General features: G+C 38.4%; 2 protein-coding genes across 3 annotated transcripts; one reads left to right on the top strand and one right to left on the bottom strand.

Moving 5' to 3' along the window:
* Window positions 1-363: 363 nt before the first annotated feature.
* FANCB (FA complementation group B) lies at window positions 364-27,126 on the bottom strand. The gene is made up of 10 exons (XM_036439802.2): window positions 27,007-27,126; window positions 25,168-25,327; window positions 19,120-20,137; window positions 14,749-14,901; window positions 12,746-12,838; window positions 5,442-5,570; window positions 3,564-3,730; window positions 2,264-2,694; window positions 1,909-2,146; window positions 364-1,281 (listed from the first exon to the last, which is right to left on the bottom strand). The coding sequence occupies exons 3-10, from the start codon at window positions 20,065-20,067 to the stop codon at window positions 870-872; spliced, it is 2,571 nt and encodes an 856-aa protein (XP_036295695.1). The 5' UTR covers window positions 20,068-20,137; window positions 25,168-25,327; window positions 27,007-27,126; the 3' UTR covers window positions 364-869.
* Window positions 27,127-27,461: 335 nt separating this feature from the next.
* Window positions 27,462-65,762, top strand: MOSPD2 (motile sperm domain containing 2). Of its 2 annotated transcripts, none has more exons than XM_036439700.2 (15): window positions 27,462-27,586; window positions 27,739-27,808; window positions 38,070-38,225; window positions 40,107-40,193; window positions 41,941-42,095; window positions 45,415-45,475; window positions 46,891-46,929; window positions 51,880-52,004; window positions 55,200-55,376; window positions 55,964-56,076; window positions 58,621-58,717; window positions 59,541-59,637; window positions 59,961-60,090; window positions 61,940-62,042; window positions 65,001-65,762. In XM_036439700.2, the coding sequence occupies exons 1-15, from the start codon at window positions 27,578-27,580 to the stop codon at window positions 65,040-65,042; spliced, it is 1,461 nt and encodes a 486-aa protein (XP_036295593.1). In that variant the 5' UTR covers window positions 27,462-27,577; the 3' UTR covers window positions 65,043-65,762. The 2 variants fall into 2 exon arrangements, with proteins under 2 accessions (XP_036295593.1, XP_036295592.1); XM_036439699.2 differs by lacking the exon at window positions 65,001-65,762 and adding an exon at window positions 63,064-63,827.
* Window positions 65,763-144,179: the final 78,417 nt, after the last annotated feature.

A 144,179-nucleotide genomic window follows, 5' to 3' on the forward strand; every position in this document is an offset into this window, starting at 1 on the left:
ACAAGGGAATAAACATTTTCATTTTAATGGTCTCACCCAGACAGTCCACCATTTAAATTCCCATAAGAGCTTGGTCTTTACACAACTTGTGAATCCTGACAGCCTTGACTGAAGTTAATTTTTATAAGCTAGATTTTACTAAGCAGAATACAATAAAAGAACTATTTAAGTATTTAAAAAAGATTAAGACCGAAGTACTATTAAAGCACTTCTGCCTTCTCTCAAGGGGTAATTCCAAGGCAGGATTTGTCAACCTCTGAATTACGGGACGGATAATTCTTTTTTTAAAAATATATTTTTATTGATTTCAGAGAGGAAGCAACATCAATGAGAGAAAATCATTGATTGGCTGCCTCCTGCGCGCCCCACACTGGGGACAGAGCCCGTAATCTGGGCATGTGCCCTGATCGGGAATCGAACCCTGACCTCCTGGTTCATAGGTCGACGCTCAACCACTGAGCCACACCAGCCAGGCAAGAATCATTTATTCTAGGGGGGTTCATCTGTGCAGATTAGGATATTTAGCAGCCTCCCTAGCTCCTACCCACCAGATATGAATAGAACCCCTGCATCAGACTCCCCACTGTCCACTCCTTTTGACAATTAATAAAAAGTCTCCAACAAGCTGAATGCTCCTGGGCAGGGAAGGGGAGGGAAGGGGAGAGAAGGTTGGAGGGAGGCAAAATGGCCCCAGTTCAAAAAGTGCTGCTCTAAGGCTTGATATTGTGTGCATCATCAAAACCTGATTCTATAAAAAGCCTCATTGTTCATTGTTACAAAGGAGGCATATCATGTGAAATAAAAACAAGTGGACCCAAACTATTCTGGCAGGGAAACTATTTTAAAATATAACCAGATTGAGATTGGAATTATTGACCACTCAATTTCTCTGCAGCCAGGTCTGATTTCAGCTGAGCCTCGGCTAATTGCCAAGTCATTTCCCTATAAAGGGCGCCACTCACTTTTAGATCCTTCCCCAACGTTTGCTTTTCTCTCTGAAGTTCTTCTCTGTAGGGCTGGATGTTTTCTTCTATGTCTGCTAAAACAGCCAGAGCACCACTACTCTGTTCTTTGCTTGCGTCTCTGCTCCGCACCAACTTGTTTTCAACCTTAACTAAGGCAGAAGGAAGAGAACTAAGGATGGCCAATTCCTTCTCCAAAGTGAATGCCAAACGAGCACTTGGGCAATCCTCACTTTCTGACTTTAGATTTTTGAAGGAACAGTCTATAGGGAGAATTCTGGTGAGTTTATGAAGGCACTGAAGCAAAACTGTTTGATTCCTGGAAATAAAAAAACAACAACACAAAAACACAATATTATAAAACTCAGAAAAGAACAAAGCAGTTGTATACAACATATGAATCACTTAATATTTATGTATAAATATTCTAGCAATGAATAGAACCAATAATGCATGTGTGATCATTGATAGAATTCAGACTGTAGTAATATAAAATACATATCCTACACCAGGTCATTTAATACTCATGCGGTTGCTTCCTAATTAATTTTTTTCTGAGTAGTAAAATCAATATTATATATATATAATATTGATAATATTATCAATGTCATACATGCAAATATATATATATATGTATATATATATATATATATACACACACATATATGTGTGTGTGTGTGTGTGTGTGTCATGGAGGAGGAGAGGTAAGGGAAAAATCTTAAAATAATTATTAGGCCCAATTCAACCAAAAATAAAAAAAGTCAAAAATAAAAAAAATTAAAACAGCTATAGTTTTTATGAGGCCACCAGCCCATTCATACCAAAGCAGGCAATGACCCGGACATGTCCCACAATGGCACAGAATTCTATCATGGGGATTCCTGTTGGACCACACATTCACCATACACTGACTTTGGTGGACCAATTCCAATTAGATGTGCATTACCTGGAATAGATTATTAAAATCCCTTCAAATGGTGTCCTTTGTTGCCAGTGGAAGAGCGTCCCATACAGATTTTCTAACCCTTTACAAAAGCAAATTTCTGGAAACTTCTTGATTACTTCACATTTCAGGTGTTCTAAAAGCCATCTCTTCACTGAAGTCAGGGCATATCTGGCTGATTTTATTTGGAAGCAAGTTTTTTGCAATGTTGCGAGAAGGGCCAAGAGATCTTCCATTTGTTCTACAAGAAAAACATGTCACAAGCTTTTTCATTCAAATCTGTTATCAAACAAAAAAGAGTTCTTAAAATGTTCTGATTCAATTTGGTATAGGATTCAAAAGTACCAACAAAAATTACCTATAGGTTTCTTCGGAAACGTCACGAGGTATTTCCCACTTGACAAATCTTCTAGACTTAAAAAAAGTCTGCCACATGGAAAAAAACGATGTTCAGAAGAGGTAGCATTTTTTCTCTCCCTAATGTGCAGCAGCGCAATGCAACATACCTGACGGAATGCTAAGAGTGGAGAAAGAGATGTCACGGCAGTGACTATCTGAACACACTCTTTCTCAGATGACTGTCCACAAACAGAGCTCTCTTCTTCCTCTTCCTCACTATCAACAGTCAATCTGATCCTTTTTGTCTCAGATCCTTTTTCATAGGGCACTGAGCAGGGTGCTGAAAAAGAGTCCCTACTCACGATCACCCTATTTTGACACTTAATAAGCCGAAAGCTGGAGCTATGGGGTTCATCCATTAACAGCGACAAAGTCACCTGGTTCAGAGACCTGCAAAACATCCAGAGTTTGGTTTAGTCTAAAAGTTCATTCTTTAAAATCAAACATGTGATTCAATGCCATACAAACAACAACACATTTCATCCTCTCCTTTCCTGGGAAACATACTTTCAAATGTAAAATGTATCAGAAAATCAGGCATAAGAGCCAAATACATTTTTTATATTACAATAAATCCTGTAATGAATAACTCTCTTAAAATAAGAAAGCAAAAACATTGTAAATATGCTGGACTTTAGAAAAGGAACTTTTTAATGGAAAGAAATGGTAAGTGAATGCCTGGATTTTATTCTTGAAATAAGCCTCCCACTCCTCACTTTCCTTTAAACAAGAAAAAAAATACCATTTTTTAAAATTTTTATTTTGGCAATAATTTAGAATGAAAATAGTTCTAAAGTAAAAATTGCATTTTATACTCCCCTAAATAACTTAAATAAAATCTGCTTTTAAATACAGAATGTTGTTGCCTGGGGGGTGGGTCAGTGGTTGAGTGTCGACCCAGGAACCAAAAGGTCGCTGGTTCGATTCCCAATCAAGGCCGCATCCCTGGGTTGCAGGTTTGATCCAGGAGGGAGAAAATTAATGATGTTCTTCTCTCACTGATATTCCTATCTGTCTATCCCTCTCCTTTTCTCTCTCTGTAAAAATCCATAAAAACATATAAAACATAAACAAGTAGATATAGAACATTATTTATCCCTCAGCAATGATATTTTGGGGATATATTATTATTAAAATTCCTTTTGCCTGTTTCTACTTACATTTTTTAATATGCTACTAGAAAACTAAAAATTACCTATGTGGTTTGCATTATATTTCTGTTGGACAGTGCTAACGGTATCATGTTAGAATTTACTTACAGATCCAAAGAAGATGTGGTTTTCACTCCAACAACCAAACTATCATCTATTACACGATACCATGTCTTCTCTACTAGCTGTTTTGAATCTTGAGAATCGCCTGGTAAATTCTTATCACAAGTACGAACTGGATTGTTATCTTCACCATAAAGAGTAACAAGACATTCCTTAAAGAAAAGCATGTTTAAGTAACTAATTACAAAAACAACAATAACAACTATCAAATGTACCAAAACTAAAAAAAGTGTAAATTATTTTAAAATAAATTATGTATATTATACATTATACATAATTCAATTAAATGAAACATATAATTAACTATTTACTCAGATTAAGAAGCATGGCCTGCTTAGAAACAAGACAGGGTATCCAACACAGAAGGGAACTAAACCTGGAGTCCATCTTGAAAATAATCAGACAATATGTACCCCAGGCATGCTGAAAACAATCCAATCTTTACCTTACCAGTGACTTACATTCAACCTATGAATGTTAACTTTTGTACGAATGAAACTGATTAAGCTACTGTGTCTTTGGACTGCTGATTGGTTATTGCTAAAATTTCATTCGTAAAGTCCAAGCCATACTCATTTCCACACAAATGGATTTTTAATAATAATAGAAACAGTAGGAGGAGGAGGAATAGGAGTAGTAGTAATAATAAATAACACAGAATGCTTACTATAGGTTAGGCACTGTTCTAATACCATTTCTGTATTAATTTGTTTAACCTTCACAATAACTTAATACCTTGGTCCATAGTATTATGATCTATTATATTTTCCAGATTTAAAAAAAAAATGAGGTTCAGGGAAGTTAAGTACCCTGTCCCAGATTACACACCTAGCAAGGGGCACAGCTGGGATTTGAACCAAAGCAGAGTGGTTCCAGAGCCCACGCTCTACCTTAACCATTCATCTATGTTATGCCTATATGTGCCAAGGGAAACAGGGATACTTTTAACAATGACTTTTATGAGGTTCCTCAGAAAACTAGAAGAGTATTACAGAAATGTAACATCATGGGTCTTTGTTATGTTTCTTATACTCACAGAATCTATTTTGGACCCAAACCCTCATATTTCTAGGACTGAGATTCAGACCATCACAAGAATGGTCAACCTTGAAGAGGGTCAGAGCAAAGCACTGCCTAGCTTTTCTTGATTTATTTGTAACTTTGTTGCACTATTCTCTGAGTAGAACTGATGTGCATAAATACTATTTTTATGAAGTCAAAGCAGTTTTTGCTAACTTTCTACATTATTGTACATGCATAAATAATTACAAGGTACTAAAGAGATTCGGATGGTCAACCACAAGGAAAATGACAAAAAGCAGACTTAAGGGCTAAAAAATCAGAGCAATTTAGTGACACTAGAGAAATAAATATCCATAAAAATGAACCATGCAAAAGACTAAAAGAACAATTATACTAATGATAAAATTGTGTCATTAATACAAGGTTAAATAATGTGCAGTAATTTTCCTTAAATAGTAAGAAAATTATAATTCAATAAGGAGTAATTTATATTTAAACTATATAAATAAAAGAGTTTAATTAAATATTTTTTAAAACAAAAGGACTTATTGCCCCAAAGTTACTGGTAACTGAGATTTTGATATCCTACTGAGTAGAATAATTTTCAAATTGGTAAAATACTGGCTTCTTAAGCACATCTTTTTCAGTGACATAAAAGCCTACCATTAATAATCCCTACCACTTTGCTTCTTGATCAATTGCTTATTTCTATTATATTCTAATTTCTATGTTAAATAATTCTTCTGTAATAGTGTCCACAATAAAAATGAAGTTAAATAAATAACTCTTCAATAGGTTTTAATTCATAAAATGATAAAATGGTCACATGATTAATTTTACCTCATCTGCAATTGATGTAGTATCTTCTTTTCCTTGAAGCAAATTCATTAAAGCATTGTAAGATTTTAAGATAATTTTTTCCTTAAGCAAAAGATGCTTCCGTACGTCCTGAATACAAGCCAAACCAACCTGTAAAGTAGAAAGAAAAATCATTGCCAGAGACACAGTTTCAAATGAAAACTGACATCCCATTAATTCAGGAAGTGCTCTCTCCAAATCTGCCTATTAATTCATTTTTCTATAGAAAAGCAGAGAATCTTTCTCAGAGCAAAAATTATTTTACTTGTAAATTTTAAGTCTCTAATGACAAAAGAAAACACAACAGGTAACTGCAATTGTACATATCAAATTGAGAGAGTGCCAATATATTAGCATTAGTTTCACTACTGAGTTTAGTAATCAATCAATATGACTATGAGCAAGTCCGATCAATATGAATAAAAATTAAAGTCTACCAACACTCCTACCCCCACAAGGAAATTGTTTTTCTTGTTGAAATAATATCGGTTTCAGAAACCAAAAGACATAATTATAAATAGAAATAGTCACTTTTAATTTGATACTATTTGAAATCCTCTGTGCATATAACCTTTATTTAAAAAATTTAAGATAACACATTAACAGCCTCCAAACTGTCACACATTTATTTTTGTGCTAATAAACTCAGTACTAGCATTGACTCTTAACTACTGGGGGGAAATTAGCTCTGAATTAGGCATAGAACAATCCATTCCTTTTATTGTAGCAGATAAAGATTTCAGCACAAAATATGACACATTCATGAAATATATTTTGTTACTGAAAATCTAAAGAGTTGCGGCATTGAACTGATAGAAACTTTCATTTCAGATGGATATTTGAGACTGTTAAACTATTAACCCAGTTTTTAATACAAATGCTTTTCTAGATTGAAAAACACAATACATCCTATTTTTTAATTCCTTTCTTCTAAATTACATTTCAATTTCAAGGCAAGTACATTCTTTCTTTGTATCAATGAATAGAAGTTGGAGAATGAAGAAAGAATCATATTTTACCTCACCATTTAAAGTTTTAATACTTTAAAAACTTTATCTGGTGACCTAATTCTGTGGGCTCCATCTCATTCACACTCCATCACTCATTTGCTGAGTAATTTGTAATTGATGGGAAGAAAGATGTACCCATCAGAGGTGGAGCAAATCAGAGACGGCTGAAGAGGGGGGGAATGAAGAGAGGAATATGTGGTCAGACTGAAAATAAGGACCCCCTCAGAAATGATCCTGTTCTCTCTTCCCTACACCCCTCAACATGCCCTCTGCTTCAGGACTAAATGGTAAATCACTAGACTCAAATATTTTATTATGAACTTTTGTTATAAAACTATTGAAAATAAGCATATGGTAAGAAATTTAAATAACATAAAAGCACATCACACCTTCCCTTCATACAGCCTTAATCTCATTTGTGCAGCCAACAGAGTGCTTACCTTTCCAGAATTTTTCCAAGTAGTGTATTTGAAGGAATGCTTTGCTTCTCCCAACACACAAAACCAAATAGAGGAGCATACTAGATTGCATGATAGCGAACCTTGCTTTTTGTTTTTTTTACCCTGATCTCTCTCATGCATGCAGAAGAGTACATACCACACACAAAGAATAGTTTACAGACTAATGAAGTTAACACGCATGGAAAACACCCAAGTCAAAACGTAACACTCCAGTAGCTGTCCGTGGGTCCTCTCTTTCTCCACTGGAGGCAGCATTACCCTGACCCTTTACTTTTGAACTTTTTATAAGTGGAATCATTCTGTATGTATTAGGTTTAAGTGTCATCCATTTGTCACAAGCAGCTGTCGTTCATGTCTTTCATTGCTCTGTAATATGCCATCATATGACTTCACTAGCTTACTTCCCTAGTCCGCTGTTGATGGATATCTGGGCTATGTCCAGATGTGTTGTATTACAATGTTGCTGTGAACATTCCTGTATATGTGCACAAGCTTCTCCAAGGTCCTGCTCTCCCAAGTTCCCTTCCACACTTTTGCCTCTCCTACCAGTATCAATGTACTTTCTTCTTTTTTTAAAATATATTTGATTGATTTTTACAGAGAAGAAGGAGAGGGATAGAGAGTTAGAAACATTGATGAGAGAGAAACATCGATCAGCTAGCTGCCTCCTGCACCCCCCCCACTGGGAATGTGCCCGCAACCAAGGTACATGCCCTTGAACCTGGGACCCTTGAGTCTACAGGCTGAAGCTCTATTCACTGAGCCAAACCAGTTAGGGAGATGTGCTTTCTTCTTGTTCCTCACCTTGGCCTCCACAGGTACAATCTTCCTCCCAATTAAAAACATGGCACTCATTGATGCCGGACCAGCCTGTTGGGTGCCTCCATCCCTCTTACCAGTCTCAGTGTGCTTTCTTCTTTACTCTAGTTGTAAGACTTCCATTCAGCCAACTTTCAGTCAGTTCTGAATGATAGTTGTTCTGTATTTTAGTTGTGATTTTGATGTGGTTGTGGGAGGCGGTGAGTATTGGAATTTACCTAATTACCATCTTGGTTTTCCTCAGAATATATATCTATATTAAGAAAATTAGTCCTCTGTTCTGTTACAATTTCTTACTACACAATTTGTCTTTTGATTTATTTTACTTTGTTCCGAGTACAAAAGTTTTCAATGTAATCAATCTTTTCCGTTATGGTTCTACGTCCCCTATGATATTTCATTTATCCATTGTTCACATTCATGTCTAGCATGTGTTCAGTAAGCAGTTGGTGAATTCACTGTAATAATTACTATAGTTCCAAATAATTTTTAAATGCCTGCAAGGTATAAATATTTACTGTCTAGCCTTTTACAGAAAAGTTGGCCAGGGATAGATAGAGGAAAGGGGTAAATAATATCAAAAGGAAATGGACAAATTCAAAAGGAGGAGCACCTCACCTGGCCTGCTCATTGGAATCATTTAAAAAATAAGGGAAGGGGCATTATTCAAAATAAAAAAGATCAATGAGAGTTATAATAATCACATGGAAGTGTCAACTTTGGATCCTGAAAAAAATAACTATAAAAAACATTTTTGTCCTGGCTGATGTGGCTCAGTTGGTTGGAGCGTCACCCCATATACTGAAAGTTTCCGGGTTCAATTCCCCATCAGACCACATCCCCAGGTTTAGAGTTCAACTCCTGGTGAGGGCACCTATGGAAGGCAACCAATCTATGTTCTCTGTCACGTAGATGTCTCTCTTTCTCTCTCTCTCTGTCTCTCTCTCTCTCTCCTCCCTCTCTCGAAAATGAATAAGCATATCCTCAGGTGAGGATTTAAAAAAACATTTTTGTGGCAGTTAAAGACATCTGAACAGTAATTATGACTAAGGGTTTTTATTAATTTTTTAAGTGCAATAATGGTGTTTTGGTTACATAGAATATCCTTAATTTTAGGAGATTCTTGCTAAAATATGTAAGAGTGAAGTAGTATAATATTTGCAACTTTCAAATGATTCTGCAAAAATGTACACATATAGGTACACAAGCACAAATAGATGAGGCAAATATGATTTTTTTCAACAGGAACAATAGTTGAATCAATGTGGGATAATCACTATACTATTCTTTGAACATGTCTGTATATTTGAAAATTTTTACAAATGGAAAAGGTCAAGTTACAAAGGAACATCTTATAATCACATCTCTATATACATTTGCATATATTCTACGGGCAGTAAGAACTATTGGCTGTAAAAACCAGTGCAGACTGGGGCTCAGTGACCACGAACTGAACTTAAAAGGTCGTGCTTCCTCTGAGCTCCGGCACCAGGGCAAGAATTTGGGGGACACAGACACATGCGATGAGGAACTGGACTGACTGGCATTGGGGCAGGCACTCAGGGGTGGATTTCTCCCAGATGAAGGTGCTTGCAGGGATCATTGTTCCTCTACTGCACATGTGTCAAACATAAGGCCCGCAGGCCAAATCCGTCTCGCCAGGCCTTGCAATATGGCCCGCACCGCGCTGTCATCACTGCACTCCGCTGCGTTTCCATCACAATGACAGTTTACGACTGTTCAGTAAACCATTCGGCCCACGATTTAGGCTGGATTTTAGATTTTGGCCCCTTCTCTGATTGAGTTTGACACCCCTACTCTACTGGGACCTCCCCAGTCAATGGCAGGGCTGACTTGCAGCTATTTCTGTTTGCTCTGCCCTGGTGAGTCCCTAAGACTTCACCTCATTCAATTCAGAACCCAACCCCAGCTGTGTGCAGTGGCTTTTGCATATGAATGGCCTGTCCTTGCTCAGGCTAGGGTCTCTCAAGCAAGCTGCAGCTGGGTCAGGGAGCCCCAAACCTATCAATAGAGGGCCAAGGCCCGGCCTTGTCTTATGGCTGGGCCTCATCTGGGCACTTCCAAACCTGATTCAAAGAGGAGGAATCTGCAGCTCTCGCTATAGTTCCTGCTGGGTGGCCCCAGGCAGTGGCTGACTTTGCAACTCCCTGGAGAACCAAGAGCCAGTGTACTCAGTGGTCAGTGTGAGACCATATCAGATTAGAACTCTACACATTCATACGGGACAGACTCAGTGAGCACCAAAGCCCCACTGAAGCCAAGTCCTGCTCCATAAGGGTGTCTCCTGCACAGCAGCTTTCCCATGGTAGTCACAGCTGGTCCTCATAGCCTATTGGCCTAGTGGTCAATTCCTACCAGTGACACAGCAATCAAGTCTCAACTACAGCGAGACAGTGCTCACAGCCCACAGAGTGATACACCAAGAGCATCCAGCTCAGGTGACTGGGGACACTGAGCCACTGGGCCCTATAGGACACCCACTACACAAGGACACTCTTACCAACTCAAGGAGACATAGCAGTTCTATCCAATTCATAGAAACAAACACAGGGAAGCAGCCAAAATGCAGAGACCAAGAAACATGTCACAAATGAAAGAAATGGAAGAAAGCAAACTACTGGATATAAAAACCATGGCTATAAGGTTACTTAAGAATCTTCTAGAAACCTCCAAAAAATGGAGAAGGACCAGTTGCAGATTAAGCTACACTAATTGAAATAAAAATTAATATACAGGGATTCAATAGTAGTATGGAGGATTCTGAGAATCAAATCAATGATATGAAATATAAGGAAGCAAAAAATACCCAATCACAAGAGCAAAAAGAAAAAAGAATCCAAAAATATGAAGGCAGTGTAAAGAGCCACTAAGACAACTTCAAGTGTATCAACATTCGCATCATAGGGGTGCCAGAAGAAGAGAGAGAGCAAGATATTGAAAACCTATTTGAAAAAATAACGACAGAAAACTTCCCCTACCTGGTGAAAGAAATAAACTTACAAGTCCAGAAAGAACAGAGTTCCAAACAAAAGGAACCCAAAGAGGACCACACCAAGACACATCATAATTAAAATGCCAAGGGCTAAAGACAAAGAGAGAATCTTAAAAGCAGCAAGAAAAAAAGTTACATTACCTACAGGGAATGCCCGAAAGACTGTCAGCTGATTTCTCAACAGAAACTATGCAGGCCTGAAGGGAGTGGAAAGAAATATTCAAAGTAATGAATAGCAAGGACCTACAACCAAGATTACTCTACCCAGCAAAGTTATCATTTAAAATTGAAGGTCAGATAAAGATCTTCACAGACAAGAACAAGCTAAAGAGTTCATTACCACCAAACCAGTTTTATATGAAATGTTGAAGGGTATTCTTTAAGAAGAGGAGGAAGGCCGAAGCCGGTTTGGCTCAGTGGTAGAGCGTTGGTCTGCGGACTGAAAGGTCCCAGGTTCGATTCCGGGCAAGGGCATGTACATTGGTTGCAGGCACATCCCCGGTAGGGGGTGTGCAAGAGGCAGCTGGTCGATGTTTCACTCTCATCAACGTTTCTAGCTCTCTATCCCTCTCCCTTCCTCTCTGTAAAAAATCAATAAAATATATATTTTTTTTTTAAAAGAAGAAGAGGAGGAAGAAGAAAAAGATAAGAAATATGAACAACAAAATGGCAACAAATACATATCTATCAACAACTGAATCTAAAAATCAAAATAAACAAATAGGAAATCTAATGAACAGAATAAACTGGTGAATAAAATAGAATCAGAGGCATGGAAATGGAGGGGTGAGGGCGGGAAGAGAATAGACAAAAATCTTACATGCATATATGTGTTACCTATGGACACAGAAAATAAGGGGCAAAGGCCTGGGGAAGGGCAGGAACTGGATAGAAGAGGGTAATTGGGTGGGGGGGGGGGAAAGAGGGACATCTCTAATCAACTATAAAGATTTTTTAAAAAGCCAAAAAAAAGTGAGTTTCTTATATTTTATCTTATGAAGTTTATTATATACATAATCTTACTACAAAAAGGTATGATTTTTAGATACTACATTTATAAATAATGTCATAATAGCTTTTACAGAAGTACAGAAAAAGTAAAGATCCTTTAAATACTGTGTTTCCCAATCACTGAGTTGTTTATATTTTAAAGAACTTTCTTTCGTGTTTGTTTTCATTTAAAATAGCACTGATCCAACCTGTCAGAATGGCCAACATCAACAAATCAACAAACGACAAGTGTTGGCGAGGTTGTGGAGAAAAAGGAACCCTCGTGCACTGCTGGTGGGAATGCAGACTGGTGCAACCATTGTGGAGAACAGTGTGGAGTTTCCTCAAAAAACTGAAAATGGAACTCCCATTTGACCCAGTAATCCCCCTCCTAGGAATATATCCCAAGAAACAAAAAAACACCAATCAGAAAGGATATATGCACCCCTATGTTCATAGCAGCACAATCTACAATAGCTAGAATCTGGAAACAGCCTAGGTGCCCATCAGCAGATGATTGGATCCAAAAACTATGGTACATCTACACAATGGAATACTATGCTGCCATAAAAAAGAAGGAATTCTCATCATTTGCAGCAACCTGGATAGAACTAGAGAACATTATGCTGAGTGAAATAAGCCAGTCAATAAAAGAGAAATACCACATGGCCTCACTCATTTATGGACATTAAAAAACATTATAAACTGACAAACCAAGAGATAGATATAAAGACAGTAAAGCAACAAGCAGACTGTAAAATTACACCAGGGAGAGGAGGGAGATCTGGGGGAGATAAGAGATCAACCGAAGGACCTGTATACATGCATATAAATAAAACTAATGGACACAAAACTCTGGGGAGGGAGGGTATGTGGGGCGGGGGGGCAATGTTAAAATATGTACACAGATAATAATTTAATAAATAAAAAAAATTAAAAAATAAAAATAAAATAGCACTGATCCAAAAAAGCAAAGCAAACATAGATACTAACTTTCACTCTTCTTTTCAGAGCTGGAATCACCAAATATCTATTATCTTCTTTCTCCTCAAATAAGTCATCTTCATTGCTATCCAATGTTTGAATCTAATAAATAAATAAATATACTGAAACAAAATTTGATATTGAAAATTCATAATATTAACAGACAATTAAAGTTTATCCAATCAAAGGAAAATTTTATATGTTAGACACTATTATATAAAATACAAAATATATATTTTCCCCATAATTAACCAGAAAAAAATTATAATTACTACTATTACCACCCATGTAATAGTTGTATAATGCTTCAAAAAATATCAGCTTACTGGATTTTTATAAAATCCTAAATTCCCGTAACTAGAGAAAATGAGAATTACCCTCATTTTATTGATGAACAAAACTGAGGCTCAGAGGCATTTTATATAGATCTGAAACTTCAGGAGTATCATTTCCCTTATGTCTCAAATCTTAAAATATTATGAATTATTGCTTCTTTTAATAAAGCAGTTTCACTTCATTTTATCCTTTAGTTAATCCAATATTATCATGTTATGGATATAAAAGGATTTTCAGAAGCAATAATAAGTTAATTTATATTTTTTTTATTGTTTTTATCATCTGACTGACCAACAGATATACTATAGTTAAAAGCAGAGTCAATTTCTATTGTGCAAACATCATAGAGTGCAGTTACACAACCCTAGGCATTTGTTGAAAGGACAGTCAATTCATAAATCATTTATCATGTAACATTTCGGTCAACAACAGACCACATATACAACTATGGTCTTATAAGATTATAAAATGGACATGAAAGTTTCCTATCACCTAGTGACATTGGACCCATCAGAACATTGCAGGACAATGCATTATTCACATGTTTTTGGTGATACAGTATAAATAAACCAAATGCACTGCCAGTCATATAAATGTATAGGCACATGTACACTGTATAATACATACAATTACATCCAGTACATAACACTTGATAATGATAATAAACTATCACTAGTTTATAGATTTATTATATTGGAATTTTTTTAAAATATATTTTTATTGATTTCAGAGAGGAAGGGAGAGGGAGAGAGAGATAAAAACATCAATGATGAGAGACAATCATTGATTGGCTGCCTCCTGAACGCACCCCACTGGGGATCAAGCCCACAACCTGGGCATATGCCCTGACCAGGAATCGAATTGGTGACCTCTTGGTTCCTGGATCGACACTCAACCACTGAGCTACACCCAGCTGGGCTATATTAGAATTTTTATTGTTCTCTGTCTACTTATACAAACGTTTGTTGTAAAATAGTATGCCTTATTACACCAGCAGCAGCCTCATACATCTCATGTTTACCACATCTCTTGATTGCATCATTGTATCTTATGCTTCACTTAATCGCATGTTGTTTATAAACTTAGTCGCATGTTGTTTAATCGCATGTTGTTTATAAACTTAGTATAGCCTAAGTATATAGTGTCTCTAAAGTCTATATGTGTCCTAGGCCTTCACATTTACTCACCACTTACTGCCTCATCCAGAGCAATTTCCAGCCCTGCAAGCTCCATTCATGGTAAGTGCCCTACAGAGGTGTATCATTTTTTATCTTTTATACCATAGTTTTACCATGCCTTTTCTATGTTTTGATATGTTTAGATACACAAATACCATTGTTACAATTGCTTACAGTATTCATATAGTACCATTCTGTGTTGATTTGTAACCTAGCCGAGGTATGTAGCAGGCTATACCACCTAGATTTGTGTAAGTGCACTCTATGATGTTTGCACGATGACAGATTGCCTAAGGACACATTTCTCAGAACATATCCCCGTTGTTAAGTGGCATATGACTGCATTTCTAAGAGATTCAATCCATATATTTTTAAAGTTCAGAAGTTGACTTAAAGTATGAAATCACAAATACTTAAATAGTGGGTCAAAAGCTTTCAAGCACTCAGATTTTCCAAAATGGTTCTTCAAGTAATGCAGAAAAAGTAAACAGTACTTACTGAATACTTTATGCTATCAAGATCTGTTATTTTAAATGAACTCAGGCAATCCGAATGTAAGGAGTCCTTGAAAAGTAGCAGCACTTGTTCTGTTCCAGTTCCAATAAAGTCATCGATGAGTACTGAGCTAATTTGTTCCCACTTAACAGCAACCTGAAAGTGATAAGGAACAGAGAAGGAAAAAAAAATCAGAGGTGAAAGTAACTAAATCCTTTTGTTGCATGTAGTTGTCACTTATCTTCAATCTTATAAACAAGTAATGAAAATGGTACTAATATAAACAGGAAACATAAGGAGTTATACCTTTATAAATATCAAGATACTTAAATTCAATATTTTTATCAACATTTCTCCAGGGACTATAACATGGCTGATTTCTGTATTAAAATTTTATTATAATTTATAAAATCTCATACTTCTCAAGACTATTTTGGAAGTTCTAACGTTTCTCAAGAATAACTCTAGTGAGGTTTCTTTCTCTAACATGTTTAATTTAGTGATGGCCCTCACTACCATAAGCTGATTTCTACAAGGTAGGGGGAAAGTGGGTTTATAGCTGAAACCAGTTTGGCTCAGTGGATAGAGCGTCGGTCTGCAGACTGGAACGTCCCAGGTTGATTCCGGTCAGGGGCATGTACAGTAAATTCCTCTCAGAACTCAATGTTAGAAAATATTTTCCCCTTAACAGTGTATGTTCCGTTCAACTGTAAAACCTGCTATATTTACTTTTTTTGGTCTTAATTGTTAAACTAAGTGTAATTGTTCATGCAATTACTTCCCTCAACTCTCCTCTCCCTTTATTTGTAGATTCTTAGCATTTATTCCCACTTTGAAAGTAATCTGAGAAACTAGAAACACCAATCAGAAAGGATATATGCACCTCTATATTCATAGCAGCACAATTTACAATAGCTAGGATTTGGAAACAGCCTAGGTGCCCATCAGCAGATGGGTGGATCAGAAAACTATGGTACATCTACACAATGGAATATTACACTGCCATAAAAAAAGGCATTCTTACCATTTGCTGCAACCTGGATGGAACTGGAGATCATTATTCTAAGTGAAATAACCCAGTCAATGAAATAAAAATACCATATGATCTCACTCATTTGTGGATAATAAGGAACATTATAAACTGATGAACAAAAAGATAGATACAGAGGCAGTAAAGCATCAAACAGACTGTCAAATTACAGCGGGAAGGTTAGGGAGAGGTGGAGGAGATAAGAGATCTACCGAAGGACTTGTATGCATGCATAGAAGCATAACCAATGGACGCAAGACACTGGGGGGTGAGGGCATGTAAGGGAGTGGGGGGGTGCGCGCACAATGGGAAAATATGTAACACATGTAATACCTTAATAAAAAAATGGGGGGATTGTGCTGCTATGAACATAGGGGTGCATATATCCTTTCTGATTGGTGTTTTTAGTTTCTTGGGATATATTCCTAGGAGTGGGATTACTGGGTCAAATGGGAGTTCCATTTTCAGTTTTTTGAGGAAACTCCACACTGTTCTCCACAATGGTTGCACCAGTCTGCATTCCCATCAGCAGTGCACGAGGGTTCCCAGTCAATAAAAGAGAAATACCACATGGCCTCACTCATTTATGGACATTAAAAAACATTATAAACTGACAAACCAAAAGATAGATATAAAGACAGTAAAGCAACAAGCAGACTGTAAAATTACACCAGGGAGAGTAGGGAGATCTGGGGGAGATAAGAGATCAACCGAAGGACTTGTATACATGCATATAAGTACAACTAATGGACACAAAACCCTGGGGAGGGAGGGTATGTGGGGGGGGCAATGTTAAAATATGTACACAGATAATAATTTAATAAAAAAAATTTTTAAAAAATGGGGGGGAGGGAAATGGACCTACTTGGGGATTCAGCTAAAATAAATAAATAGCTGCAGTGGTAGGGCCTCGGGAAACTTGTGGAAAGGATGGTGACCCACTGCGGAGAAAGAATCCTAGAACACAGGAAGGCAAGGAGGCCACCAGTTACTTGTAGACTCACAGGCAGTGTCAGTCCCCTGTTCTGGGTGATGCCTTAGTGCGGTGCTCTAGTGGCCAAGCAGGGGACGCACTTCAGGGAAGGTGGGACCATCCTCAGTGAATTAATGAGGCACAAGGGAACTGGTTTTTCCTTACCCGGGCAAGAAAAGGACCTTAGGTAGGTCCAAGCCTAATAATAATAGCCACCACTTACTGAGCTTCTCCGATGTGCCAAGCACTGTGCTAGACACTTCACAATGTCATTTAATTCAATGCTCCCCTCTCAAGAGGCAGGATGATTTCAATGTCATAAACTCAGAAAATGGGCTCACAGAAATGAAATACTTTCATGAAGGTAAGACTAGTAAATGGCTCAGTTGGGATTCAATCCGGGGTTAAGTGTGTTCTTTCCATGACCCTGACCCCAATAAGGATTATGGGCTTTACCAGCTGATTTCCCGCCACCATTTCTTGAAAGGAAAAGAAGTATAAAGAGAAAATGCTACCTTCCAAATAACCTTCAAGTAAAAGGACAATGTGCTTTTATTACAAGACTGCTTGCAAATTAAACAGGATAGCTTTCAAATTATTTTCCTTTTGAGGACTTAAGTACTTTATGTGTAACAGAGAGTGAATGTGTTATACAATCCCTATTACCATAAGGTAATTTATAAGGCAGAGTCTGATAAAACACAATTTCAACCTGACATCTCCACATACAGAAAGTAACGATTCACATAAAAAAATGTCCCCCAAACTTTCTAAAATATTTATCAATATTCTATACCAAGGTGATAATGCAGTGATAGAAAGTGTAATTGAGCTTCTAATTAAATGGGCACACAATGGAAGGCACTATCTCTAACTTAAAAAGTTATATATATAATGTACTAAAAAAATCACTTTTGGAAGAGACATTTCTGACAAGTAATGATTACTTTTCTTGAACTGTAAACACTCACATCACACACCTGAATGAGCTGATATAGATCTAAAGCCAGGAGGATGCAGTGTTACCAAATATCACAGTCAGAGAAATATTATTGGTGCTGATGCCCTGTTACAAACCTCCAAATTCCTATTCATTTTTCCCCTTTCTTACCTGTTATTGAACACTCAATACCAGCAAGTATTTTAAAGCAATTTCCAAACCATACATTAAAAGATACAACTACCATCGAAACCAGTTTGACTCAATGGATAGAGCATCGGCCTGCGAACTGAAAGGTCCCAGGTTCGTTTCCGGTCAAGGCCATGTACCTTGGTTGCAGGCACATCCCCAGGAGGGGGTGTGCAAGAGGCAGCTGATCCATGATTCTCTCTCATTGATGTTTCTAACTCTCTATTCCTTTCTCTTCCTCTCTGTAAAAAAATCAATAAAATATATTTTTTTAAAAGATACAACTACTGTAAATGTGGATAAAATGTGAATGCTTGCTAAGAGTAACAATGAGTTTCAAAATATAACATCATAAAATTCTCTAAGCAAGACTTTAGAAAAAATAGCACATCCCTCTTGTTTTTGGAGAAGAATTAATTGTTTCTTAAGGGATAATAGCACATTTAAAGAAATTCCTCTAGATTTTAAGTTTAAATAGATAAATACCAGATTTTAAAAAGTTAAACTTATTGGAGTTTTCTAAGAAGGCTTACGAAGTCAAATCACTTATAATTTTACTAGAGGCCCAATGCACGAAATTCATTCAAAGGGTTCAACCCCCACCACAGCGACAGCCACCTTGGCCCTCATTGCCCCGGCTTTATCTGGAAGGTCGTCCGGAAGGACGTCTGGCCTAATTAGCATATTATGCTTTTGTTATTATAGATTCTAAGTAAAAGTACACATCTAATCATCACATTATAAAAATTAAAGATAGTCACATTAAAAGACAAATAACAGGAACAAGACAGGGATGCCCACTCTCACCACTCCTGTTTGACATAGTACTGGAAGTACTAGCCATTGCAATTAGACAAGAAAAAGAAATAAAAGGCATCCAAATTGGAAAAGAAGAATTAAAATTGTCCTTATTTGCAGATGATATGATATTGTACATAAAAAACCCAAAAGACTCTATCAAAAAACTAAAAGAGAAATAAATATGTAATAATTAAAGTTATATATTTATACATTTCCAAATAACGCAAAGGTTTTATGATCCAAAATGGCAAGGCAAAACCTTTATCAGGTAGTATTCCGATAACTCTAAAAAAAAAAAAGAGTATATATGATCTTCTTTTAAGTGCAGCACTGAAGATTGATTTGGATAATAAGACTCCAGGATGAATGTTATTAAGTGTAGAAGTGCTTACTAGATCTAAGACTACACAGAGTGCATAATTAGGAGAATAAGTACTGTACCTGGAAGTTCTCTTCCCAAATACCGCAAGCACTGGACCTAAAGGACACAATGAGAAGGCGCTCTCCGTCTGAATCCTCCAGAAGTTGAACTGCACAAGGATCTTCAAACGGAAGCTGACACACACTTTTCGGAGTCCCATTCTGGAATGAAATCAACTGATTTCTCTGAGTAAGGGCAAGCAAAGACATTCTTAGCTTGTTGTTGACAAACTCAGTTGCACAGACATGCACACAAGTGATCACACTGCTATAAGCAGGAGGGATAATGTATGTATCACTTATTAGTTCTTCACTTTCAAGAAAGTATACACAAAATCTGGTGTTCCAAAATGCATAATCAGATGTTGAAGGCTGAGAGGTGCTCTCCTCCGCAGATAAACTACATTCCTTTTGTCCTAATAAAACCATACCTAGATTTTCAATCTCCCCTGCCCACTCTATAGAGGAAAAGTTAAGGGACACAGTACTAACTTTGCCAGTTTGGGGAGAGATATAGAAGAATGTTTTATCATGTTTCCAAATAATCAAAGGCCCGTTAAAGACCCTTATGCCATCCTTCAACTCATGGGCTAGGCTAAAACTCAAACGTTTTTCAAATTTATTGGTACTGTGAAGAAACAGTAGAAGATATTTGGAAACATTCTTTTTTTCATTGCATTGTATCATGATATAAGGGAGGTTCATTCCAGTTCGGAAATCGGACACACAGTCGCAACACATGATTTTTAAATAAGAGTTTTCTTCCTTTATGCTGTAGGAGCCAGTGGACTTCTGAACAAATGCACTTGTTTCTCCGTCAAACACCATTCTTCTGACGTGTAACATGGGTGCTTCTGCAGGCCCTTTATCTGCAAAACTTCCTTCAGACAATTTAAAAACAAGGACTTCACCATTATAACACAAGACTCTCTCTTGTTCATCAGATGACATTGCTTGTTGGCTTCTCATGCCACGATATCCAGCCTTTGTGTTGGTCCAGTTTTGGAATGCAAACCGATTCCATTCGATGCTTTTAAACCTAAAAATGAAATGAGAAAAACTGCCATCAAGTAGGAAGAGTTGAAGAGAATACGCATTTTTGTTAGAGAACTAGTACCTTTGTTAGAACTATTACCTTTGTTAGAGTACTATAAATGTTATTAAGGTAACATTTTTAAGCACTTTATGCTATTTTAACATCACCCATCAAAAAACATATTCCAATTATTTTTTTCGGTATAGCCTTAAAAAACAGTTCGTAATGGCCCTGGCTTTTTATATATTAGGATATCTGCCAAGAATCCAATAAGAAAGAATCACTGAACCATAATCTACAAGGTTAATGTAGCCTGAATTTTAGAGAAATGACTGATTTGGAGTAAGTCTTACCTAAATGCACATTAGATTAGTCAGCCTCTACTTGAAAACCCTATTGTTTAATTTCCAAATACATCACTGGTGGTTTTAAAACATGTTCACAAATTCTTTAAAACTCCTGTCATCAAAAAGTGACACTTAATCCTCTCCTTGAGTGAGGGCTGGTCATTATGACTCACTTCTAGCAGACAGAATGGGGCAGAAGTGACAGTGTGTGACTTTCCAGATTGGGTCAGAGAGCACTTTGGCTTCCTTGACAAAGTCTTCCTTGGATCGCTTGCACTGGGAAAAGCCACCTGTCATAGCATTAACACACTCCAGAAACCCCATGGAGACAGGCGCAGGGCAAGGAACTATGGCTTCCTGCCAAAATTCAGCGAAGGGCTGAGGACTTTTGACAATAGTCATGTGAGTGAGCCTTCTTGGGGTCAGATCCTCCAGCTCCATTCAAACTTTTCGTTAGTTCCGCCCATTCAAGAGATCTGGTGCCAGAATCATCCGGCTAAGGTGCTCCTAAATTCCTGATTCTCAGAGACTTTGAGATCATAAATGTCGGTGGCTTCAAGCTGATAAATCTGGCAGTTATGCAGCAACACACAAATACATTCCACTATGGCTTTAGTTTTCTTTAATTAAATTGATATGATTTTTCAGAACTTCATGAAATCTATGATGGGAAATAACTGAAGGTAATGTAGCATAATACAAACTAGCAGATGTCACTGGCTTATTGGTATGTTGTTAGGCAATTACTGTCAAAGATACAGGACAAACAAAGTAGTTTCAGCTTCTCGTAGGTAAATCAAAAGTGTGGCTTTTACATGTGAAACTGCTTTTTACTTTAAAGGAAATAAACATTTAGTTACATTATACCAAAATGTATGAATAGTAATCTGTATAGAAAATATTTTGTTATTTTCATATTAAATGCCACAGGTAATATTTAGCCAACACAGTGCTCTGATTCACTAAAATCCAAGTGTGACAGGAGGAAGGAGAATCTGACAGTTAAAAGGTTAAGAGACTCTTCCCCTTCACTAAAATTTAGAGTATGTATTATCACACCCTGACAAAGTTATGACTTAGGAAAACCAGGTCCCTTATATTCTATTCTTTTATATATATATATATATATATATATATATATATATATATATATATATATATATATTATTGGTTTCAGAGAGGGAGAGGGAGAGGGAGAGATAGAAGCATCAATGATGAGAGAGAATCATTGATCGGATGCCTCCTGCACACCCCCTACTGGGGATCGAGCCTGCAACCCCTGCATATGCCCATGACCTGAATCAATCCTGGGACCCTTTAGTCCACAGACCGACGCTCTATCCACTGTGCCAAACCAGCTAGCATTATGTTCTATTCTTTTAATGCAATAAATCACCAAGTTGCTTACCTTAGAAACCTCTATCTTCAAACTATCTATTCCAAATGCCATTAAGAGAGTTCAGGGTTTCATCTCCTCACCTAGGCTGAGGTTAAAGCTCCTAATTGGTCTTCTTAAGTCTAGTCTCCCCCCCGCCAATAGATCAATTTATTGATGCTGTCTCAGTTATTGTTCTGAAACATAAACTTTATCTGGTAACTGCCTCCTAATTTAAAAACCTCGTATGCACACCCATGCCCTTTTCAATAGGTCCATGTTCCTTCAATTACTACCTGGAAATATAGATGCTAAACATATTAAACATATAAATGACATCGAGATAAATGTTACAAATCACTGTTATAAAATTCGGCATGATAGTCAATGCCTTGCCATAATCCTAATCCTACATTCTTTCAGCACGAGCTATAAGCAATTTGCTTATAATTAAATTTACTCTCATGGGCTTAAACTCAAACAGATTTAAAAACACAAATGACTGTTATATAAAAGGTCATTATTTTTTAATGTTAAATACTATTGCAAACACGCATATTTTCAATGTTATTTAAATGGGCCACCTTAGAGTTAAAAATGAGAAGCTACTAATATGTCATGAATTTTTGAAGACAACTTTTCCCTCAAACTTTCGGTAATCTCAAGGCCTGTTAAATGCACAAATATGTGTATATTTTCTATTTTATACTAATGAGATATTTGTTTTAAGAGTAAAAGTTCTTAGCATATGTTCACAAAATAAACCTTTAAACCTATGGAATAAGTGGCAATTTTATTTTTATTTTTTAGATAGAAATAATCTGGGAACACATGAAACTCAAGTTCAATTTGGAGATTCCTAAACCAATATAAATAAGCCCTGATTAATCAAACTCTGATTATCATAATTCAGCCTGTTCATTATTTAAAACAATGGCTGAAGAAAAAAAAGAGGTAACTCAAACTAGTTAATTTTTACCTTGTACTTCAACTATGGGGAGGGGGGATATTTGGAAACGGTAAATAAACAGATTATTTACAGTGCAAAATAGTATGCAATTAGTATGAGTTTTTCTTGTCCCATATTACTTTACACCAAAGTTCAGAGTACAGCAAATTGTCGACTTAATAGACTTTGAATTTAACAAACAAAATTTCTGGTCTGTATGTCATATGTGAAAAATAACACCCTGTTAATTTTAAAATGCTTTTTGTCCTTTTTTTAAAAAATTTTAGAGAGGAAAGAAGAGAGAGAGAGAGAGAGAGAGAGAGAGAGAGAGAGAGAGAGAGAGAGAGAGAGAGAGAGAGAGGAGAAAGAGAAATATACATGTAAGAGAGATACATCAATTGGGCTGCCTACGTATGTTCCTTGACCAAGAATTACCGTATTTTTCGGACCATAAGACGCACTTTTTTCCCCCCAGAAGTGGGGGGGAAAAGTCCCTGCGTCTTATGGTCCAAATATAGCCTACACATATACTTTTAAAAAAAAGTTTTTTTACTTGCCCGGCTCTGTGTGGTCTCTGTGTGCTTGCCCGGCTCTAAAATGGTTCTAAATGCTGCTGTTTACTTTACAGGGTTGATTATATGTGTTTATGACTGTGATGTTGGGTTTTAATGCACATAAAATATTTTAGGACACTATTTGTTTCAGAATCTTTTTTTCTTCATTTCCCTTCTCTAAAAACTGGTGCGTCTTATGGTCCAGTGCGTCTTATGGTCCGAAAAATACGGTAACTTACAACCTTTGTATACAGGATGTTGTTTCAACCAAATGAGCTACACCAGTCAGGGCTTAAAATGCTTTTCACCAAGATTTGCTTATAATTAAATGAACAGGTTATTTTTTTTTTGTTATTAATTCACTTATTTTAACAAATTTTAGCAAACATGTTGGAAAAAACACTAATAATTTCAGACAAGTAAATATTAAATATCTACAACTATAGTTTACATATTTAAATCCAAGAGTCACCTCTAGTAAACAATGCTTGGGGAATGATTAGCAAGTGATCACACTGCATCTAGAGGAGTAATTGTTTTGGTTGTCACATGGTATGACTTTCTGCAGCAGTTTAAACACATGCCACCTGATGTTCTAATTAGTCCATTATATTGAGGTTTTACCGTATATATCTATATATATAAAAGCCTAAGTGACTGGCCAACCAACCGACCAGCCAACAGCTATGACGCGCACTGACCACCAGGGGACAGACACTCCAAGCAGGAGCTGCTGAGCTGCAGGCACTTGGCAGCAGGAGGGAGCCGGATTCCAGGGTGTGTCACCCGAGATCCACCCTCTTGCAATCTGGGACCCTTCAGGGGAAGTCTGAGAGCCGGTTTCAGCCCAGTCCCTGCAGGCCAGGCTGAGGGACCCCACCGGTACACAAATCCATACACCAGGCCTCTAGTTCTATACATAAAATGTGTGGTATACTAGAAAAACAATACATAACAGCATAAGTATAATAGGTCGGCAATAAATTATCCTCATCTGTTTTTTTCCACCAGTCTCCCAAACAAACACACAATGTTGCCTTTCAAAGCTACTAAATTCATTTGGACACTGTGTCTCTCAGAACTCCTTTAGTTACCACCAGTCTGGTAATATGATCTGCAGGTAAAATCTAAAAATATCTCTAAGAAGCCATAGAAATTGCGACCAATATAAATTATCTTTGTGGGGAAAAGATAGCATTAAGAAAGCTAAATAAAAATTTAAACTAATCATATTAAACATAATACTGATTGATGTCCTTTTTTCAACATACAGACATTATTACCTAAGCAAATTAACTTGGCTACAACCAAAAGACTTTTCAAAAATAGAAATCACAGTATTGTATTTCGGAATTATAAAGATATGGGTGACTGTTGAAGATGGGTGAGGTCAGACTGAAGGCAGAGCCATTAATTAGGAGATAATTATGAGTACTTACGGTAATTAAAGGGAAAGGCAACTTTGGAAGGCAATATGACAATAAATGGAAATGCATACATCCAGTAATTTCATTTCTAAATATGACCCAAGAGAAGTAATCCTACATAATTCACAAAGGTATTGCCCTAGAATGTTCACTATGTTATGTGTAATATAAAAAAAATAGTAAAACCTTCAATGACCACCAATAATGAAATGTATAAATACAGATGGAATATCATAACATAGTTAAAAGAAATAATTTAGATCTATGTATATCTCCATAGCTAGACTTCAAAAATGAGAAAAAATGTTGCAAAAATATATATATGGCAGTACATTATTTAAGTCAAAATACATAAAACAGCATTATATATTTTCTGCTTACCTTACAATAGCTAGATTCTGAATGCTTTTTCTGTACCAGGTACTGTTGGACTTTGGAGTCACTCATGTATTCCTGACAACATCCTTATGTCACAGGCACTATTATTCCATTCTATGGATGGGAAAACTGAGGCAGGAAGTTTCAGGATCTTCTCAAAGGCCTACAAAAAGGAAGTGAAAGAGTCAGGATTCAAATCCAGGCAGCCTGGCCCCAAAATATTTAAAAAACAATAACAACACACAAAGTTGTGAAGTTTCATGCCACATTCTGAATGATTTTATTCTAGAGAAGAGGATAGATTTCAGGATAGGGAAATGGAGTTAGAAGACCTTAGCTATACAGGCATATGCCAAAGATACTGTGGGTTCAGATCCAGATCATGGTAATAAAGGCAGTATGGCAATAGAGCAAGTCATAATCTTTTTGCTGATGGAGGGTATTGCTTTCAATTTGTAAAAACGCAACAATATAGCAAAGCACAATATAGCAAAGTGCAATAAAACAAGGTGTGCCTGCCATAGCTGGTGTTGCTCAGCGATTAGAGCATTGGCCTAGAGACTGAAGGGTCCCGGGTTCGATTCTGGTCAATGACACATGTCCAGGTTGTGGGCTCGATCTCCAGTAAGGTGCGTGCAGGAGGCAGCTGATCAATGATTCTCTCTCATCATTGATTTTTCTTTCTATCTCTCCTTTCCCGATCAATGATTCTCTCTCATCATTGATGTTTCTATGTTTCTATCTCTCTCTCTCTCTCCCTTCCTTTCTGAAATCAACAAAAATATATATATTTTTAAAAATAAAGGAAGAAAAAATGAGGTGTGCTTGTATCTAAAATTGTATTAAGAAATACCCAAACAACTTTTAAGCAATGTATTCATTTTTTTTTTCTTAAAAAAATGTGAACAAAATGTCTGGGTGAAAGATGCTAAAGTGTCAATCACGGCTGACTATGGATGGTGGAAACTAGGGACTGTTCTTACAAGGTTTACAGTTTTCAGTACCTTTAAATAAATAAATAAATAAATAAATAAATAAATAAATAAATAAATAAGGTAGTATCATTGAATGCGAAATTTTCCTTCCAAATTTTTAACCAACAACCATAAAATTTGTCCTAGTAACTTATGAGTCAATCTTTCCCAGCTTTGGCACTTACTGGATACCTTGCGGGGGTTGTCCTGTGCATTGCAAATTTAGCAGTACCCTCAGCTCCCACTCATCAGATGCCAGGAGCAGGTCCCCTCCCAGTTGTTACAAAAACAAATGCCTCCAGTCCAGCAGAGGTGGTTGAGCATCTGCCTAGGAAGCAGGTCATGGTTAGAGTCTGTCAGGGCACATGCCTTGGGTTGCTGGCTGGATCCCCAGTGTGGGGCATGCAGAAGATAGCTGATCAATGATTTTCTCTCTCCCTCTCCCTTCCTCTCTGAAATCAATATATATATATATATACTCACACATATACATATATATGCCTCCTAGACATTTCCAATTGTCCCTGGGAGGCAGAATTGTCCCCTCTTGCTTTGAGAACAATCATCTTAACAAACGATACAATTTACATCTCTTAACTTTACGTTTCAAAGATTGCAACGATCTATTCAAGTGCCAAGCAAGAAAGATGTTGCAGGGGTGGAGAAACTTGCAAGTGAAATGTCCCCAAATGTAGCAAGCACTTAAAATCTAGTTAGCATTCCCTAGGATGATGCACAGCTAAGGGATGATGGACAAAGGCCCGGGGACACTCGCATTCTCCCTGTCTCCCGCAAAAACCACAAGGAAGAATCCCGGCCTCCCGCCCCCTCCAGGAAGGCCAGGTAAGGAATCACTCGCGGGCCCTACCTCTGCGCCCCAGGCCCGCAGCCTACAGTCCCCGAGTTCCCGAAGTTCCAACCGGCACCCACTTCCGGAGGCTCCAAACCTCCCGCCCGCGCGTTGCATCGTGGGAGTTCTGGACTGGAGGCGGCCTTGGCTCCGAGGAGGCGGAGCCAGACGAGCCGGCCCGGAGCCGGTTGCCGAGGGAGGTGGAGGAGGCGGGGCCTCCGGGGAACATTGTGAAAGCGGAATAGTGGGCGGAGCTTGCCGGGGCGGAGCTCGCGGGGGGAAGGGGGAGGAGCGCCTTCTGTCCAAGGCTGGCGGGGGTGGGTCCGCAGTGCGGGGACGCAGGGGGCGGGGCTAGTCAAAGCAGCGAATAGCAAACAAGCTTGAGGACATGGTCCCGCCTCCGGACTTGGTCGGCGGCATCGGATTGGGCGGTGCGGTTACATCTCCGCCCGCCTTCCGGTGTCACGCGACCGCCTCCGCCTCCCGCCCTTCCCTCTCTACCTCCAGGCCGGCCCGCGGGCGAGGAGGGACCGGGACGGCGGCGGGGGAAGTGAGGACGGAGCCTGCCTTCGCGTCTGCGCCCGCGACCATGGCCGAGGTGAGAAGCTCAGTGCTCTCAGCCCCCTCCCGGCACCCGGAACCCTCCGATCTCGGGGTGAAGGCAGAGGGGGTGGGGGGTCGCTCCCGGGTGCAGGTAGGCTGAGCCCCGGGGAATCGGGATGGTGCTTAGTGTCTCTGTCTCCCTTCCAGAGTCACGCCCAGAATAAAGCCAAGCTCATCGCCGAGACCCGCCGAAGGTTCGAAGCCGAGTATGTGACAGGTGGGTACCGCGTTCTCGGTGCTGCGGCAGGTGTGCAGCGAGCATCCCCGGCTCTGCTGCGGGGTGTCTCCGTGGGAAGTATTGGGGACCATTGGGACCCTCACTGGGACGGTGCCCTGCAAGTTGCCAAGGGTTTCCTCTCCATAGCATGGCATGCACGCCTCTCCAGTTGGGCAGCGGAGGCGTCCATTGCTTGCGAAAGGATTCATGCAAGTTGGAAATCAGTGCATCGAGCATCGCAAGTTTATGGAACTTGCAGGACACTTTCCACGTCCTGTCCCTGGTTCCTCTGCTGATACTTGACCAGCTCCCACTGTGAAAAATGACCCTGGAAGCTGCCATAATCCTATTCACGTGCACTTAGGTGGGGATCCACATTCCTTGGATAGTTTGCTTAATTCCAGGTCATGCAACTAACCCGGCATGCTACCAACTGCGCAGGCTCCCCGGTGCTGAGACATGTTCTGTCTTTCCCTCGCACACTGTAAGCCAGCAAAGTACCTGCGAGTCCAGGATTGATTTATTGCTTGAACATCCTGTGCCCATATGTCGCAGAGACTTGAGCTGCCCAGTTAAAACCGATGATTTAATCCTTGTAATTTTAAAAACATGCAGGAAAATTTGTTATAAACATGATATGATATTCTAATACTAATCCTGCCACTTGATATTGTCCTTTCTGTTGCCATTGCTGTAAAATGGAAATTGGGTTAGGTCGGAGTATTAAATAAAAAGCATACATCACATATTAGCATAACCAATGGACACAGGCACTGGGGTGGTGAGGGCTTGCCGGGGTGGGAATGGCTGGGGGGGGGGGGATCAACTGGGGAAAAAGAAGACATATGTAAAACTTTAGAGAATAAAAAAATTATTTTTAAAAAGCATATGTCAAAATGTCTAGCATGGGGTTGGCATATAGCAGTCTGTCAATGAATATTTTGCTTCCAGATTCATTTTGGTTACTGTGAAAGGATGCTTCCACATCTTGACTTTAGTGCTAAGAAGAGGTTCCCGGCAACTTTAGACTGCCCTAGATTATGTCAGTTGATGACTTAGAACAAAAAAGGAATCTGTTCCCCCCTCCAGAAAAAAAAAAACCTGGCCAGTAAATATTTTAATCCCTTCCCATCTTAAACTTTGCACCAGAGAGTTGCAAAAGCACGTGATTCACCTTGAGTCCAGAGATCTCATTTCGAATCACAGAGCTGGTTCCAATAAAGAAATCATTCTAAAATGTCTTTCTATAGAAATGAGACTTCCATGGCTACGTCTTCACAATATTTTGAGAAATAACACAAAACTTGACCTAGTAGGGTATGTATGGGAGGAGGGGAGGGGCAATGTTAAAATATGTACACAGATAATAATTTAATTTAAAAAAATGTAAAACAAAAAAACTTGACCTAGTGTCTCCCCAGTAGCCATTTACGTGCCCCCAATGTGCTCATAGGAATGTGGCAATGGACAAGACCTCAAAGGTCGTCTTGCTCCATCCAACCTTCTGTTTGTAAAATGAAGAAAGTACAGTTAGAGAGATGAAGTGATTTGCTCCAAATCTGTAGTGTTAGTGGCGAGGCCAGGGCAGGTGCTTAGATCTTTGAACTTCACTGTAGTAACCTTTTGGCCACACCGTCCTGTCGAATTAGATCATGTCACTCCCCAGCTTGAAACCCTTCACTACCTTCCTACTTTGTTCAGAATTAAAATCCCAATTCTATATGGTGCCTCAGGACAAAGGCCACGCATGCCCTCGTTCTTATCCACCCTCCAACCTCCCCTTTTCCCACTCTTCTTGCTTAGAGCGGATTTCTCCACTGCCAGCAGTAGAAAATGTATTCTGCGTTGCAATCCAGTACACATGCACACGCACCACTGAAGCAAACATTGGTTAAAGAATACTTATTCTGAAAACCTATAACTCCCCGATGCAGTGACCCACAAAATTGTTATCACAACTTACAAACATCCCCCCGCCCCCCCCAGTTTGAAAACATGACCAGCCACGCTGCTTCTTTTATGCTCTTCAAACAAACTGAGTCTGTTTCTACCTGGAAACCGTTCCACTTCTCTGTGCCTGGAAGGCTCTTGCCCAAGTAGTGTGCGTGGCTAGGTCTTTTTTTTTCTTTTTCTTTTCTATCTGAGAGGCCTGTAGTGGTTATTAAATACCCTCCCTGTCTTGTTTAATTTGTCTCCTTTGCAGGTCTTCCCATAACCTATAATTACCTCGTTCATCTGTTTACTTGTTTATTGTTCAGTCCTCCAGTAGAATGTATGTAGGTCTGGGGCAACCTGTGGGCATTGAGGTCAAGGCCATACCAACCTTAGCCTACCCAGCACAGTTCTCAAGACAATTCATTGAATGAATGGATATGGAGCAATGCTTAAATGCATACATGGGGAGGTTAGTCCAAGTCAATATTAAGAGCTGCCCTAACCAGCTTCCTCCCCCACCAAAATCTGGCAAAGAGCAGCCCTCACAATAGGTCTGATGAAGACAGAGTTATTTATTTTTAAGTAAAGCCCCGTGTGCTATGAAACATATGGAGGGTTTGCCCTTAAATAGACACACTTAGGTTTGTGTGAACTCATGGGTGGGTTATCTGCACAGACTTTGTAGATATCAATTCAATTAATTTGAAGATTTTCATGGAAAATAACCTTTGAAGACTTTCTGCCCTAAAAATGTCAGGTGTTTAGAACATGCACTTTCCTTTTTCCTGTTTGATTTCGCCCTTTCTGTTGTCTTTTCAGAAGAAGTTTTAGGCAGATTGAAGCAACACAATGTTTTTTCTAAAGGAAAGTGTTATCTGCAAGTGTATCATTTTAAGCACTGGCTGTCCTCCAGAAACTCGTTGGAGGTGGATTTTTGGGAATTCAAAGTGCATTTTTGTTTCCATAGACATGAAGTTACCAATTGTGGATAGATTTGTAGCTGGCAAAAGAATGAAACACAAGTCCATTATGTTTTTATCCACTAATATCCCATTTTTTATCATTGTCTCTGATAAATTCCATGCTGAGTTTCAAATGAGTAACATTTCCTGTTCTCTCTTCCTTCTTGTGGCCAAAGCAAAAGACTAATCCATTGTGCCAATAATTGATTCAGTTCCTCAAATGCTCGGTAGGCGTTTAATGCTGCAAAACCGTGTGTCCGTATCAGAGAAAGAGCTGGAGGAGGATAGAGCTCCTTTTTGAACTCCTAGAATCCAGGAGGAGCATGAAAACAGAACTAACATTAAAGTGAAGACGAATTGTAGAAAGAGTGCTACATTTCGTAGTGCTACATTTGTAGTCATCTCTGTAGCAGTCAAACGAGGAAAAATCGCCTCTGGTTGGGGTGGCTAAGCTAGGAAAGTTAGGAAAAATGTCACAGAAAAGTGTTTCTCGTGGACTTTGAAAGATGGTGGCGCTGGGCCAGGTGGAGAAAGCGATCCAGGCAGATAGTGTGAGCTCAGTTGCTGGAGTGAGAAGGTAGAAGGGCATGTTCTAGAAGCCAGAGGGAGTTCATTTGGAGGGACCTGGGGAGGGTAAGCCAAGAACAATATTACAGAGAACCTTGGACCCCTAAGTGATGTCTCTGTGCTTGGTGAGTTTGGAGAGCTATGGAGGGTTTTGTGGGCTTTGTGATTTTAGGTTTGTTTTCTGCCTTTACAAGTGTAAGAACTCATTCAAAGGAATTTGGATGCAAAATCAACTGCGGAATCCCCCGTAAGCTCATCATGTGGAGATAGCTCTAACAGTGGGAGCATTCTTTCCTGTCTGTTTTTCTAGACATAAAAGAAACATAGTTAAAAAGCCATTCTGTGTGTCATTTTGTGGTGCATTTCTTACTGACATGATTGTCTTTCCCCAGATACATAGTTCGCAACATTTATATTGATAGTTAGCAACATTTTATATTATTGTCGATATTTATTTCTCTAAATTAAAGATAATTTTCTTATTCTTTGACTTAGTATTCCCTTTTTGGACATTTCTTCTTAATATAATTTGTTTTGTACAGTAGTTCAGATTATTTCCTTAAGACTTGTGTCTAAAAGTAGAATTCTAATTGTAATAGTGTATTTTTAAGATACTTCATTTCATGTATGCTAAACTTTACTCAATAGAAGTTTCACCAAGATTCATTCCCAATAGCTCGTAAAAAAGTTAGTTTCACCATAGCCTTACCCTTATGTAGTGTCATCATTTCTTAATTTACGGTTCTGTTTTAGTTTGCATTTGATTACCAGTGAGATTAAACTTCTCATATGTCTACATCCATTTATAACTTAACTTTTATTACTATGGCTTTATAATTGGTTTGGAGTTTTCTTGTTTAAGTCACTTTTACTTTTTTCTTTTTTTGTTAATGTATTCAAAATCAACCATTCCTTTGTAGTTGCTTCCATTGCTGTTAAGAATTGAACCTATGACTCTTCAGTCCACAGGCTGACACTCTGTCCACTCAGCCAAGTCATCTAGAGCATATTTTTATTTTTGTTGTTTAAATGGTGTCCTCTAAGAATTTATTTTCTAAATGATTGTTGCTGGTTTGTAGAAAGTGCATTTGGGTTTTTTACATTAATATTGAACTCAGAAACCTTATTAACTCGTCTTAGTCTTGATAGTTTATCTCTAGATTAGTTTAGGATTTCTGCGTATACTAGTACAATAATATCATCTTGAAATAATGATAGTTTCCTTCCTAACTTTCTAATTCTTCAAATGTGGTAACTTTACACTGGCTGGAGCCTTTAGTATTGAGTAAACACAATGATAAAAGCCTACTTGTCTTATTCCTGATCTTAGATAGCTCCAAACGTGTCACCGTGAAGCATAGTCTCTGTAGAGATCCTTTATCAAAATAAAGATGTTTCCTTCTAGCCCTGGTTTGCTAGTTTGGATTTCTGTTTGTTGTTTTGTTTTGTTACCATCATGACTGATGGTTGAATTTTACTGACTGCATTTTGGCCACCTACTGAACACATTAATCTGGTATTTTTCTTTTAATAGCATGGCACATTATATTAGTCAGATTTTTAAAACATATCGGTGGATTCAGTTAACTAATATTTTATTGAGCAGTGTTGAATCTGTTTTCACAAAGTGGCCTGTAGTTTTCCTTTCTTGTACTTTTTTTGTGCGTTTTTGACATCAAATTATGCAGTGGGGGCATGAAAAGGGAAATGGAGGAAACATTCTCTCTCCAGCAGGAAGCAGGAAAGAGGGAAACAAGCAACTTAGTAACTAGAAAATACAGTGAAACAGCAGAAATAATCCAACTTTTATTGATAGTTACCACAAATATGAACAAATATATACTTATCAGAGAAGATTTTTTTCAATCTTAATTGCATGCTGCCTAGAATAGACTACTTTAAAAGAAATTAATGTAGAAAAGTTGAAATAAAGAGATAGAAAATATATATGTATATATATAACAAATATTAACCAGAATAATCCTATGTAATCTATACTTTCATTAGACAAAATGTTACTAAGGTGAAAATACATATGAAAAGGGATACTACTGGAGATAAAAGGAACCAAAACTGATACAACAATTAGGAACAACATACAAAGTATCTAATGATACAGCTTTAAAATACATAAAGCAAAAGATCCCAGAATTACAAGGGAAACTCAAGAAATCCACAGAAATATTGAATGATTTTAACAAACCCCTTTCAGAGATACTCAGAACAAGCAAGCAAGAAATCCCTAAGATTTTAGATTTTAACACCCCAAGAACAAAGTTGATAAATATATATATTCATATGTTATTGTAAAGACTCTCCTATCCAGCCAATAGAGAATATATTCTTTTGAATATATATTTTTGATTGAGCTTTTAAACACTCACCACATATTAAATCATAAAGTCTCAGAAATTCCATAGCAGCTTGACCATGTTCGCACACCATTAAAAAACCGTTATCAGTCACAATAAACAGGTACTTAAAAAACAAATCAAATGCTAGGATACTGAAATAACACACCTCTGAATAACCCATAGGTTAACATCTTCCTAACAAAGTTTGTAATTCTTCTGCTAAATAACCTGTGGGCTATTGAGGATATCACAATGTAAATTACAAAATAATTAAAGCTGAGCAACCACAAATTATCTTATATGCATAAAAAATATATATGCATAATATGCAAATCGACCAGACAGCAGAACGACCAATCACTATGATGCACACTGACCACCAGAGGGCAGATGCTCAATGCAGGAGCTGCTCCCAGCCCACAGGGGAATCACCTAATGGGGAATGGGGATCCAGGAGTGAGTGGCGGCGGATGCAGGCAGCACCAAGCTAAGGCAGGTGCAAGCGATTAGGGCCCTGATCACCCTACTGGTCACCCCACACACAGAGGGTGTGTCCGGTCATCCGTAATATGCTAATGACATGCTAAGGCTGCTCAACTGCTCACTATAATGTGCACTGACCAGCCGAGGGTAGATGCCTTGACCAGTAGGTTAGCTTGCTGCTGGGGTCCAGCCAATCAGGACTGGGTGAGATGGGCCAGACATGCCCTGGACTCCTCCCATGGTCACTCCCGGCTGGCCAACTTCCCATGTCCCTCCCCAGCCTCGATTGTGCACCGGTGGGGTCCCTCAGCCTGGCCTGCAGCCTCTTGCAATCCGGGACCCTTGGGGATGTTGGAGAGCCAGTTTCTGCCTGATCCTGCAGGCCAGGCCTAGCGACCCCGCTAGTGCACAAATTCGTGCACTGGGCCTCTAGTATATAACAGAGATTTTTTTTAAAAAATAAATAGAGAATAATACAATGCCCAGCTTTATCACATTAAGTTATTGAACTTAGATTAAATGTAAAACTTTTTGGAGAAAGAAAGACCACCAAAATTATCTCTGAGAAGTTAAAAACCTAAATAGATCAGTGACTATTAAAGAAATTCAGTTTGTAGTCATAGATCTCTATGATTCTCACCACCCGCCACCATGAAGTCATTCACATACACATAAGGTGCAGGCAGTTTTGTTAGTCCCAGGAATGCAGAGATGATTCATAGTGAGAAAATGCTGCAGAGGAATTTATCACATTACCATCATGCTTCTCAGTGAAATGTTTGAATAGATACAGTTCAACAATCAAAGAAGATCAACACTGAGAAGTGTCTTTCATCTCTTGTGCCTCTTCACTCCTTTTTCTCCCCTCTTTAGATAACCATATTTGTTTTGTCTTTTCATTTTTCTATATTTGTTTAAGCCAATACAAACATAGTATATTCATTAACAAAATTGAGGAAAATGTTTATTTCAATACAGAGAAACCAAACTGGCTTTAATTCAACTTTATGAAAAGCAAACAAGCAAAACATTTAGCAAACTTAACCTTTAAGTGTATCTTCTAAAAGCCTACAGTAAATGTCATGTTTAATTGTGAAACTTCAATATAACTCTCATAACGTCAGGGAAAAGACTTGATCTCCACTATCTATAATAAAAGCATAATATGCTAATTAGACCGGACAGCTGAATGACCTTCTGGACATCATTATGGACGTCCTTTCAGAGGAAACTGCAGCAACAGGGGCCAAGGCAGAGGCAGTTAGGGCAGGCAGGTGAGCAGTTAGGGGCGATGAGGCAGGCAGGCTAGTGGTTAGGGGCGATGAGGCAGGCAGGCTAGTGGTTAGGCAGGTAGGCAGGCAAGGAGTTAGGAACCAGTGGTTCTAGGTTGCAAGGTTTATGTCAGACTGCTGGTTTAGGTCTGATCCTGTAGGCCTAAACCGGCAGTTGGACATCCCCCAAGGGGTCCCAGATGACGAGAGGGTGCAGGCTGGGCTGAGGGACCCCCCCTCCAATCACAAATTTTGTGCATTGGGCCTCTAGTTATTTTATAATTCTACAGTATATAAAATGACCTAGTTATCAATATGGCAAGAAAAATAGATGTGAAGTTTGCCAGTCAGTCTATCATTATTGTCTCATGATAGCAACACAAAAATCTCTAAATTGTAATAATCTAATGAAAGAAATGTATGACATTTTCTTTTGTGGAAAAATTATATACTATTAAAGAACATTGAAAGACCCGTACAGATCAGTAGACAGATGTGACATCTAAGATATTATATCTCTTACATATCCACATATAAATCCATCTGGCTCCTCAGCCCGAATCAAAGCTAGTGGTCAGCTGAAACCGGTTTGGCTCAGTGGATAGAACGTTAGCCTGTGGACTGAAAGGTCCCAGGCTCGATTCCGGTCAAGGGCATGTACCTTGGTTGTGGACACATCCCCAGTAGGGGGTGTGCAGGAGGCAGCTGATCGATGATTCTTTCTCATCGATGTTTCTAACTCTATCCCTTTCTCTTCCTCTCTGTTAAAAATCAATAAAATATATTAGGGGGGAAAAAAGCTAGTGGTCATTGTAGTCTTCATTATCAGCATTTTCAGTTTTCTTAAGTCAGTTTTATTTCAGAAACCCCCTAATGAAGCAGTAAATGTATTAATACTTGACTCCTGAGTATGTGTTTTCTAATGTTCTCTGTGATAAATTTGGGAAGTATGCATCAAACTCTTCTGCAGGCTTAGTTGGCAGCTAAATTAGCCACTTTTTGATAGACCACCACTTTCGTTTGAAAGAACAACTGGTTATTCTGACTTGAATATTGGGCAGACATTTTTTTGAAAATGAATGAAATCAGCCTATAATTTCAAGGAAAACACTTCCCTGGTCCAGTGCAGAGGGCTGTCCAGAAACCAAAATAAATGGTGCTTCTTCAGGGAGCAGCTACTACCAGGGGCTCTCTTGTTACTAAACAACATGAAGTATTTTATACCCAACTCACGTTCATAAATTACAATATAAGAAAAGTTTCGTTTTGAATAGTGATAGATCTTTCAAATAACAGAGCTAAAACTATTTTCTAAGGTTTACCTACTGAAAAACCATTCATTGTATAGATCAATCAGAAAAATAGAGGCCAGATATTGAAAGCCATTTCCAAGGTAACTCTAAAAATGCATGATTTATGGCCAAATCTGGTATTTCGTAGTGCTTTAAACTTCCAAGTACTTTCATATATACATTTTTATCTGATCCTCAAGCAACCCAGTGAGTACGTAAAGTAGCTAAAGATAAGAAAACTGAGACTCAAAGAAGATAATTCTCTGAGTGCGCTTTGTATTTCCCTGCCCTTTAAGCTACTATCTCTGTGGGTCTGACATAAGTCCCAGAAAATGGAAGATATAGAATCTATGAAACCTGGCAACTAATAGATGCAAACATAAAATGGACATGAAGGAGCCAAAGAATGTTCTGAAACTTCTTTTTTGGGCCCCTGGGAGGGTACCATTAACCGAGAAAATAAAATCAGAAAAGGAATATATTGTGTCAAACAAATATTTTCTGAAGGAAGGCCTTGTCATCAGCACTACTGTAATCTGCTTTGGGGGATTTTCAGAATCAATGGACAATGCCGTTAAGGTCTCTGTATGAAAAGATACGGTCTCTGTATAAAAAGATACGCATGCATGCCAGTAACTGACTCCAGGGGAAAAGAAAAGTGTCTTAAGCCTGAGTTCAAGGCCTGTAGCTGTTCACAGGTGGGAAGAAATGGCTTCTGGGTTCTGGGAAAAATTCCTGGAAGAGGAACCATTTGAAAGTAGTCTTGCAGAACGGTAGAATTTGTTCATAGGTGGTTGTGCGGAGACCAGGAAATTTCTAGTACAGAAAAATAAAAGAATATGGAAGGAGGAATATCAGATCCACAGGTTGGTAGGACCATAGCATGTTTGTAAATAGATACTGAGAAATTATGGAAAACAATTATTCCCAGGAAATGTTAAATGCTGCCTAATGGTCTGTTTTCCATTTTGTGTTCAGTTAATTTTTTTAAAAAGACACTTGCCAAACATGTCTTAAGTACAACTGAGTTCTTTATATGTACAACTTTATGTTTCACTGACTAGGGTGAGGATTTCAAGTTCAGGTAACATAATTGATCTTCCCAGACATTGATTTATAGTTATAGAGCGTGTTGTGCAAAATATTTTACTGTGGTCTTATTTTTTTAAATCTTTGGTGGTTTGTGTAAAGTAAACATGCAGTCTTTAGATAACTTCATTGTCTTCACACTTAGAAATTCATTAATCCTTTAAGTAGCATTTTCATCTGAACAACATCCCTGTTCTTCAAATAGCTTATCTTTCGCTTCCGGCTCTCTCTGTTCCTTGACATCAGTGTTTGTTACTATTCATTGCAGAATCTCTCTGACTTGGATATTTATTTCTGTGTGTCCCCAGATAAGCCAGATAAATATGATCCACGTGATGTCGAAAGGCTACAACAAGATGATAACTGGGTTGAAAGTTACTTATGTTGGAGACATGATGCTGTAGACGAAACACTGAAGATGATCGATGAGAGCTTTCAGTGGCGGAAAGAAATGGCGGTCCATGGTAAGCTGTTCCATTTAAGCTTGGCCCTATCCTGTCCCCTGTACAAATGTACTAACTGGTTTACTCTTACCAGTAAGTAATAGTATATTTGCAAATATCCATGGCAGCCATCATCAACATCAGAATATAGCGTTTTACACGGTCCCACTAACACTTTGAAAGGAGTGTCCTAAGACTTAAGTGTAGGGCAGGTCATTCGAAAGGCAATCAGGTCACCAAGGAGCAGAATCAAACTGATTCTTCACTCACAGCGGTCTCATAATCTGGGCCTGCTTAGTTCGGTACCATTAAACAATAGCAAGACAGCATCTTCAGTCTCAGGCCCGGACATGCGGTGATACCGTTTCCTATTTCTCTCCGTTGTTCACGTCTGTCTTTATCCCCAGAGTTCCTTGTGCTGATGGTGGTTCCCTATAGAATTAATGAGTGGGGGTCCCCCAAAAGCAAGCTTATCCTCAAGGATGCCTTCGGCAGCCGCCTTTTAACTGCTTCATTTGAAGGCACACTTCAAGATGACAATTTTCTCCACAAACGAGTTTTAAAACTTAGAGGGGGGGTTATAATAGTCTTCAAGTATATAAAGGATTCTTCTAGGCAAGGTTACCCATTATCTGTCTTCTAAAAATTTACCAAGAAACTGGCATAATGTTTGCATTTGATGGGGTGTAAAGAAGGATTTTTCTGACCTTGAAGATTATAAACTCTGCAGTGACTGAGTCTGGAGTCTTACACAGAATAATCAACAAATAACTCCAGAGCATACACTCTCCCCACTCTTCACTCTTATAGAAGGAATCCTTCGGAAGGGGAATATTAAAAAAATAATAATAATTTGCTTGGAAATGTCAAAACTGTAATTTCAACAAACTGAAACATTTATAAATATAAATCTGATCTTTCTCAATCACAAGCACAGAATAAACTTTTAAACTTCGTAGTTTTTCTCACATAGGATTGCTTGTTTCTAGTTGCAAACAGCAGGAAGATGATAAAAGGGAGTGAGGGAGGATACAGGAATCTTTGGAAGTTCTAGGTGAAGTAGCAGTGAATGTAACGAAAGCCTTGGCACTGGCCACCTAGCTCCATTGGTTATCTGCCTCACTAGAGGCTAAACAGGCCCTTTTTGTTCGTCCTGCTAAAGGAGCTAGCATTTTTATTTTTATTTATTTTTTTAAATATATTTTATTGATTTTGTACAGAGAGGAAGGGAGAGAGATAGAGAGCCAGAAAGATCGATGAGAGAGAGTCATCGATCAGTTGCCTCTTGCACACCCCCTACTGGAGATGTGCCCGCAACCAAGGTACATGCCCTTGACCGGAATCGAACCCGGGTCCCCTCAGTCCCCAAGCTGACGCTCTATCCATTGAGCCAAACCGGTCTCGGCAGGAGCTAGCATTTTTAACTATTTTCCAATTGCCCCGAGATTATAAAGTGTATTAAACTCTGCTGGATTTCAAACTCTGTAGAAAAATCGTATTTTGCGAAAGAAACCAGTGATTTTTTTTTTTGATTTTTTTTTAATTCTGAAGCTGTCATGTGGATCTTTGCTGGCATGATCTCGTAAGATTGGCCAATAGTGATAATATTTGTTTGCAAGTCTTTATGTGGAACACAGAACGTGGAAATGTGTCAACATAAATAATGACTGATGTCAAAAGGCAATGGATGTTTTTCATTTCTTTCATCTATGCTTTTATGTAGTTTGTTTACTTGGTAAGAAACACCATTTTTATTGCCATTCTATCCAGATGTTTGAATAAGCTTTATCTTTTTTTTTTTTCTATGAGACCTACTATAGAACTTTAACCTTTACCTTGTGAGTTTTCTGTTTTAAAAGGTGCCTAAGTTACAGTTACTCATCAATGTTTATCACTTTTTAGATCTGACTGAAGCCTCTATTCCCAAATGGTTACTGGAAATTGGTGGTATTTACCTCCACGGTTATGACAAAGAAGGCAACAAGTTGTGTGAGTATTTTTAACTTTTATACTGGTTTTTCAAGACTTCGAGATGTACTTATCTTTCTCAACAGAATTAGTAAGAGGCAGCACTTTCTCTATTTGCAAGTTTCCTGTAACTGCGCATCAGACACTCAGTAGTTATACTACTGTTTGCATTATAATAAAACGGACAGCAAAGGCAAATGCTACATCCCCTAACAAAGCCAAAATTATGTAATTCAGAGTCATTATCTTCTTTGTAATTTGACTGTGATATTAAAATTCCCCGTAGTATTTTTACAGAAAAACTTTTTTGACGGTCCCTAATGGTTAATAAATGGACTTTTTTCAGGTTTCCCAGTCTGCCCCTCTAGCTTCTTCTTCAATGTGTGTGATCGCAGGAAGAACAGTGGCACTCATCCTGCTGTCCAAGGCCTCTCTTCCCTCCCCCTCGCCCAAAACCAGCCTGGTGTAGTGCCAAGGCTAAGCCTAGGCAGGAGTGTCAGAACCCCGTCCCAGGCAGAGTCCCCAGACAGGGGCAAGCCCATGGCATCACCTCACTGACCCTCACTGGCTGGTGCCACCAGATGGACTGCTGGCCTGCTGCCCTCACCACAACACACAGCTGAACATCAGTGTTCCACCCCCTGCTCTCTCCCTGTACTGCCCAGTACAGGCCAACAAACATACACTCTTTTTTTTGGGGGGGGGTATTTTGTTTAAATTTCTATATTGATTAAGGTATCACATATTTGTCCTCATCGCCCCATTCCAATCCCCCACTCCCACACTCATGCCCCACCCCCCTATTGTCCTTGACCACTGGTCAGGCTCACATGTGTGCGCATAAGTCCTTTGGTTGATCTCTCCCTTTTATCCCCACCCTCCCTCTGAGGTCCAGCAGTCTGACCCATGGCTCCTTCTCTCTTCAGGTCTGTTCTTGTTCATCAGTCTGTGTTGTTCACCATTTCCCTTGGATGAGTGAGATCATGTCCTACTGGAAATACACTTATAAGAATCAAAAATGAGATAAGCAATATGCCTTTCAGCATACACTCTTCCGTCTGCCAGCGCTTCGGGGAACCCCTCTCCATTTTCATCAGCACTTCCTCAGCTCAGTCCCTCCCTGTCCCCTTCTCCCCAATCCCTTCCCAGGGCATCATGTGTTGGTTTCCGTCTCTGCCTCTTCCTTTCTCCCTTGCAAGCTGCTGCCTGAGAGATGTTGGCCATAGGAAGATCAAAAACGCCTTAGCATATCATTCAGGGTCCTTCACACCCACTCTGTCCGTTTAGCTCCTCCTGTCACCACTCAGCACTCTAAAGCTGCCACCACTCTGAACACTTTGCCACACTCCACCCCCATGCAGGACACATGCAAGGCAAGGGCTCACTCTTGCAGAGTGCCTCCAGGGCTTTTCCTCTGGAAGGAAAGATAGGATCAATGGCTTTTGTTTTGTTAAGCATGGTGAAGAGTACTCTTAGGTTATTACCACATATTGTTTGTTCACAGGTATTTTCTCTCCCCCTTCCTTATTAGTGAAGTTGACTTATTTCCTAAGGCGGTGGAAAAATAGTTTCCTTCCTGCTACTCCTCTTTAAGGTTCCCAAGTGCGCATTAGTTCTCATTTTTAAAAAGGGAGAGATATTTTTTGATCTGAGGAAAAAAAAAATGAATTCTAAATGGAAAAATGAAAAGAGTAGAATGATATATGCATAAAGTAATATTATAAGGTCATGTTTTTTTTTTATGTTTCATCTAATGTTCTCCTCAAAGTGTGGATCAGGGTGAAGTATCATGTAAAAGACAATAAAACCATCCTGGACAAAAAGAAGCTCATCGCATTCTGGCTGGAACGTTACGCGAAGAGAGAAAATGGGAAACCCATCACAGTGATGTTTGACCTGTCAGAAACTGGCATCAATAGCATAGTAAGCACTTTTTAAAATCCGAAGTGATTGTTTATCACGGTGTGCTCCCTCTCTCCTATCCTTCCTGCCATCCCACCCCCCAACCAAATACTGCTATAAAACCGAGCTAACCAGGCTATGTTGGGATTTACTTTCTCCCCCCTGAATTGTGAGTGAAGTCAAATATAGAATCCAATTTGCAGAGAATAAGTTTGCTTCAGCGTGTGGCATTGAAACTGTAGATTTCCCAGAAATGCTCCTTGTCTGATACACAGGATATAATGTAAGATGTTGAGGCTGGCCAGGTACTGAGTACCTGTGGTAACAGCGAACTTCCCTATCACAGCTATTATCCTACAGCACCTAACCCTGTGCCTGCACAGCATGATACACTCAGAAAATGCTGAGGACAGGGACATCTGCTCTGTTGTACCGTTAGATTCACACCGTGTTTTAACGTCGCGAGATGTCTACCTGGGTTTTGCACATACAGCACTTTTGTGATTTTGTTTGGGGTCCTTTGTCTGCTTGTTTGGATGTTTTGCTTGTTTGATTTGGTTAGCTTTGGAAAACAGTCGTCTTCAAGTGATTTTTCCCAAGCTTAAAAACTAAATAAAAGCTACCCATCCTTATTTTGGGGCCTTTATGACCTTAGTAAGGTGACCAGACATGGGACAATCCCGATTTTTAACAGTTTGTCCTGCGTCCCTTTTTTAAAACGCCGCGGGACACATTGTTAAAAATCGGAACTGTCCCACCAAAAGCAGAACGTCTGGTCACCTTACCTTAATGGCAACTACAAACCCTTCAGCAGGGACGGGGATGCATTAGCACATTTATTGGAACCCATGTCTCTTAACTTCAAACCACGGCTAATTCTGGTAGCAGGGAAGGGTCATTTGCACACCTGCCTTGGGCAGTGTTAAAACCATTTTGAAAATCCACTTGACAAAGTATGTTAAGAATCTTAAAGTGTTCACATTCGTATTCTTTGCCTGGTAACTATCTTCTGGAAATTTATTCTAAAGAAAGAATCCCGAGTACAGAAAAAGTATTATGCATCAAATGTGTGTGTGTTTTTTCAGAGTGTCATTTAAAATAATGAAAAATTAGAAAAATGTATGCATCAACATGGTGAAATAGTAAATTGAGGTGTAATTTATGGAGTATGTATAATGGTGTTTATAAATAATTTGCAGTAATATTGGAAAATACCTCTTTTAAATGAAAAAGGCAACAGGGTTCTATCACAGTAAACCTAGCCCTCAAGAAGTCTTAGAAATTAAAAAACAACAACAGATAAACAAAATACATACTAGAGAAAAACACTAGACAGAAGTAGAGATGAGTTTTGGGTGGTGGAACCACGGACTCTCCCCCCCCCCCCCAATCTTTCTATCTTTATATTTGAAGAGTTCATTGCCCTGAATTTTTTTCAGTGTGGTTCTGTGTCAGTGAGTTTTAGATTACAACTCTCATGCTCAAAATCTAAATCAAAATGCCTAGGTAAATAATATTTCATAAAAATAAATCATGATTCTGTTATCTTTTATGTGCAGTAATTTCTAAGTATTAACCCTGAATAATGACAAATAAATGTTAATGTTTTTATTGCCAAATATAGGGGCAGAGAATTGACTTGAACTGTCTGATTTTTTTTTTTAAGCTACAAAAGATATGCTTTCTCATTATTTTTAATTTATAAATAAGTTTTATTTGCATGACTAGATATTTAACTAGTATTCTTTTAAAATACGTGAATCGTATTGAATTATTTTTATATATGACCCTAATAATTCACGAAGGATTTAAGTTGGCTTATAAAGATGTATGCAAAAAATTTAAAGTTGGGCCAGTAATTTGGCTCTAAGCTTTCAACTGCCTACCTGAAGAAAATGGAATCATTTAAATTCAGAGATTAAACTTTAAAACCAGTGTCTTAGGAAAAGTATATGCATTCCTGACACTTAGAGAGAAAAGCCTTTCATGCATCCTCAAAGGGAGGGCATTTTACAAGATAATGAATAGCGTCCTTGAAAACATTCTCACAGAATGTAGACCATTCATTTCATAGAGCTATTTTATGCAGTACCCACTAATATATGTACGCCCCTGGCATCCTATCAAATCCACGTGAATTAATAGTAACTTGGAATTTTATAAGCAAGGCCATTCAATTATAGAAAATATGAAAATAATATCAGATAAAGACTTTTATGCAAAGTCTCTGGGGGGCACAGATCATATAGTAGGTAACCAAACTGATATATAAGGAGTTATTGAGATATTTATTTATCCCTTGACTAAAAATTATTAAGCTCTCTGCACAGTGGGTATAATGATTAGTTATAAAGGTGTTATTACATAGTAGGATTTATCCCATAATAAATGCTTAAGATAGTTAAGAAAGCTTACTCTACACAGTTTACTGGAGTTAAAGATGCTACAATTCACCCACTAGGAATGACTTAATAGACTCTCATCTATAGGATAACCACCTTTCAGAATTGATGGCTTTAAGTTTGCCTAGTTATATGTAGCTTTCATCCTATAGTTGTTATAAGAAAGCTGGTCAGGATTAGTAAGTCAGCGTATGGCCATGTAGTAGCATGTAATAAAGTTATCCATATGAGTAATAGCCCTAATAACCTAATTTCATGTTACTGTGTTCAATGCAATGGAGCCAACCAGATAACTATGCTTATAAAGGCTTCCAGAAATGGAAATTAAAGAACAATACTTGAATGTAAACTGAGAAATTGTAATTCTCATTCTAGATCTCTAAATAAGAGGAAAGAATCTTGAAGTAAGATAGATATAGCAGGCCAATATAAGATTAATTGTGGAACAAAAGATTAATAAAGTATGTTTTATTCAAGCCATTATGAAGTATAGAAATTAGCTTTAAGATCAAATATTGCAGAATTTATATACATTTGTTTTATTATCCCAAATGGTCAGGTTATAAACTTTATCCATGATTCATTAATTCTTTAATTATTCAGCAGATTTTTTAGAGTTTCTCTATAAGGATTGCTTTTAGCTCCATTTTATAATTTCATGCTATCTTAGCAGCCACGATCTAACTAGTTTGAGGTAACATGAATAATGCTTAAGCTTCTGATTTCTTTAACTCAGTTTTAGTACTGATTATTATAATTAGCTTAATGACTTAAGACCTTAATCCTTGGGAATCTATGTATTTATACATGAGCTTATTTTTAAAGAATTTAATAATTGTCTCATTTGTATTTAATAATTTATCACTTTTAGAAATAATGCAGTTTAAAATTTTCTAATGTGGACAGTCTTAAAGATTTAAATGCATAATCTTTTTTAGGACATGGATTTTGTACGCTTTATCATCAACTGCTTTAAGGTTTATTATCCTAAATACCTCTGTAAGTAACTTATTCCTTTATAAACATACTAGAAGCCCATGCACCAGTGGGGTCCCTCGGCCTGGACTTCAGGGATTGGGTCAAAACCGGCTCTCTGACATTGCCCAAGGGGTTCTGGATTGTGAGAGGGTACAGGGCAGTCTGAGGGCCTCTACCGGTGCCCAATCAAAACTGGGGAGGGGCCGTGAGAGGGCTGCAGGGCATGTCTGGCCTGTCTGGCCCAGTCCCTGTTGCCAGAACCCAGCATCAAGCTAACCTACCAATCAGAGCACCTGCCCCCTGGTGGTCAGTGCACGTCATAGCGACTGGTCACAGTCATATACTTAGCTTATTAGGCTTTTATTATATGGGATGAAATGTAAAACTGTAAACAATGTCTGAAAATTGTAGGGCTTTATATTATTATAGACTTTAATAGCTGAAACATTGTTTTCTGATGAGTGCTTAAAAGAGTTCATAGAAATTTAAGCACATATTGTAATAGGCATAGGGGGAAATTTTCATAAATAATCATGTCCTTTAGAGTTAGTTTTAAGAGTTTAAGTTCTAAACTGTACCTATGGTATCCTATAACACACACACACACACACACGTACATAAAAACATACACTTATTTCAAAGATTAACCCATTTTTACTAATCTTTCTATCAGAAATTCCTTTAAAATATTCATTATGTTGACCTTGGCTGGGTAGCTCAGTTGATTAGGGCATTGTCCCAATATGCCAAGGTTATGGATTCAGTCCCAGGTCAGGGCACATATAAGAATCAACCAATGAATGCATAAGTGGAACAACAAATTGATATTTTTCTCTCTCTCCTCCCTTCCCTCTTCTCTCTAAAAATCAATTTAAAATACAAGAAAGCATTTATTATATGGAATGTCCTACATACAAGAAACAGATTAATATTGATAAAGTGGACTCTGTGATAAGCAATACTCATTCATAAAGTACATTGGGTTATGAATTGCTATTCTCAAATTGTCATTGAGAAAATGACTATAGTGTTTTCTCAATGACAATTTGAATCTGATGTTGAAACAGTTTTAAAATTCAATGGACTTCAACAGTAACATGACATGCCACATCCAGACTCCATTTACCCACTTAACAATTTCCTTTTGTACCTTTATGCAAACAACAATAACAATATAAACAAAAGGCCAAGCTACTTGCCAAAGGACAGTGATAATGCAATATTTGTTTCCTGTAAGCTATTCTCCTTGGCTGGGCTCCTCACCATTTTGAGAAGTTAGTTTAGTTCTAGCACCACTCAGCAGTCACTGACTTAGAAATGAATCAGTCAGCTCCGTTTTTTGTTACATTCAGATCGTCATTTTTCCTAGGTTAGATATATGTGATATTACTATAGTGCTACTAAGTCACATTCAATGAATTTTTTTGATCTTTCAGCAAAAATAGTGATCTTTGATATGCCTTGGATAATGAACGGTGAGTACATTACCTATACTTTCTAAAACAGAATGTCTGATTTCCTTTTTTCTTTGCCAACTTCGCCACATGGCTATGGTTGTTTAAAAAAGTGTTTATATTGTGCTTGGTGTATACTCTTAAGTGGCCAGATCTAAACCATTGAAAGGCTGTTTCAAAGCAAAGGAGTCTAATTTTCTACCCCATAGGGTCACCCACTAGTCTTCTCTAAAACCAGCCTCAGGATGGTCAACCATTCAAGAAAAACTATAGTCCGAAGTAGGGGTGTCGAACTCAATCAGAGAAGGGGCCAAAATCTAAAATCCAGCCTAAATCGCGGGCCGAATGGTTTACTGAACAGTCATAAACTGTCATTGTGATGGAAATGCAGCGGAGTGCAGTGATGACAGCGCGGTGCGGGCCACATTGCAAGGCCTGGCGGGACGGATTTGGCCCGCGGGCCTTGTGTTTGACACATGTGGTCCGAAGCCTCAGTTTACCTCCCACAGGTGGGGTATTTCATGAAACACAGGCCTTAGCTAGGTTTTCTCATGGGCTTCAGTTGTTGAGGAGGAAGGTGGGCTGATTGTGAAATGTATTCCAAATCTCTGTAGTCACATACCCCTAGGATGACAGGCATAATATATACTTTTTAAATTATTGGAAAACACTAGTTATCAAAAAACTTCTCACAAAGAAGAGCCCAGGTCCAAATGGTTTCACTGGTAAATTTTACCAAACATAAAAAAGCAACACCAATCCTTTGTAAACTCTTCCAAAAAAATAGAAGAGGGAACAATTTCCCATTCATTTCATGAGCAAATATATGCCTAATCACAAGCATCACAGGAAAACTATGGACCAATATCTCATATGAATATAGATGGACCAATCCTCAATAAAGTACCTTGTTTCCCTGAAAATAAGACATCCTCTGAAAGTAAGACCTAGCACATGGAAAGATAAGACATCCCCTGAAAATAAGACCTAGCACAACTTTGGGAGAAAAAATTAATATAAGACACTGTCTTATTTTCGGGGAAACAGGGTAGATTCAATAAACTGAATCTAGCAACATATAAAAAGGATTATGCACCATGACCAAGTGGGATTTATCTCAGGAATGCAAAATCAGTTCAACAAAAGAAAATCAAACCATGTTATCCACCATATTAATAGGCTAAAAAAAAAAAAAAATGATCCTCTCAATAGACACAGAAAAAGCATTTGAAAAAATTCAGTAGTCTCCTGATAAACACTCTAGAAACCAGGAATAGAATTAACTGAAGTTAGGGGGACCACAGACTACCCTCATTTCTGACACAAACTATAAGGTCAAGGGGTTCCCCAAACCAGTCTCACTCAGGTTTACTAGAATGACTTACAGAACTCACTGAAAGCAGGTATACTCGCAGCTACATTTTATTACAGGGAAAGGATTCAGATTAAAATAAGCAACGGAAGAAAAACAGAACCAAGTCCACTAAAATAGCAAATGTGGAGCAAAGTTAGTCTTCCAGCATCAATATGCGGCAGTTCCCATGGAGTAATGGCAATCAGAAAAGGTCACCCAAACTTCAGCGCTCAGAGTTTTTATTGGGGTTTCATTCCATAGGCCAGAGTGGTTTACAGTGTTTACCCCAGTCTTCCCAGGGTTTACTGATACTGTGTGGTGCAAAGCCCCTACTCTGAGTCATATCGTTCCTATATGACCCAAGGCTCCAAGACAAACAAAGGGAGCCCTATCAAGCATGAAGATTATCTTCCAGCAGCTACAGGCAAAGGCCAGACCTTCCTTTGCATAAGGTTAAGTCTTCACTACCCAGAAGAGAACCTGCAGAGCCCGATAAAGGGCATCTAGGTCAAACCTGCATCCGTGAAAACCCACAGCTAACATGAAGTAATATCAACAATAGTTGGAGTTCAGCAAGGTGGCAGGGTGCAAACTTAATACACAAGATCAATTGTATTTCTATATACTCGCAATGAACTATCCAAAAATGAAGTTAAGAAGATTTCTTTGTTAATATCATTACAAAGAATAAAATACATAAAAATAAAATTAATAAAATAAGTTTGATACTTGTACACTGAAAACTACATAACACCACTGAAAGATATTAAAGACCTAGGTAAACATCTCTTATTCAAGGATTGGAAGTCTTTAATATTGTTAATATGATGAATACTTCCTGAATGGATCGAAAAATTTAATGCAGCCCCTGTCAAAATCTCAGCTGCTTTTTTTTTTTACAGTAATTGGCAATCAATTGACTTAAATTAATATGGAAATGCAGGAGACTCGGAGTAGTAAAAATAATCTTGAAAAAGAACAGTGAAATTAGGAGAACTCACTATTTTTAAAAAAATAGTATTTCTTGATTTTAGAGAGAGGAAGGAAGAGAGAAAAATCAATTGGTTGGTTCCTATATGTGCCTCAACAGGGGATTAAACCCAAACCTGGGTATGTGCCAGTAATCGAACAAGTGACCTCTTGGTTTATGGATCGATGCTGAAATACTGAGCCACACTGTCTGGGCCCCATGTTTTTATTCCAAACTCACTACAAAGCTGTAGCAATTAAGATGTAATACAGACATAAGGCTACATAGATACATAGAATTGAGAGTCCAAAAGGAAACTCTAACATTAATGGCTAATAGTTGACAATGGTAGAGAATGAATAGTCTTTTTAATAAAAAATACTGGGACAACTGAGCATCTGCATTCAAAAGAATGTAGGTGGATCTCTACCTCTCAATATGTACAAAAGCTAACTCAAATGTAAGAGTTAAAATTATAACACTCTTATAATAAACCATATGAGTAAATCTTTGTGACCTTGGATTAGGCATTGTTTTTTTAGATATGACACCAAAAAAAAAACAAAAACAAAAAAAACCCCACATGGGACAAAAGGAAAAAAATACTTTAGACTTTATTAATATTTAAATAGTTTGCACTCCAAAGTATACCACCAAGAAGGTGAAAAGACAGCTGTCAGAATAGAATAAAAGATATTTATAAATTATACATCTGATAAGGGACTTATATCAAGAGTATAGAAGTAACTTTTATAATGCAGCAATAAAAAACAATGGCTCAATTAAAAAAGGTGAAAGATTTGTTTTTTGGGTTTTTTTTTGTTTTTTTTAAAATATATTTTATTGATTTTTCACAGAGAGGAAGAGAGAGGGATAGAGAGTTAGAAACATCGATGAGAGAGAATCATCGATCAGCTGCCTCTTGCACACCCCCTACTGGGGATATGCCCGCAACCAAGGTACATGCCCTTGCCCGGAATCGAACCCGGGACCTTTCAGTCCACAGGCTGACGCTCTATCCACTGAGCCAAACCAGGCCCGGCAAAAAAGGTGAAAGATGTGAATACACATTTTTCCAAAGAAGATATGTAAACGGCAATGAACAAATGACAAGATGCTCAACATTAGTCCTTAATTCAAGTCAAAATCAAGTAAGATAGTACTTCATACCCACCAGGATGACAATAATCAAAGAAAAAGACAGTAGCAAGTGTTGACAAGGATGTGGAACAATTGGAACTCTCTGGTGAGAATGAAAAAATGGCAGTTCCTCAAAGAATTTAAACATAAAACTATCATATGGCCCTGTAATTCCACTCCTAGCTATACATCTTCGAAGAGAAGTGAAACCATATGCTCACACATGAACTTGTACACAAATGTTCATAGCAGCTTTACACATAATAGTGAAAAGTGAAAACAACCCAAATATTCATAACTGATGAATGGATAAACAAGTATTGTATAACCATAAAATGAACAATTATTCAGTCATAAAAAGGAATTAAATACCTTTTAAATGCTATGTCATGGATGAATCTTAAAAACATGCTAAGTGAACAAAACTAGTAGGGGAAAAAACATTGCATGATTCTATTTATATGAAATGTCCAAAATAGGCAAATCCATATAAACAGAAAGTAGATTAGTGTTTACCATGGAATAGGAAAAGACAAGACAAGAAGAGATTGATAAGTGAAAGTTTCTTTTTGGTGTGATAAAAATGTTCTAAAATTAAGAGAATGGTGATGGTTGTGCAACTCTGTGAATATACTAAAAGCCATTGATGTGTATACTTTAAAAGGATAAATTTTATGATAGGTAAATTATATCTCAGCTAGAGGCCTGGTGCATGAATTCATGCACAGGTGGGGTTCCTTCAGCTTGGCCAGCATTCGGAGCCGTTTTGCCCAGTCTGGACCAGTGCCAGTGGGCCAGGGAAATGACTGTGGGAGGTTGGCTGTGGGAGCACACTGACTACCAAGGGGCAGCTCCTACATTGAGTGTCTGCCCCTGGTGGTCAGTGCGCACCATAGTGACTGGTCAACCAGTTGTTCCGTTGTAAACAGCTGGGTTTGATAACAGTTAATTCTTGCAGGTTCTCTCAATTCCTCACAATTACATAGATTGTAGGACTTTAAAGAAAGGCATAGAAGGTTAGGATTAGGGTGGAAATCTGGGTCCAGCTCACACCCAGTATGAGTTGGCCTACTTTTCTTCCTGAGTTCTCATTTCAGAAAGTTGTTCAGACTGGGAGTTTTATCAGAAACATAAGGCAAGTGACTCTTCCCATAATATTGTGCAGTTATTCCCTGAACCAATGCTGTTTGATGTAGTGTCTGGAAATCTTAGTAGTTGGGATTATTGATGGATTTATGCAGAGGCCAAGACTCTGATGAGTATATTTGAGAACATTAGAGTAATTGAATCATCTTGAATCTTTATGGACCATTGAAATCTGAAGGGAAAGTCATTCTGTAAATGCCTATAGGAATTAAACAATGTTAAATAAGTATCGTGTCATTGGAATATACATATTAACAAATTTTAGCCTAACCTATTTTCAGAAGACCACAGTTAGCACTTACAGTAAATTAATTGAGAAAGTGAATGAAAAGAATTTAATAAAGTAACTTTTTTCCTTCAGCTGCTTTCAAAATTGTGAAATCCTGGCTCGGTCCAGAAGCAGTGAGTTTGTTGAAGTTTACAAATAAACATGAAGTCCAAGACTATGTCAGTGTCGAATACCTGCCTCCCCACATGGGTGGAACTGTAAGTATAGTACTTGAAACTTGTTCCTAAAATAAGACTGGGCCATGGCTGTATTCTTCTCTTAAGGAAAAAGGAAAAGCAGTGTCATAATATCCAAAGGAAGCTCATAGATTCACCAAAATAATAAGCTGTTTTACATTTTTTTTAAGTTTTTAAGTTGTTACATTATTTTTGAATGGGTTTGAACTGAAAAATATTCAGTAAAAATGTATTCAGTATTTAGAAACAGGTGTTCAGTAAAAGTCTTTCTACTACTATTTTAGTCATCCTGTGCCCCTCCCCAGTTCCATTATTTCTTATTTTTTCCAGGGATCTGTATTGCCTATATAAGCAACTGTAGAATATATGTAAAGCAAATATATTATAGTATACTAGAGGCCCGGTGCATGAAATTCATGCACGTGGGGTGGATGTCCCTCAGCCCAGCCTACACCCTCTCCAATCTGGTACCCCTCAAGGGATGTCCGACTGCCTGTTTAGGCCCAATTCTGATAGGATCGGGCCTAAACGGGCAGTAGAACTTCCCTCTCACAATCCAGGACTGCTAGCTCCCAGCTGCTCGCCTGCCTTTCTTCTTGATTGCCCCTAACTGTTTCTGCCTGCCAGCCTGATCACCCCCTAACTACTCCCCTGCCAGCCTGTTTGCCCCTATTTGCCTTTCCCTGCAGGCCCAGTTGTCCCCAACTTCCTTCCTCTGCTGGCCTGGTCACCCCTAACTGCCCTCCCTTGCAAGCCTGGTGCCTCCCAACTGCCCTCCCCTGCTGGCCATCTTATGGTGGCCATCTTGTGTCCACATAGGGGCAGGATCTTTGACCACATGGGGGCAGCCATCTTGTGTGTTGGAGTGATGGTCAATTTGCATATTACTCTTTTATTAGATAGTATATGTAATTCTTCCTTCTTCCCTCTCTTTTAAACAAGTAGTATATTACACACTATTATGCATCCTGCTTTTTTCTTTACCTGTCTCAGAAATAATTTCAAATCAATATGTGACAAGCTCTTACTCTTATTTCTGACTGCAAAATATTCTAGTGTCTAGAGATGAACCATAAGTTATTTAATTAATAACCATTAGGTATTAGTTTCCAATTGTTTACTATTAAATAATCTTTTTCATTGAAAAGATAATGTAGTCCAGCCAGCGTAGCTCAGTGGTTGAGTATCAACCTATGAACCAGGAGGTCAACAGTTGCATTCCCAGTCAGGGCACATGCCTGGGTTACAGGCTTGGTCCCCAGTGAGGGGTGTGCAGGAGGCAGCCAACGATCATTCTCTCTCATCATTGATGTTTCTATCTCTCTCTCCCTCTCTCTTCCTCTCTGAAATCAATAAAAATATATTTAAAAATAAATAAAATAAAAGGTAATGTATAATATCAAGTTTTTTGCAAATGATTTTAATACTTACAAATGAGATCAGGAATAAGTAGGTATGTGTTAAATTCTTAATACCACATAACAATTAAACATTGTGATAATGACTATTTATAAACTGTAAAACCTATAGAAATGGTATTCCTTGGGTTAACTTGATTGCCAATATTTCTACTTGATTTTTATAATCTTCTTTGTACACTGCCTTCCTGGCAAAATTGTATTCAACCAGAACCAAGGGGACAGCAAGATGAAAAGTTTGGGTATGTTCTTGTTTGTTTTCTTTGATTAAAAAAATTGAACTAATATTTTTTTATTTGAGGTTTTATGCTTTCCTATTCTGAGACTTCATATTTCACATTTTAACCTACAAAAACCAGACTATGCTTCATTTCAAGTACTACCCTTAGTTAAAATGGTGATTTTATTGACTTGACATTTTTTTTAACATTTGCCCATAGAATTACCTTAAAATAGCATTTAGTAAAACTTAATTTTCTTTTTAGAGATATAAAAGGTTATTTTATTTCCCATTCTCTGAGGTTAGTGGTATATTTCTTCAGGTTGCAGTCAAACAGTACAGTGAAAAGTATGTCTCCCTCCACAGGTCACTGCCCCGGGAGCAGTCACTATATCCAGATTTTCTCTCCTTCTGGAGATATTGTGTCCATTATACTATTTTTCATAATGGTCACATATCATATATATTCTATTGCGGGTGTGTTTTTTTGTTTTTTTTTTAACATTATTTACTTTTACTTTATGCCGTAATTGATTCATAGAGGTCTACCTGACTCTAGCCATTGTAGAACATTCCACTGTGGATATAACATAACTTATTTAATCAGGTCTCTTTTGAAGGTACATTACTTATTTTCTAATTTTTTGCCATTACTAATAGTGCTGCAGTGACTATCCTTGTAAATAATTCTTGATGAGCGGGTGTGGCAGTATATATAGAGGATAAACTCCTGGAAGTAAAATTAGGTCAGTGGTACATTTACTGTTTAATTTTTATAGCCGTTGCCAATTTCCTCTAAAGAGATTGTGGTCATTTACCAATAATGTGTGAGAACATTTGAACAGCATTCCTGCCAACACCACATAGTATCGTTTTTGCCAGTTTGGGGTGAAAAATATTTCATTGTAGTTTTAATTTTCATTTCTTTTATTACCAGTGATGCTGAGCATGTTTTAATGACGTAGAAGGCAGCCTTCATTATTTTTCTGTGAACTGTATCGTTCCTTTATTCCTTGTTCTGATAGGTTATTCTTTTGTCGTATATATTAACAAAAGCTGTTTTTTTATTTTATGTGCGGTGCACATTTCTCCAGTTTGTGGCCCTTTTTTTAAAGTTTTATTTTACTGTGCTCAATTTTTATCAATATGTGCATGCCTTCTATTTTTTGTGCTACGCTTAGAAAGCCTATCCCTGCTTAGGTTTTGTGTGTGTGTGTGTGTGTGTGTGTGTATGTGTGTGTGTGTGTGTGTGTTTCAATCCTCTTGTATGTTGCTCTGGAGCTTATATGGTTTTAAAAAATAAATACACACACAGACTTGCAGACACACTTAAAGCTTTCATCCATCTGAAATTCTTTTTGGTGTAAAGTGTGAGCTAAAGATCCAGTTTGCCTGTTTTACAGATGGCTGGCCAATTGTCTCACACCACTGATTACTTTTTCCTTTTCTGGTTTGTTTTCAATTTCACTGTCTGATTCCGTCTATTTCCTTGGCCAAATGAATGGATTTCAACTTCACTAAGAGAAGTGTTTTTCTACCCACTCTTTAGCTAGCTGATCAAAATTCCCTTTCTTCTAGGATCCTTTCAAATATAGCTACCCCCCTCTAGTAGATGATGACTTCCAGACACCGCTGTGTGAAAACGGGCCTGTCGCCAGTGAGGATGAAGCTTCGAGTAAGGAAGATACAGAAAGTGATGGCAAAGAAATCTTAGAAGCAGTTTTTAATGAAGAACAAGTAGCTGGTCTGAAAAAGGTAATTTCAATAAGAAGATGAAATTAAGTCAAAAGCTCTGGCCTAGCCCTAATTCTACTAATAGCTTGCTATGTGATTTTGAGTAATTCACAACTTTCTGTCCTCCTGCATCTTTGTATGTACAAAGAAAGAAGGATGGGATGGGGGTGATTCCATACTTTTGTATAAAAATTGACAAAATGCATTTGACGGTGTTATCTAAAATATTTTTATTTATGTGAAATAAAATTATAACTTTACCTTCTTGATCTACTTCCTCTCTTTGTTTCATACTTTAAAAAGCACTTAGTTGTCTTCTTATAATCAGAGGCTTGATAAATACATTATAATTTAAAACAAATCCAAAGACTTTTAAGGGAAGGACCACGTTATATTTTCTATAATCATTTATAGTAGGCACTCAAATTGTATGTTAATGTAACATTAATATATATTAATTATATAATTTAGATATAATAAAGCTACATTAAAGATTATAATTTGCACTGAATCAATACCATGTTTATTTTTTGATCTAATGACCTGCCCAGCCGTCAAGTATGAAACTAAATTTCTTGATCTTTTCTTCATATTTTTTTAATCTTTAGATTAACCTAACTGAATCTACTTCCAAAGCAGAAGAAAATGAAAAAGTTGATTCCAAGACTAAAGCTTTCAAAAAGCCATTGAGTGTATTTAAAGGGCCCTTATTACACATCAGGTAATAATGGAAGATTTTACTAGTTATGTTTTCATAACATATTTTAATCATCTTGAGGGAACTGAAAAGTAAGAAAACTTCTATACTGTTTTTGAAACTGGCAAAATACAAAATTAAGGGTTATCTGAAGACCTTGGTTTCCAGACATAATGGATAGTTTTAGCCGCCTTTTTATTATTTTCCATTCAGTGTGTTTAAAAGGCCCTCATATATCAGGTAATAAGAGTGAACTAGAGGCCCAGTGCATGAAATTCATGCACAGGGGTTGGGGGTTCCCTCAGCCCACCCTGCAATGACGCCAGTGTCCCATGCCCTGGCCTCTGGCCAGAGGCCCTCCCGCTACGTGGGCAGGGCACGATTGCTATGCCACCAGCATCCCCCCTTTCCCCGGCTACTGTGGTGCCATCTTTGTGACAGAGTGATGGTTAATTTGCATGTTATTCTTTTATTAGATAGGATATTCTTATATTGACAGTAAATCTGAATGACGTATTTTTCTCATTTTACTAATTCTATTAGACTTTACACAAATTCACAGATTCCAGAAACAACAATGAAATGTAGGTATTTATCGACTTGACTTCCCAAAAGCTAAAGCTGAACCAGAAAAAGAATTCTAGTAAAGCCAAATTTCAGCCCATCTCTTGTTTCTAGGTTGTATAATCCAAAAGATTCAGGATCATTTCTTTATCATTATGTAAAGACCTCTTTCTCTCTACTGATGCTTTTTGGTTGGTAAATCTATTTGGCCTTATATTAATGTTGCTATACCATCTTTCTTCGGTGATGACTTAATATATCATTTGTTATGCCTTTACTTGAAACTTTTCTATGTAATGTTTTAGGTGTGTGTGTCTGTTATGAACAATGCAGCCAGAGTTTTAATAAATTGAACCTGAGATTCTCAAAATTACAAGATTGGTTTGTTTACACAGATTATGATTACTGTTATATTTGGAGTTGTCATGTATGTATGTGAGAGAGGAAGAAAGAGAAACAGAGACACACATGAATGTTCGGTTTACCATGTTTTTTCTTGGCCATTTTTCCCTCTACTGGTTTGGAAGTTATTTTGTTTTTTTTTTCAGTAGAGGCTTGTCAAAACCATAAGTTATAAATATTTACATTGATATTTGTAATATCGAGGCTTATAAATATCAAGGTATGGCCGGAAGAGCTCGTAAGGGAGAAAGCCAAAGTGGAACTTGGGTGTCTGCCATTCCCAGGAAAGTCACAGGGCTGCACACGCACCCACCCAGGGACCCAGCCTATGTCTGCCTCCCCGGAGTTCTCTCAGTTACTGTGCTGGTTTCTGGGAGCAGTTCTGAATTCCAAAACCTTCCTGACGTCTCTGTGGCATACTGCAGGTGGAGTCCGAAAAGGAAACCAGCAGCCTGCTCATTTATGTCTTATCCAAAGCTGGGCAGAGCCCTGCTGGGAGAGCACTTCCTTAAGAATGTGTGTTCTCTAAGTGAATAAACATCTCCGATGTGCAGACATTCCTGTCATAACATGAATCTATTTAAAGGTGCATCTCTACCTCAAGAGCTGTCTGAGGAATTCACCTTTTTATCTAAAACAAAAACAGCCGAAACCGGTTTGGCTCAGTGGATAGAGTGTCAGCCTGTGGACTAAAAGGTCCCAGGTTCGATTCTGGTCAAGGGCATGTACCTTGGTTGCGGGCACATCCCCAGTAGGGGGTGTGCAGGAGGCAGCTGATCAATGTTTCTCTCTCATTGAGGTTTCTAACTCTCTATCCCTCTCTTCTTCTTCTCTGTAAAAAATTTAAAAAATATATTTTAAAAAATAAAATAAAATAATATAAAACAAAAACAAAAATACTGTCCTCCCATTGTTTGGAGGCACCTGATCCAGTTTGGACAACTTTGCTGAAGGGTTTGTGCTTTCCTTTTAGGTCACGGGCATCACAGTAGCCAAGTGAAATTAGCATTTTGAGGCTCTCTGGTTTTACAGTTTGACAAGTTCTTCCTGCACTTCTCACCCTAGATGTTATTTGTGTTTATTTTTCTTCTTCCCTATGACACAGAAAAGGCCTTTATTAGTAAGAAATTATTCTGTTACTTGAATACATCTCTAATGATCTTTCTTTTGAAGTTCCGCTCTTCTCTATTGGTGTATAAAAATATGCTCCACTCTAATCTGTTGTAACTAGATGAAGTTGAGGCAACAATTCCATCTTTGCTTTGATTATTGTCTATAACCTTCCAAAGAGTTCAAGTAAGTGTACCTTACATTGGAGCTGATTATAGGACTAATTCAGAATCTTTCTAATTCTCTCCATGTTCCTTCCTATTTTGCTTTTGATCTTGGGGAAACCATAGGACTTTTTAAATAGCATGCATTGGATTAATAAGATTAACATACAAAATATATTAGGTAATTATTTTGTAATCTTATCTTTTTTGATAAAGTTTATTTATGCAAATGAGCATAAAATATTAACCAAAAGTTTTACTTCAAGCTGGATTAGATTGTCATTTATTTTGAGTAATACAGATGTCTTATGTTTTTGTCATTACTTAGCCCAGCGGAAGAACTGTATTTTGGAAGTATAGACTCTGGAGAGAAGAAATCTTTAATCGTGTTGACAAATGTAACTAAAAACATAGTGGCATTTAAGGTAAATTTTTGAAATATAGGATAAATTATGTGTGAAAATTTTACATGGAAAGTGGTTTTAGATAATATTAATTGAAAGATTGATAATTTGAACTTAACGCAATGGTTTTATTTATGATCTTTTTAGGCATGTTATAATGCCTTATCTTATCCAAAATTTTTCCTGGGATCTGTATTTCAATCTTTTATGCCCAAATTAATTCCAGGGTTTAACATTTGTTGTAAATAAAAAACCCAAGGAAATCACTCTTCATTATATGATTAGTTCTTAATAATATTTAACATAAAATTACAAAATCTCCCAAGTATAGTATATTTAGGAGTATTAGTTTGTACTGGATACTAACCTGATATTGAGCATTAAGTGTCATAAAGACTGAGTCCACCACCATCCTATATTGTAGGTATTACTTCCTTAAGTCCTCTATTTAATTTAAATTTAACCACTAGGATGTCTGGATGTCCTTTGATTATCAGCTATTTTTTTAAATTTTTGAACACTATTGTAACATGTGGATTCAGGTTTTTGAATTTGTGTTAATTCAGGTAATTAGCACATGATAAATATTTAACAGATAGAGTACTTGTTTTATTTAAGGGGAAGGCTAAATGACAATTGGATTTAAAAATGAGTAAATATTTTTTAAATAGCTTGAGATGCTTTTTTCCTAATGGTGAGCAAAGATATATTCTCTGCATAATCATCAAAGCTTATTTTGTAAATTTGGGTTATTGATTAGCTGCTAATTTTGTTGAAAGTCCCTTATAAGCCATTTCCCCCAAAAGCATAGAGGTTAGTATGTGACTACTGTGTTTATGAACAGGTGAGAACAACCGCTCCGGAAAAATACAGAGTCAAGCCTAGCAACAGCAGCTGTGACCCTGGAGCATCAATTGATATAGTTGTGTCTCCACACGGGGGTGAGTTGTCATATGCTAGCCATTGCACTGTAGGCACCTGCTTTCCCACATGCAAAACGAAATGGGCAGACGGCTCTCCCAAGTCCTTCCCAGCGTTCACTAATTGTCACTTGCTTTTTAAGAGTAAAATCGTTTCAGCCGATACCAGTTGAAATTAATTTCAACAAAGAACTTGTTTTTTAGAACTTTTTCCTTTTTTTTTTTTTTTTAACGGAAGTTCCATATCCCTATCTTCCTTACTTTTTTCTAGAATAACGCCTTATGCCACACACCTAAACTTTGGTAAAGATTCCCGTTCAAATCATTTGCCCTTTTGAACACAGGTGTTGCCGTCTCTGCCCAAGACCGGTTTCTGATCATGGCTGCAGAAATGGAACAGACATCTGGCACAGGCCCAGCAGAACTGGCTCAGTTCTGGAAAGAAGTTCCCAGGAGCAAAGTGATGGAGCACAGGTATGCTTTTTACTCACAGGCCTTGAAATGTGGTGGGAAAGATCAGCCAAAGAATGCGCCTTCTAGTGTTTGGCAGACATCAAGGCATCTAGTGTGGGCCCCAAGTTCTGTGGGGCCGTGCGGGTGCCCAGGTGAAGGAGACCCTGAGTTTCTCAAGATGGCTGCTAGTAGCAGACACTTGCTTTCCGGCCAGTCACAAGACTCTGGATGTGTCAACACACAGATATTGTCTGATGACTTCAGGATAATCATGGGTGGGAAGAATGTGACTTAGCAGTCAGTCAAGGTCCCTGTGATTAGGGACTGAATGGCCCCTGATCTTTTTTAACTCTTCTCTAAATTTGATAGCTGTCTTCTGAAAGTGGAGGGAAAGAGATTCTTGTAATTCCATCTTAATAAGGAAATCCTGAAGGCTGGGGACTTTGCCACACTCTTTCCTGTCCTTTCAATGTGGTCTTTCCACAGATACCAGTAAGACATTGTTTAGGATGAGAGCAGTCTAAACTTTTTTCAAACATGGAAGGTGTTACATTTCAAAGCATCTGTCACGTGGCCACTGATCAGTAGGATCTTATATTAATCGCAATAGCGACTCAAACCCATAAGCCTTTTTATGGTTTAACCATGGATGCAAGAGGTATCCCAAGAGAGGGTTCAAAAAATGCAGTCCTCACAAGATCAGAAAGTTCACTCGCAGAGTTAGCTATATTAAGAAAGCAAAAATCTTCATTGTCTCAGGCAGTACAATGGTATGGTGCAAGCATGTCTGGTTTCCCACAAGAAATGTCAGATGTCCCCAATCACAGACCCGCTAATCTCTGACTCCTTCAAATATTTCTCCTTCTAATCTAAATTTGGAAAGGAGGGGACAAGGACTTTCCCCTCTCAATCTGGCACTAGATGAGATCCAGGAGAAGTGACTTTTTAAAGAATTCTTACCTTTACCAGCTTCTGCAAGTTTTCCAGGATCCAACCTGCAGGCTCCCAAATGAGTATGGTGTCTCAGCAGGTCCCATATAGGGTCACCATACTGCAGGGAAGGAAAAATAATTTTGCTTTACCTTTCTAGCTTCTTGGCTGAGAGCCCCTGTCCCCACAATGGAAGACAGGCAACAGGAGAAAAACAGAAGTTTAATATATGTATACTAGAGGCCTGGTGCACGAAATACATGCAAGGGGCTCTGTCCCACCGCAGTAGCGACTGCCTCTGCCTCGGCCCCCACCCATCTGCTTCAGCCCCTGCCACCATGGCTTCCTCTGGAAGGTTGTCCGTCAGGACATATGGTCTAATTAGCATATTACACTTCTATTATTATAGATTCTTCTGTGTGCATGGGAGAGATCCAGAAAATAATAAAACTCCCCAAAGTGGCCCAGGCCACCACCTTAAACACCATCTACAGTTAAGATGATGTTGGGATAAAGGATGCAGTTATGGAAGGTTATCAGGAAAAGTACAGGAAACAAGGCTAAGACTTGTTATGTAGATTTAGGTCAGTGCCTTCTCCATTGATGAGAGTCTATAGATTTAGTCTTCCTGGTACAAATAGAGATTCCCTTTGTAAATTAACTCTTTCTTACAAAGGGGCAACTTCGTTGTTTTCAGAGTTTTTCCGGTGTCTGCTGTTTTTGTGGTGTTTCTTTTTTACTGAGCCCAAGATAATATTTGTCCCCAATTCTGTCCCCTTCGAAGATAAATACACTGCTACCTTAGGTAAATCTGGGTAGAGAAGTGAGTACTTTTACCTGTGTTTCACATACTCTGTGGCTTTTTAAAATTTTTATATTTTACTTTTATTTTTAAAAATTAAAAATGTTAAGAAGTTATGTTTCCTTTGGATTTTCACAGGTTGAGGTGCCATACTGTTGAGAGCAGTAAACCAACCAGTCTAACATTAAAAGACGGTGCTTTTAACGTGTCAGATAAAACCAGTGAAGATATGTGTCTACAGGTAAGTGATCATTCTGCCTAATTAAAACGGTGTTGTTAATGCTAACTAACATCAGAAACCTATTTTTTCCCACTGACTTAAGGAAAACCTTTGGCATAGACACAACAGAAATGCTTCTTTTTAAAGGGAAACGAAATCACAAATGGTAAGCTGCGAGTTACTTTTGGAGATCTAACTTTTTTAAAGCTCTGGTCATTTCTTTTTTTTTATTGATTTTTAGAGAGGGAAAGAGAGAAACAAACATTGATGACAGAGAAACATCAATCGGCTACCTCCTGCATGCCCTCTACTGGAGATCCAGCCCTCAACCCAGGCGTGTGCCCTGACCAGGAATCTAAGCAGCAACCCATTAGTGCAGTGGTCGGCAAACTCATTAGTCAACAGAGCCAAATATCAATACTACAACAATTGAAATTTCTTTGGAGAGCCACATTTTTTAAACTTAAGCTTCTTCTAACGCCACTTCTTCAACATAGACTCGCCCAGGCCGTGGTATTTTGTGGAAGAGTCACACTCAAGGGCCAAAGAGCCGCATGTGGCTTGTGAGCCGCAGTTTGCCGACCACGGCATTAGTGCATGGGATGAAATCCAACCAATTGAGCCAGGGCAAAGCTCTGGCCATTTTAATTTGAACTAGGAACGTCTGGCAAAGCACATGGTGCTTTGGGACGTAATCAAAGAATTCTCACAGAAGAGCTACCATGTAGTGCATTACTGGTAAATTTAAAAAAGACAGAGAATAGAATACCCTTTCTGAGCAGCTGCTTCCGCTACTGCCAGGGAGTGATTACTTTGCTCCTTTCTCAGCTAGAAATTAGACCTTTTCAAAACAGGAGTAAGCCAGTGCACGTCTGTTCACCAAATGAATCTAATTCCTCATTGCATTTCCAGCTCGCAGCCTTTCAGAATAAATGGACCCATCCCGTAAATGTGTGGATTTCTCATATTCCTGTTTGTCATTCACGTGATTGATGTACAGTTTTATTAATACAGATCTTTCATCCTTTTTCTCCCTGTTTAGCTCAATCGTTTACTAGAAAGCAATAGAAAGCTTGAAGACCAAGTTCAGCGTTGTATCTGGTTCCAGCAGCTGCTGCTTTCCTTAACAGTGCTCTTGCTTGCTTTTGTCATCTCTTTCTTCTATTTGTTGTACAGCTAAAGAAGTGGTGCTTGCTAGGAAACAGGACTCTGTCATCCGTTAGCTGGAAAAAGTAAAACTCAGAACTTCTCCACCATGCCACTAACAGTGTCACACATGTGCGCTTCCCACAAGGAAAAGTGCAGCACTTAAAGGGGAACAGACACACGTCTTGAAAACAAACTGTTAGAATAAAGAAACACTTAAGAAATGGATGAGAGGATAGCTGGTTAGTGAAATAAGTAAAAGCATATTTGTTGTGTAAATTAATAGTTTAGGTATAACTTATTTTTTTTTCTTTTGAATACTTTTAAAGCTTAACTTTTATCTTGTGTATATGTTAGCAGAACTGAAAATTAGAACATGCTTTGTTGCAGCTAAAAGAATATAATCTGATTTTTTTTATGACATGATTATTATAGCTGAGCCAACTTACAAGCTTTTCTATACTGTATATATAGAACATGTACATTGGAATGAAACATACAGAGTAACTTCTATAATCATGACTTTGTAATTTTGAGAGTTACTTCTGAAGATGCTAGTCAATATTCTTTTGGAATGTAAAACTACTTAATGCCTAGCCACCTTTTGCCTTTCTTTTCTATCTTCTTTAACAGTCTGCATTTTATTAGTCTCAGACTTTTTTTAAAATATATATTTTTATTGAGAGACATAGAAACATCAATGAAGAGAATCATCGATCGGCTGCCTCCTGCACACCCCTCACTGGAGATCGAGCCCGCAACCCACCCATATGCCCTTGACCAGAATCAAACCCGGGACCCTTTAGTCCACAGGCTGACGCTCTTATCTACCGAGCCAAACCAGTTAGGGCCAGACTTTTTCTTAAACATGTTTTTTTACCAATTTGAGAGAGAGAGGAAGGGAGAGGTAGAGAGAGAACATCAATGTGAGAGACAAACATCAATTGGCTGCCTCCTACACGTCCCCTTCTGGGGAAGGAGCCCACACACAGGCATGTGCCCTGACCAGGAATTGAACTAACAATCTCTTGGTGCATGGGACAGTGCCCAACCAACTGAGCCACACAGGCCAGGGCTGAGATTTCTTTTTCTGAACACTCTTCCTTTGGTTAGATTTTATTTTAATTCTATTGGTGATGTTCAGAGGGAAAATCTCTTCAGTTCCACTTTCCAGTCTTTTTTATGCCATTTTCATGTTGCTCACTATGGCTGTACCTCACCCATTGGCTTCATTTGTTATAAAACCCTGGTCATCTATTGCACCATCTTAACCCTCTTTCCTTAAAGGAGCTAGATAAAAATGTTTGCAGGGTTAGTTTTTGAGATACATAGCAGTAGAATTCGTTTACATTTCAGTTCCTTGTTCAAGTCAGACATGAAAAGGGAACTTGACAAAAGACGAGTATCTATAAGCATGAAAAAAAAAAAAGCGAAACTCAAGTGTCAGCTCTTCACTTCAGAGTATAAAACAACTTGTGATGAGCTGAAAAACCTTCAGACCAGGGCTACGTTACTTGCCTGATGCTCTGCCTTGTCACAGTAATACCCAGGCGGTTCTTAAATTCCTAAATAGAAGCACCTTACTATTAAATCATTTTGTCCTCATTAATATCACATTTCAGTCCATGTCGGTTCACAAGTAAATCTACCTTATACGAAAGAAAAAATAGTCTGCCTGTAAAATAAATGGTGAGTCTTAATTGAGCCATGTTTGGAGATTTTTTTATTGTGAAGTTGATGATTCCAAGACTGAGTTATGAAGAGCCATATAAGAGAGTCCTTAAAAGGACACTGGTCTGATACTCTGTCTTAATTTGGGTTTTTCTGTTTCAGTTTGCCAACTCCAGACGTGAAAATGACTGCAGTCCACCCTAAGTACTACCCATAGTACCCCCCTGTGTTTGTGCACAGCGGTCTTCCCTTATATGTTAGACTTCTGGCTTCAATATAATCAAATACCAAAATACATGTCTTCTGTTCCTCAGCAAATAAATGAGGAAATAATTAGTCAAAATTGGAAATGTACTATCCTAACAGTGCCCCTTTAATTTTTCATATAATAATTACATTGATTCACTAAAATGTTCCTCCTTAATATCTGGTCAGTTGAATTTAATAACATATCTTATTAACATGTGTGTGTCTGTTAAATGTGACTAGCAAAATTACTGAAAAGTTACTGTAAAATCAAAGGCATTAAACGTGTGTACTTGTCTTGATTAACCACTGTTTTTACATGTGATTTTATTCTGTCTTATTTGATTTTATTTAATCACATTTGTATGATTGTTTTTGGTACTCTATAATTATTGTATTTTGAATCACGTCATTACTTTTTCATGACTAAATTACCAAGAACCAACGTATATGTAGATTTAGATTGTTTTCAACTTGATGGAAATGAATAGATTTTTGCATGAAAACCTTGAGATATCATTAATTTGATCTGCAAGTTGCCTAAAAATGCAATTGCTGGTAAACCTAGCCTCAAATTTCATAATGATAGCATTACTTTTTATATATAACCACTAATTTTGACTGGATTTAATAGCACTTTATTGTACAATTGCAAAAAAAATATATTCCTAGAATTGTTGCCAGTGTAATTTCTCTAATGTTCTGGTGCTTTTCATATATTTTCAGTATTTTATTACTATATTGGTATTTTCTTTGTATAAATTGATCAAAAGAACATGTTTTCTATTTTAATATGTTTTAGAAAAATAACTACATTTATGAAATAAATATCATGAAAAAAAAATCTCTGGTCTCTAATTGATACAGCATCTTAAAAACCAATGTTCAGACTCACTCTGATCTTTTAAAGATCACATTAATTTCTTTTGCACTTGCTTTGCATTTTTATAAGGACATCCCTGAAAGCTTCCCAAGATGCACTTGTTTCATCAGGTGACCTGTCCTAACTATGGTCCTTTTCCCGGTCCCGTGTCAGAGTCTGGCTTCTCTTCACTGGAGCTCTCTCTTCCTCAGACTTAGCATTGGAGTCACTGTCACAGCAGGGGGCTCCATGGTGAAACCTATCACCAGAGCTACTCCATTCCTCCCCCTATCCCATATTTCCTTTCTCCACCCCCATACCTTCCTGTCTGGCTACTGAGCACATCCATGGAAGGCAGTCCTTGTGAGGAGGTCCGGTGAAATGGGCATGGTTGAGGGTTGGTATGATCCCCTTTCCACTAGAACACACAACCTCCTGATGGCAGCCTCCACTGAAGTAAAATGAATAAGACGGGAATAAAATGAATAAGATGGGTCTATCTTCTAAACAGGAACAGGTAGAGATACAAACCCATCGGAGAAAATAAAAATTGAGTTACCAAGAAAAGGGTAACCTAACAAGAAGTGCCACACCTACTGTGGTGGCCCGGTCTCCTTTCCTGAAAGACATCATTTCTAGGAAACGAGCTCCTGTGGGGAGAGGTCCAGCTAGGAATACCTGGTTACTTGACAACAATCTTCAGCTCTTTCTCACCCAAATTTTCACCAGCAACTCAGAGTATCCTGATGCAGAACACATGGGACCCCAGAGGCTGGCAGAGATGGATAACTCTAATGTTGCCAACAGATAAAAGAATTTGATTTGTATTTGTTTTTTTGGGGGGGGAGGGTGCAATGTTCTAAGATTGAGAGACTAAGTGAGCTTGCTCACATAGGACCAAAATCAGATCTGAAATCTGGTCTTTGTCTTAGACCTTTAGGAAGGCTCCTCCTCACCATATCTCTCTCCTTCTATCTCACTCCCTGTTTTTTCTTCCATTCTAATGTCTATGTCCATCACTAACAAAATACTACTTGCTAAAGTGCAGCAATTACCCCCTTGTCACTTCATCAATGGAAGTGCTTCAGCCTGAATTTGAAGTGAGCTCTTACAGCAGCATTCGGCTACCAACCACTAGATTTCTGAGACAATGAACTCCTGTGTTTCTTCTCCCATCAACACTCCTAAGAGTTCTTTACTGGCTCATCTTCCTGCACCAAGTCTTTAAGATGTTAAAGTTACAACTGGGATCTCCTCCAAACCCAGGGCTACACTTAGCATCAGTAAGCCATTAACCCTTGGATAATCTAACAACACATCTGTTCTAAGTATAGACATACACTGAGTGCCAGATTATTATGATCTCTGAACACATCATAATGTATTCAGAGATCATAATCCCTCCCCTGCAGGCCTGGCTTCCTCCAACTGCCCTCCCCTGCTGTTCTGATTGCCCACAACTGCCCTAACTGCCCTCCCCTGCTGGTCTAATTGCCCACAACTGCCCTCCCCTGCTGGCCATCTTGTGGCAGCCATCTTGTGTCCACATGGGGGCAGCCATCTTATGTATTGGAGTGATAATCAATTTTCATATTACTCTCATATATAATATATAGCCCAATGCATGAAATTAGTGATTGGTGCATGGTGGGGGTGGGGGTGGGAGTGTGTTCCTCAAAACAGCCTGCACCCTCTCTAATCTCAGATATCCTCATAATCCAGGACTGCTGGCTCCCAACCGCTCACCTGCCTGATTGCCCCTAACCATTTCTGCCTACCAGCCTGATCACCCCTAACCACTCCCCTGCCAGCCTGATTGACACCTAATTACTCCCCTGCTAGCCCGATTGCCCTCAACTGCTCTCCCTTGCTGGACTGGTAACCCCTAACTGCCCTCCCCTGAAGGCCTAATTCCCTCCAACTGCCCTCCCCTGCAGGCCTGGGTCCCCCCAACTGCCCTCCCCTGCAGGACTGATTCCCTCCAACTTCCCTCCCCTGCAGGACTGATTCCCCCAACTACCTTCCTCTGCAGGCCTGGCCTCCCCCAACTGCCCTCTGCTGGTCTGATTGCCCACAACTGCCCACCCCTGCTGGCCATCTTGTGGTAGCCATCTTGTGTCCACATGGGGGCAGCCATCTTGTGTATTGGAGTCATAATCAATTTGCATATTACTCTTTTATTAGATAGGATTAGAGGCCTGGTATATGAATTCGTGCATAGGTGGGGTCCATCCAGCCTGGCCAGCGGGAGGGGACATGGGCAGTTGGCCAGACTGCCTGCTGGTCAAACTCCTGGTCGAGGGAGCAATTTGCATATTAGCCTTTTATTATATAGGATATACACTGAGTGGCCAGATTATTATGCATTCAGAGATCATAATGATCTGGCAACTCTAGTATATATCTACCATCAACTCTGCAGTTCCAGGTATTCATCACAAAATATAAAAAGCCACTCATGATCTTCCCCTGAACCTAGTCTTCTAGTCCCCATCTCAATGGATGGCACCATCCCCATCCATTTATACCAGCTACAAACCTGACCTTTATGCTTGACCCCATAGGACCCCTCCCCTCTCTAATTCTCTCACTCTCCTCTGCCAGACACCTGCTCCCCTATACACACACACTTCTTTGATCTACAGCATCTCTCACCTGGACTTCTGCAACAATAGTAGAAAGTGTCTGTGATGTCCCCTTAGACTCTGCAATTCATATCTCCATATTGCATTCAAGGATATTCAGGACCCATTGAAATTGCACATCCTCTCATGTCACTCCCCAGATTAAAGCCCTGAAGTGGTTTCCATGGATCTTATCCCATGATTACATTTCTAACTGGGCCCACAAATTCCTGAATAATCTGGCCCTTCCCACCCTTTTCTGCCTCGTTAATTCCCCTCTTCCCCCTCTCTCCCTCTTTATGGTCTGGTTATACCTCTGCCTAGAATTTTCCAACTCACCAACCCACCTTCACCTCTTCACTAGCTCTCAGGTCAACATTTGCTCAGAAAAAGGTCCCTCTCTTTCCACTCTCACCACTTTTATTCCACATTGTATTGGAAGTCCTAGTCAACTTTTATTCCACATTGTATTGGAAGTCCTAGTCAGAGAAATTAGGCAAGAAATAACTATAAAAGGCATCCATATTGTAAAAGAAGAAGTAAAACTGTCACAATTTGCAAATAACATAGTATTAGAGAAACCATAAAGATTCTTCCAAAGAACAATTATAATATCTAATCAATGAATTCAGTAATGTTACAAGATACAAAATCAATATGTAATATTTTGTGTTTCTATACATTAATAATGAACTATCAGAAAAATATATTAAGAAAATTCCATTTATCATTGCATCAAAGAGAATAAAGTACCTATGAATAAATTTAACTAAGGAGGTAAAATACCTATACACCAAAAATTATGACATTAATGAAAGAAACAGAAGAAGACACAAATAGAGATTCTGCTCTTTGATTGGAAGAATTAATATTTTTAAATGTCCATTTTATCCAAAACCATCTATAGATTCAATGCAATTCCTATCAAGTTTCCAATGGCACTTTTTCATAGAAATAGAAAAAAAAATTAATTTTTTATGGAACTATAAAAGATCCTGAATAGCCAAAGCAAAGTTGAGAAAGAAGAACAAAGCTGATGGCATTATGCCCCCAGATTTTAAACTATATTATAAAGCTACAGTAATCAAAACAGTACGTTACTGGCATAAAAACACTTTAGACAAATGGAACAGAAAAAAAAGAACCTAGAAATAAACCCTTGCACATATCATCAATTAATTTATAATAAAAGAGACAAGACTATACAATGGAGAAAGAACAGTCTTTTCAAGACATGGTGTTAGGAAAATTGGACAGCCACATGGAAAAGAATGAAACCAGATCACTGCTTCATACCACACACAAAAACTAACTCAGAATTGACTGACTGAAATTTTAAGACCTGAAAACATAAAACTCCTATAAGAAAACAAAGGTGTAAGCTCCTTGACATCTGTCTTAGAAATGATTATTTTTATTTGATTCCAAAAATAAAGAGAACAAAAGTAGAAAGAAACAAGTGAGACTATGACACACTAAAAATCTTCTGCATAGCAAACCATCAATAAAATGAAAAGGAAACCTATGGAATTAGAGAAAATATTTGCAAAACATAGCCAATAAGGTGCTAGTATCCAAGACACATGAAGAACTCATAAAAGTAAATAACAAAAAAACAATAACAAAACAATTTTTAAATGGCAAAAGATCTGAATAGACAGTTTTCTATACAAGTGACCAACAGTTACATGTAAAGATACTCAATATTAGTAATCATTAGGGAAATACAAATCTAAGTCACAATGAGATATCACCTTACACCTGTTACAATACTATTATCAAAAAGACAAGAGACAGCAAGTGTTGGCAAGGATGTGGAGAAAAGGGAACCTTTGTGCACTGTTGGTGGGGATACAGACTAGTGCAGCTACTATGGCAAACAGTGTGGAAACTCCTCAAAAAAAATAATTCCACTCCTCAGTATTTATCTGAAGAAAATGAAAACACTAACTGACATAGGTGTATGCATCCCCCTGTTCATTATAGCATGATTTACCATAGCCAAGATACGGAAACAACCTAAGTGTCCACCAATGGATGAATGGATAAAGAAAATGTGATATCCATATGTACTTTCTGTGGATTTGCATTTCCATGTTGTATTTTACCCCTTACAGCTAGTCTATATGTTAGTCATGACCAGATTGCATATGTCTGGCACACCCTTCTTTCTCATCTCTATTCGGAGCAATATTTGTCTATTATCTTTCTGTGGATCTATTAAATATGTGAAACACTTTTGCAATTCACTGAGATGAAGGCTCACCGTGAGAGCCAGGCTTATTGCTCTGCTCTGCGGGATTTCAGCCAACCCACACACAGCTTTGAGCCTCAACTCCTGGCCCACAGGCAGTTACCACCTCCAGGAGACACACGCATCTTTGTTGGCTTTTCTTCACAAAAAAAGCAAATACAAGTAGACCTCAAGGGCAGTATTGAGTATCCTAACTTAGGGGACTTTACTGCATGTAAGTATGTGTCAAGTTGATAGCATTTTTAAAGTATTGGCAGATTTGGATATAACTACAGATAATCGTTTCATCTCAGCCTGTCTGTGTGTTAATGGCATCTCCTTTTTGAGTCTTATTTTCCATCTTGATGCTTCTCTGAAGGCAGAAATTCTGCTGAGAACTTCACTTCATGCCAGAGGGCAGAAGTTCCTCTACTTACAATGGTATTGTATTATGTCCCAATGAACCAATCGTAAGTTGAAAATATTTTAGTTCAAAAATGCATTTAAGCCTTGGTCGGTTTGGCTCAGTAGATAGAGTGTTGTCCTGTGGACTGAAGGGTTCCAGGTTTGATTCTGATCAAGGGCACGTGCAGGCTCGATCCCCAATGGGGGTGTGCAGGAGGCAGCTGATCAATGAATGATTCTCTCTCATCATTGATGTTTCTATCTCTCTCCCTCTCCTTTCCTCTCTGAAATCAATAAAAATATATTTTAAATGTATTTACTACACCTAATAGAATACATTCTAATTCTCCCAGGTTGAGATATAATTAACAGATAACATTGTGTAAGTTTAAGGTATACAATGTGATGACTTGGCACACATATATATTATGAAATTGTTATTACAATAAGGTTAGTTAACATCCATGATATGACGCATTAACATTTTTGTTGTAGTTGTTGTGGAGAAGACATTTGAGCTGATTATTTCTGAGAAACGGCAGACACAGGAGAACAGAGTGCAAGTTCTCCTTATGTAAAGAACATATACATTTCTGAGGGAAATCTCCTTTTGTGTCTCCCTCTCTGTATCAGGAAGGAAGGAGTGACTCTACATCTCCAGAAACTCTATCAGTGGAGATGGCATCAATATAAATCTGCGTAGCAACCTTACCTTTGTATTCTGCTTTTCCTGGGCATGTCCCACAACTGACAGCCAGCCCAAAGAAGTATTTTGTCTTTAGCTGGGGATGGTATTTCCATTTCAGAATTACTCGGTTTTCCTGAGTACAGGAGGGATATCAGCCAAGAACCTAGAAAGGTAGAAGGAAAATGATTTTCCTCCTCTACACGTCCATAGACAATCTAAGTGTGTGCCCTGTGTTGCAATAGAACTTTATTTATAAAAATAAGTGGTAGGTCAGATTTAGCTTATAGTCTGTAGTTTCCAACCCATCTTAGAATATTCCACTGCCTCATCAATGATCTGGGGTATAGCCTGAAAGTCTGGATTTACAAAAATCTCCCAGGTGATGCTAGTGTTACTGGACACCGATAAGGGTTTCAGGATTTGACCCCCTCAGTATTTCTACAGCATCATCGTGGCCTCTTCCTCTTCATTTCTCAGCTCCAGCCATGTTTTACTTTCAGTTCCTGGAAGGATCATGAATAACTGCTGACTGTCTCCCATGCTGTGCCCTCTGCCAGAAACACACTTTCAGCTGCTTTGCTTCACCCAGTGGATTGTTATTTCTGCCTTGGCTTCTGCTGGGTATCACTCTCTTCAGGAAGGTTTCTGGATGCCACTAGCTTTCCTCAGAGGTGACATTTTCCCCTCACTCATCTTGGGACCCCAGGGCCCAGCCTAACACCTGGTACCATGTCAGTTGTTGAACGAATACATGTTAAATTAATGAATAAGTAAGTGAATCAGAGAAATGATGTACTATCTAAAAGTCAAAGGTATCTCAGCGGGAATCTTCCCAGCCAGCTTTGTCATACATAATAGCCATAAAGGATCATGCTTTTCCAAAGGCATTTATTCTTTTTAACAATTCAATAAAAGCGACCAATAAGACCACTAAAGCTGACCTAGATCGTGCAATTTAAAGGTGACAAAAATTTGAACCACTATAAAAATTTAATAATTTCTTACTACAGTAGGCCCCCGTTAGCTGTGACTTCACTTTCCACATGTTTAGTTACTTGTCGACTATGGTCTAAAAATATGAAATTTCCCCCAAACATCAACATTGTCTGGTCTTGACATCCAACCATCAATATGATCATACCTTGGTGACCTAGGACCACCCAAACAGATGATCCTCTCCTGACATACAGTCAGGTCAATAGTGCCCTAACACTAGGTCACAATGCCTATGCCATTCACCTCACTTCATCTCATCTGCATTTTATCATCTCATGTCATCGCAAGAAGGAGGTAAGTATAGTATGATAAGATATTTTGAGAGAGAGACCACATTCACATAGCATTTATTACAGCATACTATTATAATTGTTCTACTTCATTATTAGATATAGTTAATCTCTTACTGTACCTAATCTAGAAATTAAGCTTTATCATAGGTATGTATATATAGGACAAAACAGAATATATAGGGCTCCATATTATCTGCAGTTTCAGGCATCCATTGGAGGTTCCTGGAATATACCCCACAAGGAGAATGGGGGAATAGTGTGTGCTGCAAGTATTTCTTGATTTAATGAATTGTTTTCTCTCTTTAACTCTAATATCATCAAAACTGGTGGTACTGAGTGCTAGGCCAGTCTGCTGTTCATTATTGGTCCACTTAAGTACAGAAATGGAGAGTGAGCATTCGGAAACTCTTTGCCAACTTTATAGAATAATTTTATTTTATTTGAATCTGACAAAAAGAATTGTATTTCACTATAGATAATTTGAGAAGCACTGCTCTAACTCTTCTGTCCCGGGTCAGACCATCTAGTGGTTTTCAACGGGCTGTGATTTTTGCCTCTCTACAAAGGGGACAATAGTCAACATCTAGTGACATTTTTGCAAAGTCAAGGCAGGCTCTATTAGTATCTACTGAGTAGACACCAGGGATACTGTTCAATATCCCCTAGTGCATAGGGCAGCCACTACAAATAATCATCCAGCCCCAAATGCCAATGGTGCTGAGATTGCAAAATCCCTGATCTAAGCATGTATACTCATATTCCGAAGCCATTTTAGAACCAAATAATTTTTTTCCATTTGTCTCTTTTCAGCTGATGTGCTGCTTCTTCTCACCAGAACCACAAACAGAGAAGTCACATGCTTATACAGATTTCATAACATTTGGCTCTTCTTCCTGGGGTCAAAGATTCTTTCCTCTTCCACCTACCACCCTGTTTCCTGCATAGCAAAGCAAAAAGAGAAGCATGATATGGTCATTTGCTGCAAGAGGGTCTCATGACCCTTTTCCGCCATCATCAGTTTTCTGACAGCTAATTCTTTGGTTTCTTGCACTTAGAACATGTGCTAGCACTAATTTGAAAGCAGCGCTGAGATGTTCACATTGCAAAACTTCTCTGCTGACCTTTCTGACAACCATCTTGAAGAGACTACATTAAAATTCTTTTCTTATTGGACTTGAAGTTGCTGTTCAAGCTTCTTGAAAAGAACTTTTCAAACACATGACAAGTTTGAATAAATTTTGCTAAAGAAAAAATAAAAAATTATACATGTATTGTTGTTGCTTGTTGGCATTACTAATAGGAATCATTTCATTTCTATTAGTTTTCCTTCCAAGACCTAATCCATTTCTTCATCTTGGCAGGGTCAATTGCTACTTACAGATAAACATGCTAAGTGGCAAATAGGCTACTATCTGCATGTGAACTTAACACAATATATTTCCTCAACATCTTTTTTTAAAAATATATTTTATTGATTTTATACAGAGAGAAAGGGAGAGAGATAGAGAGTTAGAAACATCGATGAGAGAGAGTCATCCATCAGCTGCCTCTTGCACACACCCCACTGGATATATGCCCGCAACCAAGGTACATGCCCTTGACTGGAATCCAACCCAGGACCTTTCAGTCCCCAAGCCGACGCTCTGTCCTTTGAGCCAAACCGGTCCTGGCAACATCTTATAAATTAGGTGTTTGCAATCTTTATTGATGCCATTCTTAAAAATAATCTTTCACCCCACCAGAGTGGCTCAGTGGTTGAGTGGGTTGTGGGCTCCATCCCCAGTGTGGGAAGCAGCCAATTGATGACTCTTTTCTCATCACTGATGTTTCTATTTCCTCTCCCTCTCCCTTCCTCCCTGAAATCAATAAAAATATATTTTAACATGTAAAATAAATAATCTTCCTTTTCTTGCTGTGGCCTGATATTATTTTTATTTTTAAAATGATGATTGTTTTTAATGAGCTAACAGAAAAAAAGTTCTGGTTGGTATGGTACAATAAGAGTACTTTTTGAGTGCTCACTATATGCCAGTTACTGCTCTAAACACTAAATATATTATAATTTAATCTTTATGACAAACCTACATAATAGGTACTATCATTGTTCTCTTTTTACAGATGAGGAAACGGAGGCGCATCGAGGTGACGTGACTTGGCCAAGGTTATAAAAATAGTGAGCAACATGGCTAAAATCCAAGCCCCAGTGTGTGGTGTCCAGATCTTTCCCTTCCCATCCTTCCTCTCTTGTAAGTTGGGAGTCACACAAACAAATGCAAGTAGAGCAGGAAATAGAAAACTATGGTTTCTGTGCTATCAGGCTGGCCACAAGAAGAGCCACATGGAAACTAACATAAATTAAGTTCTGTATCTTTAGGAACTGTATCTCACTTAGTCTTGTTGCTCCCACAGGCTTGGAGTGTATCATTACCATGCCTCTCACAGAATACGTGGTCAGTTGGTATTTGTAGATTCGCCCCATACTAGAAGCTGGTCACCCACATATTCTCCTCCACTCACCCCATGTCCACCCCTCTTGATTTGTAAGTGGTCTGGAACCAGCAGCTTCAAAACCATGCATTCTCTCCCTGGATAGCCTCTGATAACATCCCATTAGCCAGTCACACATCTGTGCTGTGGTCTTTGTCTCTACCTGCCTATTCATTCCTCTTTGGCAAGAAGAGTGGGAGCTGAAGTTCAAGGTTGATTAAATGACATGCTCTAAAATAACTTTGCTGCTCAGCCCTCTAGATGGGACACCTGAGGCTCTCCTTTGGGAAGAAGAGGGGAGGAATGCTGAACAATGGTTAGGACTGTCACACTTAACTTTTCATTCCTTTTCTTCAAGTGAAGGTATCTAAAGTTTCTTCCCTTCTTCATGCCATCTGCTATATTTAGCTTAGTAGACTCCCAAAAATAAAAATGGCAGATCAAGATGAGACAAGAAAGTCGGAGTTACTTCTCAATTCCTTACAAGATAGCTTCAAAGTCTCTAAACCAACAGCTTCTACCTAATACCTTTTTAATTTATGCTTTTTCTAAAATATTTTATTGATTATTATAGAGAGAGAAAGGGAGAGAGAGAGAGAGAGAGAAATATGGATGTGAGAACAACACATTGATTGGCTAACTCTCACATGTCCCCCCTCCCCCCCCACACACACACTGGGGATCGATCCCTCAACCCGGGCGTATACCCTGACCAGAAATCAAACTGACAACCCTTCAGTACAGGGAGCAATGCCCAACCAACTGAGCCACACTGGCCAGGGCAATTCAGACTATTGACTGTAAACAACATTTACTGTGAATAATTCATATAGCTTGAAAGCCACTGATTATGAGATCAGATGAATTTACAACACTGATTCAAGTTTACTTAAGGTTATGAGCAGTACCATACTTTATAACTACTCTGGTCTTTAGTATTCTCTTTATGGATGCTGTCAATCCTTTTCATTAATTTTTAAATTTTTTGAAAGCTTCTTGGCCATGGTCAAAGCATTATCTATTTACTGGTTCCTTTTGGTCTGTCCATTGACTGTGTGTACATGAAATGAGCTTCTAGGTTTAATAAGAGTTGGCTGTGCCTCACCCTCCAGCTTCTACCTGTAATGCCATTTGTAATCACTCATTTGTTCACTCACTGTGCAGGGACGACAGCCATAATGAATAGATGCTTTTAGCTGAGCTTCAGCAAAAAGCAAGGAGACCTCTGACAAAGGTCTCATTTTTCTTGGGAAACTAGAAAAGACTTCACAAATGAGGAGGCATCTGAGCTGGTCTTACAGGAGGAGTAGGAATTCATCAAGTGGAGAATAGAGGTTTATTTCAAAGATAAATCTTATATCAAAGATTAGATGAGAATTTTTGAACCCCACTTCTTTGTCTCAAGGAGTCCATAATACCATGATCTGAAACTAAGGGTATTATTTTCTAAATGATTAAAAACTGTCACAGGCACTTGTAAAAATATAATTTACCTCCATATTGGGAAATTAAATTATTCCATAACATTAAAGTGAAGTGTTAAAAAAAAAAAAAAGGCAAGACAACAGGCCCAAAATGGAGTAGCTTTATGCTAAACCCCATGTCCCCAAACCTCTGCTTAACTTAATTACAGTTTCAGCTCTCTCCAAAATGGAATCTTAAACCAGTCAATCAGTGCCGAATCTGGTTTGGCTCAGTGGATAGAGCGTAGGCCTGCGGAATGAAAGGTCCCAGGTTTGATTCTGGTCAAGGGCATGTATCTTGGTTATGGGCACATCCCCAGAAGGGGGTGTGCAAGAGGCAGCTGATGGATGATTCTCTCTCATTGATGTTTCTAACTCTCTATCCCTCTCTCTTCCTCTCTGTAAAAAGTCACCATATATATATATATATATATATATGTGTGTGTGTGTGTGTGTACATATATATACACATATATATATGTATATATATATATATATATATAACTAGTGCTGATCAAGTGATTCCTGATTGACTATATATATATATACTATATATATTCCTGATTGACTATATATATATATATATATATATATATATACTATATATATTCCTGATTGACTATATATATACTATATATTGTTATATAGTTAGATAACCTGCTTGATGGTCCCCTGCCCTCCCCTAGAGGTCAGTGACCTTGCAGTAACAACCTGCCTTTTTGCCTAGAATAACTCCCTTGTCCCCGCTCCCTTCTTCCTATAAATCTTTCATTTTGTACAGCTCCTTAGAGCCCCTTTCTATCTGTTAGATTGGATACTGTACAACTTGAATTGATTTCTGCTCAAATAAGCTCATAAAAATTAATATGCCCCAGTTTGTCTTTTAACACTTCAAATGCAGTTAGTCATGTAAAATTTCAAATTAGGCCAAAAATAGCCCCCCCACACACACACACACGCAAGAATACGCGAATCAGAAATTAATTTATTCTAGCCAAGTGATTCTCAGCTATGGAAATGTTGACCTCTAGGTGACATCTGACAATGTCTGGACACATTTTGCGTTGTTACACTGTAGCATGTGTGGATGGTAGAAATCAGAGATGATGCTAAACACCCTACAGTGCACAGGACAACCCTCCACAACAAAGAATGGTCCAAATCCAAAATGGCAACTGTGCTAAGCATGAGAAATTCTGTTCTAGTCTATGTCATGTGGCTAAGGGTCCATTTATTTAAACCAGCATCCTTTCATTTGTAGAATGGAAATCCGTCCTGCTCAGCTCTTTATTCCTGAGACAGTAAATGATGCATGTAAGATTTACCTTGTCCCACCCTCACCGCTGCACAGTTCCATCTATAAATGAGCACTGTGAAAACTCATGTGAATTTAATAACTTTAGTTGATGGAAAAATAAGATAAAAATCAAAGTTTGGGGGAGGACATCATGACTCCAAAGCTGTGGGCCCGTCACTGTCAATCCAACATAAATATTTATGACAGCATATTCCACTAGGAGTGCATTTGTCTGGAAGAGACTTGTTTCATTCTGCCATAAGCAGAAACGGGTTTTCTAAGTACAGCCTCTATTATTTGGAGTGAGTAGTCTTACATTTATGCCAGGTAGAATGGTGCAGAAATTTAATATTCAGTCACTGTACATGCAAAGAGCAGGGGGTTGGGAACAAGACTGTCTTGGTTTAAAACTGTGTTTTTCAATTTGGTAGCCATAACCACATGTGGCTGTTAAGTACTTGAATGTGGTGAGTTCAATTAAGATGTGCTATAAATGTAAAATACACACTGTAGTTCAAACACTTACTTCAGAACAAACACTGTGAAAGGTCTCAGTTATTTGTTTTTTGATTACAAGTTGAAATAATTTGTTGATACACTGGGTTAAATAAAATATATTAGAATTACTTTTACCTAGTTTTACTTTTAATAGTTTACTAGAAAATTTAAAATTATGTACTTCTATTGGACAGTGCTATGCTAAAAGCACACATTTCTGTATTCTTTTTGAATCCTATTGTGATGCTCATGAAAAGAGCTTAGGATTCATTTTCTAATAGGCGTGTCCTTCAATCACCAGGCTACTGGTTCTCAACCTTGAATGCACATTGAAATAACCTTGGATAGCTGTTTAAAAAGATTACTGATGCTTAGACATCCATAGGCTGGAACACAACAAAAGAAAACCCCTAAATCTAAATCCCACATCCTGTATAAAAATTAACTCAAAATGGATCATAGTTTTAAATGTAAAACTATAAACTTTTAGAAGAAAACATACAGGAAGATCTTCAAGATCTATGACTAGGTAGCAGGTTCTTAGACTTTATACCAAAAGCACAATCCATAAAAGGGAAAATTGTAAATTCTTGAAAATTGAAAGCTTTTGCTCCGTGAATCAGACAAACCACAAACTGGCAGAAAATATTGGCAAACCTTATACTAACAAAGTAACTAGGCTATCTAGACAATGCTCAAACTCAACAGTAAAAATACAAATATCTAATTAGAATATGGTCAAAAGATATGACCAGATATTTCACTGAGGAGGATATATAGGTGACAAACAAACACATGAAAAGATGCTCTCCACACTAGCCATTAGGGAAATGCAAATTACAACCACTGCACATTAATCTATAATGATTTCAACACAAATTTCAGTTAAAAAAAATCACACCACAACGACCACCTTCTCTCTCTCCTCTTTCCACTCCTCCAGATTTAAATGGACTGCAGCGTGGCCTGGGCACTGAGCATCTAAAATCTCCTCTAGTGGTTTTAAGGTGCAACCAAGGTTAAGAACAATTCTTCTAGGATAAAGAGCATAGCTTAGTAGGAATTTATGAAAACAGAGCCTGAAGGCAGGCAGGGAAGCTGCACTTTGGGCTTTCTGATTGAGGCTTATCTTCACACTCAATCCCCAAATAACATAATGCAACTTGTTCTCAGGATGTCTTATGTTCCAGCATAATGTCTAGCTAGAGATGCAGCAATTGCTATTCACCAGAAGGAACAGGATTTGGCCAAATTGAGGGGATGGATGAAACGTGATGCCTTCCTGTGTCCTCTCTTCTTCCCCCTAGTTGTCAAATTTGTCTGCACATTGGACTCAGCTGGGGAGGTTATAAAGTATTGATACCTGGATTCGGTTCCTAGAGATTCGTATTTCATTGGTGTGGAATGTGGCCTGGGCATCAGCATTTCTTAGAACCTCCCCAAAGGGTTCTAATATACAGTGAAGGAGAGCAGAATATGGTACACCCAAATATGCCTCTTTGGCATAAAGATCATTTTGAGCCATTTATTTTGAGAAACAGCAGACACAGGATAATCTCCGAAAACAGAAGTTATTCTTCTGTTAAGAGTTACACCCCTATTATAAGGCTCTCTCCCTCTCAGTACCAAGAAATGTTTGTGAGTGTGAGGGAAAATGTTTGTAGAGGAATCATTTGGAATACACTAGTATTCCAAACCCGAATGTCCCCTCCCACAGCTAAGACCCCTACAGTGTATATCAGAGTCTGCTGTGTGAACTCTGCAGAGTTCATGGGTATGCCAGTTCTACAGATTTGCTGAAGCGAAAGCAGCTCTTATGCAAAACAGTGACTTTCAACTCATCAACTCTCTACCTCCTAGTGGGCAAATGTTACACCAAAATCAAAGGCAAATTAACGATAAACTAATTTAAGCACTAAAGGCCTCTACCTTAACTCCTGAGAGGGCTGGTTTTGTGATCATACCTCCAAAGTGATATGCCACCTGCGGACTGTCATTTTCATCAGAAGTGCTTAATTACATGGCCTCGGTTTGAAGATGGCCTCCTGCATTTATTTCCAGTTTCCACAGCAGTGGAAGACATTTCCCCAAGTTAAAAATATCCTCCCCACGCCCTTTTCGAGGCCACTTTCAGTTTCAAGATGAGCATCTGAGAGGTGTCACCACCCCTGGCAGCAATCTTGAGGGAGACTTGGAAAAGAAGTTTAAATAAATGTCATAAGAGAGAATCATATGTATTGTACTATGATTAAAAGTCCATCCTCTTGTTGAAAAGGATCGAGTGTCAGAAGATGAGTCATACCATCGAAGGGAGTGGGATGCTAATAGCAAGAAACAGTATGTAATAAAGGCCCTCCGAACCATGGCTAAAGTCAGGCAAGTAGGTGGGATGAGCTTGTTGCCCCAGATTTTACTGGGTCTACTGATCCGGAAGCAAGCGTTTAGAACATCTAGGAGACACTGTGGGGGTTTTACCCAGCTGGGCCCTCTGGAAGCTCTTTCCAATTGCAGATGGAGACGTGAAGCCAACAAAAATGTAGGTTAGAATGAAAATGACATTTCTAAACTTCCCATTAGTTCTATATGGCTCTTTTCCTGCTCAAGGGGCAGTCTTTCCTGGGTCAAAGAGATTGCTAAACGTGAGAGTAGAACAACTGTGTTAGGTTCAGCCTAAAAGCTCAGGCGAGTCTGCCTGTAAAGCTGTGTATCCAGGTCATGACCAGAAACAGAAACAAGAAACAATTTCGTTTCATTATGCGCAATGGCTTTTCCAGACCGTTTCAAATTCCATTAAAATTAAAAATCTTTACATTGGTCCTCACACTTCAGTGTGCATTACAATCCTCTGAAGGACCTATTAAAACACCACCCCAAGTATTTCTGATTCTGAAGGTCTGGGTTGGGCAGTGCCTGAGAATGTGTATCTCTAACAAGCTCCCAGAAGATGGTGATAGGCCAGGGACCAGGCTCTGAGAACCACTGCTCTGATTATTTTTAAACCTAAAAGGATGACTTGCACATGACTCGGAGGACTTTCACCCAAGTACCTCTTTCTTTGTAGATGTTTGCATCCCCAGTAGGTCAAGCTAGCATGGGACTTGGAGTCACATGGAAGATGCTGACTTTGGATGCCCATGATGTGACTCACATGACAGGAACTTCTAGTTTCACATACAAAACAAAAAACATAATGTGGATAAACTGTTGAGAACTTAAAGGGAAGTAAGCCCCAAAGCAGAGAGCAATGTGTGTGTATGGGGAGGGGAGAGGGAAAGACTAGGAAGATGATAGAATGCTGATTTGTGGATGAGATGCACATCTTTTATATGGAAATACATTAGCTATAAGGATCTGAACAGAGGGGTTTTGGTTATTTACTTAATTTCATGATTATTAATATTCACAGGGTGCACAGGGTTGTGTAGAGTTACACATTTGAAAGAATTTCCTAACTGGGAGATGTGTGATGTTGGGTTCTGGTGTCAATGGAGGTGGAGTTAATCTTCTCTGTTTAAATTTGGGACTTGATCACTGTTTATTGGCCAGCTTGGGCTGGTTTTAGATAGACTCTCCTAGATGCAAGAGATTGGATTTAATGGCATCTTAAGTTCCATTTCTTCTGTATGTAAAGAAAATATATAAAAATGAGTGCTTCATTGGGAAGGTATGCATTATCTATAGATCATCTTTCCCCATCATCTCATTTTGAGTCTATGAAACCTATGTTATAACTGTAAGCTATGGATAATTGATATAAAAACTATTGTCTACAGACATGCAAATTCTATCCTCTGAAAGTCCCATCAACTTCCCTCACTGGAGGAAGCGTTTTGTCTCTAAAATTCTGCAATATCATTCTGAGGTTTACCACCTATAATTAATGTAGACTCAGTAAGTTAAAGGCACAGTTCCCAAAATTTGTCTTCACTTCTTATGTCAGCTGCAAGTTTGGTGGTCCTTAAGCCTCCTACACTTCTGACCAACTGGCTACAAATTCAGGGATTCCCACTACCCCTTGATGTTTGCTAATTCACTCTAATGACTTACAGAACTCCAAACCTCTGTATTTATTATTATAGTATTATTATAAAGTACACATATGAGGGCTAGTCAAATGAAGAGACACATAGGATGAGGTTTGGGAAGGTCTCAAATGTAGAGCTATCATGCCCTCCCCTTGTGGAATCAGGGCACATCATCCTCTCAATACACATATGTATTTCCCAACCAGAAAGTTCACCAGAACCTGATCTCCAGAGCTGTTACTGAGGTCTCATTACAGAAGCATGATTGATTGGATCATAGGCTACATGATAGAACTCATTACCCAGTACCCTTCACCCCCTGGAGGTTGGGTTTAAATCACCTGGCTCAAAGCCCCCAACCTTGAATCACATGGTTACCAGTCTAATCCTATGATTCGTCTCCATCCCGAGTCATCTCTTTTACAAGGGCCCATCATGAATAATAAAGACATTTCTATCACTCAAAGTTCCCTCCTCAAAACGCCTAAAACAAAGGCCAGTCCCCATTTGCACATTCATTCTAATATTCTTGATCTATAAATGTTTCTGTTGGTTTTTTTTTCAATTGTTCTTTTAACTGGTTACAATATCTGCTGGGTTACTTTGTTTTGAAGCTTAAAATTTTGTTATCTGAACCAGAACTCCATGCCCAAAGGTAACAGGTGAAGTGTTCTTGGGCCTCACAGGTGGGGCTGACTTGGGATTGGGATTTCTGCTTTCAGACTTTTTTTTAATATATATATTTTATTGATTTTTTACAGAGAGGAAGAGAGAGGGATAGAGAGTCAGAAACATCGACCAGCTGCCTCTTGCACACCCCCTACGGGGGAAGTGTCTGCAACCAAGGGACATGACCCCAACCAGAATCAAACCTGGTGGGACCTTTCAGTCTGCAGGCCGATGCTCTGCACTGAGCCAAACCGGTTTCAGCTGCTTTCAGACTCTTAAGTGATGTTTATAGGAGAGGAAAAATGATTTTTCCCTCTACATTCCCAGGTTCTTTGATAAAACTTCCTCTAATAGCCGGGACCGGTTTGGCTCAGTGGATAGAGCGTCGGCCTGCGGACTGAAAGGTCCCGGGTTCAATTCCGGGCAAGGGCATGTACCTTGGTTGCGGGCACATCCTCAGTGGGGGGTGTGCAAGAGGCAGCTGATCGATGATTCTCTCTCATCGATGTTTCTAACTCTCTATCCCTCTCTTCCTCTCTGTGAAAAATCAATAAAATATTTTTTTTTAAAAAAACTTCCTCTAATAAAAGACAGATTAGCAGGATAAAAACAAATGGAAGTTCAATAAATGTAAACTTCCTGTACACGTGAGGGAGACCCAAGAAAACTGAGTAACTCTCAGAAATGGCCAAAGCCAGCACCTTAAATACCATCCCCAGCAAGAGAGAGAAGGTGTTCGAGGTGGGGAGGGGATCAGCCATGGGAGGTAACCAGCAAAAGCACAGAAAATAAGGGTAAGATTATTATACAGATTTGTCCTTGCCTTCCCCATCAATAAGTTTCTAGAAATTTATAGTCACCACCTTCTTTCTGTTATAGAGAGGGAGGCACCTTTACACATGGAGATTCCTCTCACAAATGTGTGCTTTGCTCATGAAAGGGCAATTTTACTTTGTTTTCAGAGATTCTCCTGTGTCTGTTGTTCCTTAAAAATAATCAGCTCGAGACGAAACCGATTTGGCTCAGTGAATAGAGCGTCGGCCTGCTGACTGAAAGGTCCCAGGTTCGATTCCCGTCAAGGCCATGTACCTTGGTTGCAGGCACATCTGGGGATGTGCAAGAGGCAGCTGATCAATGATTCTGTCTCATTGATGTGTCTAACTCTCTATCCCTCTCTCTTCCTCTCTGTAAAAAAAATCAATAAAATATATTTAAAAAATAATCAGCTCGCTAACCCCTATGCCCAAGAGATACATTTTGGGGTGGCATATCCTGCTATCCTTCTTGTTCTTCACCACTATGTATACCACAAAGCCAGACCCTTTCCCCATCCCCACACTTCCATGCACATGCTAGTCCCTCAAAGAGAAAGCCATCCGAGCTCATATTTACACCAGTTAGGAGCTCTCTGCTTTTCTTATTTCACTCTGTTTAGATCAAGAAGCCCTTGGCGGTGAGTGTAGGGTCTTGTGCCACTTTGTACTGGCATTGCCTTAGGCAGTGATTGGCAAACTGCCGCTCTGTTGGCTAATGAGTTTGTGGACCACTGATCTAGACTCTCGATTCCAATAATTACAGGCTGTTGTTGTTCCTTGTGATGAAGCCCCTATCCCAGTGGTCGGCAAACTCATTAGTCAACAGAGCGGCAAGCCGCGGGTCGTGAGCCGCATGTGGCTCGCGAGCTGCAGTTGCCTTAGGCCAGCTGCAGTTTGCCGATCACTGGCCTAAGGAAACTGCTTTGGCATGTGGGATATACTCAATAGAAAACTGTTTATAAATACATAATGCACAGTACATAAGTACATATAAATAATAGAACTCATAGGGCAGTGGTTTGCCTCTCTGTTGACTATTGAGTTTGCCAACCACTGTCATAGGGCATTAGCTGTATGCCTACAAGTTACTCTTCTTATGTTATCACATGTAGAACTTACAGTAATTCCACATATTAGGTACCATTAGAATTATTACTATCGATACTTTACAGATGAGAAAACTGAGGCTCACAGAGGTTGAAAAACTTACCCAAAGTTATCTGGCCAGAAGGTGATAGAAACTGGTCTGTTTCCGGAATTAAGCTTTTAACCTCCAGACCAGCATTTCTCAATTGAATGCTCGTTAGAACCACCCAGAGAGCACTTGGGGTGGGATGTGGGGTCTGCATTTCTAATAGGTTCACACGGGATAGCGATGATGCTGGCTCAGAGTCCACAGATGACCGCTGCTCCAGGCTCTGTGGGCTTAGAGTGGATAAAATGGACACAGGACAACACGACATAAGAGCAAATATAGGCCAAGTTTTAAACACTGAGGGTAATGTTCTTGCATGTTCTCCATTTTTACCAAACATACATGAGCGACTGAGGTTTGCTGTTTCATCATTAAGCATATGATGGGATTGGGGCAGAGCTTAAAATTAAAGGAAGGGCCGAAACCGGTTTGGCTCAGTGGATAGAGCGTCAGCCTGTGGACTGAAAAGTCCCGGGTTCGATTCCGATCAAGGGCATGTACCTTAGTTGTGGGCACATCTCCAGTAGGGGATGTTCAGGAGGCAGCTGATTGATGTTTCTCTCTCATCGATGTTTCTAGCTCTCTATCGCTCTCCCTTCCTCTCTGTAAAAAATCAATAAGATATTTTTTAAAAATTAAAGGATGTCCTTTATCATTGTTAGAATCTTTAATGAGACAGAAAAAAAAATGCCAGTGAAGTTAGCTCTTTCTGTGCAGATTTCAAAACTGAAATATGGGGTTGTCTCAGAAGCAGAGCATCATGTTAATTTTGTGTTCTGAGAAAATGATACAGGAGAATAGAAAATAATTCATTTGAAATCCCTCTAACCAAGACTGTGCCAATCAGAAAGAAAGTGGTGGTGGTGCTGGGAGTACCTGTAGCGGACTTTAGGGGAAAAATTGCAGGCATTGTTTACCAACCCAAGGCTTTTGCAAGACCATAACCCCACCCCCAGCTGTGATGTCATGATCAGTTGCTGCTTTGCTGACCAAGGTCCACACAATACTCCTAGTCTTTTTCGATCTAAGGTGAATGGAGCTGGGCTGTCAGATTCAACATCAAACACAAGCTGAAACAATTCTTTAAACAGGTCCCCATACTGACTAAGGAGGGATCTTTGGTGAGAAAGAGTGGCCATTTAAAGTGGTAGTCCTCAAACTTTACTGCAAAAGGCATCACCTGGGGAGATTTTATGACACCCAGTGCTCAGGTCATAGACCAACCCAATTAGAGCAGAACCTCTGAAGGTGGACCCGATCATTAGCATTTCTGAAGCTTCCCAGGTGGTCCCATTCTGTAGCCAATTTTAAGCCAGTGCTCTAAAGCGGAACTTCTGACATTTTAAATTGCATAGGATTTCCCTGGTGATCATGCTAAACTGTAGATTGTGACGCACTAGGTCTGAGATGGAGTCTGAGAGTCTGCAATTCTGACAAGCTCTGAGACAGTGTTGAGGCTTTCCTGTATCTCAATGGTAAGAACAGCAGCTAAAGTATCATAACTGGCAACGTTGTGCTGCATTGAATGCAAAAATCTCCTACTGCTAAGCCCCATCTGCTTGCCCAGAGTCCAAGGAAGCACCAGATAATGTCAGGAGACTGTCTGCTACTCAGTCCCATTCTGAGTGTTAATATCCTGTTTCTGGTGAGGAGTCCAGGAAGCTCCAGCAACAGCTGAAATTCCAGTATCTCATTAATGCCTAGACTCATTACATGAAATGTTCCAGGATTTCCTAGAAGCGCATATTGAGCCCCCCTGGTAAGACTGTTGAACTTGTTAAACCCTCAGCAATCCTATGCTCAGCATTGCTCAGTGAAATCAGTTTTCAGAGGACAGGATATTCTTCCATATGACAGGCCTTGGGCTAAACCTTGCAAATGATTACCCAAGTAATCAGACATCTCCCTCTCCCTACACCACAGAAAATTCTGCAAAATGTGATTTGCATTGGGCACATCCTCCTCTTCCTTCCCATTTTACAGCTCTTCACCAAATCCAATCATCTCCTACCTAACTGGTCTACCTATCCCAGCCTCCTTTGCTGTGAGGTGTGGCCATATGACTGGATTTTAGCCAATGGAATGTAGGAGAAATGATGTGGGTCACATGCAGAGCTGGCCCATGAAACTCTCTCTCCATATGATCTTCCAAGCACTTTCTTCTCTGCCAACTTCATGCAAATGAGCTGAGCAATTGGGAGACCATTTGTTGCAGATGGCAGAGCCACATGGCGGAAAGGAAGCTTCCTGCCAATTAGGAACACCTCTTTTGACTTTATAGAGAAATACACTTCTTTTGTGTGTGAACCATTCTACATTTTGTGATTTGTAACAGTAGCTAGCCATATTTTAATTAACATACCTCGCAATAGCACAATTCCACTCTCCATGTAGAAGCAGAACTTGTGGATATGTGGAGAGAACCACGAGCCATTAAAGACACACTGTGTGGCTCCCATCCCATCCTAGAGAGCCAGGTTGATTCTTAGCCTTCTCATCTATCCCTTTCTTTATGCCTTCATGAAATTTGTGCACAGGGGTGTGTGTCCCTCAGCCCAACCTGCACCCTCTCCAATCTGGGACCCCTTGGGAGATGTTCAACTGCTGGGCCTAAATAGGCAGTTGGACATCCCTCTCACAATCCTGGACTGCTGGCTCCCAACTGCTTGCCTGCCAGCATGATCATCCCCTTCCCACTCCCCTTCCAGCCTGATCCATGCCTAACTGCTCTCCTGCTGGCCTAATTGTCCCCAACTGCCCTCCCCTGACAGCCCAGTCACCCCCAAATGCCCTCTCCTGCATATTCCCTCTTTATTAGATAGGGTTTTTTTCTTTAACATATTGGACAGCCCTAACTGGTTTGGCTCAATGGATGGAGCAAAGGCCTGCAGACTCAAGGGTCGCAGGTTTGATTTCAGTCAAGGCCATGTGCCTTGGTTGGGGGCACATACCCAATGGGGACTGTGCAGAAGGCAGCTGATCAATATTTCTCTCTCATAGATGTTTCTAGCTCTCTATCCCTTTCCCTTCCTCTCTGTAAAACATCAATAAAATATGTATTAAAAATAAACATTTAAGATTCCTCCATATCTGCCTGGCTAGTGTGACTAAGTGGCTGAGACTCCAGGCTGGGTAGCGGGCCTGATCACCACATGGGTGCTGGTGCCACTGATGGCCTGAGACTCCAGGCTGGGGACATGGACCCAAACTGCTGCTTGGTGCTGGAGCATTCCCAAGTGGCTGTGGTTGGGGTAGAAATGTCCTGCATCACTATGGTGACTTGGGGACATTCCCATCCCACCCCCCAGCCGCTTGGCACCTGCACTCATAGGCTCTGAGTGGCCAAGGGGAGTTCTGGGACCCCTGCCGCTCAGGGCCTACCAGCCCCCAGGCCAATCAGCACCTGTGTATGCAAATTAACTTCCATTTTTGTTGGGTTAATTTGCATATTTGCTCTGATTGGTTGTGGGCATAGCAAAGGTACAATTAACATTTTTCTCTTTTATTAGTGTAGATTATTATTATTATTGCTTCAATTTCATCAGTTGTTACTGGCCTATTCCCGTTTTCTGATTCTTCCTGATTCAGTTTTTGAAGATTGTATTTTTCTAGAAATTTGTCCATTTCATCCACATTGTCCAACTTGTTGGCATATAGTTGTTCACAGTATTTTTCTACAATCTTTTGTATTTCTGTGGTGTCAGTTCTCACTTCACCCTTTTGTTTCTGATCCTATTTATTTGGATCAGGTTCTTAGCTTAATGAAGGGTTTTCCTGTTAAGGGCTCCACCTTAGCATTTTCTAGGTTTTATTTTCTGCCCTCTTGGCCCCATGTATTCCCTAAAACAGACCTTGAGGGGGTCATCAGATACTTTCATGGTGAAAGCCACATTGAGCCCTTCGCAGTTCCTAGGATGCCCAATTTCCCTTCCCCTCGGCCTTTGTAGATTCTTTTCTTGCTTGATAGCCCAGCAGTGCAATTGTAAAGCTCATTTCCCCAGGAACATCAGAAATGAAATGTTCTTTTTCTCTTCCAGGAAAGAAGAAAAGCAATTCTTGGAAATGAATTGATCAGGCTTATAAACCTTAAGTCCTGGAGTTGCACACTGAAATATCTCAAAAACAGCAGCTTTCACAAAGCACAGAAAAGAGATCTTGCATCATCTATAGAAGATTGACCCTCCACCATTTGCAGCACCACCACACTCTATGTTTGTTACTTCACTGAGTGGTTCTAATATTGAGCACAAATCTCTCCTTTAAATTCCAAAGAATACCCTTTTTCTCTGTGTAGAGAATCAGAAACCTTTAACTTGGAAGCATTTATTTGCTAAGCTCAACTTACTGAGATCATATGCCCCCTTGGCTTTCTGTTGAGATTTGTAGGGCCATTCTATAATTTCTGGTTCCAATAGTTTTCCTATAGAAATGTTACCACTATTGCTAATAAGGTTGGCTTGGGAAAAGCTGTATGAGAATGTCAGAAGCCAGCTCTCAGGCATCCTTTCCCATCAATAGATTCAAATACAAAGTGAGAGGTAACCTTTTATGCAAAATGAATAAAACAAAATCAGGTTGGGAAGGGGGTATGGCTGTGAATGTTCTGACATATTCCAAATGCAAAAAAAAGCCCAAATCTGCTGATTTATGTGTCTTTCTATGAGAAGTCGCTTCTTAAGAAACACCTGATCCCTGGCCTGGGACTCTCAGAAATTTCTTTCAGAGTTGATTGGAACTCATGGGTATTTAGATACAACCTCAAGTTGAATTCAATGTCATGATTAAATTCTGTCCTAGAGGTCTCCTTCTCTTCTTCCCTGCACATCAGCAAACAAGGAGATGACGAATATATTTCCCCCAGTTTTATTGAGGTATAACTGACAGATAAAATTATAAGATATTTGAAGTATACATTGTGATGATATGATATACATTGTAAAAGGAAAGGACCCCCCCAATCTAGTTAATCAACACATCTAAGGTGCTGACACATCTGGACACCGCCACACATGGCTCTCGTCACCCTTCAACTGGCTGCTTTCAGTAGGAAATGGGCATAAATCACAATACAACCACACATATTTATTCCTCTCTCCAAGGCTGCACTCAACATTAACCTTAGGTTAACTCACCCAGCTATAGAGGGACATTTGCCATCATATCCTTCAAAACCCTCATTTTCAATTTTCATCCTTTTAATCCTGCTAGACTGTTCTGGAGGCCTTGATTTACATACTACTAAGAACAACCAAAGCAAGACTCTAATCCCATGGAAAATCTGTTAAGATAGACTGTACCCTTGGAATAAAGCTGATCCTTTATTAAAGTTGGGATGGAAAGATATTACTGGCAAAAGCCAAGTAAAGTTCACAACAAAGTCCAGGTAAATTAGGTCATTTTCCTTCCAACAACCCTCCATTGACTTCCAGTAGCATGTATGATGCCTTTATCATGCCTTACATAGTACATCACAGGTTGGGGCACTATCTAGATTTTATCCTGCTGCCTTTCTTCACTTTTCTCAAATCTCTGTGTTATGGCCCTTCTCCCTGGAATGCTCTCCTCCTAGGTCTGTCCTCGGATGGCTCCTTCCTTGTAATTCTGGTCTCTGGCCAACATTGATTCACAGAAAGGCCTTCCTAGACTACCCCTCTTCAAAATTTCCTACCCCTTCATTTCAGCCTCTTTCTGCACTTGCCTTGCTTTATTGTATTCAAAACACTTAACCATATGTAAAATCACATTTACTTATTTGTGATAACATCACTCTAAAATTATCATTATATGTTTTAAATATAATATATAAAGACTAGGGGCCTGATGCAGGAATATTCATGGAAGAATGAGCCTTCCTTCCCCTGGCTGCAGGCACCACCTTCGCTCCAGCCCAGAGCTGCCTTTCTGCCTTCCCATACTGCCCAGAGGCCCGGAGTGGCTGGGGCTGGGTGGAACACACCAGTGTCCCACCCTGCCCTCTGCTGCTCAGCACCTGCACATGCAAATTAACCCTCCATCTTTGTTGGGTTAATTTGCATATTCACTCCTGATTGGCTGGTGGGCCTCACAAAGGTAGGGTCAATTTGCATCTTACTCTTTTATTATTGTACATTATTTCTTTAAACCTGATTACAATCTGTCTTCCCCACAAGAATGTGTGCTAGGGGTTACTACCTCTGTATCCCCAGCTTCTCTCAAAGACTGACGTAGAGTACTTGCTGTAAGAATTTGAGTTTGGCACCAGCAGGTTTTTGAGCTAATGGGTCTCAGCTTGCTGTGAAGAGTAAACAATATAGAGACCAATATACAGGGGCCATGCTTGGCTCATTTATATAACAAAATAATGAGTCAAAATAAAACTGCTTTTTTCCTTCTTTGTTCATAGTTTCATATGTATCCCAAGAAGGAAAAAAAGCACAGTTTTATTTTGACTCATTATTTTGTAATAAAAATGAGCCAAGCATGGCCCCTGTATATGGCCTCTATATTGTTTACTCTTCACAGCAAGCTGAGACCCATTAGCTCAAAAGCCTGCTGGTGCCAAACTCAAAATCTTACGATCCGATTGTTTTAAATATCGCACCCTCAAAAACCCCCACATATTTATAGACTATAGACTCATGAACAGATTATACATCCAAATCATTTAAATGATTATATCTGGAGAGAGAAGGAAAGGAATAGCCGGGGGAAAGGAACAGAGGAGATTTCAACTTATTTCTTCACAGTTCTATTTTAAAAAGTAGGCAAAAATTGTAATATGTTTATTTTGATAAATAAGTATATGGCTTTGTAATATTATTTTATGTATCACCACTATATTTCAAAAAATTTTAAATAAACAACAGAAGTCTACACTAAGGAGCCATCCTATCAAGCAGAGAAACTGAGATTTTAACCAAGCTGATCCTGAACTGTTAACTTTTATACTCATGTCTCATGGAAAGTTTCTCTACCACCCTCTCCCTTTTTTAAGATGTGGACTCTTCTAGGTAGGTTTTGTAGGCAGCCTTTGTCTGCTCTTCAGTAAATGAGAGCTTGAAATACCATGCCATTAGTGGGCAGTGATGTGAGTTAATTTGCCACAAAATACCTAATTTTTATTTTATTTTTTAAAAGTACCCTTGCTGCCGAAACCGGTTTGGCTCAGTGGATAGAGCGTCGGCCTGCAGACTGAAAGGTCCCAGGTTCGATTCTGGTCAAGGGCCTGTACCTTGGTTGCAGGCACACCCCCAGTAGGGGGTGTGCAAGAGGCAGCTGATTGGTGACTCTCTCTCATCAATGTTTCTAAGTCTCTATCCCTCTCTCTTCCTCTCTGTAAAAAATCAATAAAATATATATATTTTTAAAAGTACCCTTGCTTAATTAATAATCTTAATATTCCATTTCCATGTTCACTTGGTAATTTATAAATACTACTGGCAGAATTTTGGTCATTACATTTCTCTTCATGACAAAAAAAATCATGGCTTAATCAAGAATCGTGATGTAAATTCAGCAAAGATATTTTCCTCACAGTTCAATCATTTAGAGTTTGGTCCAGTACAATCGTAGTATATGTACTCCAACTCCAAGCAGAAACACGAAGTGTGCTGCTAACATCCAGTTCCATAAGGTTGATGAATGGACCCCATCAAATGCTAAGCTTTTCAAAGAGTCTCTATACATTTTCTGTCATGCTGAATTCGTATGAGGGCATAATATCTAAATCTATTATCAAATCTGTTCTCTGAAAAGGAAGAGAAATAAAAATTCTGGTGCCCTAGAGCTAAAATCGTAAGTTAGAAAAAGTTAATGGAGCATTTCAGATGTTAGTCTTATGGGTCTTCACATAGAGGGTTGTGAACCTTAGATTTTCAAAGACCATTTATGATGAAAGGATTCTGTACTATTATTCTAAGACTGATGGTGTCTATCAAAACATTAATCATTTACATTTTGTAAAATATCTAAGAGGGCAACTTAGGGCATAACTGTTAAAGAAAGAGTTTCTGGAGTCCATAAGTTTCCTCTGGCACAGTTTCAAATGATGTCATGGAGACATCAATAATAGGAGCTCTCAGTGCCTTTCTGTCCCAAGTGTGTTGTAAAGCAGAGACACTCTTTAGAAAGAATCAGAAGAAAGAATCTTCTTCATTAGAATTTTTTACTCTGAAGGATAGTTGCCAGAAATTGCCTTCTACAGCTAATAGTAAAATTTTTCATTTAGTCTTACAAGTTTTCAGCTTGATGAGTGACAAAATAACCAGAAGTACATAATTTCTTAAAATTCGAATTATGTCTTCATTTATCTGAAGATCCTTTTGCAATTTTTATATAACCACAGGAGGAAGGGTTACATGTTTAACCACGCCCTCCAGAGGACTGGTATTGTTCTCAGATACAATTATGAGGTTGAGCAATTTTCATTACTTGATATAAATATGAGGTTGAGCACTTTCCATATGATATTGACCATTTAATACAAGTAATAAAAATAGAAGTAAAATATTGACAATAGAATTGCATAAAAATTAAAATAGCAGGCTTGTTAAAAATTAAATATACTTCTTTTCAAAAAAATATGCTTTTGTTGATTCTAGAGAGGAACAGAGAGGGAGAGAGAAACATCTATCTGCTGCCTCCTGCACACCTTCTACTGGATTTTTCCCTTTTAGATTTTGAATGAGTATGCAGTTATACAATATTTTAGATGAAATAAAGCATTCTAGTTAATCAAAGTTATGGTTCCTAGAACTTTCACAAGATACAGATTTTCTACATTTAGGGAATAAGGATACAGGAAGGGAATATTAATGCTGGTCTTAAATAGAGTTTATTAACTAGTATCGCTGAATTCTTGCTATGTGCTAATCATTTTAGAATACTATCTCTTTTAACTTAGTATTAAATATTGTTAAACATTGTTTCATTGAAAAATATACTTTAATTTTTCCTTGTACTTGAGAAAGATAATATAGATGGATTGATAGAGATTGTTCAAGTGATAAAATCATAACTAAGTAAACTTATTACAAGTAATGAAAAATAGAAGGAAAATATTGACACTAGAATTGCATAAAAATTAAAATAGCAGGTCTGTTAAAAGTTAAATATATTTTAGCTTAATTATTATAATCTTTTTCAAATGTAGGTAGCCACTGTGTATCACCAAGAAAACTGATACCATAAAGTACATGTGAATAAAATGTACATGTTAATGCTTTCAGCGTCTAGTGAGGGTAAATCACAGGATTAAGATCAACTTTCCTACTGAAATATAAAGACCTTATACAAATGAATAAGAATTAGACAGACCATGACAGGGGAAAACAGGAAAAGCACCTGCACAGGCAATATCCAAATAGAGGAAATTTAAATGGCCAATATCATATGGAAAGTGCTCAACGTCATTGGCTGTTAGGTAAACGGAAGTTGAAACCACACCAGATGCGACTACATATGCATCAGAGTGATAACAATAAAACATCTGATAATACACATGCATCAGAATGGCAAAAAACTTTAGAGCTGTAAGGCACTGCCAAATACAGGATGGGGCAAAAATAAGTTTACAGCTGTGAGTATAGGAAACACAGAGTTTATTTTTTTATTATATTCCATACAGACAATTGTAAACCTACTTTAGCCTGAGCATGAATTAATGAGGATGTTGAGCAATACAATTTTCATGCACCATTGATAGCAGTATGCATTATAAAATCACTTTTGAATAATGCCCAACAATAATGCTGAAAATATATATAGTGCATGACTTAGCAATTCCATTTCTGGCAGTCTAAATCCTACAGAAATGTATGCTAACCTACACCAGATAACTTGCTTTAGAATGTTTCCAATAGCGTAATTAGTAGAAGCTCCAAACAGAAACAACACAGTAGAAGAACTGAAAAACAAATGAAAATAGGTCTATACCATAGTATGCTACACAGCAAGAAAATGAACTACCTATCCATACCTCAGCATGGATAAATCTTTCTCTTTTTTGTCATGGAAGAACTTTTGATTTTTAATTTGTTTCAGAAAAATAAACCTATCCCATTTACAGTGCTAAGCACCCTCTGGCTTGATAGTACTTTATAAAAAGCATTTTTCATTGTTAAGAATACTACAGATATTCCCGATTTCCCCCCTTTTTGCCCCTCCACCCAACCTCTGCCCCATCCCAGGCCTTCCCCTCACTACTGTCTGTGTCCACAGGCTATGCATATATGCATATATATACTTTGGTTTATCCCTTCCACTCCACTCCACTCCCCACTGAGATCTGTTATTCTGTTCCATGCATCCAAGCCTCTGGACCAACTTTATTCAATTTATTTTGTTCCTTAGATTCTACATATAAGGGATATCATGTGATATTGGTCTGTCTCTAACAGGCTTTTTTTGCTTAGCATGATAGTTTTCATGTTTGTCCAGCATGGATAATCTTAAGCACAGAAGACTGCGCTAAAGAAGCCAGACTACATACCATATGGTCCCATTGATGCATATTTCAAAAATAGGCCAAGTTAAACCATTGTTGTTCAGTATAATAACAATAATATAACAATATATTATTATTTGGAACACACACACACACACACACACACACACACGCATGCATACACACACACATGCACACACACAGTATGTAGTATACCCCCAAAGAAAGCAAAAAATATCAATATAATGAAAATCAGGATAGTGGTCACTGGCAGAGTGTAGGCTGACATTAAGAGCAGGAAGAGACAGGTGGAGGCCTTCTAGGGGGCAGAAGTTCTATATTTTCTATGTTTTGATCAGCAGGGAATGCACACTGGTGATTTTAATAATATTTAAACTAAATATTTATATTTATGCACATTTTGTATGCTGAGTCACAAGATGAAACATTAAAGAAAGTTATTTCAGTGTTATTTTAGAAAGATGACTCTTTATGTCATAAATATTTAATGAGGGCCTACGTGTATCTGGACCTGTGCTAGAGATAGCTCATAGGTAAGCCAAAAGAGCAAAAAGACAGTCTTAGGGAGTTTCACTTCTTTTATTTCATTAGAGTTATCCACAGAAATATGACTGGAAAACACTCCGGTTAGAGATGAAAAGAACCGAAAGTAGGTGACCGAATAGAGCCAAAAGCCTGTAAATGGCCCCTGAAACTTCTTGTATTTAGAAGGCACTTAATTTTTTTTTCATTTTTTATTAAGGTATTATATGTGTACATATCTTATCATTGCCCTCCCCACTCCCATACATACCCTCCCTTCCCAGAGTTTTTCGTCCATTGGTTTTGCTTATATGCATGCATACAAGTCCTTCGGTTGATCTCTTATCTCCCCCATATCTCCCTACCCTCCCCGCTGTAATTTGACAGTTTGTTGCTTTACTGTCTCTGTGTCTATCTTTTTGTTCATCAGTTTATAATGTTCTTTATTATCCATAAATGAGTGAGATCATGTTGTGTTTTCTTTCATTGACTGGCTTATTTCACTCAGCATAATGGAACTTAATTTTCTAATGAATCTCTTTCTCAAGTTGGAATTCTGTCCTCAAGCTTATCTGAAAATTGCTTGACTTCTCTCTCCAGTTCTTTGTGCTCTTTCCACATTGCCTGTAGAATGTTTTTACTAATTTTTAAACTACTGACCAAGCACTTATAACATTCATTATTTGGAGGGAAATGAGAGAAATCAAATTCAATCCACTTGAAAGCCCCTGACTAAGTGTTAGAGCCTATGGGGTATAAACAGAAATCAAACTTGAGAACTTCTGATGTATGTTGAAAGCAATTTCATGGATTTGTATTTCTGCCTGAAAAAGAAAACACACACACACACACACACACACACACACACACACACACACACTCACGGCCACAACTACATTTCCTGCAAACAGCTTATGGTGCCATTTTTGACAGCTTCCTCTACTACTATAATTTATAATCTTGACTGTGACAAGAGATTTGTTTCAACAAAGGTTGTGACTCTTGACTTTAGTTTAGAAGTTGAGTCCTGAACAAGGAAGTAGATCTTTAGTCAGAATGTACTTATGCATCAACCAGTGTAGCGGCTAGAAGAACAGTGTTAGAATGAACCACAGTGTACTAAAATTTTCTTGTGAGTGGTACAGAAGACCCAATATGAAAGCAAATCCCTGTCGTAAAGCAAAAAAAGCAAGCATATGTTATACAGCTGTAGCCAGGCAAGAGAAACTTGGAGAAGATTTAATTGTCATGAAGATTATGAATAGAATATGACTACTGACATTAAAGAACTCTTATCTCTGTTAAATACCTTGCTATATGCCATTTAAATACATTTGAAAAACATTCCCTGGGAAGCTTAGATAGTAACTTTGAATCTTTTCAGAAAAGCACATCTACTATCCACACTAAATGTGTGAAGCAGCCTTGGTTGCCAAGAGACCAGAGTTTTTAAATTAGTTCTACCTTCAAAGGGCACTGTTAGGAGGAAAAGCTCATTTTTCTCCTAATTGGGAAAAATTGTATGCAGTCTAATGTTTACCAGTATAGAATATCACTATTTTTCTCAGCATTTGTCTGTATGTTGCAGGAAATCATTTAGAACTAACTCCTGGGAAAACATTTGTGCTGAGGGAATGTTAATTAAGGCAAAATTAATTCCTGTTCTTTGATTAAATGTATATAGGTAGTTAGGCTTTTTTTCCCCCCCCCCCTTAGAAAGATATAGAAACTTCCAACATGTTAACCTCAAAACTTCTCAATCTAGTGACCTTTACTTCCCTATCCACTTAAGCCTAGTCATCTTTTAAAATATAATATTGCCTGGAATTTTTCCACCCCTACAATCTTGGACTCTGGAGCCCCACTTTCAGTTCACCACCTCCTGTGGTGTAGTTACCTCATTCTCTTACTTACATGACATAATTTGATAGAGGGTGACAGAGTAATTAAATTTTGACTCCAAGGTTTCTGCCTTTAGCATTCAGGAAGATTGTGGGGGCCATCTACTAAGCTAGGGAACGGTGAAGAAGAAGCAGATTTTGGAAGATAAATGATGAGTTCACGTTTAGATACAATTTGCTTGATATGCCTCAGAGACACTAACTGTATCTAGAGTTCAGCAGAGAGGATTAGTTTGAAGCCACTGACACATACCCGACAATGAGGCCATAGTGATTGATGAGATCACCTAGGAAGAGAGAAGAATTAAGAAGAGAAGAGAGCACAGGACCAGTTTATCAAGAACACTAACATTTAAGAGTTGATTAAAAGGAAAGGGGCTTAGAGTGGCCAGAAAAATATGGTGTGCATAAACCAAAGAAAAAGAAAGAGGTGTTTCAGAACAGGGAGAGAGGACACTAGGGTGAAAGGTAGGTGCTGAGGTGTTAAGTCAGAAGTTTGAAGATACTACATTGGGTTTAACAACATGGAGGTTGCCAATAATCCCAGTAAAAACAGTCTTGATCATATGAAAGTTGTAAAATGAGAATGCGAGGTGTGAGAGGAAACGGAAGAAATAGAAATGGCAAGTATTGAGCATTCTTTTGAGAAGTTTGGGTATGAAAGCTGATAAAATAGAGCAACAATTTGATGTAAAAATTGGATACAGTGAGAGCTTTTTAAAATGTTTTTATTTATTTTTAATAATAATATATACTGTATGTTTATTGATTTCAGAGAGGAAGGGAGAGGGAGAGAGAGCAATATCAATGATGAGAGAGAATCATTATCGGCTGCCTCCTGAATGACCTCCCTCCCCTATGGGGGATCAAGCCCACAACCTGAGCACATGCCCTGACCAGGAATTGAACCATGGCCTCTTGGTTCATAGATTGATGCTCAAACACTGAGCCATGCTGGCCAGGTTCCAAACTTTTTTATTTGAACTTATTTGTATTTTTATATTTAAAGTGAGTTTCTTGTAGGCAGCATATAACTGGGTCTTGATTGCTTATTTAATCTGATGATTTTGTCTTCTACTTGGATTGTTTACTAAGGGTGTCGAACTCAATCAGAGAAGGGGCCAAAATCTAAAATCCAGCCTAAATCGCGGGCCGAATGGTTTACTGAACAGTCATAAACTGTCATTGTGATGGAAACGCAGCGGAGTGCAGTGATGACAGCGCGGTGCGGGCCACATTGCAAGGCCTGGTGGGACGGATTTGGCCCGCGGGCCTTGTGTTTGACACATGTGGTTTAGACCATTTATATTTAATGTGAATATTTTTATGTTTGGTTTAAATCTATAATTTATCTATTTTTAAATATTTGTTTCATTTGTCTTCTATTACCATTCCCCCCCCTTTTCAGGAGCATAATAGTGTTATTTTACATAAAGTTTGAAATACTCTTATTCCTGATGGAACAAGAATAAAGATATAAATACATTATTTGAAATTATAAAAATAACCAAAAAGAAAACTTAGTATAAAAACATAATTATCAAACACTGAGGTACGATATGGGAAACAGGTGGAAGGTAGTGTATGAGGTAATATATTTCATAAAAGGTATCAATAAAATTGTCTTAATTTATTAAGTCAAAAATATTATTTAGAGTTATAAGAATCATCACTAAAAGAACTAAAAATACAGAGTCCTGGTAGTATTACTGAATGGTAGTATGTGGGGTGAGGCAAGAGAACATTCTTTTCCTTCATAATCTTATCTTCTTCTGTGTAGGTGCTTTAGTTCAATCCTTTTTAAAATGAAAACTAGACATTGTAGAGAGTAGAAAAGTTAACTATGAAATGATATTAGTGAGACTTTCAACTAATATCAAGGGCCTTTCTAAAATCATTGTCTTCTAGAAAAAAATGGGAACCTCGGAACCTCACCTGGGAAGCAGAGGTGGAATGTATACCCTTGTGATCTGAGTTTTCTCTTGCATCAACATTCCTACATTGGGTTGAAAAAAGGGGCACAATCTAACAAAAAGATTCAGAATTATCCATGGAACCCAAATTCATTCCCACCAATACTTAGGCCAACCTGGCTGGCAGTGCAGGCAGTGGTTGAGCATTGAGATATGAACCAGGAGGTCACAGTTTGATTCCCAGTTGGGGCACATGCCCAGGTTGCAGCCTCATGCCCAGTAGAGGGCATGCAGGTGGCAGCTAATTGATGATTCTTTCTCATCACTGATATTTCTTTCTCTCCCATCTTCTCTGAAATCAATAAAAAATAAAAATAAAATACTAGGCCAGAGAAAACAACTGTCACTGAGTGACTTTAAAACATAGCAAGGACAAGAATGGATGTTTCCCACAGCCAGGCTCCTGGAACCCCCAACAGCTAGCTACAAAGGCTTGCACCAAATGATTCACTAACCATGCAATAATGCAACTGAGCTCTTTGGACTCACTCATTTATGCTTGGGAGGTGTTCCTGTATTTTTTTTTTTGTATCCTTAACTGTAATTGTATGTCCTTCTCATAAACACTATGATTCATACTGCTCCTTAAGATTTTTCTGTGGTATTTAATTGATTCCTTCCCCCTTACTCTCACATCTCTACTTATCCAGATTATTCCCAGTGTCCTGCGACAGTTAGTATACTTTTTTTTCCTATGAGCAGTTTTGCTCTTCTAGATTATAAGATATTATTTTTCCTAGTCAAAGTATGGTCCTGATCTAGGTAAAATACACATACAGAAATAATGATATAAGCGTCCATACAAATCTAAATCTTCAAAGTGAAAGGAAAAGCCAGTCTATTGCCAGTCTCTGCTTTGTATATCTCAGTAGGGTTTAACTTTACTCTTCACTCCTCTCTTTCACTTTATGAGTACCTGAGTAGTACATAAGGTAACCATGGTTACTGGACTAAAACTCCTTCATGTGTGAAGACAGAGGCTGAATCGTGCTTCTACCTCTGAAGATTATTTAACAAATTGGACCTGTCTCTACTATTCTGCTTCAAATGGCTTTCGTCATTATTTGAAGGGCACGTACTTCTTCATCTGAAGAACTTGCTGGTTTAATACTTGCAACATTTCCTTGATATCATATTTAGACAAAATTCTCCTCCTGTCCTATTGCCTGATGTTTTCCACTCTACAGAATTCATTTCCAAGTAAATAGCCTAAGAAGTGGTTTTATGAGCATTAAACAAGGAATTCTTTGGTACATTAATTTGAAAGCATTAGATGAAAGTAAGTGTAAAGAAAAAATAATTCTCAAGGTTGATGTATTCTACTTCAGGAAAAAGAAAGCTTTTTTCCAAAGATTCTCTAAAAATCCAGCAGCTGGATATTCATTTAATAAAAATATAAACAAAAACATAATGATTATTGAGTATCAGGTAGTGTATTATGCAGGGGACATCAATTTTCTCATTTCTAATATGCACATCAACCTTGCAAAGGAGATTTTATCATCCCTATTAACCATCCCAACTAAGTCCCAGAGACTGAAGTCCAAGATCAACCCATCCCCAGATGTATTGCTTACTGCTCTGCTTTTTAAAAAATAATTACCAAATACCAATTTTTATGCTAGGTACTTTTAAGACACTGTGACTTTTTCTTTAAAAATGTTTATTCTTGAGAGATTGTATCTCATTATGTAATGGTAGAGTTGCCTCCTACCATTATTATCCCAAGAATTCTTTTTACTTTCTGCTTCTTAAATGTGAGTAAAATCATAATAAATGGCTACTATTGGTCTTGATCTTGTTTCATCTTCTATTACCATATAAACTACTAAGTGGGTTTTGTTGTCATTTTGATGTAAGTGGCATATCTAAGGAGAATTGATCATATGTAATACTTATCAAAAGCAATTATTATCGACTTATTGGTAAGATTTTTCCCTATTACATTGCTTTCCTTTTAAAGATTCAAGGTATCGTGAAATGATGGTATCTCAGCTTACTAGCTGAGTAAATGTGGGTCTAACCTCAATTTCTTCCCTTATAAGAGGTGGGCAATGGTACCAACCTTGCTGGTTTTGTGACACTCTAGGGCACATGTGTCAAACACAAGGCCCGTGGGCCAAATCCGTCCCGCCAGGCCTTGCAATGTGGCCCGCACCGCGCTGTCATCACTGCACTCCGCTGCGTTTCCATCACAATGACAGTTTATGACTGTTCAGTAAACCATTCGGCCCGCGATTTAGGCTGGATTTTAGATTTTGGCCCCTTCTCTGATTGAGTTTGACACCCCTACTCTAGGGGGAAGAGTAAGAGCACTTTAGAAAAGCAAATGCCCTTGACAAATTTTATATTATTATAATTGCTGCTAAATTGGGAAATGCTTTTCCTCAGTTTTATTATTTTCAAACCATAATACAATTGAATCATGAATCTAACTCATCAGTCTCTCAATTAAAGAGTTTTAAACCACTTTCCTTGAAAACCCAGGAAACCCTGAGATATTGACAGGTATTTAAAGAAACTATTATCACAATTAGTACTCACCCTTCTCCTTCAGATTAAATCTAAATACCATACCAGGAAAGAGAGTTTAAAAGTTAGGAAAAAATGATAAAAGCATCCACAAAACCTATAAATCTTGAAAGTCATTCTTCTGTTTTAAAACAAAGCATTTTGAAGAAAGCAACTGGTGACAATCAACACTATTGTACAACTGCAGAGAACACATACTAAAATAAAAGTATAAAGTAAGTGTAAACAAAGTTAAACCTCAAGGATTAAAAAAGATCAAGAACTGCCAAGACAATATCCACAAAGCCTAAAAAATTTTCTGAGACAATCACCGGAATCTTTTCAGGAAACTAAAACAATGACAATGTTTTTCTCCCTTTGCAGTTTCCAACCTGGGACCACAACTATATGTAATTGAGACATCTTAGCTGTTTTTATTTGGGAAGAGTGAAAGTCTAAGAATTCCTTTCTCCCCCATTTATTTAGTCATTTAAACATTTTCTTATATCATGCAGAAACCGGTTTGGCTCAGTGGATAGAGCATCGGCCTGCAGACTGAAGGGTCCTGAGTTTGATTCTGGTCAAGGGCATGTGCCTTGGTTGCGGGCACATCCCCAGTAGGGGGCATGCAAGAGGCAGCTGATCGATGACTCTCCATCGACGTTTCTAACTCTCTATCTCTCTCCCTTCCTCTCTGTAAAAAATCAATAAAATATATTAAAAACAAACAAACAAACAACCCCCCACACACACATTTTCTTATATCAGTGTGAATGCATACCATTTATTTACCAGAGGCCTGGTGCACAAAATTCTTACACTGGCAGGGTCTCTAGGCCTGGCTGGGGATCAGGGCCAGCCGGGGCCTTCTTCCCTGGCTGCCAGCTGCCAACTGGGGCCTTCCTTAATTCCACAACTGCCTCCTGCTGGTCAGCACACGTCATAACAAGTGGTCGAACTCCCGGTTGGTCAAACTCCCGAGGGGACAATTTGCATATTAGCCTTTTATTATATAGGATACTTCGTGTTATAATCCAATATTACCTTTTTTTTTTTTATCAAATTTTTCCTCTGTTGGCCATTGAGAGCATGTTCAGATTGGCTCCTGAAATTCCTAGAATTTCACTATGATTTAAAAAAAGAAAAACAAATGTGGTTGGTGGTGCCTGGAAATAGAGGCAAAGCATTGGACTGAGAATGAGCACACCTCAATTCTAGTCTCAGTTTTGAACCAATTGGTTTTGTGACCTTGAGCCAGTCACTTAGCCTCTCTGAGCCCAAAGACCTAAGGCACTGTAGCTTAGTGGCCATTGGCAAGACTTGAAGCTAACTACCTTTGCTCATAGTCAGACTCCTCCACTTACTAGTTGTGTTAACTTGAGCTAGTCAATTAACGTCTCTGTGTCTCATTATCTTCTGCTGGAAAATAGGGATGAAAATAGTAACTACCCAAGGAATATTTGGTTACTGAGTTACAACTCAAGGATGTTGTAAGGGTTAAATGAGTTACAGGATATTATGTCTAATCATTAAATGAGTTACATAATATAGTATCTGTCCAATAAGTTGTGAACATTCAATGACATGGTCAAAAGAGGAAAGTAAAATCTGCCTTACTTCTTGAGGTGTTATGTAATATGAGAATAATAAAAACAACAGTATCCTATATCCATAGTTAATCTTTCTTCAGATTCTCTTCTGTCCTTCTTTTTACTTTATTTTTTTAAAACTTTATTTGGATTTCACCAGTTTTTTCACTAATGTGCCTTTTGTATTCCAGGATCCCATCCAGTATACTATACAGCATTTTATTGTCATGTCTTCCTAGGCCCGCGGTTGACAAACTGCGGCTCGTGAGCCACATGCGGCTCTTTTGGCCCCTTGAGTGTGGCTCTTCCACAAAATACCACGGCCTGGGTGAGTCTATTTTGAAGCAGTGGCATTAGAAGAAGTTAAAGTTTAAAAAATTTGGCTCTCAAAATAAATTTCAATCATTGTACTGTTGTTAATATTTGGCTCTGTTGACTAATGAGTTTGCAGAGAGAACATATACTAAAATAAAAGTATAAAGTCAGTGTAAACAAAGTTAAACCCCAAGGATTAAAAAAGGTCAAGAACTGCCAAGACAATATCCACAAAGCCTAAAAAATTTTCTGAGAGAATTATTGGAATCTTGTCAGGAAATTAAAAGATACCCCAGGCTCTCTGGTCTATGACAGTTTCTTAATCTTAACAGTTTTGAAGAACACTTGTCAGATATTGTGTAGAGTGTTCCTCATTTTGGATTTATCTGACTTTTTCTTGGGATTTGGAATGAAAAGAATTTATTTTGGAGGAAAAAACCACAGAGGTGAGGTGCCCTTTTCATCTCATCACACCAGGGCATAGTTATGTCCACCTGACTTATCTCTGGTGATATTAACCTTAATGATTTGGATACGGTGCTGTCTGACAGGATTTTTTTCACCATAAAATTCCTGCTCCTACTTTTCCTTTCTCATTTTCCATTCATTAGAATAAGTCACTAAACCTAGTCCCCATTGGGTGAAGGTTGAAAATTCAACTCCACCTCCTTGACAGGATAGGTAGCTACATTTATTATTTGGAACTCTTCTGTGAGGAAGATACGGGAGCTTTAGCCCTTTTCAGTCTCTTCAGAGTCTTGGGTAACAAAGAGACCCCCTGAAATCTTCCATACCTAAGAACTCATACCCTCAAATTTCCACTCCACCAGAGAGCCAGTACTAGTACTAGTATTTAGCTCCTTTGAATGTTAGCAGTGACACTGTGATAGTCAAAGATGACAATAGCCACTTTAAGTCAAGAGGCACTTGTCTCTTTCCTTGTCTTTTTACCTGCCTTTTTCTATAGTTAGTTCTATAGGGAGTGGACTAGGGAAAAGCATGTCTCAGAGTTAAGCTTTTCCTCACCAGTGCAGTCATTGTCTCAGCTTAAGTTTATGTTGGGGGCAATGGAGGATATGAATTATAAATCAAGTCTAAGATTGAAGTTGTAACCTGAGTGGGTCTTAAAGTAATTAAAAGCCACCAGAAAATAATGGAATCTTTCAAAATATCCATTAAGTATTTGCCAGGGAAAGAAGGTATGACAGAACATGGTTGAAATTAATGATTAGAAACAAAATAAATTCATTCAGGTTTATGCCCTCTTCTCGATAAGGAGGTTATAAAAGTGACTTCAGAGCTGAATAAAACGTAAGGCCCTATGTTGGAATGATTTTAACATCAAGAAAAAATGTCTGGCAGGAACTTACCTAATAATATTGAAGAAGAAATCTTACCTCTATGTCTCTCCATATACCATCCCAGAGTGAAATTCAAAATATTTTTGAGGATGTACACCTTTACATTGAAAATTCCTCTAATGAAAGCTCTTATGCCGAAGAAAACTATTTGTAGTGTAGAGAAATAGTTACTACAAAATCCTCAATATTTTATTGTCAAATTATTTCAACTCTTGAAGGTCAAGAATAAAACTCTTTTGGAAAAAAACAAGAGACAAGTGTGTCAGCGTATCTGTTCAGAGTTCTTAACCCCAGGTAAGAATTTAAGCCAAGAAAGCTTAGAATTATAGGGTTATTCAACTTAACCTTCTCACTATCCTTAGAAGGAGAGGTATGATGGAAGGAGTGAAGGAATTTATTATATAAAGTGGGGGTTTCACAAAGGTCTTTTTATAAACTATATCTTTTTCCTTCAAAAAGAAAAGAACAAAAGAGAGAAAATTCCTCCACGAGGGCACAGCCATATTGATATACAATGTAAAATGTATAACTGAAAAATGCTTTAGAATGATCTACTATAAATTTTATAAATCTATAAACACTACTTGTTGATGCCAAGGCTATCCCTTTTATTATCTACCATGTACAGTTACTTCAGGGAAAACATATTCTTAGAGTTGTACCCTCATAATCTTGTAACTGGAAATCCTGTTTTTGGGTCAATAGGAAAAACAAGGACAATGACATTGGTGTAGACAAGCCTGCTTCTTTTGCGCAGCCAGACTCCATGGACATTTAATTTTCTAAAAATCAGAAATTCCACATTGCTTTATAGATGACAGTTTATAACAATTTTTCCACTAGAGGAAGAAGAGTTTGGATTTTAAATAAATGCCTCATTGTTCCACCTTCTAGATATTTTCCAGGTGGAAGGAGGTACTTCATAGAATCCTTGAGAAAAAGTCATTGACACTGTTAGGCTGGGGTCTGTCTCAATGATCAAATCTGTATATGCTCGTGTATTATCCCTAATCTTTTTATTGACAAGATGTTCTTAAATCAGGATGCATATTGTACTTGCCTCCAGATCAAATAACTGAAAAGCTAACAAATATTTTAAAATCAGACAGGCTCAAAGAAAAATAATCAGACTATATTTAGCTGTAGAGTCATCTTTTGGGAGAGAGCAAATAGAAATATCCAAAATGGAAAATTGGCAAAAGGTAAAATAAAGTCATGGATCCCATTGAAAAAATTCTCTGGTTGTATAAGGGGAGACAGGCAAGGATTGGGGGGTCCTTCTAAGGCCTTGATCATCAGGTAGTGAAGATTGAAGGGTACCTGCTCCTCCCCTCTAGAACCTCTAAAAGCATTGCCTCCTTGTGGTGACTGATGCCTAGCTTCCTATTTTAAAATTCTGGCCATACAAACATCTCCTGGCTCTGAGATAAAAGCTTATTTCTTGCTTGTATGACATTGACTGTGGAGTGTGAAACTGAATGAATGATTGTCTCTTTTTCCTCCAGCCCTAGGATCATATAAGCCCAAAGGCTCACACATGAGAGAAGTAATAAATTTCATAAACACCACTTTACCAATGTTTTCAAAATCAGGCACATTGATTGCACAAATCTCAAAGTATTTCTGACAGGCAACACTATTTCCAAGTAAAATTAATCATTACTCTGTGGCCTCTTTTTATGGACGTAGAAAATGCATCAGGCCCTGTGGATACAGAACTGTGAGACACAGACTCTCAATTGCTGTCTAAAACAACCCGATTTTACAGGAATGTAAAGTTTATGAGTGCTATCTTTAGATATACTTTCTAAAGGATACTCTACATTCAGACATGGACCACACAAAAAAATAGTATCATTATGGCATTCTAAATTCTCATTTATCTTAAAAGAAATTAAACCAGAATTGGCAAAAATAATAGACATACATTTCAAATTGAGAAGTTATTTCCCAACTTCTAAAAAAGAATAACTGGAAATTGTTTAAGAAATATGAGTTTTTAAATGGTTATGTAAAAATATTCAAGATCAAGAATAGTTATATCTGGGAAATAAAGACATTATGAATAAGGGAGGTTCACATTGTTATCACAAACAAGCTAAGTGTGGAAAAATTCCAAGAAAGAGGCACTAATGCATACACCATCAAGAGAAAATCAGTTAGAGTGAAAAATAAGAAACTGGGGAAAAATCTTTGGTACAATTTCTCCCTATCTGAATAGCCCAGAACCAAATGAAATCTTTGAGGGAGAGGATATGGCATGCAGAGAAAATGTGAATTTATCACTATTGTTACTTGTGGGTGGAATTTTTCATATTATCCATTCTCATTCTTGCTATATTGGACACTGGGTGACACACAGATACTCACAGGGTATACAAGACACTAATAGATAGCTGAAGTGAAATGATAAATAGTCGATGACCCTTTTGCATGTGTAGGAGGCATAAATTACATTATTTTCAGGCAGACATTGATATATCATGAAAGATATTGTATCTGTCAAAAACTTTCAGTTGAAGATTATAGAAACTCAACTAACAACAAACAGGATACAGTAGGTGAAATTATAAAGAAGTTAAGGGATGTAGTTAATTAGATCCAGGGCTTCAAGTGATTTCACCTACATTCAACTAGAAGAAGAGAAAGTGATTTTCTCTGGAATGGCCAATGGCAGGGCGAATATTTGTTTTTTGTGCAAATCTGTAAAAACATTATATGTACATTTAATGCATATTACAACTTTGCCCATAAAAATATAGCTTAGATGAAATAGAAGTTAAAAAATAAATCTTGTGCTCTACCTAGTTCATTATCTATTCTTAGAAACTTGGAACTCTAAATAGCTCTGGAATTGATAGCTTGCATGTCAACTATTAGCTCAAAGAAGGTGACAGTAGCTAGATTTGTGTTTTTCTTTTGAAGTATAAATCTAGTACGAGCAACATAACTATAAAGGAGATTAAATAAAGCATTGTTGACAGCAAAAGAAATAATTTTATACCACAGCTCATTTTTTACACTAATACCAAGTCTTTTATGTTTTAAAAGACTGATTTCCATAGTAGATAAATACTGGAAAACTATTTTATTTTTCCTTTGGGGACAATTAATCAAATTACCTTACAGGAATTATTTAATAACTTTTAGAGTTTTTCTGATACATAAAATGTGAACAATGACTTGTAAAGTGGATATGTGACAATAAATAACAAAACCTTTCTCAAACAAAAGTCATTCTCAGAATCAACTCACTTTTATCAGGCTTATCAAGAACTACTAAATTCAAAATAAACTATTTATGATATCATAGAAATAAAAATGTCCGAGCTTTCTAGCCAGGGGGAAACATAGAGGATATGCCTAACTTCCTGAGGACCAGGATGAGATGGACATTTTAGGCACAGAACCCTCTTCTGAAAGGTGTGGGGGCCGAAAGCACCAAAGCATGAGCTGCTGGTGACAGCTGACTCAGTACACAGATGAACACCTGCATGAGGGGATCTAACACAAAGCAATGCCAGGCCAAGAGGAAGCCATTTGACAGGGAGATGGCACATTCATTTTGGTGCAGAGGAGCAGGGTGGTCCTAAGAGATGAAAATTTAACAAAAACAGTTGAGGTTGTTAACGTAAAAAAAACATTGAAACCTGTAAAAAATTTTTGGCGTTTATTTGAGCCAAACTGTCCACATATGCCTGGAAGCAGACTCTCAATGAATTCAGATGATGCTCCAGAGAATGGCGGGTTACATCTGTATTTCTACATTGCAATCAAAGGAGAGACATAGGTGGGTGACATGAAATTCATTGGTGACAGATTAAGGAGGTGGGATAAAGCAAAGCAGTGGGAAACCCCTGGGATTGGATAAAAAGTAAAATGATGGACACATACTTAGGTGGGTGCAGGAACAATTAACATGATAATGAAGGAATTTGCAGTATCTGTCCTGGTGTACACCACAATTGGTTGTGCCCAAGGGGCTCCAGAAAAATGAAAGTTACAAGTTTCCCAGACATTTCAAGGGTATGTTATCACAGATGCAAAAAGACAGACAGGCTCAGTTCAGGTAAAGGTTGACCTTGTCAGTGAAGATACCGACCTAGGATGTAACTGCCCGCCATCACTGCGTCTAGTTAAAGTTTAATTTCAGACCAGCCTTTGTGGAGACTTTACGTCTCTGAGTTTGAAGGACCGCCATGCAGGCCTCCCCTGAGCTGAATAGGTCTGCATGTGGCCCCTTTCATCCACAAGGTCCAGGCTGGGGAAATAAGGTCAGAAGGTCAGAAGATTAGGAAGAAGAGTGGGCCTGGGAGAAACATTTACTGAGAATGGGGGCCATTCAGAACTCAGGTTTCTCTGTAGGCCTCCTGGGAGGATCAGGTCTGAACTACAAGTTGAAGCAGTAAGTAGGTCATCTGCTACTTCAGACTTAGCCTAGAGGTCCCCAGTGTCTTTTTAAATCCTCACCTGAGGATATTTTTCCATTGATGTTTAGGGAGAGTGGAAGGAAGAGGGACAGACATAGAGGGAAATATGGATGTGAGAGAGACACATCAACTGGTTGCCTCCCCTATGCGACCTCACTGGGGCCTCGGAATGAGCATGCAACTGAGGTACATGCCCTTGACCGGAACCAAACCCAGGACCTTTCAATATGGAGGCTGATGCTCTATCCACTGAGCCAAACCAGCTAGTGCCCCATAGTCTATTTTTTAATGTGATAAAAATACATAATGTAACATTTAGTCTTTTAACTTGTTTTAACAGTAGTGTTAATCATTTCACATTATTGTGTAACAGACCTCTAGAACTATTTTATCTTGAAAAACTGAAACTACACTAATCTTATTGTCTTTGTACATTTCCTTCCATGTTGAGAGACCTGCCAGATTGTTAAAGGATTTCCCAGTCAAGTCCTCCCACTTGGAAATCACGCGCTTTGAAGCTCCAAGAGTTGGAATTTTACAAAATCTGATAGTGGACTAGGGTGGACTTCTCCATTTTATTTCTTTTTCTATAAGCACATCACCAAAGATCTGCAAAGGGCTTCATGAATCAGCATCTGCTTTGAAAGAAGATCAATATAATTTAGTGTTCTTAATAAAATAAAAACGGGGAGTCAATTTAATTATTGTGATTCTGCTGAGGTTTCTATTCCCAAAGCTAATTATTATTATTATTTTTTTTTTTGGTAAGGACCTCCACCTTGATTAGAGCCAATTTTATACAAAATTTAGAATTCAATCATGTTGTGTCTAGCCTTGGGAGTCAGGCTCAGCAAAAACATTTGTATTAGTAGATATTCTGGCAAGAGCCAAAGCCCTGACAAAAGCAAAAGTGAGCAAGGGAGGGAGGGGAAGAAAGTCTTTAAAAGTGTTTTTCAGTGTGGACAGATTTTCCCACAAGTTAAAATTACACATGTTCAATACAATGGGGTAAAGCCAGTCTATTTAGTAAATGGTGTTGAGAAAATTGGACAGATAGGTGAAAAAAAAAAAGAAAAAAAAAAAAAAAAAAAAAAAAGAAAGAAAGAAACTAGACCACATTTTTACACCATACAGAAGAATAAATTCAAAATGGATTAAAGACTTAAAAGTGAGACTTGAAAGCATAAAAATCTTAGAAGAAAACATAGCCACTAAAATCTCAGACATCTTTCATAGCAATATTTTTTTCTGTTATGTCTCCTCTGGGAAAGGAAACAAAAGAAAAAATAAATAAATGGGACATCAACTGGAAAAAAAAGTTTTACAAAGCAAAGGAAATCAACAAAATGAAAAGACAACCCACTATTTGGGAGCACATATTCCCCAATGATATATCTAATCAGGGGTTAATATCCAAAATTTATAAAGGATATATAAAGAACATATACAACTCAACAATGAGAAAACATATCATCCAATTAAAACAATGGGCAGAGGGCAATTAAAAAAATGTCCAAAGAGAACATACAGATGTCCAAGAGACACATGAAAAGATGCTCAACATCACTAGTCATCAGATGCAAATTAAAACCACAATGAGATATCACCTAATACCTGTTAGAATGACTATCATCAATAAATCAACAAACAAGTGCTGGTGAAGATTTGAAGAAAAAGGAAACTTTGTGCACTGTTGCTGGTCATGCAGATTGGTGCAGTCACTGTAGAAAACAGTATAGAGTTTCCTCCAAAAATTAAAAATGAAACTGCCTGGTGACCCAGCAATTCCACTCCTTGGAATATATCCGAAAAAAAAACAAAAAACAAAATACTAATTTGAAACAATAAATGTACCCCTATGTTCATAGCAGTGTTATTTACAACTAGAGGCCTCGTGCATGAAAATTCATGCACTGGAGGGAGGGTCCCTCAGGCTGGCCTGCCCCCTCTCACAGACTAGAAGCCCTCATGGGTGGAGGTAACTTGGCAATCAGGGGAAGGTGATGCCTCCTCTGCTGCTGCCACTGCCAGCAGTACAAGTCTCAGCCGGCCCTGGTTACCTGAGCTGCAAGTGGCCCTGGGGGCTAGACAGCTGCCATCTGAGGCTTGCCTGTGCCTCAGGCTGGCCCTGGGCGGCTAGAGGGCTAAAAGGCTGGGGGACTCCAGAGGCAGTCGCGGGGAGTCCTTGCCACACCCCAGTGGGGCTGAAGGGACTGGGCACCGCCATCTTGTGGCTGTGGGCTCCGCCATCTTTGAGGGGTGGCAGTCAATTAGCATATTCCCTCCTTACTGGCTGTGGGTGCCGCCATCTTTGCAATAGCATGAGCGTCAATTAGCATATTCCCTCTTTATTATATAGGATAGCCACAATTTGAAAGCAGCCCAAGTGCCCATCAGTAGATGAATGCATTAAAATGCTGTGATACATTTGCACAATGGAATACTACCAGCTGTGAAAAAGAAAGAACTCTTACCTTTTGGGACAGCATGGATGGACCTGGAGAGTATTATGCTAAGTGAAATAAGCCAGCCAGGAAAAGACAAATAGCCTATTATCTAATTTATATGTCAAATCTAATAAACAAACACATAAATACAAAAATTACACACACTGATAGATGTCAAAGTGTAGGGGTATTGAGGATCTGGGTGAAATAAGTGAATGGATTAAGCAAAAAAAAAAAAATCTTATAGACTCATAGAACAATATAGTGATTGCCAGAGGAAAGAGTGGTGTGGGAGGTAGAAGAGGGTAAAGGGGGGATAAAAAGTGACAGGAAGCTTGACTTTGAATGGTGAGCACACAATACAATATACAGATGATGTATTATAAAATTATATACTTGTACTGAAACCAGTTAGGCTCAGTGGATAGAGCGTTGGTCTGAGGACTGAAAGGTCCCAGGTTTGATTCCGGTCAAGGGCATGCACATTGGTTGCGGGCACATCCCCAATGGGGGGTGTGCAGGAGGCAGCTGCTCGATGTTTCTCTCTCATTGATGTTCCTAGCTCTCTGTCCTTCTTTCTCTCTCTTCCTCTCTGTAAAAAAATCAATAAAATATATTTTTAAAAATTGTATACTTGAAACCTATATAACTTTATTAACCAATGTCATAGCAATAAATTCAATATATTTTTAAAAGAAAAAATACAAGTGTTTATTATAGCATATGGCAGCTTTATTCCACTCTGTTTCAGATATTGTGACATCACTGACAAACAGATTTAAACTACTGGAGATGCTGAGTGAATTAAATATATATTGGGTTATGATCCCAGTTGGCTTCATTTTATCCATCACCTTTGGCACTATCTCTCTAGATCCCTCCTATAAATCCTTAAGCAGGTGAGGGAAGGAGGAGTAATTATGAGAGGTGGCAGTACCTTATAATATTTTTTCCTAAAGTCTGGTGTCTCAGGTATTAGGGGGAACTTGTCAGGTTTTAGGGAAAGCTTGAAAAACAGATTCTGAGGATAGGATTAGCATGCAGGAAACTTATTAGGAAATCATATTGAAATCAACCTGTGAGGGAAGAGAAGGAAGTAGTCTTGGGCAGAAGAAGAGATGTATCAAAGATAATCACAAGGGCATCTCTTAAGGTGATCAACTTGTCCCAATTTGCCTGAGACTAATTAGCACTTACAGTCTCATGGTCTGGGAAAATCAGGTTGGTTACCCTAGGACCACTGGAACTGGGATGGCCTTGCAGAGATATCCTGAATTGCAACCAGATGCCTGGGCCTTTACGCCCATGAATCAACCATTCATTGAATAGAGGGTGTCTTCTCAATGCCTGAGGAGGCATGACCTCGGATGAGATGGCTCTCTTCAGCAGAGGGCAATTTTTGGAGATAGACTCAGATGTGAGCTGTCAGTCACCAACTGTTTTAGCAGCTGGAGGAATGATCAGCTTCAGACTTGAAGGGGGCACTATTGGGCCTTGTTAGAAACTGCCATTGTATTTACTAGCAGAGAGGTGTGGACAAGGAACCCAGAAGGCTGGTCAACCTTGAAGCTCTGAAAGGTCAGAGCTAACCACACATTATTTAGTTGAGACAATGGTAGCTGAAGCAACTTTCACCTTTCAGTTCTATGTAAATTCTTGCTGAGTGGCTATTATTGGAATTGCCTGCCTAAAGGCAATGAATGTATCCCATAGTCTTAAAAAAAGGGATTGCAAGGCCAGAGCCCCTTGAGTTGTGCTCCCTCCTGGCCCCCAATATTTCCAAATTTATACTTTCTGCTGAAACCGGTTTGGCTCAGCAGATAGAGCATCGGTCTGTGGACTGAAAGGTCCCAGGTTCGATTCCAGTCAAGGGTATGTACATTAGTTGCAGGCACATCCCTAGGGGGTGTGCAAGAGGCAGCTGGCCGTTGTTTCTCTCTCATCGATGTTTCTAGATCTCTATCCCTCTCCCTTCCTCTCTGTAAAAAATCAATAAAATATTTTTTAAAATTATACTTTCTTGTCTAGTCTCTTTCATTTTTGTTTGCAGTCTCCTCCAGAGCTCGAACCCTGAACCTGAACCTCAAACCATGCTGGTGGTGGGGGGGACACTAGCAACTGGTAGCCCAACGTGGGGCATTTGCAGGGAGGTGCCTGATTCTACACTAAGCTACACTTTGGAGTCAGAAATTACTTGAATATTGATGGATCCAAATGTGGGCCCAATTGGTCCGTTATGAGTAGTCATCTTAATTTGGAGAACCAAAGACCCAACATTAAACTTCTTGGCACTTGGGGAAATTCTGGTCATCAGCTATCTTTTGGAGGAGCTGTTCCAGTCCTTTGATTTAGACGCATAATTGTTCCAGTGATACGAATCCTGATGGCCCTAACCAATCTTCCCCCTTCATTTCAGCCACTTTGTAAATCAAGGGTACACATGAGCACTGGCTCTCTCTACCTGCTAAGGCAAATACAAACCTCTATATGCTAGAAGCATGTGCGCAGGAGTCAGCCAGCCTGCATTCTTACCCATCCCTGACCTCTAGGCAAGTTATCAATATCTTTAAATTTCATTTGCCTCAATTATAAGATGAGGTTATCAATGCTTAATTTTAAAGGCTCTTGTAAAGATTAAATGAAATTTTAGTTAGCTAGACATATTGAAAGATACTATATACTAATGGTTAAATGCTATATTCACATTTTCTTGGTTTTATGTTTTTGGTTCCACTAGTCACTAGCTGTATGTCATATATATGTGGGAAAATTATTAGCTTCTCTATACCTCAGCTTCCTCATCTATAAACTGAGCTGTAGTGGGATTAAATAAAATAATATACAGAAATGACTGTGACTAGAGCTTAACACACAGGTAAGCACTAAATGTATGCTTCCTCAATATTATTCAAAGTCCTAGCACAGTGTTTGGCATAATAGCAAATGTTCAACAACAAATTGTCTATTGTTAAAATGGAGGTATAATTCCTGCAATTAGTAATAAAACAATGACAGCAGACCTCCTTCTGATGATGCTTATCTTTTCAATTTTGAATGGGGCATTTTGGGTGGTGAAACTTAGAGGTGCATGTGTCTTCTTGGTAAAAACATGGAAATTCTGGCTGCTTGGGCTGGATATATTTTAGCCCAGTGGTTCAAAAAGTGTGGTCCCAAGACCTACACTATCATCAACTGGGAATTTGTTAGCAATGTAAATTCCTGGGTTGTACCCCAAATCTGGAATTCTGGGGAAGAGGCCTCGTAATCTCTGTTTTAACAAATTCTTCAGGTAATTTTGAGACATATTCTAGTTTGAGAACTGATGTCCCAGGCTTTGGAAAAGAGATGAACGTGATCTTACATTTTCAATGTTGGATGGGGAGCAGTGCTTCTGGAGACAAGTGACTTTTCTTCAAGGATGGCCATAAACAGGCATCAGCCCTTGGAGTTGGCTTTGCATGGAGCAAGCTGTGAGAGAAGGCCAGTGCCACCTCTCTGTGTGCCACATTGTAGTGTGTAGATCTAGATCAGCTACTCTGTGCTTGACCCATAGATGTTCAATAAATGGTTACTGAACCAAGGAGCAAGAAAGGGCACGTGGAGGACAAAAACCCTCAATATATTCAATTGCTGAAGCCACCACAGTCTCTTCTTCTTCACTCAAATCCTGGCACAAGGAACCACTCATGTGTGGGCCCCTCTACTTCACATCAGTGTGCCTGGCTCGGCACACCTGTTGAATGAGCAGGCATAGGATTTCTTTTAGGCCAGGGATATAGCCATCCATCACCTCTACTACCCAGGTGGCAAGCCCCCCACACCAATCTTCATACTCAAATTCCTAAAATATTAGAGATTTGTGGAATCAGGAGAAAACCCACTGAAAAGTCTCTCTCCACCCAAAGGTTTTGATGTTTAGTGTAGCTCATTCTCTTAATCACACACACCTTAGAATCTTGTTAAAATCATACACATGACAATTATAATAGTTGAGAAAAAGTTGAAATACTTGTTTCTGTATTTTTGTTTTAAGACATGAGAGCATACAGGAGTCCCCCTGGGCACAAATGGTTCTGTATTTTCTGAATCTCTAAAACAAAATGCATAAGTTAGAATCTTCTGCTCTAAATTCCATATGACTTTAATTAATTCTCCAAGTGAGTAAATGTATTTTCCATTTAATGAAAAGGTTTTGGCAGTAAGATCACTTACTTTGCACTAGTTAATGGAGCATTAAGGAAAAGACTGAGAAATATTTATCATATTTGAAAACATGGCTAGCTTTAGAGTTAGGCTATTAACCACTTATAGCACCACTTATAGAAATACAACATATTCAAAGAGAACGATCATCCTACTATTAATGCTATTTTATAAGAAATTAATAAACTAAAATGCATTTTTTTAAAAAATAAACAGAAAACTCAATCCTGCTACTGAATAATTCAATTTTTCCATGTAAAGCATCTTATCATTTCAAACATGAGACTTCACCAATCACCACATCTGCTCTAAAATAGGCTAACAGAAAGAATATAAATATTAGAATTCTTGGTTAAAGGATTTATAGGAAATACTGTTGTTTGTTCTTTAAAAAGCGAGATAAACTATAAATTCTCCCAACAACAAGGGTGTTGGGAATAGCTCAAAGTAGCTTCCTTAAAAGGTACAGCCTGTTGCCTCCAAAAAGACCCTGTCTTTTGTATTACTATTGATTTCTGCCCATATAGTGAGGGCACTACATAGCACACCAAGGTCATTTCAATCCCCAATTTATAAAGATTGGCTTTCAAGCTGAATGCATGGGACAATGATGGATGTTGCTTCATTTAGAGCAGATGGGAACATCCTGGCAGAGTAAGAAAACTATACTTGGCAAAGTATGTCAGAAAAGTTCTTGAGGAACAAGATAGTGTTGGATGCATTCCAAGATAGTATACACCAGCCCATTCATATAACCAAGATGTGCTAGTTTGCTAGAGCTGCCATAACAAAATCCACAGACTGAGTGGCTTAAGCAAGAGAAATTTATTATCGTACAGTTCAGGAGACTAGAAGTCTGAGATGAAGATATCAGAGGTTTAGTTTCTTTTACCACCTCTCACTGTGTCCTTACACGATTGTCCTTCTGTCTGTGTTGTAAGGACACCAGTTATGTTGGATTATAGAGCCATCCTAAAATCCCAGTTTTAACTTAATTACTTCTTTAAAGGCCCTATTTCCCAAATGCAATCACATTTTGAGGTACTGGGGGTTAGGGCTTCAACATTTGAATTTTGATGGAGGAATAATTCACTCATAACAGGAGACAACAAAATTCTTCTAGCTTTGGGAATGTTTGAGAATGAATGTCATCATTCATTCATTTAATGCAGTTATTCATTTAATGAACAAATAATTGTGAATCTCAACTATAATAATTGTAATTCAAGACAGATAGTAACTTTGGGTTTTGAGCCCTGGTTGGTATGTCTCGTATGGTTAGAATGTTGGTCCATACACCAAAGGGTCATGGGTGCGATTCCTGGTCAAGGGAACGTACCTGAGTTGCAGGTTTGATCCCTGGCCCCAGTCGAGGTGCGTTCAGGAAGCAACTAATTGATGTGTCTCTCTCACATCAATGTTTCTCTTTCTCTTTCTCTTTCTCTTTCTCTTTCTCTTTCTCTTTCTCTTTCTCTTTCTCTTTCTCTTTCTCTTTCTCTTTCTCTTTCTCTTTCTCTTTCTCTTTCTCTTTCTCTTTCTCTCTCCTTTTCCCTCTCTTTCTCCTGTCCAATCTCCCTAAAAAATGGTAAAGATTAACAAAAAATTTGGGTTTCTTGATCGCGTTTCCCTCATGCCAACAAACAGTTATCAGACACTAATGGGGCATACAAGAAGTCATATTTTCCTTTGAATCTTGTTGAGTTTGAGATGTCTTTAAGATATCAAATAGGTATACAGTAGACAATCAGATATGCAGGTCTGGAGTACAGACTAATGGTTTGTGCTGAATATGCAAATGTGTGAGTTATTCCCTTAAGCCTTAAGGTAACTGAAGATGAAGATGTAGATGAAATCAGCCAGAGTGAGAAGAGGAGTAAATTAGAATTGACCCTTGAAAAACTTTAACATTTAATGGTCAGTTGGAGACAGATGACTCCACAAGGGAGACCAGGCAGGAACAAGTAGAAAAGTAAAAGGAGAACCAATCTTAGGTACAGAGTGCCAAGTCAAAAGAGTGTTTCAAGAGGTATATGCAGTCAATTTGTGTAATGTCACTGAGAGACAAGTAAAGTCGAAAATATCCTTTGCATTCATTGACGTGGAGGTCTTCAGTGACATGATGGGGCAGAATTCATGTGGGAGTGGTTGAAAAGTGGTGAGAGGTGATGAAATAGAAAAGGTATGTCTCCTCAGAAACAGATTCTGAAACATGGATTTGACTTCAAGTAGTTTATTTGGGAGGCAATTCCAGAGAGCAACAGTAAGGATGAAGGGGAGTAAGAAAGGAAGGGAACCCTGGCTGGTATGGCTCAGTTGGTTGAGCGTTGTCCTATGCATCTAAGTGTCACTGGTTCAATTCTCAGTCAGGGCACATGCCCAGGTTGCGGATTTGGCCCCTGGTTGGGATGTGTACAGGAGGTAACCAACTGCTCTCTCTCTATCTCCCTCTTTCTCTCTTCTCCTCTCTCCATATTCTCTCAAAAATCAATATAAACATATATTTTAAATTTTTTTTATTAAATTATTATCTTTGTACATATACCATTTTCTCCCCTCCCATACATGCCCTCCCTCCCCAGAGTTTTGTGTCCATTGGTTGTACTCATATGCATATATACAAGTCCTTCGGTTGATCTCTTATCTACCCAGATCTCCCTCCCCTCCCCACTGTAATTTGACAGTATGCTTGTTGCTTTACTGTCTCTATATCTATCTTTTGGTTAACATATTTTTTAAAGAATAAAAAAGGAATAGGGACAAGCGAGTAAAGGAGTAAAGAGTACACATGTATAACACCTTAATCAATAAAGGAATTTAAAGAATAAAAAAAGAAAGGAGTAAAAGGAAGACTAGATAGTATAGACATGCCATTTATACAGCTTTGCAACTCCCTCCCCCCCACCAAGAAAAAGAGTGACATACTGAACATATTGTTGCTGTAGGCAACTGTCCATCAAACCTACTGGGGATCTCTAGAAGACAATGAAGAACATACTTCAGAGTTATACTCATCTCATTTATCCCCCAATTGTTAGTCATCATTGGCTAGGATATTACAAAGGCATGAATTCGCCCAACATTTCTGGTGTGCTCTGCACTAGACTGGAGCTAAGTCCCCAATTGGAGTATCCCAGTTGCTTAATGTAGGATTAAGCCTATATTGGAAGTTGAGTACTGAGAGGAGTTGAGTTGAACAGTGACTGTGTATCTGCTTCAGGGTAGTATGGATAATTCAAGAAATTTGGAAGTAAGGGATATAAGGGGGATTTGGAGTTGTCTGGAGTGAGATATAAGGTTAACAGAGATTATTTTGTTGTTTTAAAGGGAGATATTTTAAAAATTCATGTGAAAGGAATGAGAGGGAGAGAGACAAGCTGAGTACTCATGTTTTATATTTTTGTTGATAGGTATGTTAACTTTTGTATGATATACTTCCTTCATTCCCACACTATGTATAATCATGATTACTATCAATACATATTAGCTGGCAAAAATTGTCTGTAAACAAAGTAAAAGTTATTACTTACATTAAATGACTTCCTGCATGTTTTTTTTTAACATCCTCACCTGATGATATATTTATTTATTTTAGAGAGAGGAAGGGGAAGAGAGAGAAGCATCAATGTAAGAGAGAAACATCAATTGGTTGCCTCCCATATGTGCCCTGACCGGGGATCGAACCTGCAACCTTTTGGTGTATGGGACCATGCTCCAACCAACTGAGGTGCCTGGCTAGGGCCTGCATAACTTTTAATATAAGACAATGTGATGAGAGGCTAAACTGGAAAGGACTAAAGAATGAAGCATCCTAGGCTGCTTTAGAAGGTCTTTAAGTGGCACTGATGTGGGAGAATTTAATTTTCAAATGGGAATAATAGATCAATATATTCCTCATAATGCTCTCTCTATATATTATGCTGGGTGATTGAGATATATTAAAGGATGATGCAAACTGAATTTTTAGATCAGTCTCTTCACTTTACACTGAATTCTTTATTCTAGTCCAACTATTGCATTTTTCCCCTGCCAAAATACATTATGTCAGAGCCCGCAAAAGCTTTTAGTCTCTGCTTATTTGCATTCCATTTCTGAAATTTAGAATATATCTAACCAAATCAAATATGTGGTTGGCAATTCGCAATATGTGAATACTTGCTGATCTTAGGCATTAAAATAAACTGATTTATGCAACAGCTAGAGGCTGGTGCATGGGATTTGTGGGGAACAGCCTGCTGTGGGATTCCCACTCATCTCAGTCAGCTAAGCCACATTTCCACTGTGGGAGCACACTGACCACCAGTGGGCAGCTCCTGCATTGAGTGTCTGCCCACTGGTGGTCAGTGCACATCACAGTGACTGGTCGATCAGTCTTTCTGGTCGTTCTGCCATTTGGTCACTGGGCTTTTATTATATAGGATTATATAGGATTATCTAAGTGTGTCCACTAAGGTTTATCTTAGATATTGATTTTTGTATTTTCATCCCCATTCATAATTTATTTATTCAATAATTTTAATAAGTATTTATTAAGTACTAGTCAATATGATTGTGCTTTGGATATCATAATGAACGATAACAAAAATGCAATAAATGTTTCAGAAAAATGTGTATAAATGTAGATCAGTATTCATTAATTCACTTTGTTATGTCTTCTTTATGTGATGCAAGTCACAGAAAACCCAGCTAACATAAAAACATTTATACTTTGTTACATGAAATATTTTGGTAAGTGGTTCAGAATTTGCTCAGCAGTGTAATGATGTCATCAAGTACCATGTATCTTACTTTCCTTGCTGTTATTGACCGAGCTCTAAATATAATATCCTCCTAAGACAGTGTTTAAAGCAGAAAATGGAAGGAAAGGCAAAAGGGTTTTCTCTTTGGGTAGATTTTAACTTTTCCTTCCCAAGAAGCTACCCAATAGACTTACCATTGCATCTCTCTTTCTAGAACTAAGTCACACACTCACCTTTCAATAGATCACTGACCAAAGGAGAACAGGAAAGCCATTATGATTTAGAACCATCATATTTCACCTTATAATGCTGGAGCCAGTTAGGGAATCTTCTTTCAGTTTTCAGCTTCAAATGACATCTTAGCATAACCTTCCCTGACCATCATATCTAGTGTAGCCCTCCCCCCCATTCATACCATGTGGTTTTCTTTTCTTTTTAAAATATATTTTATTTTTTTAAAATATATTTTATTGATTTTTTACAGAGAGGAAGAGAGAGGAAGAGGGACCGAGATCTAGAAACATCGATGAGACAGAAACATCGACCAGTTGCTTCCTGCACATCCCCTACTGGGGATGTGCCCACAACCAATGTACATGGCCTTGACTGGAATCAAACCGGGACCCTTCAGTCCACAGGCCGATGCTCTATCCACTTAGCCAAACCGGTTTTGGCTAAATATATTTTATTGATTTTTTTACAGAGAAGAAGGGAGAGAGATAGAGTTAAAAACATCGATGAGAGAGAAGCATTGATTAGCTGCCTCTGCACACCCCCTATTGGGGATGTGCCTGCAACCAAGGTAAATGCCCTTGACTGGAATTGAACCTGGGATCCTTTAGTCTGCAGGTCGATGCTCTACCCACTGAGCCAAACTGGTTAGGGCCATGTGGTTTTATTTTCTTCCTGGCACTTTTCACTAGTTGAAATAGTGATTTCTTTATTTCCTGAGTTATTTGTTGTCTATCCTGCGTTGCAGTAGTCTGTCACCTATATAAGCACCTGGCACATGACAGATGCTCAACCACTATTGAAGAGATAAAGTATTCATCATATATTTTTTTAAATAGTGACATTAAAAATCCAGATCACTCTCACTTTGTCTTGTGGGATAGAAGTACCTCCCTCAAAAGATTAAAAATAGAATTACCATGTGAGCCAACACTTCCTCTCCTGGCTATATATCCAAGATAAATGAAAACATATTTCTCTCAAATGCTTGTACAAAATGTCCATAGAAGTATTATTCATAATAGTAAAAAAGTGGAAACAACCCAATGACCATTAACTGATGCATTCTTGAAAAAAAAAAAGTGGCCTATCCATATAATGAAATATTATTTAGCAATAAAAAGGAATGAAATATTGATACATGCTACAAAATGGACAAACATTAAGATCATTATACTAATTGAAAGAAGCCAGTCACAAAGGGTACATGTATTATTCCATTTATATGAAATGTCCAGAATAGACAAATATAGGGAGATAAAAAGTAAGTTAGTTGCTGTCTAGGACTGGGGGTTTGAAGAAACTGAGAATGATTTCTAATAGGTCCAGGATTTTCTTTCAAAAGTGGTTTAAATGTTCTAAAATTGATTATGATGTGGTTGCTCAAATCAGTGTATACAAAAATCTTAGAATTGTACACATTGAATGGACAAGTTGTCAAAAAGTGGGGGGGGGGACTCCGCAAAAAGTGGATAAAGAGATATTTTACAGGAGGGTACATCTGTTTGGCCAACATACAAAAATACTAGTCAGAATACTTTTTAAAGCAACAAAACATCATGTTATACTTCCCATACTGGAAGAATTATAAAGGGTCATAACATTTCTTGCTGGTAGGGATGTGAACAAAAGAGTGCTTTCACAATTTGCTTGTGGAAATGTGGATTGTGACAGCTATTTTGGAAAGCAATCAGGTAGCATCTATCAAAATTAATATAAATATATACTTGGCTCAGCAATTCCTTTATTAAAAGATTTCCATAGAAATAAGAGGATTACAAATAAATATAAGTATATCAAGAATTATGGCTGATGGTCAGCAGTGTTCAGCTTCCATGTGCTCACTTAACTGCAACATTGCCCACCAGTCTGCCTTCCAACATACAGCACATACATTTCCTTGCCTGAGAATGTTGCTGGAGGCTGGTTGGCCCACACCCAATCACTGGTGTGAATTTATTTAAACATCCCAGCTACCTCATTGTTGGATAAAGAAATCTGGAAGCATGTTTTCTATACTGGCTCTGAGAACTCTAATAGGATTAAGTTCCAATCGTGCACAGGAAAAGCAGTCTGGATACTGTGCCCTCCAGCAGCTGACTTTTCTTCCCAGTCTCACTTTTCCACTTCCCTCCTGAGGTTGATCAACCAGTCGTTCTGGTCATTCTGCCATTTGGTCACTGGGCTTTTATTATATAGGATTATCTAAGTGTGTCCACTTTCAAAAATGAAATATTCAATTTAATTTGCTTTACTTCTGGGATCCCCAAACTAAAACAAGGGTGTATTGGGAAAAAATCCAAACAAATCCAAACCAGGAAACAAAGTGAGTATTTATCAGTTGATGCATGGTTAAAGAGATGAGATTATATCCACATAATGAAATATTAAGCAACCATCATACATAATTAATTCATGCCATCATGACTAATTTTGAGTTATTTTAATTAGCAATTGTTGAGTGAGAGAAACAAGATGTGGATAACTGGGCTTAATCTGATCTTGGTTTTAGAAAGAAATAATAACTAAACTCATATGCATGTATATATCTTGGGGCTTCTTAATCTCAACACTGTTGACATTTTTGGCCAGATAATTCTTTGTTGTGAGCAATTGCCTGTACACTGTAGGATGTTTAGCAGCATCCTGGACCTCCACCCACAAAATGCCAGTAGAATTTCTTCAGTTATGACAACTAAAAGTATCTTAAACATTACCAAACTTTTACCCTAGTGGGGGGCAAAGTTTATTATTATATAAGAAATGCATAGCTGTGTATATATAAACTAGAGTCCTGGTGCATGACATTCGTGCACTGGGGGTTGGAGGGTGTCCCTTAGCCTGGCCTGCACCCTCTCACAATCCGGGACCCCTTGGGGAATGTCTGCCTGTCAGCTTAGCAGGAGTGGGCCTAAGCTGGCAGGCAGACATCCCCTGAGGGGTCCTTAGCACTCGCCAGCCATGAGCCCGGCTTCTGGCTGAGCGGCGTTTCCCTTGTGGGAGCTTACTGATCACCAGGGGACAGCTCCTGTGTTGAGCATCTTCCCCCTGGTGGTCAGTGTACTTCATAGCGACTGGTCTTTCTGCCGTTCGGTCTATTTGCATATTAGCCTTTTATTATATAAGATATGCATATGTATAATTGCTGTGATTTCTTTATGAGCATGAAGAAAAAATATAGAAGGATTATACAATATATTAAATTATGAATATGAGTTTTCTGTGAGGACAACAATGTAAAATGAGTAGAAAAAATTAAGAAGGAAAAAGAAGTAAGGGGAGCAAAAAAGCATAAAATAAGAGACTGGTAAATGTTTTTATGTAAGTTTCTTGAGAAAAAAACATAAAAAGTTTTGTTGCTTGAAGTTTTGTTACTGGAAAGTTTACTCATGGGCAAGCATTGGATGTCATTTTTTTAAAGCCTCGCATATCTCTTTGTATTGGGACCTGCCACTCTCCAACCCCATGTGTTTCTGATGGAACTGATAACCCAGAAAATCAACTGGGCCACAAAAGTGGCCAATTGACCAAAGCCTTGCTAATCAAGGTAGCCCATATTCCTCCCTCAGTGGCTGGGCTATAGGCCAAATAGATACAGAAGACTTTGAATCACAAGTAACAAAGTTGAAAGGTTTGTTTTGCCTTCAGTCATTTTTCTTTTATCCACTTGTAGCAACAGAGAATGGAAGTTGCATGCAAAGAATGGCACAGAAAGATAGTCAATACATGGAAAGAAAGAAGGAAACTGCGAGAGAGAAGAGAAAACAGGAGAGAGGCCTTGGGGCATCATTTGTAACCCTGGATATAACTGAGCGTGAAATTAATTTTACCCTAAGACTTCTCAACTGTTATATAAACTACTAAGGCTTCCTTTTTATTTTCTTTGCTTTTGGATCATGTTTTTCTCATTGGTACCCAGAAAGTTCCTAACCAATCCAAAGTAACCGTGAATTTATCAACCATGGGTATAATGAGATGTTACTTGACAGAGATGATGTACAACTTTGTTTGGCATTGGAACAAACTGGATAGTTTTATATTATAGGTGATTCTTTGATAACTTTGGGAAAATTCTAAAGTAAATTTTTAATGTAATGCTTATGAGTTAACAAAAATAGCTTTGCAAAGTAGGAATTAATTTTGTTTTAGGGAACAGCTTGCTTTTCATAATGAATGAATCCCAAGGAAGCACAGCATTTTGGTCACATGTTCTATACTGTGGTTTCCAGCAGGTTCACACAGATGCATCTGACAGGGCCTCGCCACATGTCATGCCTCTTACTTCTGGCCCTAAGGTTTCTGTGACCCCATAGCATGAGCCACTTAGAAAAACCCACTTGGCCCTCATGTAAACACAACCGGAAAGTCTATGTGGGAATGAACATGTGAGATTCAGCCTTGGCCAGTGGGGTTTGCAACGGAAAGACAAAAGCTCCCTCTTCATGCCCTATGCAGACAGTTCTGAGATGCATCTCATAAGTCTCTTGGGCAGCTCCTGGGTTATCAAATGTAGGTATCATTTAGAAAGACCATTCAGTAACATATTTCTGCATTGGCCTTTTCTTCTTCCCTGATATACCAGCTTCACAACCCTTCTTTTTCTGCTATGTCCGTCAATCTCAAAGTCTATGCAAACAGCCTTTTTCTCATACTCTGCTTTTGGAAAACCCCAGGTTATGATATACATATTAATTGCCTGATATCATAAAATAGTTTGACAACATTTCTTTATCATTGAGAAGAAAAATAATCCAGTAATACTTTTATTTAAGCTCGAAGAAGAGAGAAATGAACTAGAAAAGGCAGACGAGGTGCCCATTGCAGACTCAGAGAAAAGGTTTTTGCCTATGGCAGAGGTTAACTGAGTGATGCCACACTCTTATGCATGACTTGACTTCCAATGAAGTGGTGCATTCAAAAGGAAAATGCAAGTTCTGATAGGGGGCCTAGGGAAAGGTCCACAGGGAACTTGAAAGCATGCTCATGAGAAAATATGGTGAGGATATGTCAAACTATTGTTTTTTACTAAATAGTCTTCAGACCGCTAGTGTTAGTTTGATTGATGCATTTGGGAATGAAATGCATGTTCCCAAGCATGCACTCTCTCTTCCTATCAGAAAATAATTCTTGAGCCAACTTCATGAAAGCTTCTTTCTCACTTGAATAGCATGATTCCAGTGATGTACTAAGTGTTAAACACGGGGCTGTGTTACAAAAGGGTAGAGGGGATTTTAAATTCCAACTTTGCTTTCTTTTGTTGTGTTTTATCATCTCTGGACTCAGTAAGCCAACCTCTGTACAGGAGGAGCTGGTTGTGGAGCAAGGAGGACAGGATATATGTAGTTAACAATGTCATTTACCTTTCTTCCCTTTCTTCTGGAATTCTACCTACCAATGCTTATGTTGGGGATCAAAACAGAGGGAGTAGGGTTGGCCAACTCTGAATTTTCCAGATATAAAAGAAGCTTCCATATGAACTCAGAACTTTTCAATCCTGATGAGAGGATCTTAGTGAGGTTGTGTCATATAATTCAGTCTCAAGATGGTACAAGTCTACAGGTATCGTTTACCTAAATAAATTTCATTTTCATGGATATTATCAAGTAATTTTATGTAAATATACAATACAGCAGTAAGATTAAATTTCAATAGTAATTAGTACTTCAATACAATACAAGCTTTTTTCATTTCTGATCCATTCTTGTGGTTGCCCAACTCATTAGCCTGCCTTTTCACACCATTCCTTTTTAAAAAGTGAAAAAGAACTAATTTTTAAAAACTCTTAGATAAACAATTGTGCAGACAACAAAACTATAAAACTATGTATTATTCAAATGGCATTCAAAGGGACACTACTGTAAAATAATTCTACCAATCCATGAATTGGTGGAGCAAATTCACCTTTATTTGAGTAACATGCATATTTACCAGTTTCTCTGGGAACACTTGAACATTAGCTATAAACTCTTTCAAATCACATTGTTAATTCTCATAATCTTCCTGTAGAAGTTTGGCAGGTGCCAACTACAGTATTGAAATTTCCCAAATGGAGACAGACAAATGTTCACTATAGCTACTGCACAAGACAGATTAGATTTCAACTTCTTTGTAATGATTTAGACTCTGCCAACAGCTTAGGAAAAAAGAAAAACATTCCATCACCGACATGCTTTCCTTATTTATTCTTCCAAGGCTGATATTTCTATTCTGAAAAGTTTTCTTTGCTGTCCCAGGCAAAAATAGTTAGTGATCAACCATCTTCTTTCCACCTAACTGTTGATAGTATAAAGAGCCATTCTACTGGTATAATTATTTAGTTTTTAAAATCTATTTTAAGTCAATACTTTGCCTGGATTATTAATTCAAAGTATGCTAACTAGAAGGCATAAGTCTTGTGGTTAAAAGAAAGGGTTTGGAGTCTATCCAACAAAGGCTGGAATTTAACTCTATCAATGCCTATGAGTCCTTGATAACTTACCCAAACTCTCTTGAGTGTCACTTTCTCATGGATAAATCAGGCCTAACAGTGCCCACCTCACAGGATTGAATGATATAACCCAAAACTGAGTGATATAGTGTATATGAAAGTTTTTATTCTGGGCATCACATTTGGTAAGCATACAATATGTGTGGGCATAACTTCCGGAGGGCAGGTTAGTAATGATGGTTAGTTCACCTCCCTGAGCAAACCTTACCTGTCTTCAAAATGGAGATACAATAAATGTGCCTCACTGGATTTTGACAACCAAAATAAAATAAGTTTAAACAGTAAGAGCCCAACACATTTATTAAAGGTGATCATCCTGGTAATTCATATTATGCCTAAATTAATACTAGAATATCAAAGTGAAAAAAATATGGCACTTTATTTTACCCCAAATAATGCATCTCTAAGTATAAAACTTCATCAGTATATCAAATTAAACCCTATAAACTGATCCTTTAAAAAATATATTTTATTGATTTTTACAGAGAGGAAAGGAGAGGGATAGAGAGTTAGAAACATCTATGAGAAACATCGATCAGCTGCCTCTTGCACACCCCCTACTGTGACTGCAACCAAGGTATATGCCCTCGACTGGAATCGAACCCGGGACTCTTCAGTCTGCAGGCTGATGCTCCATCCACTGAGCCAAACCAGTTTCAGCAACTGATCCTTATTTTTTCATGCATGAGGCTGGCTCTGTCATTTTTGTGTTCTTGATTAGACCCTATGACATTATTATGTTGATTGTGTCCTTCTGCGGAGATTCTTTTAAAAATATCACTTGAAAGTGTCCCCAGTCACTTACTGTTAAGAGACTTTTTGATATGACATAGATGTGCACTTCCCTGCAAAGACAAACACCTCTGAAATCCCAGCATAACTCACTTTCCAGAAGAGCCCAGCTAATGCAGGAATTTCACCAAGAGCATTTCCTTTATGTCAACATAACCTCCGGCTTCCTTTTCTGAAAGCTAATCTAAGCTTCAAGCTAAAAGAGGGCAGTGTTCTGAGACCAACTTCAATACGGATTTTTTACAGTTTAATGCTAAGGGATTTTGACAGGATTGAAATCACAGAATTTTCTACCTCAAGGTTACAAAAACTACTCACTAGGACTCAAAAAAATAAATGACTCCAGAATGTACAATGTTTTGGATACTTGATGATTTTAGATAAGTGAGCAATTAACACCATAAAGTTTTTTCTTTTTTCTTTAAAATAGAAAGTATCCTCTTTTATAAAAGGAATCGGTCATAGACAGTTGGATACCTTCCATTTTGCACTTAAACTACATTTATAAGAAATTAAAATGTGTTTTGCTCTTACTTCAGGATTCAGAAACTTTCACCAAAACCGGGGATTCTTTCAATGAGGTGGGTTTTGTTATTGTTTTGGTCCTTAATACGCAACACAGGAAATGTCTACAAAAAGTTAGGCCATGTCAAAGGTATTTGTTAAAATATAACTAAACCACTTAGCACATGTCAGACACTATGCCAGTCTGAGATGACTCATGGATCATTGAAATACATCCCTTCTTTCAAGGAATTAACAGATTGCGGGGGAGATACAAATGTTTACTAAAAATGCAAATCATTACATTAGAAACCCAAATAGGCTACAATATACAAACAAAATGTTATGTAAACACAGGGGGAAAATGGATAAAATAATGAAAACCAGAAAGAATGGATATAGGCTTCTGTTCTGGGGTTATCTCTAAAGGAAAGATTGGATTTCAGTAGTAAAAAAAAAAAAAAAAAAAAAAAAAAAAAAGGCAGGGGAGAAAGGGACAAACATCCCAGGTAGACTGAAGAGAGAAAGCAATGGCTTATGGGCAGAAAAATTCAGGACGTGTTCAGATTTAAGTAGGTAGTCAGATGGAGCTGATAGCCTGAGGAATGGAAGGATCTGGGCCAGCTTGTGGATGTTCTTCAGTAGTAAGGTAGGGATGCTGGATATTAATTTTGGGGCAGTGGGGAGCTGCTGAGGGTTTCTGAGCATGAGGAGGGTGTGATTGAAATTCAGGTGTAGCCGAAACCGGTTTGGCTCAGTGGATAGAGCTTTGGCCTACGGACTAAAAGGTCCCGGGTTCGATTTCGGTCAAGGGCATGTACCTTGGTTGCGGGCACATCCCCAGTGGGGGGTATGCAAGAGGCAGCTGATCAATGATTCTCTCTCATTGGTGTTTCTCTCTGTCCCTCCCTCTTCCTTTCTGTAAAAAAATCAATAAAATATATTTTAATAAAAGAAAGAAATTCAGCTGCAAGAGTAATATTCTGGCAATGGGCTGGAATGAGGAGAGGCAGGTAAGGAGACCAGATAGGAAGCTACTGCAATGGATGGGTGTGAGGTGATGAGGCCCTTTGTCTGGGCAGAGCAGTGGAGAAATCACTGCACACAGAGTTGGAAAGATAGGCACACAATTGGCTCTTTGCCAACTGGCGATACCTCACTCTTTTTGCCTTTTCTCATTTCTTGCCTCACTTACATTCCACCTGCACTCTTAATGCCATGGAATTGTACTCCACACAGATTATATGCAGTCTATGGCACAAAGCTCAGAGACTTTACTTTTCAGAAAACTTGACCTAAAATGACTAGCTTATGATTAATGTTTCTGCACTACATCTATGTCACCAACCCCAACTCTCTTATCTTCATTGCAAAAAAAATTCAAGTTGAACAATTTGACTCAACAATACATAGAAATATCCCTTTTAGAATAAAGGACAGGTAAGATGATTTTTTTTTTTACACCATTAAAACTTCATTGACAATGAGGAACCATGGGTGAACCAAAAAGGATAACATGTATTGGTTTCCCTATAATGCCGGTCCCACAGAACATTAACTTCCCCAGGCACCATATCCCAAGGTACAGTCCTTCAACTGAGTGCTGAAGTGGTGGGAGGAGTCAGGACCTCTTAGTCCACTCAGGCACTGAAGTGGTTCAACACTTCCTGGCTTCCCTACAAGTGAAACTGAATGGGTGTTGGGAGATGAAGCCAATATAGTGGCCTCAGGCCTGTCTATCAAATGCTTAGCCAATGACCAGTGAAGCAGAAGTGGTCAAGAGAAAGTGAGGGGGTGCATACATTGGGTGAGATACATCACCTTTCACTGAAGAATCAATTTTAGTCTAGAATCTTAACTCTTTTTCAAACTTCATGCGGTCTTTAAATAATGCAAAAACAGATGATCAAAATTCTGCTTGGTCAGAGAAAAGGAAGTAGTAGGAGATTCTAAATCTTGAGCAACCCTGTGACAATTAGATACATCATGCACTTACCATTCATGACTGTCCATCTATCTTTTTTTTGACTCACACCTAATGGTGCTTACATTTTAACATTAACATATCCTAATTGTCAAATACCAACAATTATAATTCATGGAAGGCCAACCGACGCAGAGAAATTACTTATTCATTTGGAAAGGTCAGCCCAATTATTGTAGACAAAGGCTTGTAATGTTATGTTTGTAGTTAATGTCAGGAGTCTGCTATTCCACATGTTCAATAAAAATGTGTTGACTCTCTACCGTGTGCCTGGCATGCAGGCAATACTAAGAAAATTAGTCCAAACATTTGACCTTGAGGAATTCATACTCCAAAGAGGGTAGAAAGACATGTAAATAAATAGTCTTAATGCATAGAGACAAGGAGAGGCACATGCCAACTTCCTGGCATATTTTCTCAAATGGGATGGCAAAGCAATGCTTAGTGCTCTTATAGAACATGGAATTTAATCTGAAGGAAGGTAATGTGAGCCCTTAGCAATTTTAGAAATGATCTTCTCATTCATTTCTTGAGTGTTGTGGTACATGATAAAAATCTAGAATTGAGCCTCTAAGGTACCTTGGAGCCCATCATATTACATAGATTCTGGACTATGTGCACAAACAGAACCACTTTTTGTGAATAACAAGCACTTTACATGTGTTGTGTTCAAATTCCTCACAGGCCTCCACATGGAAGGTACCATTATCATTCCCATTTTACAGATGAGAAGACTGATGCTTAAGGTGGTTCTGAAATATATGCAAGGTTACAGATTACTTGACATAGTGAACATCTGAACCCAGATCATGTTATTCCAAAGTCTGTGTGGTCTGCAGATTGGCAGTCTATTAGCAAAATTTATTGACCTCTGATGAGATAAAAGCCTGTGCCAGAATGTAAATCAACTGTAACGGTAAACACATTGTTTAATTTATCTAATTTTGGTATCAAAATTTTCTTGATAAAGTAAGCAGTTCATTGATTGACATTTGGTGCAAGCTACTTATCTTGATATATAATCAGCACTTTGTGTAGCACTGTGCAAAACTACACTGATTCCTAAGAAGATAGCATCTTAGGTTACCACAGAGCCTTTCTTCTTTCACTTATATAGAGGAAGACTATTAAAGTGTGCTTAGAGTGTCAAGAAATAGCCAAAGTGATGAATAGCAAGAACCTACAACCAAGATTACTCTACCCAGCAAAGTTATCATTCAGAATGGAAGGTCAGATAAAGAGCTTCCCAGATAAGAAAAAGCTAAAGGAGTTTATCACCACCAAACCAGTACTATATGAAATGCTGAAAGGTATTCTTTAAGAAGAGGAAGAAGAACAAAGTAAAGATAAAAATTATGAACAGCAAATACATTTCTATCAACAAGGAAACCCAAAAATCAAGTGAATTAAAAATCTGAGGAACAGAATAAACTGGTGAATATAATAGAATCAGGAGCATAGAAAGGGAGTGGACTGATAATTCTCAGGGGGGAAGAAGTATGGGGAATGCAAGAAGAGACTAGACAAAAATTGTTCACCTATTGCTGAAGCCAGTTTGGCTCAGTGGTAGAGTGTTGGTCTGCGGACTGAAAGGTCCCAGGTTCGATTCCGGGCAAGGGCATGTACCTTGGTTGCAGGCACATCCCTGGTAGGAGGTGTGCAAGAGGCAGCTGGTCGATGTTTCTGTCTCATCGATGTTTCTGGCTCTCTATTCCTCTCTCTTCCTCTCTGTAAAAAATCAATAAAATATATATATTTTTAAAAATTGTTCACCTATGGATGAGGAAAGTGGGGGGGGGGAGTTAAACACAGGGAGGGGTGGGAGCTGGGTGGAGGGGAGCTATGGGGGGAAAAAGAAGAAACTATTGTAATAATCTGAACAATAAAGATTTATTAAATTTTAAAATAAATAAATAAAGTGTGCTTAGTTTATCTTGAGACAGAAGTAACTCAGAGGCTCTCAGCTACTATACTAGGGAATCTGCTCCAAAATTTCCGAACCTCCTGACCATTTTCAATATACTTCTTCCTGCCTCCCAAATAAACATACATTTTAGAGGGAGTTGGCCATCTTAAAATTGGCCTGCTAATTTTTTTTGTAATAAGATTATTGGCCAAGTTCTTTAACATCTTGTGAATACTCTGTTCCTATGATACGTCCTTCTGGCTGCCTCACAGCCCAGGACAACAGAGAAGATTGGGACCAGCTCCTCCCTCTGTTGTCACTTATCAGCATCCATTCCTACACCCAAGGACTTAACCGATGCTTTCCTTCCATTCATAATTGAGTTCTCACAGAACTTTATAGTGGTATTTTTGTTCTTTTAAGAAAAGAATGGGTATTTGGATAGCAATGTGCTTTAACATCTCCAAACTAATTTTCACAGATGCCTCGGCATTCTGAAGTTCTAAGATAAAACCAAGCCTACGTGCTTTGTTACAAAAGCCCTATAAGGGATAGCTATAGACACTTGAATTTTTCCCAGTGGAGAAAGGTAACCATGGTAACTATTTTTATCTACTAACATTATAGTTTCATGTTGGCTAAAACTGCCTGCAGCTCTATTTGTAATAGCCAGCTATTAAGGGGATCATTGAGAACACTCTTCTAGAAGCACAAGTCTCTCTCTTCTGCCTTTACCTGCTAAGTTGTAATGAAAGGAAAATTATACAGGCAAACAATCCACTTAGGGTTTTCCAAAGATTTTGAACTATTGCTTTAGCTCAGTGGTTCTCAACCTTTCTAATGCCGCGACCCTTGAATACGGTTCCTCATGTTGTGGTGACTCCCAACCATAAAATTGTTTTCATTGCTACTTCATAACTGTAATTTTGCTACTGTTATGAATCCTAATGTTCATCTGTGTTTTCTGATAGTCTTAGGCTTTAGAGTTGTGACCCACAGGTTGAGAATCGCTGCTGTAGAGCCTAAGACCATGGGAAAACACAGATATTTACGTTACAATTCATAACAGTAGCAAAATGACAGTTATGAAGTAGCAACGAAAATAATTTTATGGTTGGGGTCACCACAACATGAGGAACTGTATTAAAGGGTCGAGGCATTAGAAAGGTTGAGAACCACTGCTTTAGCTATTGGTGAGTGACTTCTTTTAATGTACCTTACATCATCATCATCATTATTATTATTATTATTATTATTATCATTATCAAAACAAACTTTTCCTAGACTGTCCACACATACACACAAATCAAATAATATTGCTATATTTATACTATATTGTACATTCTACTTTTCAAAAAACACATAGGGAGTCCCTTAGCTAGCTTCTAGTTTTTTCTTCCTCAAAGCTTCTGGGTTGGGTGTTGGTGTGATGATTGTAGGGTTAAACTTGATAATACCCTGTTTCCCCAAAAATAAGACAGTGTCTTATATTAATTATTTCTCCCAAAGTTGCGCTAGGTCTTATTTTCGGAGGATGTCTTATTTTCGGGGAAACACGGTACAAGCTATGTAGCCTGGAGGAAGGGAGAAGGAATGAATGGATGCTACTGGCTGTTCTTCCCTCCCCCAGAATGTGTGTGGTGTTTGTGTGTGTGAGTATGTGTTCACATGCACACTGTGCATTTTCATATAGTGGTGAGTGTAGGGGAAGATGATAACAGTCAAAATGCTTTAAGGTCAATTGGCAAATTGTGGTTAATTTGCTAGAAACTAATATCTAAAAAAAAAAAAATCTAAACCAGAGGCCAGCAGACATTTCTATATATATGGAATAGTTTCCTAGGGCTGCAATTAACAGATTATCCCAAATTTGATGGCTTAAAACAACAGAAATTTATTTTCAGACAATTCTGGAAACCAGAGGTTCAAAATCAAGGTATTGGTAGGGTTGAGTTCCCTCCCAAAATGCAGTTCTTTAAAAAGCTTCTTAACAAATAATTTCCATTGCATATTTATTGTCATAATAACTGAAAATAAACCTGTTGGTCAGTATAAAAATGCGATATTCACATCCCATCTGGTCATAGGTCAACAAAGGTGCTTACCCTTAGGATAAAGTGGTTTCTTTTGAGTTTGTTCTGCCTGTGCTAGAGAAAGTCATACCACGACTCAGTCTCCCACCAGTATTCTTTAATAGCCTTTTTTATTTGCATGGACACACACTGGGACACATTTACTGGGCAAAAGCATTTGTCTTAAATACTCTTATGTATAGTTCTCTTTATCTTATAACAATGAAAGTGGTACATTACTCATCTATATTTTGCTGATTTTGCTGTAGAAAACCAATTTCAACTTAATAAATAACTTATGAGAGAAGTCTTATCCTATGAAAGTGTCATAAATGCAAATTATAATTCTAAGAGATGTTTCCCTCTTGTCACTATGGATAGAATTAAACAAGGGCACAATGGTGGTAAGAAGATCTTTGTTTCCATTTTGACTTAAGAATAGTACAAACTGGAGGGAGCTGGATCTGCTTATCAGCCAGCATATTGAAAGTTAAACATAGTCACTTCAAGCCTCACTGTGATTAGAAATACAAGTGCAAATATGAACTGGTCTCATTTATAATGTGATCATACAACTCAGGGGTCAGCAAACATTTTCTGTAAAGGGCCAGATAATAAATATTTCCACTCTGTTGCAATTACTGAATGCTACCATTGTAGTACAAAAATGCCATACATCATGCATAAATGAATGTGTGCTATGTTTTAATAGAACTTTATTTACAAAACCACCAGAATCCTGATTTTGACCTGTAGTTTGCCAATGACTGATATAGATGATCCAGACGTTCTTATATTATTTTTACAGATAATCAGAGTGTAAAATACATAATTAAAACATTCTCTCTCTCCTAAAGAATTTACTTCATTCCAATTACTTCATCCTGAATTGTATTTCCGTTTCTAATAGTGCTGTAAATAAATTTTTTAAATTCTTTTGTTTATTCTTATATTTTCTAATTGGCTGTGCTTGATTTGAAGGAAAGCTACTGATTTGTATATGTCGATCTTCCATCTGGCATACTTGTTGAAGGCTAATATTCTGTTAGGGATTGAGTTGATTGAATAGGTTTTTCTGGTGGAGAATGATAAAAACTTCAAATCACAGCAACACTTTTTTAATATTCATGTATTGTATCTTATATATTTTTCTTGTGTAAAGGCGTTGGCTAAGAATCACAGAATAGTGTTCATTGAGCCGAAACTGGTTTGGCTCAGTGGATAGAGCGTTGGCCTGTGGACTGAAAGGTCCCAGGTTCGATTCCTGTCAAGGGCATGTACCTTGATTGCGGGCATATCTCCAGTAGGGGGTGTGCAAGAGGCAGCTGATCGATGTCTCTCTCTCATCAATGTTTCTAACTCTATCCCTCTCTCTTCCTATCTGTAAAAAAATCAATAAAATATATATTTTTTAAAATGTACAATTAAAAAAAGAATAGTGTTCATTGAGCAGTAAAAGCAGCCAAACTTGACTTGCTCCTTTGTCAGCATTTTGTTTAGCTTATTTCAATATTACTTTATTAAAGGCTTCAAAAATCCTTCTGGGTCTTTGATATAAAGAAACAACAGGGGGCCCAATTTGTTACATGTCAGCTTTCTGGATTTAAGCCCTAATGCCAATGGCTGCAGCTTATTAAAAAGACTGGCACTGGCCCAATTTAATTAATTTGCTAAAGGGCTAAAACAATTCTTAGGTAACATAGAAAATATGAGGAACTCATTTCTGCAACAGTCATTACCAAGGGGTTAGACATTTTGGCTCAGACAAATCATTAGGGACCATTGGACGCTGTGAAGTCAATTAGCCTGGCCATCACAGTGGTCTGCAGGCAGTACTTTAATTTTATAACCAACTCAGACTGTATATGGGGTTCCTTCTATAAACCTAAGTGCTGGTTATTAAGCTATGATTGCCCAGCTCCAAACCTGCCCTTCTAGAGGGTCCCTAACTTATGATTTTTCACCTTCGTGATAGTGTGAATTTTGAATTTAAGTGTTTTCCAGGGTTAGTGATATGCAGGTATGATGCTCTCCCCTGATGCTGGGCAGTGACAGCCAGAGCTCCCAGTCAGCCACGTGATCAAGAAGGTGAACAGCCGAGGCTGGTTTGGCTCAGTGGATAGATCATGGGTCTGCAGACTGAAAGGTCCCAGGTTCAATTCCCGCAAAGGGCTTGTACATTAGTTGCAGGCACATCCCCAGTAGAGGGTGTGCAGGGGGGCAGCTGGTCGATGTTTCTCTCTCATCGATGTTTCTAGCTCTCTATCCCTCTCCTTCCTCTCTGTTAAAAATCAATAAAATATATATTTTTTTTAAAAAAGAAGGTGAACAACCAATACTCTACAGTGTGTTGTCTGTGTCTTTTGGATATTGTGTTTTCACATCCCATCTCATCTATCAAACACTATGATGTTCAGTAGATTAGGTGTATTAGATGCATTTCACTTCCAGTATTTTCAAGGCCATTATACATTGAGGAGCATATGTACTGGGCTCTGTGATGTTGGGGCCAGGACACACTTGTATGTGGCCATTGGACTTCTATGAAGCTCTTCCTAGGGGGTGCCAGGAATAGATTGTAAGGCCAGGGAAGGGAGAGGGGCTTGTTTTTTCCTGTCTGTTTCCTGTTTGCTTTCTACTGGCTTCCTGTTGGATTCTTGTTTCTGTCATCAGTTCTCTGGTCTCACTTCTTTATCCTGGCAGTGGCCAGGCCTTCCTGTAGCAGCAGCTGAATTTAGTTCTTCTTTTTCTTCTTTTTTCCCCCCCAACAAATGCAGAGCAAGCCTCATTGCACCTCATCACCACCATTTGCCCACCATCCAGAACTGAAATATCATTGCTGACATGTACACATAAGGAACTGTTTGACATTGAAATTGGGTCTCAAAAGAACTGGTGGCCCAGAAAGAAGCTCACTACAGACTGATTCATACGCCTTTCAGCATAACGATTATTGCTTGTCTCATCTTTGATTCTTATAAGTATATTTCCAGTAGGATATGATCTCACTCATCTAGGGGAAATGGTGAACAACATAGACTGATGAACAAGAACAGACTCAGAGAGAAGGAGCCATGGGTCAGACTGTTGGACCTCAGAGGGAGGGTGGGGATAAAAGGGAGAGATCAACCAAAGGACTTGTGTGCACACATATGAGCCTAACCAGTGGTCAAGGACAATAGGGGGTTGGGGTCATGATTTGGGGGGGGAGGGATTGGAATGGAGGGTTAAGGACAAATATGTGATACCTTAATCATTAAATAAATTAAATTTTTAATAAAGAAATCAGCACCTGCCAGTCAGGGTGCCTTTCTCAGGGCTCTGAATGTTAACTTTATGGGCCCCTCCTCAGCCAAGCTTCTAAAATTTTACAATTCCAACCTCTATACTTTGCTACCTCAGGGGGAGTAGTTATATCCTGCAGTTGATCTCCCCAATACCTTTTTCAGTTACCTAGTTAACCATTCTTTATATTACATTTTCTCTGGGGCACACAATACAATACACACATCATGTATCTTAGACATGTATGCTTGAAATCCAGATAATCTTATAACCAATGTTATAGCAATATTTTTTTAAATTCTCTATTGCACATGTGTCAAACAGAAGGCCCGCGGGCCAAATCCGTCCCGCCAGGCCTTGCAATGTGGCCCGCACCGCGCTGTCATCACTGCACTCCGCTGCGTTTCCATCACAATGACAGTTTATGACTGTTCAGTAAACCATTCGGCCCGCGATTTAGGCTGGATTTTAGATTTTGGCCCCTTCTCTGATTGAGTTCGACACCCCTACTATTGCCTTGCCAGTGTAGCTCAGTTGGTTGAGCATTGTCCCATGTACCAAGAGGTACTGGTTCAATTTCCAGTAAGGGCACATGCCCAGGTTGTAGGGGGGCGTGCAGGAGGCAGCCAATTGATGTTTTTCTCTCATCGATGTTTCTCTCTCTTCCCTTTTACCTCTCTCTCTAAGAAATCAATAAAAAACACAGTTTAAAAAAATCTATTAAAATGACTGGTGTGATTTCTGTCTTCTAATTGGGCCCTGATACTTACCTACAGAAAAATACTTCCTTCCTGATTCTGTGTATTCGTGTTACCTCTCACACCAGAGGGCTTTTCCTCACAATGCTCCCCACTTTGAGGATCCTTTTACTTTTTGAGAGCAAAAGGTTCTATTATAGTCAAGGATCACATTACCCGTGATTAAGATAAATACATATCCTTATTTTTAAATTAGTTTCACTTACATCAAATTATTGCTATTACTTTTAAGACTTTTCTGACCTGTAGAAATATGATAGTTTTAACAGCAATTGGAAAGCAAAACCAGTTGAGAGTAAATAAATATCAGTTTTTAGGGTATGAAAACTCAAAGACTACTTTCACCAAAGTAATTAAGTTTGGTACACTAGAGAATGTCATTTGAGGGGAAAGAAAAATGAAGATCCAGAACAGAACACTTCATATTAGTGATGAAGAGGGCAAAATGTGGGAAGAGAATTTTTTTACCCTGTGGAAGCAAAAGATCTTATAGTTATATACATCAATGTCAACAAATCTAATAATTATTACATTGAGCAAAATCACCTTTGTCTGAAAGAGAAATGATTTTTGCACTCATGGGGTCAGGAGTGTGGAGAAGTCATTAAAAATAGTTCAATTAAGTTGGATGAGAATGAAACAACAGCACTTTGATGGGTGTTCCCAACTTGCCTCAGGTACCAAGACCCAGGATGACATTTGAAAGTAATAACAGTTAGAAATACTTGGCATTGTGAGCAGTCAATACATATAACAAGTTTAAGTTCCTGTAGGGAAAACCAGCACATGTTTAAGCTGATGAGGAAGGGGGAATTCCCTTTTCCCTGTACACTGATGTAATATCTGAGCCTGTAGGCCTAGTGCCTCCAAATTCTCAATGTCATAAAACATTGAAATTGAATGGGAAGACCTAGAAAATTTAGTAACTTCCATCCTACCTCCATGCACTGAAGTAAATATCAATTTAGTTTGTGCTTAGTGGTTCAATTCAACTCAGCAATCCTACCTTATAGTAAATATAGATAAATATAGATAAATATAGATGTATACAAGAGATAGAGATAGAGATAGAGATAGAGATAGAGATAGAGATAGAGATAGAGATAGAGATAGAGAGAGAGAGATAGAGATAGAGATAGAGATAGAGATAGAGATAGAGATAGAGATAGAGTGTGTTCTGTCTTCTATGTTTTCTTGTACATCTTCATCCCATCTCATCCATACCAATGAGATAGACACTGAAGAGCCAAAAAATAATTATGTGTGCCCTCATCCTCTTATCCCTTTCCTTATACTTCACTGGCAGGCACCAGGGATGTATGAAAATAAAAATGCTCTTCAAAAAGTGTTTCACATCATTTTATTGCACATTTTAAGAGCTAGGTGAAAAAAAAATAGACTTAAACTTTCCTTCAAACCTTTTGTTCGTACTTTTATTTATTTTTAAAAATATATATATTTTATTGATTTTTTACAGAGAGGAAGGGAGAGGGAGAGAGAGTTAGAAACGTCGATGAGAGAGAAACATCGACCAGCTGCCTCTTGCACACCCCCTACCGGGGATGTGCCCGAAACCAATGCACATGCTCTTGACCAGAATTGAACCTGGGACCTTTCAGTCCACAGACCAACGCTCTACCACTGAGCCAAACCGGTTTCAGCTTGTTCGTACTTTTAATTCTCCCTCCATTCTGAGTCCCTCCTCTGTGGCCAGTAGCTCTCTTATAGCACATTCACGTTATATTAGAATAATACATTTAAATGTTGTCTCCACATATATACCAAGACAAGGACTTTGTCTGACTTGAGTTTATATCTCTTATGCTTATCTCAACACCCGGCACATAATGGGTGCACAATAAATGTTTGCTGTTCTGAACAAGTTCATTGACAAGTTGGAAATTGAGACATACAAAGATGAGAATGTCATCAGAATGTTCTGCCTGTTCTGTTTTACTTACCTAAGTCCTCTTTCCCCATCTAGATTTAAAAGTGCTTGATGGTTGAAATTGCTTTATTCAACATTTTCCTTCCCTATTTCTCACCAATGGTAGTACAGTGTCTTTCTAGAAATTGAAGAAATCTGGATGTTGCAATTTTTCATTTGGGCAACATAATTGTAAACTTTCCCACCAATCAAAGATGAATAATTTTATTTCCCTAAAGCAAATATTTTGCATTGCATAATGACATACACTGTTTAAGACTCTTTCTCACCCAATGGCCCAAATCTTCATTCACACTCATTTTTTAAAAAATTTCAATAGGTTTCCAGAAACAACTGCCTATGTTCCCTTCTGGGATATAGCAAAGTCTTTAAGGCAGTTTGAAGCTGCCAATGTGTGTACGGAACAAGCTCTTTAGAATAGAAAAAGTTAGAAATAGAAATTCAATGAGCTGAGTTGAATCAACATTTCTAACTTTTATGTCTGCAAAGCACTTCATAAGAATTCATATATTTCCTTTGGTTGCAGGTGGATTTCCTTCTCTCAAATTAGCGTTACAAGCCAGTACTTTAACAGGCAAGGAAAAGGCTAGAAACTCAGCAGCCAGAATAAATAACAGCAAGGAGTATCTCAGGGGGAAGTAAAAGATGACAACTCTGTGGCCTCCAATAAGCTTGTTAACAGGCTATAGCGCAAGCAGGTGGCAGTCTCACAGGAAACATTTATTGTCAGATGCACATCCCCAAATTCAAGGCTAACCATTTTCATCCCTAGTTATATCCCAGAGGGCAGGAAGCAGGTTTAAAACAGCCCTGAATACCAATGTTTATAATACAAATTTTATGTATGCTTAAATTGTTTAGAAATAGATTTGGTTATTCTTCTGTTGTTCTGCTACAGGTATAAACAAATATAATATGAGTATAATTCCCAGGGAAATATTCTGGTCATTTATAAGAACATATTGGTCTTATTTTGTCTAAAAGTATAATACATCTTCAAACATACAGCTAAATTATAGAAAATCATAAATATATCTTTGTTCCTCCATCAAGATTAAATAGATAGAAATCTCTTATATTTTTCAATATTTTTTGTTAAGTGCTATAGATACAGCTTTAGCTATTCCATCCCTCTTCTTACCCCACTGCCTGAAGTTGATTTGTATTCTTCTGTATGTTTTTAAATTTAGCAACATATGCCTTTTCCATAAAGAAGTCGTATGATTTTATTTTGTTTTCACTTTTTATATAAATTATGTAATGATGCATATTGTGTGCCTTGCTTACTCCTTTCATTCAATATTTTGTTCTTTAGATTTATCCATGCTAATATATATACAGACATAGTCCATGTATTTTCACTGTTGTATGATATATATCATTTGAATACTACGGTTATCCATTATTCTATTGAGGGATAGAGTTAGATTATTTCCAATGTACTTGTCTTCTTGTATACAGGTATAAACACTTCCAGAATGGCATTGTCCAGTTCATGTTGTTATGTTTACCTGCATCTTTATTAAATACTAGGGGCCTGGTGCACAAAATTAATGCACGGGAGGGGGGGTGTCCCTCAGCCCAGCCTGCACCCTCTCCAATCCGACTGCCCATTTAGGCCTGATCCCATGGGACATCCCTCTCACAATCCAAGACTTCTGGCTCCCAATCGCTCACCTGCCTGCCTGCCTGATTGCCCCTAACTGCTTCTGCCTGCCAGCCTGATCATCCCTTAACCACTCGCCTAACTGTTCTCTTATTAGCCCAATTGCCCCTACCTGCCCTCTCCTGCAGGGCTGGTCCCCCCAATTGCCCTCCCCTGCAGGCCTGGTTGCCCACAACTGCCCTCCTCTGCCAGCCAAGTCACCCCTAACTTCCATCCCTTGCAGGCCTAATCCCTCCCAACCGCCCTCCCCAGCTGGCCTAATTACCCATAACTGCCCTCCCCTGCTGGCCATCTTGTGTCCACATGGGGGTGGCCATCTTGTGTGTTGGACTGATGGTCAATTTGCAATTATCTCTTTATTATATAGGATTGTAAAAGTGGTTCCCAAAGAAGTAAACCAATTTATAGTCTACACCAATCCTCTGAGTTCCTATTTCTCTATGTCCAACTTCTGCCAACATTTGGTGCTTTCAGAGTTGA

This window comes from Pipistrellus kuhlii, unplaced genomic scaffold (assembly GCF_014108245.1).
Source record: "Pipistrellus kuhlii isolate mPipKuh1 unplaced genomic scaffold, mPipKuh1.p scaffold_m20_p_16, whole genome shotgun sequence".
NCBI lineage: Eukaryota > Metazoa > Chordata > Mammalia > Chiroptera > Vespertilionidae > Pipistrellus > Pipistrellus kuhlii.

What these genes read in the sequence shown, in the direction of transcription:
- FANCB (XM_036439802.2), bottom strand. Translation starts at nt 20,067, where the DNA reads ATGAGAAGCCAACAAGCAATGTCATCTGATGAACAAGAGAGAGTCTTG. An exon ending in CTACATCAATTGCAGATGAG is followed by an intron (nt 3,731 to 5,441) that starts GTAAAATTAATC and finishes CTTTTCTTTAAG; the next exon opens with GAATGTCTTGTTACTCTTTA. An exon ending in ATTTTAATAATCTATTCCAG is followed by an intron (nt 1,282 to 1,908) that starts GTAATGCACATC and finishes TTTTATTTCCAG; the next exon opens with GAATCAAACAGTTTTGCTTC.
- MOSPD2 (XM_036439699.2), top strand. An exon ending in TATGCCTTGGATAATGAACG is followed by an intron (nt 46,930 to 51,879) that starts GTGAGTACATTA and finishes TTTTTCCTTCAG; the next exon opens with CTGCTTTCAAAATTGTGAAA. An exon ending in AAAACATAGTGGCATTTAAG is followed by an intron (nt 58,718 to 59,540) that starts GTAAATTTTTGA and finishes GTTTATGAACAG; the next exon opens with GTGAGAACAACCGCTCCGGA.